This window comes from Pinus tabuliformis, chromosome 8, assembly GCF_031772625.1.
Source record: "Pinus tabuliformis cultivar Carrire ecotype Pingquan chromosome 8, CPIR1, whole genome shotgun sequence".
NCBI classification, from domain to species: domain Eukaryota; kingdom Viridiplantae; phylum Streptophyta; class Pinopsida; order Pinales; family Pinaceae; genus Pinus; species Pinus tabuliformis.
This window is the reverse complement of record NC_142294.1, coordinates 1548710492-1548854670: the sequence shown is the minus strand read 5'-3', so window position 1 is coordinate 1548854670 and position 144179 is coordinate 1548710492. Positions and strand designations below refer to the sequence as shown.

General features: G+C 36.3%; 1 protein-coding gene across 1 annotated transcript; it reads right to left on the bottom strand.

Annotated features, from left to right (window-relative positions):
• Positions 1-35268: 35268 nt before the first annotated feature.
• Positions 35269-105381, bottom strand: LOC149241835 (homeotic protein knotted-1-like). The gene is made up of 5 exons (XM_089374067.1): positions 104182-105381; positions 103643-103756; positions 103274-103409; positions 36124-36389; positions 35269-35990 (listed from the first exon to the last, which is right to left on the bottom strand). Exons 1-5 carry the CDS (start codon positions 104773-104775, stop codon positions 35799-35801), a joined length of 1302 nt encoding a protein of 433 aa, XP_089230193.1. The 5' UTR covers positions 104776-105381; the 3' UTR covers positions 35269-35798.
• Positions 105382-144179: the final 38798 nt, after the last annotated feature.

Sequence of the window (144179 nt, the reverse complement as noted above, 5' to 3'; positions counted from 1 at the left end):
AATTCTTGATGCTTCTGTATAAAATTCTTGTCCTCCCATGTGGAATATTCAACGGGTAAGTTCTTCCACTTGATGAGATACTCTGAAATTGATCGATTTCGTAGCTCTCAGGTTCCAATATGATTTTTCCTTCCTCTTCAATTTCTGGCAATATTGTTTGAATTGGGATCTTTTGCAACTTTTGAATAAGTGGCCATACTTCTTCGTCCTTCTTCCATTCATCCCTTGCTTCGTTTATCCAATTTGTTTGGATAATATAAATAGCACAAAGCAATGCTTCCACATCCTCATCCTTGAAGAGTCTTCCCATTCGGTAAGGTTGCCATTTTTTAAGTGCATGTAGTATTGCCAACATTTCCTTCTCATAAATAGCTTGATTGAGATGTAGCAGTAAAAATACCCAATCACCTACATCAAAACATTTTTCACTACGATGTTGATCTACCTGTTGTTTCATTTGATTTTGCACCAAAGTGGCGTTATCATTTAAAAGTTGGAGAACTTGTTGTTGATGCTCGATGTGATCTTTCACTGCTTGAACCTTTTTCTTCTTGATATGTCCTTCTATCTCTAGAGTTTGAGGAGTGGTAATTTCTTCCAATCCTTTACAAGATATGGTCAGATTCATTTCTTGATGCTCGATGTGATCTTTCACTTCTTGAACATTTTTCTTTTTGATATGTCCTTCTATCTTGATAGTTTGAGGAGTGGTAATTTCGAACAATGAATTACAAGATATGGTTGGATTCATTTCTTCTTTCTCGATGTGATCTTTCACTTCTTGCACCTTTTTCTTCTTGATATGTCCTTCTATCTTGAGAGTTTGAGGAGTGGTAATTCTTGTAAAGCAATCTTGCCATTGCTTTACAAGATATGGTCTGATTCATTTCTTCTTTCTCTGGGGTGGGGTCCTGGCGTATATCTTCTTCTTTGATGTTTCTTGATCCTTTTTTTCCTCCTCTTCATATTCTATGTAAAATAATTTCTTCTCAGCACACTTATGACATTTAGTGCATTTGCTATCACAATTGTAACAAAACCCTTTTTCTCTTTTTTCTTCTAATTGTTGTGGTGTAACCCTTGTAGGTTGTGGAAGGCTAGGAGAAACAACACTTCCATCTTTATAGTTGTGAGGGGTACGCTTCCTGGTTTCCATAATTTTTCTTTCCACTATGTCACAAAGCCCTTTTACTCTTTCCAATTGTTGTGGTGTTGCTCTAAAGAAGGTGTTGCTCTTTGTATCCTCATAATGTGCTATCATTTCCTCCGTGAAAATTGACCACGTAACAAATTGTTTACGAGAACAAACCCCTTCGTACCATAAAAATTAGTCTGGTTCTAGATATGAAGATGCAATACATACCTTTTGTAACAGTTGTACACCATGTAGATCAAAATATTGCTCCATCTGAAGTATCCAATTTACCGGATCCTTGCCATCAAACTTCCTCATCTTTCTTTTTCTTGATTTTAGGACCTCAATCTTGAAACGACTGTAACTCTGTACTTGCGGATATTTAAGTTCTAAAATTGCTACCTGCAGTAGCCCTCTGTGTCCTCTTTCCAATGCCACTAGTCTGATCCAAATTGGATTCTCCAAAAAAGAGTTATGCATAATCTCCCAAGATAACTTGATTATATACCTTTCCAGAAGAGCGAACTTGTATGAAGTGCCACGTGTCCATTTTTCGACCTTTGGCTCTGAAAAAGATATACAAGAAACTACAGTCCGTCCTCTTTCCGTACCTTCTTACGAAATTTCAATCCAATGCTCAGAGAGAAAGTTATGACTATTTTCCGCAGGTCACCTGTTTGGAATGTAATTCACGAGTCTGCAAAAAGACCAACTTCCTCAGATCATATCTCCACAAATATAGCGCGAAAAGCTTTGAAATTCGGACCCGAGGTTCAGCGAGATTTCTTCTCAAGTGGGTTTTTGTTGCAACTACTGAAACTTCGCAGAAAAAAAGTTATAGCGAAATTTCCATGATGACCTGTTTGGAGCAGCGAAACCCTAGAATCCAAAGCTCTGATACCAAATGTTATGAAACCAGCTCAAGAAAAGATAGAAAAGATAGGTCAACGCCTTAGAATTCAGCCTCTTCGAGGGGGCAACCTCCTTTACATTACATAAATGAACAATTCTTGAATGATACAAATGAAAATACCTCCTTTCTATATATAGGAGTCTAAGGGGTCATAACATAATCAGAGCCGACATAACAATAATAATGTAAGGGCACAATAATAACAATAGTGGGCTTCTATGGGGCACAATAGTAACAATATGGGCACTACATGGGTACATCAATATAATAAGTGGGTTATACTAATAACAATAAGGGGTTACACTAGTAGTATAGGGGCCTAACACGTGTACACTATTATGCCCCTAAATATACTAGACATGAGTGAAGTGATAGTAGAATATCAAAATAATGATTAAAAGTGATATTAGCTACTAACCAGAGCTAATAAACTTTAAATTAGCGGTAAGTATAGTACTAGAACAATCTCAAAAATTGAATTAGAAATCATGTAGTGTTGAAATTTGAATTAGAAACCTGCAGTGTTGAAGGAAGAATCAAAGTAAGATAACATAAAGTGCGGAATACATTATGTTGATATTGGGTGAAAAATGAAATATTGGTTAACTACCAGTATTGGTAATGGTGATCAAATAAAATGGGCATCGTTGATTTCACCTGTAGGTTATCTTAATCATAATCTAACAGTTAAAAAAAATAGCTAAAATAGTAGCTGCAAAAGTGATAAAATTATAAATTTTTACGAATAGTTTCTTGTTAGTGGATATTTTAATATGAGCAATGTGCAAAGAAAGATACCATTATGTACCTTGGAGGTTATGAATGAATCATATTTATGTAATGCACATGAAGTTGTAAATGAATCATATTTATGATAATGTACATGGCCTCAAGTCTATTAAAGTAATACATATATTAATGGGGTTGACTTTATTGGTTGCATGTAAGAAGTATGTTGAATGCAGGTGAGAGGTAGAAAACATATCATCAAATTATATGCTGGAAAAAAAGGGAATTGGATGAATGAAAAAGTATGGGTGCATTTTAGCTGAGTCATCACCCCAATAAATAAATAAAACAAAAAAAAGTGGTTGTACTTGGGGCAAATAGTGGAAGACAGGAAGCAACTCTGATTGGTTAAGAAGAGGAAATTTCTCTGACAATATGAAGGGTTTGACAACATGCTAAAATTGCACAGAATCAACAGAATGGACACTATAGCACACTAATTAGTATTTGCTAGTCATATTAGAAATTATAATATTTTCATATATAACGTTATTTACAAAGAAAGTACTTGATAATGTCCATCTAATTGATTGGAAATTTCTACAAATAAAGGAGATCTTCTAGCCAAAAATTAAAAAATAAAAGATAAAAAATAAATTGTGGTATTTTAGACCGGAAAGAGATCAGGCTCTGGAACCGAGTTGTTTCTCGGGATAAAAGCACAATGACACATGGGAGAAAGAAGATGGAAAGAGGAAAAGTCATTCAACAATATTTCAAGGAAAAGAACCGCAAAAATGAACATCGAGGATGATATTATTAGAAGGGTAGGAGAATGTAATATGCCTTATGTTACCGTAACCTGGTTTGGTTTAGATTGGTGGAAAATCCATGAAAAGGATTGGCTCGATGATGTAAATGAATAATTGTTAATAAATAAATAGAGAGTATGTACTTGGGAATTAAACACTTAAAAACGAGATTCTTGCCAAAAACATAAGAATATAATATCATAAGTAAATGAGATTGGAAAATTCTTCATGATAATAATTCTAGATAATGTTCTAGATAAGATTAATCGATGGGAGATAAATATCCATTAAGTTGCTTAGCTGGAGAAATATGCTAAGCTTCGAAAAAAAAACATAAAAGCGCTCGGGGAGAGAAAGACAGGCTTTTAATGAAAATCCTAAGCAAATGGGTAAAAAGGTCTACAGATGTGGGATGCCGCTAAAAGGAAACTTTATCATGAAAGACAAGTATTAAATACTTGATAAAAAGGAATCAAAATGGGAGGTGTTGATTTTTGGGAAAGAACTTCTCAGATCAGGGGTGAACTGGCGAAAACAATTCTAGGTTGGGTGGACATAGGTGTGAAATTCCCAAGTATTTCTTTGGTGATGTGAATTCACTGCTATTTTATTCTTTTATTTAAACAGATCATATGGGAATGTTGTAATCTAAAGAATTGTTTTTATAGTTTAAGCTACCTCTGTGAAGGAAATGATTTTTCTATAAAGATACAAAAGGTTGGGGAACAATGATTGCGCGGGTTAAATAACTATTTTAGTGGGGGGATGAACAGTACTAGGTAATGTCTACTTATATTGAATTGCTTTAAAGAAAAATTCTAGTGATATAAGTAGAGTTGTTCAGTCCAAGGTATTCGTTTTGTGTTATGGTTAAAGTGTTGGTTACTGTCTATCCAAAAGTATTTTACTCTTAATTATTAACATGAATATTAATTGTTTCATTCTAAAAATCAAGGATTGCATCGTAGCTATTTCGGATATCTTGTGGGAGCTTAAAGACTGGTACAATTTTGTTTTAGTTTTGTGGCACTAAAGTATTATACATGTTGAGATATGAAATTTCAATGAACATTGTAAATTGTTAGATCAATATATATATATATAGCGATTAGACAAATTACCTACATGTTATAAAAAATATCATAGCATTTAAGTGAAAGATTGAAAAAAGAATAGTATGATTCCTTAGAATAATCTTAGAATAATTCTAGAATAATATTGGTTGAACTAACTGGTTGCTACTAGAGAAGTTGATTCTTCCTTAGTATATTGATATGTATTTTAAGGTAGAAGTTTGATGTTTAAATGTTTAGACCAGCGTTACAATCCAGGTACTTTAACAAATATAATACAAAATTGTTATCCTAGTATATGCTTGTGGAGGAGAAGTGGAAGTTCAACAAAACTAAGAGACTGGGTTATATTAAACAAGATTAAAGTCGTGACTATACTCCATGTGTAAGGAGGAGAAAATTTAAACATTCTTAATATAATATGTCAGGTACCAACACAAACAATCTTGAATAAACACAGGTTAAAATTAGATTACATTCCCCATTGCCAGCATGGGAAAGATACTCATTATCTGTAGTACCCAAAAAAATAATATCAGATTAAATTTGTCGTAGTTAATTAAAAGATTTTACTGGTATAACAAAAATTCGAGGTTAAAAATATCGTGAACCCTTCGACTACAATAGCTACAGGTGACATATGTTAAATAAATTCTAAAAGACGTATCATAACTATATAGTGGCAATTTTGGCAAGGCATCAAGATGAAATTTCAAGCCATTTTAAAAGAGGAAAATGTATATCAAGCCTCGAAGGGCAGGGTGGATATACCAAGTGTGTAAAGGTGTTGGGATTAGGACATGTCAAACCCAACCATCAAGTTCTTATGAATCTACATGAGACCCGATATTATTAAACTAGATGGAGAATAATATGGAATAGTAAAGGGGTAGCAATGGTTCAACTCAGTCGGGATATATATAGCAACTACAAATTCTTTAGCTAACCCTGATTTATGTTTTATTAACCCTTGAGCCATTTCAGACTAATAAGATTGTCTTTAAAAGAACTAAGACAAAATCAAAAGGAAATAAAAACAATACTATAAGAGGAAAACATACATATTTAGGTAGCGAACAGTAATGAAAAACGCAATATGTATAAACCTAGGAAAGAATACCAGGATATACTCATAAGTGTAGGACTGAATAAAATAGATATGTCCATAACAATTGTAAAAGTTACTATATACAACAAGTATCAGACCAGGAAACACGCATAAGATCAGGAGCAAACATATATATATGAATACCAGGATATACTCATAAGTGCAGGACTGAATAAAATAGATATGTCCAAAAAAATTGTAAAAGTTACTGTATACAACAAGTATCAGACCATGAAACACACATAAGAGCAAGAGCAAACATATATATATATATATATATATATATATACAACTGCCAAAGTTATTGCATGTAATAAGTGGCATGGGAACAAAATGAGTCAACAGTAATCATGTCAACTATTTATAGCCCTCAAAATCAATATTACAACCTTTGTAAGAATACGGAGACAATGGAATTAAATAAAAACAATGCTATAAGAGGAAAACATACATATTTAGGTATCAAACAATGACTAAAAACGCAATATGTATAAACCTAGGAGAGAATACTAGGATATACTCATAAGTGCAGGATTGAATAAAATAGATATGTCCATAACAATTGTAAAAGTTACTGTATACAACAAGTATCAGACCAAGAAACACACATAAGAGCAGGAGAGAACATATATATATATATATATATATATATATATATATATCACAAATGCCAAAGTTATTGCATGTAATAAGTGGCATGGGAACAAAATAAGTCAAGAGTAATCATGTCAATTGTTTATAACACTAAAAATCGATAGTACAACCTCTGTAAGAATACAGAGACAATGGAATTATGGTGGTCATCCTAAAATATTAACACCCCAATGGGTACGATCCCATTTGCACAACATACTAGAAACCTATCACTAGAACGGATAAACCGAACTGACTCGGTACTCTGCGGCAACATTGACCTGAAGTAGTATGAGGAACATCACCGGTATTATTAATAGTAGTTGAGGTCGATGACCCAATAGAGCTTGCGGACCTTCATACCTGTAGATGACACCCCATGCAGAACACCCTTTGAGTTCAAAACATGAAAAGTAGATGGTCATTTTATTGACAAAATATAATATGGCGAAACTAAATTACGTTACCTGTAGAGAAGGAGATGTGAGTGCTTTCCTCACAGCTAGGATAGTAATGTCATAGATAAATACCAAACTCAATAAACCATGAGTTTGAAACTCTCCAGTGTTTACAATAAGGAAGAAAGGTTTAAAAAGACACATGAATCAATACATGGAAGGGGAGACATGGATTTAAACTATTATAAATTGTACTAAATGGACATCGAACTAAGAACCGATGGTTACCCCATTTTTTCGCAAATTTCCTACGCAAGGTAACCAAGAATTTAGTAAAATGATAGGTACATTATAATCTACAAATATATATAGCAAATTGATTAGAAAACTCAATAATAGAAGAGATCATAGATCAATCTCCTCAGATATGTTGTTAGCCTCAAGAACCAGGGTCCTAGAGAAAAAAGAGAATCAGAAGCCTTATCATCTGAGAGAAAAGAAGGAAATACCCCTTATTCCTTTACGAAGAGCAAGAGATCGTTCATCGCCTCTCTATATCAGAAATATTTTAGCCAACATGCCAACTAGACAAGAATGGGTTTTTACCTGGTGAAAGGCAATACAAACACCTGCATAGGAAGAAAACATTACAGAGATATTAGTCAAACCTCAATAGACAAGTATAATGCAAATGTTAAACTAATGAGCAGAAATGCAAGTAAAATAAAGACATACTCAGCTGAGACTGTGAGCTTACCCGAAAAATTGCAAAGGAAGTTCATGATGAGAGGGTGAAAACCGGAGTGCCGAAATAAAACCTCAAGTTCCCTCCATGTCTTCTCCTCACGACACCCAGTGACAGAGAATGACTCTGGAAGACACTGGGCAGAGCCCTGAATATGACCATGGTGAGGTGAAACAATGTGAGTCCTCCATGGGTACATGGCGATCATTCCAGGCATTCCCTAGGAGTAGTTGTTTGCAGTTAACCAAAGGCGGAGCTTGGTGGGTCGACGCGCAAATGAACAAGGAGAAAAGGAGGATATAGGGTTAAGGTTCACCCAACAATCCACGACCATTGGATCACATTGAAGAATTAGAATCGTCCATACAAAAATCCAACTGACATCCATTCCAATCCATGTGATCAGCATGTGAAGTTGGAGACATGGCATAACCAGATTCGATGTGTTGTGCTCAAGGGTATTGTCTATCCATTGAAGGTCGTGCAAAAAATGTGCAGCTAGCACACATTATAGATCAGTAGTGAAGCCCTAAGAATAGTTAGTAGATTATGTTTGATTATTATTTAATGTGAAAAATATGGACGGATGTAAAGCCCAACTATTAATATCTTGAAATAAAACTAAGCCAAGTGGGGGCACTATAGTTGTATATACATTCATATAATTATGTATATATTTATTAATTTTACTTGGTATTCGAAGCTAGTCATCGCTCAACATTACTAAGAATGCATTAGGACCCAAGAGATGTAGAGAAAGCGCCATAGGTTGTAGTAAATCATTAAGTGTAAAATGTATACATAGCAACCTCAGAATCCCTGTAAAGCTTTATAGGAAGGTAACAACTTTATATGAAGGTAACAATTCCCAAGGATAATAGTTATAGTCCTAATATCACTAGGACCACAATAAGTGGGCTATTACCATAGTTAATGAGTAACAAAAGGTGGTAAAGAAAAAAAATTGTATAAACGAGGTTCATGACAGTGTTTTTTGAAAGTGCTAAGAAGACGAGGGCTAGACTTAAAAGGGAATCACAACAACGTTAAAGCGAGGGTTTTGTAGTGGATTTGATGGTCAAGGAACCAGTAAGGTTTCACCATTTGCAAAGGTTTTTGAGTTGATTGGAACTTGTGATTTTTAAGAAGAAACCTTCTTTCCAACACCAAAGAATGAAGAATCTGAGCAAATAAAGCATGTCGTTGAAGGGCCCTACATAACATGACCACCTTATATCCTCTGGCTATGATACGGATTTGATTAATGGGTAGATAAGTGAACCACACAATAACACAAATTGATATGAGTTGCTACTCAATAATTTGCATTCATTCAATTGTTTTAAGCTACATAATTAAATAGACTCAAAATCACTAAGAATAAATATGTTAATCTTGGTTCACACTTGCATGACTAGAACTTCCTAAATTAGAACCCTAACATGACTAACACATCATATCGTATGTAAATTACCTGAAACTACATGCTAAGTTGGTGTAACTTGGAGTAATTATCTCCAACAATGCTTGTTTCTCTTTCTGTTGTAGCTTGTTTCTCTTTTATTGGATGCGCTTTCCCTTTCTTTTTACAGACTAGTAGTGTAGTTTGGTTATTTCTTAGTGCAAGGTTAAGATGGTAGAAGGGGATGTTTTTAACCCTAGATGGTCTTGAACTCGCATCATCATTGTCCTCTCCAACGATGGCTGCATCCCGTCCTATCTTGCTGATTTTATAGAACTTGGTTACTCCTCCCTGTCCCGGTGTCCCTCCAAATCCAAGGCTTCTGCTTTGTCTTTCAAGTGTCTCCAACAAACTATTGTCGAGTAGTTGCGTCTTTATGCAAATGAAATTGTCTCATCTCCAGGTTCAATAGTTTGACTCTTGATTTTCTCAGTCTAACGACCACTTCTCTGATCCGGATTTAAACAGGAACGCAACAAATTACAGAGATAACCATATACACAAAGATGCAGCGGAAATAATACTTCATTTCATTAATGGAAAATACTTAAATATGCTTACAACCAGAAATGGAAATAAACCAGCTAGGGCGATGGTAGCTTATCTCTGAGAAGAGATGTGATGGCTACATGCCTCTAAACTGTGTTACAATGAGGCTCGAAGGCCTATTTATTGTTGAGAAACAATGGAAAAACCCTTAACATTCCAAAACCTAACCCTAGGAGATGAAACACCAAACTGTGGGCCCCGTTTGGGGTAAATTGGTACATCAACTTCCCGGGGTCGTAACTTTGGCATATGATCTCCGTTTGACGCGTACAATAGCTCATTAGAAAGATCTATCCGAGCACTATCATTGTTGGAACAGGCAACATCGGTCCATCCCATGGACCCATGTTGCCCCCGGATTCCCCAAAAAACGTCGTTTAGGGCCTCAAAACGGCTCCGGAAGTTCAGGACCCGAAAAACTGCTAAAAATAGTAAGTTGGGCTACAATTAAGGAAACTGAAAATGCTGAGAAAGACAATGGTGGGGGTCCAGGTGGACTTGGCAGGTGGCCACCAATATCCACCTGGATCATTCTCTCTTGTGCATATCCTTCTGTTGGACACCTAATCCTCTATGGGTTAGTGTGGAATGTGAACAGCGACAGGAGTCCAAGAGACCACTTGGAATATGAATCCAAGGGTCACAACATGTACTATAAATTTATATCATGTCAATAATATATGCAATCTAATTCTTATCATTCACATACCTTGTTTACATTCCACGTGACTCTAACATGATATCAGAGCTATGATGTGTGGCCTTTATAACCCAATGCTCTTGTCCTTGTGGATTTTATGCCATTCAGAACGTTTGTTAAAATAGAGCTTATGAAGGGGTCATATTCCTCACTTGTGTTGGTCGAAATTGTGACTTACCTGCTGCATTGAAACACTGAATGAAATCAAGTTGTGTTGACCGTAATCCTGTCATGCATTTGGAGAAGTGCTGACTGTGATATTGAATGGTATGTGCCACTATGTTTTGAACAATTTCCGTACAGGCCGTGATTCCATTTTGTTGTTTGATTTTCCATGTTGTCATTGGTATACCCACCAGTTGACCTTCGCTTTGCGCAGCGGAACTCCCTTTCTTTTAATGCTGGAATATAAAATGCATACAAGGCTCCCCTCACCACAATCATGTTTGAACGCTTCCATGCAGCAGTTCCCTCGCATTGGTGGTATCTAGTTTTTGACTGAGAATTCTGGCCCTACTCCATTTAAGCCACTTGTTTTGTGGTCTTTCTATCCCTATTTCATAACTGCGAATCTGACACTAAAACTCTCCTTCTCATCGTTATCTACGCTATTCTACAGATGTACATGTCAGGTATGCAACATTCACCTACTAACTCTACCCTAAAACTCAACCTTTCTTATGATATAATATCTGTAATCTATTCATTGTAACAGTTGTCATGTTCAATGTGCACTGAAAATATTTCGCTCTAAGCTTTGAGAAATTGTGTTCATCTCTCTATGTATCGACAGTCCAACAACCCTGACATTTCCTCAGAGATCCTAGCATTTTCTTAGCCCTATCACCTCACATTGCTCTATCTCTCTATCTATTTGCATAACGTTCTCAAGGTTTTCTCATGTGTTCTGCCATCGACCTTCATCACAACTTGAATTTTATTGTCACATCTATTGAAAAGCCTATGCTCATTCCCTTTCTGCAAATAGAAAGAAACAAGGGAAGCCATGTTTTAGAATTGGAATATCAAAAATAGTATGAGCAAGATCCATCATGGGCTGTGACAGAAAGAAAGACTTTCTGCGCCATGGAAATGAAGAATTGAAGCTTGCATATTCAAGGATTTTGTATGCTATTGAATTGAAGAATTGAAGCTTGTGTTCTTGGAATGGACTATCATTGATTGGGAATGGAGAGCCACGAGTTATGAATTAGTTTTGTGACCTAGGCTACGATTTCATCTGATTCATCCAATTTTAGCTTAGTGTCGCTTACATTGTTGCAGTTATACTCCATTTCACTCACAGCATTTCTTCTCGTTCTGTTTGTTCTTCCCCTTGCCTTGTTATCACTTTTCCTGCTGGTATTAATGCTCTCTTCAGTCATGTTCCAAGGAGATGCGCAGGTCTTTCTCGTGTGTATGCCCTCCATCTAAACGTTCAAGTGGTTTAGCAATTTGAGAAACTGCTTACCCTGAACCATCATAGCCGCAATTCCTGTCTCAGGTGCTAATACACGGATCATCTTTCTTCGCATCAAACTTGATTTTGCAAGAACCATTCCATGTTTGTCTTTGACGTTGTGAAGTTGACCACCACGATAATACACAGTGGTTACCACCGCACTCAAATTCCTCCCACGGTCCACAATCCACAGTTCAACTCCTGCATTCGGTCCACCGTCCACCACGCTCAAACTCTTCTAGCACTAAAATATTTTGAGGAGAAAGTTTGTATTGTTGTTGATGCATAGGGAGGGTTGTAGCTCGATTTGACCACTATCAATAGGTGTAGCCACCATAATTAGTTGATCAAGTGTTGTATCATAAATTTTTTGTGGATCCAACTATCGTATCAAAGGGCCAACGCAAGCAAGATACACATCAAATCAAGAACCATCCACTGTCGTTGAATCCATAAGAATTTTAGTCATGATTAAGGAAGCAGTCGAGACTATAAAAAGGCAAAGTCGCTAAAATAGTTTTTCCCTAAGCCACATTCGTTGAAGGAAGACACACCATCATATAAAGAAGCCAAAACGAGCTATTTTCTTTTAGCAACAACCACTATATACCCTCACGAAGAAATCAAGAAGGGCTTCCATCTACTTCAAAGCTCTGCAATATAAGAAAAAAAAAAGAAACTTGAACCAAACTCCACAATTTGTTGAGAAACATACGTGTGAATCCTTCTGGTTAATAATAAAATTATTTTTGGGTTCATTTGTGTCATGCTTCAATGCCTTGCTTTGGAATGTCCTAGATTCTGTCATATGTCAGTCTTCACTGCAGTTGAAATTTTCTTCCAAAGCACGACAAAGCAACATAGATAGATATGAAGGAAGAAACAGAGGAGGAAGGCAGTTGAATGTAGAGTGTCACTTAAACTGTTGAGAAGTGCTATTTTGTTGGAATTGGGATTTGGTGCACCTTCCCTTTGCTACTAGCCATCGTCCTCCCAGCATGGAGCGACTCTAAAGAATTGATTATTGATGTCATTGTTCGTTGTCCATATGTAATCTCCAACAGTCTTTGTGCACTGTCCATGGTACGTGTGTTGGTTCACCTGTTAGTCACATGGGTAGGTTGATGTTGACTATATATATATTCAAAAGTTTTGCTTGATGTTGGTTATTAGAGCTCCTCGTTGAGTGACACATATTCTTATGGGTTGGTGATCTATATTTTCTGAGCATTTATTTGTTTCTATAAGATTTCATTTTGGGAGAAGCTTCTTTATGTTCGTATTCCAATAGCCATTACAACAGTGTTTCACCCACACATGGGTAGATTTGATGCAATTTTAGAGTTATTAAACACTCTAATGTTATCTACTGCTCATAACACAGTCCAAATCAATAAGGACACTCTCTCTGATATTCGAACATGTTTACAAAATGCAAAAAAAAAAAATTGAATTTTTGCAGCTTGAATCTCAAGTGCAGCAAGAAGAATTACAACAGTGGAGTCACCATTCTGAATCTATTTCTATTCAAAACATTGAAACAAACTCACATAAACAAAAAGTCAATAATGTTAAAATTGATTCAGATCCAGTGCCCAATGAAGCAGCAGAGTTACATGCAGATACAGAAATTCAGCCTACAGTTCCCAAGTCGATCATTAGACCTTGGTAAGAGCTTGTCCATAACAAGCGTGGAATAGGTCTTGGATATGATAAGGCAGTTTCCTTTCACATTCCAGATTACTCAAAGCCCATCCAGTTTCAAAGTGTTGGATTTCCTCATGACAGTTCCCCTTCAGTTGTTTCATATTATTTTCATCTTCCGCAGTAGCAACAACAAATTGTTAAATGCCAACATTGTGACATAGTTGGCCATGTGAAAGATCATTGTTTTGATATTCATCCATGCAAGCATTGTGATCAGTGTACTCATTCTTCACACAAATGCTTCAAAAACAAGCCTCCTGCAAGAACAAAGATTCATCTTGGATGGATCGCTTCTTGGCAATGGGCTTCAACAGCTAAGAAGATATTTCAGTCATATTTCAGAACTTGTTCTAGAGTATTGAACAATCTTGCAATTGAGTTTTCTCCATCATCTCACCTTGTATCTGACAAGTGGGGGAAGTGATGGTCATATGCAAGCTTCAAAGCCACATCAAGCGAGCTTGAGCCACAACCTGCCATACCAGATTCAGAGTTGTAGCTCGAGACAAAGATGCCCCTGAGCATGCCTTCGCTTGATGATCAACCTTAAACCATTTATGCAGGGTTGAGACATCTCCTCAAAGAATTGGGGACACTTCCTCTAGTAGAAGACTTCAGCTTCATGCCAGTTTTGGAAGAGTTCCAGGAATTGCATTAAGCATTCCAAAGTTGGTGGTCATCCTTAAAATATCACAGGTTGAGACCTCCCTTTTCAGATTGAGGTTCTCCCTTTTTATGCGGTGTGAGACCTCCCTTTCAAGGTTGAAGGTTTCCCTCTTCAAAACATGAGGAGCACTTCCTCTAGCAGAATACCTCAGCTTCATGCCAGATTTGGAAGAGTTCCGAGAATTGCACTAATTGTTCCAGTGTTGGTGTCATCTTTAAACAACCCCCTTATACCAACATATCAAAGAGCACAGTCAGCCTAGTTCTGCAATTTTTTTTTTGCACATTTTGTATTACAACTCTCTTCTTGGACTCATACATACCCCTTCAGATTAAGGGGGGAATGTTGGACAACTAATCTTCTATGGGTTGGTGTGGAATGTGTACAGCCACAGAAGACCAAGAGACCACTTGGAATATGAATCGAAGGGTCACACCATGTATTATAAATGTATATCATGTCAATAATATATGCAATCTAATGCTTATCATTCACATACGTTGTTTACATTCCATGTGACTCTAACACCTTCATACCCCAAGCCTTCTCTTTCAACTCGAGCAACAATGTGAAAACATTTATTTATTCCAAACCAACCTCTTTTTCAACAACGGGTTTCTTTGGCCTTGTTGCGATCATTGTCCCGAGAAAGTGAGTAGTAATTCAAACCCCAAGCCTGCTCTTTCAACTAGAGCAACAATGTGAAAACATTGATTTATTCCAACGCAACCTTTTGTCCAACAACATGTTTCTTTAGCTTTGTTGTGATCATTGTCCCGTGAAAGTGAGCAGTGATTCAAGAAGTTGCCATGTCATAAATAGTTTGGGGGAAAGTGAATAGTAATTCAAGAAGATGCTATGCTACCAGGCAATAGAATAAGCATTAACCAGATCTCTTTCATCTCCAAGCATATTTAGAGGGAGAAATTTTACAGCATCTTAATGTTGTTTTGAACTACACACAATTTCTTATGTCAGTAACTATCATCACTACTTGACATCTCCTGTTGTTTTTAGGGAACTCGTGTTGTAGGCTTGGCTCACGATTAGCACATTTTCAAGAATTGGCACAGAAAATAAAGTGATATGGTCACCACTATGAATCCCAATGATTTCAATGTTGAGATATTAATCTCACTATCTGCTAGGTGCATAGTCAGTGCAAATTTAGTTCAGTTTAGTCGAGTCTCACTCCATTCATTTATTGTTGATGCTTCCTATGTAATGTATTTAATTATTTTGAATGATGAGAAGAGCAGTTAGCTCCATTTTAGTTTTCGCCTCTTCATTTCTTGTCACGGTATCAAAGCCCTCGAACGCATAATACTCCAAAGAGAGCAGCGTGTCGTCATAGGTCATGAACGCAGAGGATGAGCAAAGTTGGAGGACTGAAAATCCAAGCCGTGGAGAAGTTTTTGCAAGTGAGGCAATTTAAAATAAATAAATAAAAAACAAAACAAAAAAGTGACCAGCCCACTTACTGTCTCTGCTCAAGTGCGTTGATGGCGGAGAACTTACCAAATGGTGAAGTTTAGCGACTCAACACAAATGCTCTATATTTCGAACTGTGTTGATAAATCTGGTGGTTGATTTTAAGGTATTCGCACGGCTTTCATATCTCAACAAGTTTCAAGCACGACGTCCTTTTTATTCGACACACGCAACAAAGTTTTTAAAAAGAAGGGAGCGATTTTTGTTAGGGTTCAACAAAAGTCAAAAGAAGAATGAACCGTAAGCACAAGGTTGAAAGCACGAAGGTGTTTGGGAGCCAAAGTCACCAAAGTCAAAAAGACAACAAATCACCGATTAAAAAAAAATAAAAAATTGAAAGTCATGTGTTTATTAAGAAAAGGGCATGTCAATTTTTTTATTAAACAAAGCATTTGGTTGAGCTGTACTTAGTAAATCCGTTCCAAAAGCTTTTTAACGCACCTAATGTTATTTTCAAAAGGGTTTATTCAAAGAAAACCATTCGACATATTTTTTAAGTTATTGTCAAAAGGGAGCCTTTCTTTTAAAAAAAATACATAGGGGTTATTAAAAAAGGGTTGTTGCCCAAATTACTTAAGAGGATTGTAATATTTTTTTAAAGATTACTTAAGAGGATTGTAATATTTTTTTAAAGAGAAGAGGAGTTTGTTATTGAAAAAAAAGCTTTTATTAAAGTTTTTTAAAAAGAAGAGAATGTTGCATTTTTTTAAGGAGTTTTTTTTTAAATTTTGGAAAGAAGATTGAAAACAAAAATTGCGTGCACATCAGCATCCAAAAAGATTTTTAAAAAGAAGAGAATGTTGCATTTTTTTAAGGAGTTTTTTTTCAAATTTTGGAAAGAAGATTGAAAAAAAAAATTGCGTGCACATCAGCATCCAAAAAGAAAATGGCTTCTTCTAAATCTTTGTCACAGATCTCGATTTTGTTTGGAAAAAATTACGAGATTTGGTCTTTACATTTTTACAAGCCCAGGATTGTTGGGATACCTTGCAAAATGGTTATGTAGAGCCAACCAAAAAACAATTAGTAGCCACGAACAATAATCAGAAGAATGTCGTTGCAGAACTAAGAAAGAAAAAGAAAAAAGCCAAATGTTGGATACAAAACTCAATCGATGACTCTAACTTTGACAAGATTAACGACACATCAACAACAAAAGAAGCATGGGATATTTTGAAAGTTGTGTATCAAGGTAGTGATACAGTGAAGAATGTTAAATTGCAGACATTAAGAGCTCAGTTCGAAACCCTGAGGATGACTAACACAAAGAATGTGGACCAATTCATTATTAGAGTCATTAGAATAGTCTATCAAATCAAACTCATTTGTGAAAACATTACAGATCAAAAGATTGTTGAAAAAGTCCTTTGAAACCTACCCAAGAAATATGACATGGTTCTAACAACCATTCTAGAATCCAAAGATTTTACAACTTTCTCAATAGAACAGTTGACTGAATCACTTATGGCACATGAAATAAGACTTAACTTGGCAAAAGATTTCATCGAACAAGCTTTCAAAATACAACTCTCTCTTGGTAGAGTCAGAGGCAAAGGATATAGAGGAAACAACAAGCGAGGCAGAGGTCGAGGCAGAGACATATCAGAACATAATCATGCAACATAGCAGTTGAGAAATTCACAAAACCAAACACAAGGAAGCATACCATGGAGTAAATCAAATGTCCAATGATATTGCTGCAAGAAATTTGGCCATTGTGAACATGATTGCAGAAAGAAACAGTCATATCAATAAAGATGCAGTGTCCATCTTTCCAAGGATGAAGGAGAATTCTCTGAAACAATGTTTATTTTATGTCATTTTCTAAAGATAGTGACAACAAGGACCTTTCGTTGTTGGATAGTGGTTGCAACAATAATATGAAAGGTAACAAAATATATTTTCTTGCATCGATGCTTCCATAACTTCTGAAATTACTCTTGGAGACCATTCTAGTATTAAAGTTGAAGGGAAATATATTGTCCCTATCCTTACCAAACATAATCACGCAAAATACATACATGATGTTTATTATGTTCCACATCTGAAGCATAACCTCATTAGGTAGGTCAATTGATGGAACATGGTTATGATGTAATATTTCAAGGGAACACAGGTTACATCTATGACAAACCTCCCATAGAACACTGATAGCAAAGGTTGAAAAAACCAAGAATAGGATGTTCCCATTGACTCTTAGAAGTCGAAATGTCTCACAGTCTTATGCTCACAATGTGTCAAGAATAGATGAGTCTAAGCTTTAACATTCCAGTTAGAGGCATATTCCATTTAATAGTCTAAATCTTCTTCAGAAACATTCAATGGTCATTGGTCTCCCCATTATGAATGAAAAAGATTGTAACTGTGAAATTTGTATTCTAGCGAAGAACAAAAGAGATAGCTTTCTGACATCTTCCACTAGAGCAAAAGATCCTTTAGAGCTAGTCCATACAAATATATGTGGCCCAATGCAAATACAGTCCATTGGTGGCAGTGTTTATTTTCTGACATTCATTGATGATTATAGCACGAAGATATGGATTTATTTTCTCAAAAATAAATCAAATGCATTCTCAAGATTTAAAGAATTCAAAGAAAAAACAGAAAAGTAGAGTGGAAAGTCTTTGAAAGTACTCAGATCCAACCGAGGAGGAGAATACAACTCCAGCGACCTCAAAGCCTTTTGTCAACAACAAGGAATCATCATGCATAACAAAACAAGATATACTCCACATCAGAATGCAGTAGCAGAAAGGAAAAAGCAGACAATCATGAATATGGTCAGATCTATGTTGCTTGAAAAGAAGATGTCTAATGACTATTGGGTTGAAGCAGTTTTGACAAAAGTATATGTTCTCAACAGATCTCCAACAACCAAACTCAAAGATGCGGTACCTCAAGAAGTATGGGATGGTAATAAGGTGAATGTATCTCACTTTAGAATTTTTGAATCAATAGATTTTGCACATGTGCCTGAGCACCTAAGAGAGAAGTTTGATGATAGGAGTGAAAGATGTATTTTCGTAGGCTATAATGAGCAGTCAAAGTCCTGTAGACTTTACAATCTAGTTACCAAAAATTCTTTTTAAGCGGAGACATTATATATTTTGAAAATAAATCTTGGTCTATTCATATTGATAAAGCTTTAAATCGGCTTCTTTATCCACCACAGCTACCAAGATTGCAGGTTCAAGAAGAGCCATACCACTCTGAAAATGGTACATCTTCCAGCAATGAATCCACCAGTGATTCAACATCTTCAGAAGACAATCAAAAAACAAGAAGCATCAGATAAATATATGAGCAAGAGCATGAGTTTGATCAGCAGAATATGTTTGTCTTCCTTTCATCTCAACCAAACCATTTTGAAGAAGCAGTTAAAGAAAAACATTGATTTGATGCAATGAACCACGAAATTGTTTCCATATAGAAGAACCAAACTTGTGATTTAGTTGATCTCCCAAGAGGCAAAACCAAAATTGGTGTAAAATGGGTATATAAAACCAAGTTGAATGAAAAAAGAAAAATTGAGAAACACAAAAGTCAAGGTTAGTTGCCAAATGATTCTCACAATAGTTTGGTGTCAACTATGGTGAAATATTTGCTTCAGTAGCAAGGTTAGACACTGTCAGAGCTATTTTATCCACAACAGCGTAACACAAATGGAAGGTCTATCAACTTAATGTAAAATTTGTTTTCTTAAGTGGTATATTGCATGAAGAAGTTTATGTAGAGCAGCGTCCTGGTTTTAAAGTTTTAAGACAAGAGCATAACGTGTACAGGTTGAAGAAAGCTTTGGATGGCTTGAAACAAGCTCCAAGAGCTTGGTACAGTTGCATCAACACGTATCTCATCAAAAGTAGTTTTTGCTTAATGTATACCAAATGTCATGAAGGTAAAATTCTCACTGTATGCCATTATGTTAATGAGCTTCTTTATATAGGGAATATGATGTTAGAAGACTTCAAGGAAACAATGAAAATAGAGTTTGATATCACTGATCTAGGGGTCATGAAATACTTCTCAGGCATTGAAATTTAGCAATCTGCTAATGCCAATTTTGTTGGTCAACAAAAATATGCCACTGACATCCTCCAAAATTTCAAAATGACCAATTGCTCAAGGCACTAACCTGAGAATACAAGACATAGCACCAACAGTTGATTCGACATTGTATAAGGTTTAGTTGGTAGTCTATTATATAAAACTACAACTATACCTAATATCATGTTTGTAGCTAGTTTTGTCTCTATGTTTATGTAGTCACCCGAGATTTCTCATTAGAAGGTTGCAAAAATGATATAGGAGCATCCAGATTTAGCCAACAATGTGATTGTATGTTCACATGTTGTGGCTAACATGAGATGTATTTCATTGACCTGCGTGGTCAAAATCAATTAGAAGAGAGGGTTGGATCTCTCAAATTGATCTTTATTTCATTATTGTAATGATTAAATCAATGTATTATTTTTAAAATAAGAGATAAGTGTTAAAATAGGTGTATCGGAGCTTGAGAATAGGGATCTGATAAAAATAGAGATTGAGTTGTCAAATGTTGTTTGTTATCGGGAATAGTGTCTATGCAGAGCTGCTAATCCCACTAAGGCTGGTAGCTACCTTAGAAACAAACACACTAAAAACTACTTTCATTTTCCTTTATGAGAAATAGAGAAGAGAAGAATCAGGGGACCAACCTCTGTCTTGCGCTTGGTTCCTTGCTCGATTCCTCTCTCTTCTGGTAGGTCTTTGCCACTCGCTTCCTTGTCTACCCAGCTTCAAAGAGTATCTGTAGAATCAAAGTAGCATAACACTATCCAAGAACATAGATCTATTATCATAAACAATATAGGATCAGATGTACAATGACCACGCAAATGCATAAATCATCAATCATACAAGAATGTGGAGGAAAACTTGAATAGCTTTATTGATAATCAAAAAAGAGCAAAGAGGATTACAACCAATTGTTCTGACCCAGCATCATCCTCTCAGCAAGAAAGCCCTCCTTCACCTCATGAAAAGCTTAGATCACCCAAAACTATGATTTTGCACCAAGAAACCAACAGCACTTCCTTACAAGATACAAAATTCCAACCTCTGGATCTCTGGGATGAGGGATCCATATATAGATGTCTGCAAGGGAGGTGAGTCAGCTTTTGAGATTTGATTAGTGTCTTCCCTCTGATAGTTCTTGATTCCACTTGGAGATTGATGATCTCTTACTCATCCCTGGTCGAATTCAGAGAGGCAAGTGTCACAGGAGAAGTTTCTGGAATATTCCATGCTTCTCCACCTCGCGGATTGACCCTTCCATTTGTCCCTTCTCTCCCATCGCACCCCATAGAAGGGCTTTTTGACATGCATCGCACCTACTGTGTGTATTCAGGTGGGATGCAACGCACTTTGCCTATGGAGCAGGTGAAATGGTCCAGTTTTGACCAGTTCTGAGTAGTTTTTCATGGAGAACATCTGGGAGATGCTGTAATCAGTTGACCTTGTTCTTTTAGGGGTTGGAACAACACCTTTAGGGACTTAGGAGCCCTTGGTTTATGGACATTTATGCTTGGGGTTGCAGTGCCCAAAAATTTCTATAACAGTTTCCCCCTAAAGCATGAGGTCGTTAATTTTTTGATGTCGGGTGAAATGCTTTATCATGAGGATCCGAAGTTTTTTCGAGCTGGAAGGCGACCTGTAATAAGATACAATACAATACATTATCTTCATTCTATTTTCATGATCTAGCTGAGGCAGGCATTCCCATGCTCAGCTTTATAAATTCATTTTCATATACATAGGACAGACAATCGTCTGAGTGTAGACTGATGATTCTGGTAGAGCCATCATCCCTTAGATTGGATGATTATCTGTGCAGCAATGATGTACATTTGATGTCTTTATTTTCTTGAATATATATCGCAGCCCGGATGGATGAAACTAGATCCGGGGTCTTCAATCTCGTTCAATCTTCACTCAAAGTACAAGTCGATCCATGTGAGAGATGTTCTGGAGTCGAACATGGAAAGACATCGCCTGATTACCAGCCAATGATGTAAGCTGTTAACAGGTGCGAGAGGAATCACCGATAATGATAATGATCCTCAAGGTACTGCAGTACAATTCACGTGGTGTGAATAAGGGACTTGGCGTCGAACACCACGCAAAATCTTTCGGTCGAAGGCCATTGATGTAAACCTGTCGCCGGAAGTGAGAAACTTGCCATTGAGGCATGCAAGGTTCAAAGTACTGAAAGGGTTGTTCCTAGATCGACTTCTTGGATAATGAGCTGATGTCGACAAGAAGCGATCTGTCATAGGAGGGCCTTAGTGAATCCCACATCAATGACACGGAACGGAGCAAATGATTTTAATGGAGGTGAAAACGATCTGGTGATATACAGTTCAGGGTGGCAGTCATGAAAGAATGGAGCGAAAATGTATTATAGTGGGTGAGACACAGGTGAATTCTCTGAGCGACTTCTCTTGAACATATCGGCGACACTGACATGATGGATTGGTAGCATTAACCCCAAATGTGGATGGTGTGATGGAACCATGGTGATGTGACCAGTGAATGGAACAACCCAACCCGACTCGGATGCGGAGTGAAAGTGTCATGTTCAAGAGCGACTTGCTACCAACAAAGTTTCTTCAAGTTTTCTTCCCAATTTTTCCCCAGTCATTGCTGACCAGTACCTCCTTATTTTTGTCAAGCTTGAGGAGGATAACATATGCTTGTTCTATAATTTTCCCTTCGGGCAAACCCATCGCTATGTTTTAACGAGCCTAGCGATAGTGAAACTCGTTCTTGTCTGTTATGGACAAGTTTATCGCTATTAGGTTTTAACGAGTTTAACGACAAAGATAACTCAGTCCTTTTCAATTTTAGAGAGTCTGAAAAGGAACGTAAAGGAAACTCCAAAAATCTTTTTTCGTCATCTAATCCCTTAAGTCCAAAAAAGTATAAAATAATATGAAAGGGATGAATTTTCGGTAATTTTAACGAGCCGAACAAGACAAGCGCTCGATCTTTTTGTGTAATAATCCCTCAGGTCCAAAAAGATTAAAATCTAAAGGAGGGATAACACTTCTGGTCGCTTTAACGAGCTGGAGAGGCCAATGGCTCGGCAATCTTTTCATATTTTACGAGTTAGTTGAAAATAGCTTAAAAGAGACTCGTTTTTGAGGAACGAGTGATAGATTCGGGTAGCAGCTGATTCCAGGTAAGGTTTGGAATTTTCCAATCACGGCAGTGTCACAAGGATGGCTAACAAGATCACTCTTCGCAGCTGTTCCTCAAAAGGGGTAAACAATCAAGTGGAGGTGAATGATCGGCCAATACAGAGTGGAGGTGATGATGAGAACACGACCAAGGCTTCAAAGGCTGAAGTACTACATTCACGATGGTTATTTACCAGAAATTGGTTCATTTTTTAATGAGCTTAAACGCTGGGGGAAACACTTGCTCATTGCTTATGTTTATTTTTTAACGAGCTTGAATTCTGCGTTAAAACTGCTCGATTAATCCAGTCGCATAATAAGGATGTCTCATATATAAAAACGGCATTATTTCAAAGCTTTGTCCCACATCCTTTCTTTATGCAAGTTAGGAAATGACCAATCCTACGAGTTTAAAGGGTTAGAGGACCTATAAATTTAAAAAATAAATGGTCGCTCTTCGCTTGCATGCCAAAAGGTTTGCATGCCCCTAGGTATAGTGAAATAGAGTTTCAAGGTTAATTTGCAGACAAAACATTTGTTTTATCGGGAAAGGCCTACCTTTTCAAGTTACCCCTCAACTTGCAGACAAAACATTTGTTTTATCGGGAAAGGCCTACCTTTTTCAGGTTACCAAAGATTGTTCTATTTGTGCCACAAACAAAACACTTCTTCAGCGATGTCTACCGAAATAGACAAAGGTGAGTGGCGCAGACGCCTCCACTCACATAACTTTAACGAGGGAATCTTATTCTAGCCTAATCCCATTTTCCTAAACGTACAGGTGTGTCAAACTAGTCAGATATCCTTCGCAGAAACCTACCCTATACCTGAAGTTTCCTGTCGAAATAGGCCGGGTGCATGCCCCCTGGGTTTCAGTGATGCCCTCCAAATCACTGGCGCTCATCAGGAGGATGGACTGGGGATTGATGAGACATTCCTTGCGTGAAAAGACCATTCAGGGTTGGTATATGACTATTTGCTATGTGTGAACCGGGGAATGAAAGTTGGTCTACGAGCTTGACCACTCTTCCTTCGTGCGGAAAACACATTACTCTAAAGAGTGAGGAGACAATGGCTCCCATGCAATAAATATAGTCTCGTCCAAGGAGTAGATTATAATCCAGGGGTCCTTGTACTACCATTACGTTCATGTGAACGGTTTTCCTTCTCAATGTTATCGGCACATCGGGAAGGATCCCTAATGGTCGACTGGTTCCTTTGTCAAAGCCTGTTAGATTTCTCATCTCAAGCAAAAGCGATGGCGAACCAAGCGCTTTCCAAGCAGTTGAGAAAAGGATACTCCCAGAAGCCCCCTCATCTATGATGGTACCGGCCATAACCATTCTATATACTTGAGCGATGATTCAGAATGGTACACTAGCCGGTAAACGGGGTCTGCCTAGTAGATTCCAGTCAAAAGAAGCAACCAGGTTGCTTAGAGGTGGGACCGAATAGAAGGCCGGGTATGACTCTAACAAACTTCCTTCCTGCGGTAAAGGAACAGGTAGACTGCCCCCATGTTCATCGGAGTCTGTGTTTACGAAGAGAATTTGAACGGTGTCGTTCTTGTTCTCTTCGGTGACTGTATCATCTGAAGATTGATCCTCTGAAGGCACGACCGGGTCAATTGCCGCCTCGACCTTTTGACTTTCGTCTGGTATGGATTCAAATGGTTTATCTTCAATGATAGACACTTTGGCCGACCATAAGGGCGTGTCAGCCGGATTTTCAACTAGTGACGGACTCGGCAAGAGTTTCTTGTATCCAGGAGAAAGCCGTAACGGTGAAACCGGACGGTCGTCCAAGACTCGTTTAGCTTCGTCCAAGAAGGGACAACGGTGGACGGCGTGATCGCCTTCACACAATTTACAAGGAAATTTATATTTTCCTTTTTGTCCAGGGGCTTCACTTTCACTAGTTGACGGTGTATGCTCGACATGATCGTCAGAGGTTGATGACACCGGATTGTGCAAACGAGGAGACCAGTGCCTTAAGATCCGAGGGATGCAACAACAATCTCGATGATAGTGGTCTCCTTTGCAAATGACACATGGCGATTTAGGCCTGGTCGGTGCGGTGTGTGGATTTTCGCTAAACGATGGTTGGTTGCCCCTTTTCGCCTTTGGCTCCTTCTTCTTCTTCTTCTCTTTCTTATTCTTCTCTTTCTTCTTCTCAGTTACTTGATTTTGGGTTTTACCAGCTTCATCAAGCGAAGAGGAAGGAGGAGAGGAAGAATTGGACGAAGTAGAGGGTTGGGGGATAACTCTAATATCGTTTAGTTGCTGACTTGATTGTTCAGGAATTACGTTGTTCTGAACGACAGAAGTTGAGAAGAGCCATACGGGCAAGCCGATTGTCAATCCTGGAAGAGACAATGTGGCCATATGGGGTGCACCAACATCTCCCCAAGAGGAGAAGGGACTAGGATTTCCTCCAAAGGGAACTCCTTGGTTGGTGGACTCCATTTTTCTCAACTTAATATCAACATAGGAAAGGTGATGATTATTCCGTTTAAAATAAATTTTTAGACACTTTGACACAACTTGTTTTTTCAATTTTTAAGAGTCGAAAAAAAACAAAAGATGACTCTAGTCGCCTTCGATTTTTAATGAGCCTGAAGTGACAAGTGCTCAGATGGACCTTTTCCGTTAAGGAGTCTGAAAAGGAATGAAAGGGACTGCTCTGGAAATCTAGATAGAGGGATTACCAAACCAATCGCAAAACTGCATAATACTTTTTACGGTACGGCAGTCAATCTTCCCGAATGCTGTGTTCAATGCATTGCGATCGATAGGGCGACAGACACGGCTTCCTATGGATAAAGGATAAAGCCTATTGTGGTCTCCCAAAATATACTCGACGGTACGTGGGAGTACAAGTCCGTACTGGCACTTATCGTCTCAAAGTGGAGGAATCACCCAACCAACAACAGTTACCAGGCTTTACGACGCCAGAATACGTCTCTAGCCTAGAGTTCTAAATGTTGTGCGTTAGGTTCCAAAGCGTTTTTAGATTCATTAAACTTATTTTATAGTTGATCTTGCTTAAGAAATTTGCCTTTCAGGTTCACCGCGTGATGTAGATGTACAATTCCTAAAATGCAATTTAAGATGATAAACAGTCATTTTAATCTTCTTTTTGCAATGAAAATCCTAGCTACTAAGGAAAGAGAGATGGCGTTCTTTCAACAAAGAGCATAGAGCACACACTATATGCAATGTCCTAAATCAAACCAACAAACAGTCTAAATGCAAATGTACATGCATGTATTTGTTTTCAGCCTTCTTAATGTGTGAATGATAAAAAGAAAGCTAAGTGCAAATCTGAATTATTTTCCAAAACGACAATTACTAACAAGTTTCTTTTCAAAACAAAATGAGGACAATGACAACACTTTGCTATTTGGAATTGAAAACTTGCTTTCGACACTAGAAAAAACTACTAATTCAGATCAAATACAAGAGCAACAGTGTAATCGACTATCAAGAACAATCAGATTCTCTTCTATGACTGAAAACGACACTTGCGACACTTTCAAATCAAGAAACGACAATACAATTACGCTACTTCTTTGTAAAGGAGAACTGAAAATGACTCAAAAATACATAAAAACATTTAAAGTTCTTTGCACAACGGAGGTGGAATAACAACAAGGAAATGGGTTTCAAACAGAGGTGTACTGACTACAGGCAGCAAAACTCCTGAATAGAGCTGAAAAGAGTGAACACAAAAACCAAAATTTAGGAAAAAGGCCTTGTCTGATTAGCGCACCTGTAACACAGTGAAACTGAAATGCAACACACCTACTACACTCGGGAAGTGCGCTGCATTTGAAGTTCACATAACAGACAGTGCGTTGGACCAGGGACGAGACTTTGATTGGGCTCCGGGTCACAGTTTTCAATTCAGTTCAGGGATTTAGGCCGAGCAAGTGGTAATCAGTAAATCAATCACAGGGGTAGATCTAAGGAGGTTACTAGAGCCACCACGAGGGCAGTTAGAAAGCTTGTAAATCAATCGTTTAATTCATAAACAAAACCCGGAGATTGACTGAAGCAGCGTTGATCTATTTTGCACTTGCATAGGAAATGCAGTTCGAAGGCTAGCTGGCTTGACTTTAGGCTCCGTCTGTAAGTTTATAAAGTAAACAAATGTAGATGAACAAACAATCTACTCGTTCCCCAGTGGAGTCGCCATTTGTTATCGGGAATAGTGTCTATGCAGAACTACTAATCCCACTAAGGCTGGTAGCTACCTTAGAAACAAACACACTAAAAACTACTTTCGTTTTCCTTTATGAGAAATAGAGAAGAGAAGAATCAGGAGACCAACCTCTGTCTTGCGCTTGGTTCCTTGCTCGATTCCTCTCTCTTCTAGTAGGTCTTTGCCACTCGCTTCCTTGTCTACCCAACTTCAAAGAGTATATGTAGAATCAAAATAGCATAACACTATCCAAGAACATAGATCTATTATCATAAACAATATAGAATCAGATGTACAATGACCACACAAATGCATAAATCATCAATCATACAAGAATGTGGAGGAAAACTTGAATAGCTTTATTGATAATCAAAAAAGAGCAAAGAGGATTACAACCAATTGTTCTGACCCAGCATCATCCTCTCAGCAAGAAAGCCCTTCTCCACCTCATGAAAATCTTAGATCACCCAACACTATGATTTTGCACCAAGAAACCAACAACACTTCCTTACAAGATACAAAATTCCAGCCTCTAGATCTCTGGGATGAGGGATCCATATATAGATGTCTGCAATGGAGGTGAGTCGGCTTTTGAGATTTGATTAGTGTCTTCCCTCTGATAGTTCTTGATTCCACTTGGAGATTGATGATCTCTTACTCATCCCTGGTCGAATTCAGAGAGGCAAGTGTCACAGGAGAAGTTTCTGGAAGATTCCATGCTTCTCCACCTCGCGGATTGACCCTGCCATTTGTCCCTTCTCGCCCATCGCACTCCATAGAAGGGCTTTTTGACATGCATCGCACCTACTGTGTGTATTCAGGTGGGATGCAACACACTTTGCCTATGGAGCAGGTGAAATGGTCCAGTTTTGACCAGTTCTGAGTAGTTTTTCATGGAGAACTTCTGGGAGATGCTGTAATCAGTTGACCTTGTTCTTTTAGGGGTTGGAACAACACCTTTAGGGACTTAGGAGCCCTTGATTTATGGACATTTATGCTTGGGGTTGCAGTGCCCAAAAATATCTATAACACTGTTAGGATAGGATTTGATCCATAAAATGAAGGAAACAATGTAATGATAAAGATTAAATGGAATAGAGGAGGAGTAAGTGAAATATTGAGAGAGAGAGATAGGGTTTGTGAGCAAAACAGAGGTCAGACAAATTGTTGTAATCAACCCTAGAGGGCCAAGACTCTTTAATTTATATGTTATTGAATAATTGATTAAGTGTGGTGTTACGTGTTATTCTTGGTGAAGAATTTCTCTAGAATCTGTGTATCGATGTTCTGGACGCTAATTAGGTATTACTTTCTGTTTATGCATTTTATTGATAAGTTACAGTCGATTAGCATTAAGGATTATTCCAGGCTTAAGCGTTAAACCTTTGTTAAAACATATGTATTAAAAGCGTGTATTAAGCACGTGAGCGATATTCCCAAGTGGTAAGCGGTATCTCGCGCACTTAAGTAATGGTAAATGGTATTTTCTTAGATTCACGCAATTAACCTAAGCTGGTGACACGTAGCCACACAAAACCACCGATATCGCGTGATTTCAAAATAATAAGTAGTGTGCTTGTTGGAGCGCGATATTGCGTGAAGATCGTTGGATCGTGCTGATAAAAATCGACGGTGGATATTCCATTGCGACGACTCCAGAATTAAAGTCACTTTGATTGGTCAAATCAAAGTGGGTTTCCGCCAATAAAATTTGAGATTCTGTTGACCTTGGCATCATTTTGGTATTACAGCCCAAGGATAAAGTCTACTACAGTAAACATGCCACTTAGGAGAGGAGATGGCATAGGTCAGGGGAGACCTATAGCAAATGCAGTTCTGCTGGAAAAGATTTGAAACTTGCGCACAAGTATGGATACAATGGAAACTGGTCAGGGGAGACCTATAGCAAATGCAGTTCTGCTGGAAAAGATTTGAAACTTGTGCACAAGGATGGATACAATGGAAACTGCTCAAAGGAGACCACCTGATGAAGGAGATCCCAGTGCTGCAGAGGAATGTTCTAAGGAAGAAGAAGAGGACGAAAGCAAAGCTACCAAAGTACTCAAAATGTTGGCCAAAGCAAGTGGAAGACCAAAGGTGGAAATACCTTTGTATGACGGGAATCTCAATGTAGAAGAGTTGATGGACTGTATCAGTTCATTGGACAAGTATTTCGACTATGAGGAGGTTGATGACAAAAAGAATGTGAAATTTGCAATTACCAGATTGAAGGGTCATGCAGCTATCTGGTGGGATGAACTACAAACATCTAGAGCAAGAAAGGGGAAGTCCAAGATCAAACAATGGGATAAAATGGTGAGTAGGTTGAAAGCTAAATTTATGCCAAAAGATTATCAGTTAAATCTTTTCATACAATTGCAAAATTTGAGACAAAAATGAATGACTGTTAAAGAATATACAAAAGAGTTTTATAAGCTGAGCATTAGAGCATGACATGCAGAAAATGACATAGAAAAGGTAGTCAGATACATCAATGGCTTGAGATATGACATACAGGATGAAATCAGCTTGTTGAGTCTGAAGACAATTGAAGATCCCTATCAAGCAGCTTTGAAAGCAGAGGAAAAGATGTTGAGAAAACAAAATCAGAGGAACAAAGGGAAAAGTTCAGCAAGAGGTAGAGGAACTACTAGATCAAGATTTCAACAACCCTAGGGTGAAGCAGGAGGTTCAAGTAGTAGACCACAGAGAGGAGACTTTAGTAGAGGAAGATTTGCACCAAGAAGAAGAGGCTGAGGAAGAGAAATTCGGCATTATACATGTGGATAATGGGGACATGGATCATGGGAATCTGCTCATAATAAAGCAACAAATCAGCGGAATGTGAATGTGGCTGAGGCAAAGGAAGAAAAACCTCAAATTACAAATAAGGAAGAATCACCCGAAGTAGGAGAATCTTTGTTATTGAAAAGGGTATTGCTTAAAGTAGAAAAAGAGACAGGAGAACCAACTCAGAGAAAGAGTTTATTCATAACTACATGCAAGTCCAAGGGAAAATGTTGTAAAGTGATAATTCATAGTGGAAGCACTGATAACCTTCTTTCTACAAAAATGGTGGACAAGCCGGAATTAGTAAAAACAGTACACCCTATTCCTTACAAAGTATCATGGTTGCAAGAATGACATCAGCTTATTGTGACAGAACAATACAAAGTAGAAATCCAAATTGGTACTTATAAGGATGTGGTATTATGTGATGTAATGCCAATGGATGTATGCCATGTATTGCTGGGAAGACCTTGGCAGTTTGATAGAAAAGCCATTCATGAAGGTAGAAAAAACACCTATACCTTGGAGAAGGATGGAGTGAAGCATACATTGTTGCCATTAAAAGATGAAGTAGACAAAGGAACAGCTGGAAATAGTGTTATGCTGATGAGTGGAAAGGAGCTATTGCAAGAAGTTGGAAAAGGTGAAGAAATGCATTTTGCTGTCATAGGGAGACCTAAGGTAATTTTGACTTCTACAAACTTGGATGATTTACCTGAAGAAATCAAAACTTTGTTGAATGATTTTGTTGATATTATTGTGGATGAGTTTCCAAATGCATTACCACCAATCAGGAGTATTAGTCATCACATTGACCTGATACCTGGAGCAAGTTTGCCAAACAAAGCAGCATATAGATTGACTCCTCAGGAGAATGCAGAAGTTGGGAGACAAGTGCAAGAACTGATGGATAAGGGATTAATCAGAGAGAGTCTTAGTCCATGTGTTGTGCCAACAGTGCTGAGCCCAAAAAAGGTGGTGAGTGGCGCATGTGCACAGACTCTAGAGCCATCAACAAAATCACAATCAAGTATTGTTTTCCTTTACCATGCATGGATGATTTGATGGATTGTTTAAGTGGGTCAAGGTATTTTACTAAAATAGACCTAAAGAGTGGATATCATCAAATAAGGATTAGAGAAGGAGATGAATGGAAGACTGCATTTAAAACAAACAGTGGGTTGTATGAGTGGTTAGTGATGCCTTTTGGACTCACTAATGCACCCAGTACATTCATGAGATTGATGAATGAAGTCTTGAAGAATATGCAGTCAAGTTTGTCATTGTTTATCTTGATGATATTTTAGTTTTTAGTCGAAGCAAAGAGGAGCATCTGGAGCATCTTAAGTTGGTTCTAAGAACTCTGCAGAAAGAGAAACTGCTAATAAAAATTTGAAGAAATGTTGTTTCATGAAAGAAGAATTAATCTATTTGGGGTTTGTAGTTTCTAAAGGTGGTCTGAAAATGGATCTAGAGAAAGTCCAAGCAATTTGGAACTGGCCTATTCTAAGAAACATATTTGAGGTAAGAAGCTTTCATGGTCTTTCAAGTTTTTATCGAAAATTTATCAAAAGTTTTAGTCAGATTTGTGCACCAATTATGGAAACAATCAAAGAGACTAATCAGCCATTCAAGTGGACAGAAGCATTAGACCAAAATTTTAAGTTGCTAAAGAAGAAAATTATAGAAAAACCAGTTTTAGTTTTGCCTGACTTTGGAAAAGTTATTCAAGTTGAAAAGAACGCCAGTGGAATTGCAATTGGAGCAATTTGAAGTCAAGAACAAAGACCAATATCATACTTTAGTGAGAAACTAAATGAAGCTAAAAAAAAAAAATATTCTTCTTATGATAAAGAATTTTATGCTATTGTGCAAGCTTTAAAAAAATGGAGACATTATTTGCTACCAAAGGAGTTTGTATTGTTTTCTAACAATCATGCATTACAATTTATAAACAACCAACCAAAATTGAACAAGAAGCATACCAAGTGGTTAGAGTATTTACAGAGTTTTACTTTTGTGATCAAACATACAAGTGGCAAATTGAACAAAGTTGTTGATGCTTTGAGCAAAGTAAATTTCATTGCGCAAGAATTAAGAGTTACTGTTGTAGGATTTGAAGAAATGGTTGATATGTATAGAGATGATGCAGAATTTAAAGATATCTATGCAGTTGTACAAAATCCGACAGTTCAAAATAGAAGCTAGTGGTTAGATTATCTTATCCAAGGAGGTTTATTGTTTAAAGATAACAAATCGCGCATTCCCAAATGTTCTATGAGGGAAAACATAATCAAGGAGAAACACAATGGAGGGTTATCTGGGCATTTTGGACAAAACAAAACTTTTGCTCAGGTAAATGCTTTTTACTACTGGCCAAAGATGCAAACTGATGTTAAGTGATTTTTTGAAAAGTGCAAGATGTGTCAGCATGCTAAGGGGAGAAGCCAAATGACATAATTGTACCAGCAATTGCCAATACTAGAACGACCATGGGATGCAGTTAGTATGGATTTTGTTTTGGGATTGCCAAAAACTCAAAGAGGAAATGATTCCATCTATGTTGTGGTAGGTAGATTTTCTAAAATGGCACATTTCATTGCATGCAAGAAGACTAGTGATGCAACACATATTGCTAATCTGTTTTTTCAGAAGTTGTAAGGTTACATGGATTGCCTATAAGTATTGTGTCTGACAGGGATACAAAGTTTGTTGGGCATTTCTAGAGAACTCTTTATAAGAAACTAGGTACCAACCTTAGTTTCAGTTCAGCATATCACCCTCAAACAGATAGACAAACCAAAGTGGTAAACAGAAGCTTAGGAAACATATTGAGAAGTTTAATGTATCGAAATCCTAAGCAATGGGATTTAGCACTTGCTCAAGCTGAGTTTGCCTATAATGACACTCAAAACCGAAGTACTGGGATGAGTCCATTTGAGATTGTTTTTGGAATGAATGCAAGAGGTGTATGAGCTTAGAAATTTGAGCAAACACGAAACAAGAAGTGCAAAGGCTGAAGAGTTTGCAAAGCACATGTAAAGACTACAAGAAGATGTCAAAGACAAATTGCAAGAAAGCAGTGGCAAATACAAAAAGAGAGCTGATATGAAGCGAAAGAAAAAAGAATTTGAAGTGGGTGATCTAGTGATGGTACACTTGAGGAAAGAAAGGTTTCCTGTTGGGACCTATAACAAACTGAAATTGAAAAAGATAGGGCCATGTAGAATTGTGAGAAAATTTTCAACCAATGCTTATGAAATTAAGTTGTCGGAAGGGATTGGAATCTCGCCTATCTTTAACATTGCAGATTTGTACCCATACAAGGAGACAGAGTCAGAGCTACAGGATGAACCTACAGAAGATGAAGAATAGAACAAATGCCTAAAACAATCAAGAAAGAGGTGGAAATTGTTCTGAAGAAGAGAGTAACTAAAAGGACCAGAGGACAGGTTTATTTTAAATATTTAGTCAAATGGAAAGGACAGCCAATAGAGGATTCCAGTTGGTTGACAACAGCGTAGTTGCAAAAGTATGGAGTAAACCCTGGAAGTCTGATGGATGATTCTTTTCTTCCCCGGGAGTCTGGTGCAGGAGCATCTAGATTTAGCCAGCGATGTGATTGTATGTTCACATGTTGTGGCTAACACGAGATGGATTTCATTGACTTGAGTGGTCAAATCAGTGAGAAGAGAGGGTTGGATCTCTCGAAATGATCTTTATTTCATTTATTATAATGATTAAATCATTGTATTATTTTTAGAATAAGAGATAAGTGTTAGAAGAGGTGTGTATCAGAGCTTGAGAATAGGGATTTAATAGTTGAGCTGATAAAAATAGCGTTGTCAAATGCTGTTAGGATAGGATTTGATCCATAAAAGGAAGGAAACAATGTAATGATAGAGATTAGATGGAATAGGGGAGGAGTAAGTGAAAGACTAAGAGAGAGAGGTTTTGCGAGCAAAACAGAGGTCAGACAAATTGTTGTAATCAACCCGAGAGGGCCAAGACTCTATAATTTCTATGTTATTGAATAATTGATTAAATGTGGTATTACGTGCTATTCCTGGTGCAAAAATTCTCTAGAATCTGTGTATCAGCGTTCTGGGCGCTAATCGGGTATTACTTTTTGTTTATGCATTTTATTGATAAGTTACAGTGGGTTAACATTAAGGATTATTCCATGCTCAAGCGTTAAACCTTTGTTAAAACGTATGTATTAAAAACGCATATTAAGCACGTGAGCGATATTCCCAAGTGGTAAGCGTATCTCATGCGCTTAAGGAATGGTAAATGGTATTTCTCAGATTCACGCGATTAACCTAAGCTGGTGACACGTAACCATACAAAACCACCGATATCGCATGATTTCAAAACAATAAGTAGTGCGCTTTTTGGAGCACGATATTGCACGAAGACCGTTGGATCGTGCTCATAAAGATCGACGGTGGATATTCCATTGCGACGACTCCAGAATTAAAGTGACTGTGAATGGTCAAATCAAATTGGGTTTCCTCCAATAAAATTTGAGATTCTGTTGACCTCGGCATGAAAAAAGGATCCTAAGATATATTGCAGGGACCCTAGACTATGGTTTGCTCTACACACATTATGAAGATAACTCCCTTCCAAGTTATACAGAGAGCGAATAAGCTGACAACTTAGACGATCGCAAAAGCACCTCAGGGTATGTTTTTCATCTTCGAACCAATATGATTTCATGGGCATCCAAGAAACAACCAATCGTTTCGATATCTTCAGCAGAGGCAGAATATGTGGCTGACACTTCAGCAGCTTGTTACGCTGTGTGGCTCAAAAGACTATTGACAAATCTTTCAAATGTTCAAAAGGAGCCAACTACGACTTACAGTGATAACAGTTCTATAGTTTCGTTATCAAAAAAATGTCTTTCACAAAAAGCGCAAGCACATTGACACACGGTTTCATTTCATCCGTGAGCTTGTCAATGAGACATATTACTTACTTTTTGTGGTTCAAAAGATCAATTTGCGATGATTGATACATGTTACTTTTTTTTTGTGGTTCAAAAGATCAATTTGCAGATATTTTCACAAAGACTTTGGTTATAAATGTATTTAAATTTCAAAGAAAAAGACAAGACATTGTTAGTGTCATTACTTATAACAGTTGAAATTAGGAGAGAGCGTTGAGATTTCAAGTAAATTTCTAGAATATGTAAATGATGTCATTTATGTAATGCAGGATTACCTGCCCCGCTACAGCACAGAAAACTGTACAAAAAACTCTAATGCAGAGAACAGAAATTCGGTTAGAGACATTAGAACGTAACAGCAAAGTTCAACTCGTCATATTCACTTATGGCCATGACCAAATGCTGCGCAAATGCTCTATTACAGCTGAGTAAAAGCACAGCAGTATAACTCCGCTGGAGACGATAGCATAAAAGAAAAATATAAATGCATCAAGATTAAAAGCCCATGGAGATTAGCAACGAAGGAACCCACTCGAATGGAAAATTCCAGATTAACTTACTTCCAAAAGTCAGAAAATTACGAAGTGTGCATACAAATTTAACTTAGCTTTCTTCCAATATCGGTCCTCAGGGAGAGAGAGTGCCAGGGCCCACAAGCGATTGACACTCTGCCTCTGTGCTAAGCTCGTTCAGTTTAACGCTAGCTAGGCCGTTAGGGTTTTACTGCTCTCGGCAATTAGGACTACCTGATTAGTGCCGAGTGTTATCCTTTATTTCCCTTTTATATTTGTTTTCTTCTCCTATCCTTTTAGTTTACGAATTGTACCTGCTCGATATCTGGCATTTTATGGCTGTGTGTAATTCCCCACTCTTTTAAACCTTTTTCTTTCAATCTGGGTCATTACTGTTTTTTATCTTTCCTTTTTATATAAATTTGAAGTTTTTATTTACCAATAAAAAAGGGAAAGAAAATTGAAAGCCATGCCAATTAAATACAACAAGAGCAATAGCATTGTGTGCTGTTTTCAGCCGAAGGTTCTTTCTAGCAATCTAAAGATACCCTTCAGTCATCATATGTCTCTCAACATACAAGGCAGCACTGTGAGGACTGTGACTGTTCATTACCATGAAGTGCATATCTTCAGAAGGCTTCCAGTGGCGTTTTCTTTGGTTTATAAACCAATTATTTATTTGTTTTTGATCCAACCCCGTGCATTCAGCCAAAGCTATTTTCTCCGTCTCCTGCAATGGCAAAGGAAGACGTTAACTCATTGCATGAGTAAAATACTGGTTTTGCCTTTAGTTACAAACATCATAAAGTGGGGGCAATTCTCAAAGATAAAGACGAAACAAAATTTACAATGAGAAATCATACCGAAGGATAAGGCCATTTGTCGTGCAGACTCCACCAATCAAGTAACTTTTGCCGTGCATCTTTAGGGAGCTTTCCTTTCTTTTTCTTCTTCATGAATTCCTGTTTTAGACTACTCAAATATCCACTGTATTTGCGAAGGAGATGATTTTTTAACTCCCTATCCTCTACTGCATGGTGATCCACTTCCTGAAAATCCGTTTCATCACCACTGCCGTCCTCGACCTCCTCCGAAGATCCACCTCCCTCCGTCTTTTCGTCATTGTCAGCTGCGAAAAGTAGTAATAATACATTAAAGACATCTCTTTGTTGAAAAGAATACACAGGGAAACAAACGAACTAAGCCAAATTTAATAAAATTGCCCCCACTTCTTGTACTAAATTAAGGCTATAAGCTGGAAAGAATACACAGGGACACAAACGTACTAAGCCAAAGTTACTAAAATAGGTCCCACTTCTTGTACTAAATTAGGCCTATAACAGTCCCCACTGGTTATAGGTGATATGGAACAGTGGATGAAAATTTAAAACCAACTCTAAAATAGAAGAAGAAGAAATTCAGCAACAGTTGCAAATGCTTCTTCCACAACCAGATTTTTGTTGAGAACATTAATTGAAGTGTCTGCTTGGTGCTAGGTGTCATAGTTAGTTGTGATTTAGTTAAATTAGTTGAGTTTAAGTTGGGATTTATTCCTGTTTGTTTACTTGTCCCTTATCTAGTTTATTTAGCCGTTATTAAATGATGAGAAGCGCTGTTGCCTCCATTTCCAATTTTGACTCTATTATCTCCAGTATTTCCGCCTCTGCAATCATTATCAATTTTATGACTATAATCCCATGCCAAAGCTAAAGTTCGATGACATGAACCATGTTGAATCAAAATCACATATTTCACTGGCCTAGCACCATGCTGTAATTACTTAGCTCGGAGGATGGCCGGAGGGATTTTAAATTTTATTTTCAAGACTCGGGCTACAATGCATCACTCTTTGATGAGATCCTTTGAGTTGTCTATTATACCATCTTGGTCTGAGTACGTTATTACGACATTGTCATGTTTATGGTCAAAGTGCGATAGCCCATTTGAAATTTGTCCAAGATGTTTTTTAATTTTCTGTTTCAAAGTCGGGCTACAATGCATCACTATCTCATGAGATCCTTTGAGGTGCTTGTATTACCATCTTGGTCTGGACACATTTTTACGACATTGTCATGTTTATGGTCAATGTTTGATACCCCATTTGAAATTTGTGAGAGGCAGATAGATAAAGAACCCTACACTTGGTGGGCAACATATGGGCAGCGTGCACTATTTTAATACAGCAGCTAGTCACGAGGCTCCTCTTACAAGTTAAGACAACGTTTTGAAAGAGGAATTTGAATTACGATGTATGAGGAAGTGAAGACTTTGAAGAAGAATACTGTTAAAAAGTAAAAAGCAGAGACATTGGTTGAAAGAGGAATTTGAATTACGATGTATGATGAAGTGAAGACTTTGAAGAAGAATACTGTTAAAAAGTAAAGAGCAGAGACATTGGTTATTTGTATGAGAACCTATATCCATTGCTGTTTTGAAACACCTGTCAATCGTACTAGCCAAAGCAACCAAAACATATTAAAGAAAATCCCTGAAAATTTCAAACACACTACTTAAACCAGAAGAGATGGGCTTCCGAAAATTAGAATTTCATTCGAGTTTTAAATTACCATGTATGTCTTTTGTTCATAATGAAAAACTAGTATCTTCCACCTCCTACTCTTCTCCATTAATTTCTTTCTAAGAGGTACAACAAAGAAAACAGCATTATCTTCTCAGGGAAGAGACCCGTTATTTTAATATAAAATCTATTATTATTTGCATGTCCACCACATCATGAACGAATATTCAACTTGAATATTTTTTGATAAAAATGGTAATGTTTGTATTAATCAAAATAAAACCCACTGGTCAGCTCTACGAAAGAGAGTCTGGCTCTGCAGAATGCTCTACATTGTTCATGCACATTACACATTAAATAGAAAACATGGTTTTAGGGAAGTTAGAACAACATCCTAAGAATAGAAACTAATTCCTATCATGAGGTTACGTGAACCAACTCTACCTATTCTAGGATATTCTCCATTATCTTCAACACTCCCCTTTAATGGAGAATGAGTTCACATATATGTCTAACATCTCCCTAAACATTTGAAACTTAACTTTTCCAAGAGGCTTAATGAAAATGTCCGCAACATTATCACATGTACTACAATATTTTAAATGAATTTCTTTAGATTGCACTTTCTCCCTAACAAAATGGAATTAAGTATCAATATGTTTAGTGTTTTTGTGAAACACTGAATTGTTGGCCAGCTTGATTGAACTTTGATTGTCGCATCTAATTGTTGTTGCGACTGTCTATTCTTCCCCAACATCCTGGAGAAGTCTCCGCAACCAAACCGCCTCACACGTTGCTGCACACATGGCTTGATACTCTGCTTGTTGCTGCTCCATGTGATCACCCCAGATCCAAGATTGAATGCATAACCTGTTATAGATCTGCAATCATCTACATTTCCTGCCCAATCTAAATCTGCAAATCCTACCAATCTAACATCAGAAGAGTCGATGTAAATAATTCCATAATCTACAGTACCTTGTAAATACCTCAATACATTCTTCACTGCATTCCAATGGCTTTCGAGTGGCTTAGACATAAATTGTCTTAACACGCTAACTGCATAAACCAAATCAGGTCTAGTGGTGGTTAGGTAGATTAGACTCCCAACCAGTTGTCTGTAAAGTGTTGCATCCGCCGCTTTTGAGCCATCCTCACACTGCAATTTGATGTTTTGCTGCAATGGTACCGGTGCAGGCTTACACTGATCCATTCTAAACTTTTCTAATAGACCTTTGACATACTTTGCTTGAGAGAGAAATGTTTGACCTGAATCTCCCCAGATCTCAAGACCTAAACAGTATCTGAGTTCACCGAGATGCTTCATCTCAAACATCTGTGACATCTGTTGCTTGATTTCCTCAATTAGATATATAGCATCACTTGTAATTATCAAATCATTTACATATAATGAAATCAGCACTACGCACCCTTGTTCATCTTTCATGGTGTAAAGATTAGGGTTATTCTTACTTCTATTGTAGCCAGCTTGTAGAAAAAATAAATCAATTTTCTCATACCACGACCTGGGAGTTTGTTTTAGTCCATAGAGTGTTTTCTTCAACCTACAAACTAAATGTTCTTTTCCTTTCTGGACAAACCCTTCCGGTTGCTCTAGATAAACCTCTTCTTTCAGTTCTCCATTCAAAAATGCAGACTTTACATCGAGTTGGTGCATTATCCAATTTTTCTCAGTAGCTAAAGCTATTAACATTCTGATGGTGTTCAATTTAGCTAGAGGGGCGAAGGTTTCTTCATATTCTATCCCTTCTTTTTGTGTGTACCCCTTTGCAACCAACCTAGCTTTCAGTTTTTCTATAGTTCCATCTGCATTAATTTTCAAATATATAACCATTTGCAACCTACGGTCTGTTTTCCTCTAGGAATTTCAACTAATTCCCAAGTGTTATTTCTAATTATTGAATCATATTCATGTTCCATGGCTATTTTCCATTCACTATTTTCATTTGCTTCTTTATAACTAGACGGTTCAACCACATTCATCATACTAGTTATAAAAGCATTTTCGCTATATCTTGCAAGAATTTGAGCTTTCCTACCTGATCTCCGGAGTGGTGGAGCGGTAATTTCAATCCTTATTTGATCATAATTTACTTTTTCTTCTTGCTGTTGTTGTTATTTCTGCTGTTGTTGTTGTTGCTCTTCATCTTCTGCCTTTGTCTATTGCTAACCCTGATTGTTCTTTACTTCTTCCTCAAAGTACGGAATGTCCCATCCATCATAGTGCTCATCAAGTTCTTCATTATCCTACTCATGGAATTTAACATCTCTACGAACAAAGATCTTGTAAGTAGAGGAATTAAATAATCTGTATGCTTTATATGATGAACAATACCCTATAAACATACATCTGATGGCTTTTGAGTCTAATTTTCTTCTATCTTCCTTTGGTATGTGGGAAAATGCTTTACATCCAAATATTCTTAAGTGTTTTACTACAGGGTTATATCCATATAATGCTTCAAAAGGAGTTTTAGACTCAAGACTTCTTGTAGGACTCCTATTTTTTAAATAAACTGTAGTATTCACTGCTTCAGCCCAAAAACCATTCAAAAGATGCTTACCTTTTAGCATACTTCTAACACATTCCACCAGTGTTATGTTCTTTCTTTCTGTCACTCCATTCTGCTGTGGAGTATGGGGTACTGTGAACTGCTGCAAAATTCCATGATCTTTACAATATCTGATAAGATCATCTTTCCTGTATTCTCCCCCTTGATCAGAACAGAGAATTTTTATCTGTTTCCCTGTTTGTCTTTCAATCATATTTTTAAACTGCTTAAAGTATTCGAATGTATGACTCTTCTTACTTAAGAAATACACCCAAGAAAACTTCGTACAATCATCAATAAATAGTAGAAAATACAGTGCACCTCCTAATGATTTTGACTGCATGGGACCACAAAGGTCTGTGTGCACTAACTCCAGTATATCCCTCTGTTTCTTTTATACTCTAACATGGAATTCTTCTCTATGCATTTTTCCTAAAGTATAGGCATCACAGTTATTATGTACTTGCTTTAGCATAGGAAGATCTCTTACCATTTCCTTCTTTTGTAATAACAGCAAATCATTGTAGTTGATTGTTGGGTGTGGAGCATGATTATCTTCTGTATTCAAATGTCTCAGCCGGATGTATACCCTAGGAAGACTGTACACCCCTCCACGCGGGGGGATGCAGGGGGGACTTGTCCCCCCCCACGGGAGTCCAAGGGGGCTAATCCCCCCCGACTGGGAGGTCCGAGGGCCAATGGTCCCCCGACAGGGATTCGATGGCAGCGCCCCGAAGCTAAAAATAGAGATGTAAAATTGCCTTGTAAAAGTCTAGTAATTTCTAGTTAATTTGGGCCATTCATTAGGTAGATGATCTGATGGTATAAGTTATGTTTAATTTATGGTTTTTTTCCCTAGAAGGCAACCACTCACTATATATGAGGGAATTGTATTGCGTCTATGCACATCTGTATTCTGAGTGAGGAAGAGAGAGGAGATTGAGAGCGAAGAGGGTGTTACAGTGGATCTACTGTAGGTTGTATCTCTTCAGTTTACTAAATAATATAAAAGGAAGGACTGGTTGTTTCTCCATGGATGTAGCCCAAACTAGGTGAACCACGTATATCTGTGTCTCTCTTGTTTTATGCGTTTTATATGTTTATATTTCTGCAATATTTTATGTGTTCCATTGCTCTGTAATATATAATTTTCTAACATTGATATGGCCGAATCTCTGATGCCAAAGCTCTTCTATAGTCAGGCTCGTTGTTGTCAATGCTCGAACTGGTCCAGATTTCACATCCAACTTGTACAGACCTCCTGTTCGGATTCCTCTAGCAATTGTCTTCATGCCATCTAGTAAATCTTTAATATAACAGTTAGATTTTAAAAATTCAACTTTCAAATCTTGATCTCTAATCATAGATACAGAAATCAAGTTCTTTGTTATGCCAGGCACATACATTACATTATAAATTTATTTGATATTACCATTAGGTAGAATAACATAAACTTTCCCACATCCTTTGATTTGATGACTTCTGTCATCACCTAGGTAAATTTGTGCGCCTTCATTGATCTCTTTAAAATCCTCCATCCAGTGCTTATTCCTTGTCATGTGTGTTGATGCTCCTGAATTTACATACCAGATGTCTGCATCAACATTTTCATCACAATTTGCCATGAACAATCTTAAATTCTGCACTTGATCACCATTCGCGAAATGCCCTGCATGTCTTTTCGGCTTCTGCTGTTCTTCATGATATTTCTTTTTCCTACACTCCTTGGCAATATGAGCCAATTTTCCGCAATAAAAACATTTAGTTTCAGAGTAGCTTTTATTCGGATGCATACCTTGGGTCTGATTTGGCCGTTTCTGTGAACTTGCTCTATTTTGTTGTTGTGGACGTCCTTTCCCTTTGTAGAAGTTCTTCTTCGCCATCAATGCAAGATCGCCACTCTGGGGTTTTAGAGTCGATCTCTTCTCTTCTTCCTGCATCAGTATACCTGTCAGCACTTCAAAATGCGGGATCTTTTCTCTGGCATTTATCCTAGTGATGAACATTTGATAATCATCAATGACACCATTCATTGTAATGGTGATAATATCTGTATCGTCCATTGTATGACCAATATCTAATAATTTGGTTTTTAGATCCTTAATCCTTGCTACGAATGAAGAAATTGTTTCATTCTCCTCCATATTTATAGATAGGATCTTACTCTTAAGGAACAGAAGACTATTTGAATTCCTGATTTCGTATAGTTCCTTCAGAGTTCCCCAGATCTCGTTAGTTGACTTACCTTCTCTGATGTGCGGTATAATGCAGTCTTTCACTGACATCTTTAACATTGTCCTTGCTCTGCTTTCTCGTTTCTCCCAATCTGGGACCGATGTTGATCCAGCTGCGAGCCTCGGCTCATCCCCATTCACAATGATCCAAGCACTCTGCACTTCTAGATGGTTGGCCACGATCACTGAGTTCAACTTTGAGATCAAGCACATCAACGGTAAAGAGAACAGGGTTGTAGATTATCTTAGCAGGCAGATACAGTTGAACAATTTTGCATCTATGAGTTCTTATGGACAAACTTACAACATCAGATCTGATACGCAGGTTAGCAAGATGATAGGTACATGGAGCTTATGCACATATTACTGCAGGGTATAGGTGATCAGGATTTTGACTATCGTCTCACAACAGATGGTTTGATCAGATTTAAGGACAGGATATTTGTGCCAGACAATAGTGATCTAAACAAGACTATCTTGTGAGAATTTCATGCGAAACCATATTCAGGTCACTCATGATACCATAAGACATTAACAGCAGTGAATAATTTTTATCATTAGCCGAATTTGAAGAAGGACGTGGCAGAATTTGTGGGTAGATGCTTGGACTGTGAGCAGGTGAAAGAAGAGTGCAAGCATCCAAGTGGACTACTACTGCCGATTCTAATTCCAGAGTGGAAGTGGTAGGTCATTTCCATGGACTTCATTACAAGTTTTCCAAGGACATCTAAACAACATGATTCAATCATGGTTGTGGTGCACTGGTTGACGAAGGTAACACACTTCATTCCAATGAAGTCTACTTATTCAGCTAGTGATGTGGCACAAGTATTCATCAGAGATGTGGTGAGGTTACATGGTGTTGCAAGAAACATTGTGTCAAACAAGGATGCTAAGTTCACTTCCAAGTTTTGGAAGGAGTTGTTTGCAAGTTTGTGTACAGAGTTGGCCTTCAGCACAACTCATCATCCGTATACACATGGACAGACAGAGAGGGCCAACAGGGTATTGGAGGACATGTTGAGAATGTATGTGATGCATCAGGAAAGGAGATGGGTGGAGTACCATTTTTTGGATGAGTTCGCTTATAATAACGATTATCAGATGTCACTGAGGATGAGTCCGTTTGAGGCACTATAAGGGCGGAGTTGTAATACTCACATCAGTTGGAGTGATCCAATGAACAAGGTATTGATTGGACAGGACATGTTGGCAGAGATGGAATAGGAAATGTAGGTAATCAGTAAGAATCTAAAGGTAGAATAGGACATGCATAAAATTTACGCAAATCAGAACAGGTTGTTTAAGGAGTTTCAAATTGGGGAACAAGTGTATTGAATCATGTGCCAAGCTGGCACCTCACTTTTGTGGACCTTTCAGGAATCTTGAGAGGATTGGACTAGTAGCCTATCGGCTTGCACTGCCTCTGACAATGAAAGTCCATAATGTTTTCCATGTGTCATTGATTAAGAAAATGTTAAGGATGTTGATCATGTGATTGACTGGTTTGTATTGCAGGTGGAACCAGATGGAGAATACTAGTTGGAACCTTAGTGTATATTGCAAAGAAAGATGCCCATGCTCTGGAACCAAGAATTGAGCAAGTTAAAGTGCAGTGGAAGCGCTTTGGGTGTCGCTGGCAACTTATCCAGCACGAAATCAATAACCTAATTTGGTCTGAACCATGTTGCCCATTTGTCTGGTTGTTGGTATGGAATCCACTCAACTGCATTCCATTCGATTAAATTCCATTGAACTGATTGGCCATCAAATGCAAAAGGCAGCGTTAAATCTCCATCTATTCAAAATGCCTCAACTCACATTGGCTAAATAATTGTGACCATATATGAACATTTCAGATCAACGAATCTTGAAATGACGCTTTTTTTAACCAAAAATAGTACTTCTGGTTGCATTTCTTTTACTATCTCTTCGACACTTGGAGTTTAAACTCACCACTGTAACTTTAAAAAATTATGTGGACATACATCCCTTCCATACAACGATCAAGAATCCCTATGCCTAATCAAGATTCCACTTGGAAGGGTTGGTTGCCTCCTAAAGGTTCTGTAACATGTGTAGAAGGTCAAATTTGGTTGTGTTTTGTCGGTTCCACTTCTTTAACTGTACATGGCGAGTTGAATTAGATCATAGTAACCTCGCGTCACATGTTTACCCCAACAGACCGGTTAACTTGGGTAAATGTGGAAGGAGGGTGTTACAGAGTAATATCAGAACATGGTTCACCCCTTGGACTGGATGGGTGGTGTGTTGGTCATACATGCATGACAATTGCATACGTGCTCCTTATGCTTGTGGTCTATGTACTTGTTGTGTATGCATGGTGGTGGTCATGGTTTCATTTGTGTCACCATGTGAAATTTGATGGTGTTGATGTTGGATGTGTTTATCATGAGTATAGGTCGGTTATGCATTGGTTATGCATGTCAATGTTTTTATGTATTGTGTATGCATGCATGGCATACATATGTTGATTATGCATACATTGACATGGTAATTGTTGTCATGCATGAGGTCATGCTATGTGGTTGGTATGGTAATGCATTGATAATGGTTGAAATGATGTTTATGTATTGTTACGATTATGTTTATACATGTATTGTGCTAATCTGGTTGATTTTGCAGACGAAACATCCTCTCTAGAAATATACTGACGTATATTGATTATATTGTGTTCTAATTTAGTTGACATGATATATTTGCAGAAAGAATATCAAAGATGACTAGCAAGGTGCTATATTATAGTTCTTGAGACTCTCCCTATGGATTAGATGAGCATCGTGGTGTTGGGCACTCTTCCGACTTAGCAGGCATAATGAAAAGCTTAAAGGAAGAAATAAGAAGTTGCAAAGTAGATAATCATAGAATGATGCACGCACAGGAGAAACAAGTCGAAGCCAATGCAGTAATCCTTCAAAGTTTCTCTGAATTACAAAGACAGGGACCACTTCTGATCAACCATGGGTAGGAGGATAAAACTAGTGGGGCATATGGTAGTAGATATCATGGTGGGCACAGGTCAAATAGGGATGACACAATCAGAGATGGTAGGTTCTTGGACACTCCGGATAAGAGAGGTGATGGACACAAGTTTTATTCTAGTTCTGGTTCTAACAAGCACTATGATCGTCATTGTTATCATCCATACAAGATGAGTGACAGGATATTTGCCACATGAGTTCATAAAAGCAAAGCCACCTACCTTTGATTGAGATTTGAAGAAGCCGAAGGATGTAGAGACTTGGTTACTTGGGATGAAGAAGTTCTTTGAACTGCATGAGTACACAGAGAATATGAATGCTGAAATGGCTATCTTCAACCTCAAAGGGAAAGCAGATATCTGGTGAGAAGATGTGAAACGGGTTAGAGACATCATGACATAAGAGTTGAGTTGGCATGAATTGAAGAGATTTTTCAGGGATAAGTATTTGTCAGAGAGGTAGTACGACATCAAAGCTAAGGAATTCTATGAGCTCAAGATGGGATCGATGACAGATGAGGAGTATACGACCAAGTTCCTAGAGCTATTGAGGTATGTATTGTATCTTAAGGATGAAAAGCCTAAAGCTCAAAGATTTGTCAGTGGATTGACATTAGCATTTAGAAAGTGGATTGAGTATGTTGAGCCTCAATCACTTAAGGAAGTTATTGGGAAATTGAAGCATTGTTATGAACAATCAAAGTGTTAGACATAATTGTAGCAAGGACAGAAAGGGAAAGATAAAGCTAAAGGTAAATGGCAGCCAAAAAGAACAAGGCCTCATAATACAGAAGAGAAAGAGAATCTTGCACCATACAAGAAGTTCAACGTAGCTAGATAGGGACATGGGTCACAGCAACATAATAGAGGTGATGGTACAGGACGGTTGCAATGTTGGACATGTGGTAAGGAACATATTAAGACGAATTGTCTGCAGAATCAGGTCGGTAAGCCTCATATCTACAATGCACAAAGATGCAGACTGTTGGGGATGTTCGGCAGAGCATTACTTGTATCTGTCAGATTGGATAATAGGCAGGAAGATCACCAAGCATATATTATTAGGATGAATGGTAAGCTTTGTGATCAAGTTGTTTCTATTTTGATTGACCTGGATCTAATTATAGCTATGTTAATCCTCACTTTGTGGATAATTGTGGTTTGAATAAATAAGTGCATGTAGAATCTTGGTTAGTGCAGTTGGATATAGGTACAAAGAAGAGAGTTCATCTTTGGGTAAGATCTTGTACATTCGAGTTGAATGGTATGCCTACATCAGCACATTTGAACGCATTGTTATTTGGATCATACAGTGTGTTGTTGGGTATGGACTAGTTGTATCTTTATAGGACCAAAGGGGATTATTATGAAAAAGTCATTAATTGCTTGGAAAACAATGGGGAACGAAGAGTTTTGCAAGGTAAGAAGAAAGAAACATCAGTTAGAATGGTGACAATTATGCAGACGAAGCGTAGTCACAGAAAAGGGTGTGTGTTATTTGTAGTGCACATTTCTAACGATAAAGGTAAAAAGGATGAGGATGAGAAGATATTTAGTAGGTACTCAGTTTTACAGTAGTTTTAGGATGTGTTTCTAGAAAATATTTCATAGTTGCCACCTCACAAATAAGTCGACTTTTCTATTGAGTTGGTACTAGGGGCAACACCAGCGTCGAAGGCACCATATAGTATGAGCACACCAAAGTTAGTAGAGTTGAAGTTGTAGTTGAAGGAAAGTCTTGACAAGGGATACATTAGGCCAAGTGTGTCGCCTTGGGGTACGACGGTATTGTTTGTGAAGAAGGATGGTACTCTTAGGCTATGCATTGATTATAGGCAATTGAACAAGGTGACCATCAAGAACAAGTATATGTTGCCGAGAATTAATGATTTATTCGATCAGTTGAAAGGAGAAACAATGTTCTCGAATATTGATCTGAGATCCATATATCATTAGGTACACATTAAAAAAAGAGGACATTTACAACACAACTTTCTGGACCAAGTACGGGCATTATGAAGTTGTTATAGTTCCATTTGGTTTTACTAATGCTCCCACTAGCTTTATGTGCTTGATGAATACTGTGTTTCATCCTTATCTGGACAAGTTTGTTATTGTATTCATTGATGACATTTTGATATATTCTAAGAATGGGGTAGAACATGTCAAACATTTAGCTGCAGTGTTGAGATTACTAAGAGAGCATCAATTGTATGTTAAGCTTAGCAAATGCACTTTCTTTTAGTCAAAGTTACATTACTTGTGGCATGTGGTCTCCACAAAAGGTATAGCAGTGGACCCACAGAAGATAAGGGCTATCATGGAGTGGCCAGCTCCTAGAAATGTGGATGAGGTAAGATCATGTATGGGGTTAGCAGGCTATTATAGGAGGTTCATCAGGAACTTATCTCAAATTGCATATCATATTACGTCACTAAAGAGGAAAGGTAAGAAATTTGAATGGACAGAGGAATGTACAATAAGTTTTCAACAATTGAAGCAATTGTTGACAAATAACCCATTGTTAGAGATTGCAGATCTGCACAAAGAGTTTGTGGTATGTACAGATTCTTGCAAGAAAGGATTTGGTGGAGTCCTTATGCAGGAAGGACAGGTAGTGTGATATGAGTCGCAAAAAATGAATGAGCACAAGCAGAATTATTTGACACATGATCTTGAGTTGGAAGTGATCATCCATGTTTTGAAGATGTGGAGACATTATCTTCTTAGCAGGGAGTTCATCTTGATGAATGATCATAGTAGGTTGATATACTTGTTTGATAAACCGAATTTGAATGCCAGGCAAGCTAGATGGTTGGCCACAATCAGTGAGTTCAGCTTTGAGATCAGGTACATCAAGGATAAAGATAATAGGGTTGTAGATTCTCTTAGCAGGCGAATACAGGTGAATCATATTGCATCTATGAGTTCTTATGCAACAGACTTAAAACATCAGATCTTACAGGCAGGTTAGCAAGATGATAGGTACATGGAGCTTATGCACATATTACAGCAAGGTATAGGTGATCAGGATTTGGACTATAGTCTCACAGCAAATGGCTTGATCAGATTTAAGGATAGGATATATGAGCTAGACAATAGCGAGCTCAAGAAGACTATCTTGTGATAATTTCATGTGAAACCATATTCAAGTCACTCAGGATACCATAAGAAATTGACAACAATGAAGAATTTTTATTATTAGTCGAATATGAAGAAGGACATGGCAGAATTTGTGGCTAGATGCTTGGACTGCGAGCAGGTGATAGAAGAGTGCAAGCATCCAAGTGGACTACTTCAACCAATTCTAATTCTAGATTGGAAGTGGGAGGCCATTTCCATGGACTTCATTACAGGTTTGTCGAGGACATCTAAACAGCATGATTCCATCATTGTTGTGGTAGACCAGTTGACGAAGGTAATGCACTTCATTCCAATGAAGTCTACTTATTCAGCTAGTGATGTGGCACAGCTATTCATCAAAAATGTGGTGAGGTTACATGGTGTTGAAAGAGATATTGTGTCATACAGGGACGCTAAGTTCACTTCCATGTTTTGGAAGGAGTTGTTTGCATGTTTGTGTACAAAGTTGGCCTTCAGCACAACTTATCACCTGCAAAAAGATGGACAGACACAGAAGCTCAACAAGATATTGGAGAACATGTTGAGGATGTATGTGATGCATCAACAAAGGAGATGGGTGGAGTACCTTCCGCTGGTTGAGTTCGCTTATAATAATGGTTATTAGGTGTCACTGAAGATGAGTTCATTTGAGGCACTATACGGGCGGAGTTGTAATACTCCCATCAGTTGGAGCGATCCAGTGAATAGGTTATTGATTGGACCAGACATGTTGGCACAGATGGAATAGGAAATGTAGGTCATCAAGAAGAATCTAAAGGCAGCACATTACACGCATAAAAGTTATGCAGATCGGAACAGGGTGTTTAAGGAGTTTCAAATTGGGGAACAAATGTACTTGTGCATCAAGCTGAAAAACGTTCCTTGAGGATTGGATCATGTGTCAGGCTGACACCTCGGTTTTGTGGACCTTTCAAGATTCTTGAGAGGATTGGACCAGTAGCTTATCGACTTGCACTGCCTCTACAATGAAATTCCATGATGTTTACCATGCGTCATTGCTTAAGAAATATGTTAAGGATGTTGATCATGTGATTGACTGGTATATATTGCAAGTGGAACCGAATGGAGAATTATGGTTGGAAACTTAGTTTATATTGCAGAGAAAGATGCTCATTCTCTCAAACCAAGCAATCGAGCAGGTTAAATGCAGTGGAAGCACTTTGGGCCCGATGAAGCTACATGGGAGATGGCGGATTAGATGCGGACTATGTATCCTTCTCTATTCACTAGTTGAGTGAATGTTTTTGGTATATGTTTTGGTATATGTATAAATGTATATGGATGTTAATACTGCCATGAGTTGTTTTAGAGAGCTCCAACAAGAAGTATGGGTGTCACGTCATTATGGTTATCATGTTGTCATGTTGGTTTTCTTTTTAACACGCTGATCATTGTAAATACTGAAATGAGCTAAGTTATAAAGCTCCTTCGGTTGTATGTTTTCCTTCTCAACAATCTTGTTGGTTGTAGGTATCATTGAGCACTCAGGGCGATGTTTCCCCAAGGGGGAGGTTTCTGTAACAACCATGGGAAATTCCATGTAATAAAAGTTAATAAAGAAAAAATAATAACCACGTTATGGGACACGTATTCCAAGATGAATGTTGGGTAGAAACATCCTAGTGAAGGTGTTCATTTGGTTTATTATGGCTAAGGAAATTGGCAAAGGCAATGCCAAATGCTTTGAAAAGGCACGAGGCATTAATTGTCATTTTGTTTATGAAAATAATAAAAATTAAGAGAAAAGGAAGGTGAAAGGTCACAAGTTGCATGTGAGGAGGAAAATAAAGAAAAATAATGGAAAAATAAGAAAATAAAAGCCTCATTAATAAAAAAGCTTCTAAGGATGAATTGGTACCTTTTGTCGTTCAATTTTGATGATCTCTCTCTATTATCTCCCTCTCTCACACTCTTGGACACTTAGAGCATTCTTGGATCACTTCAGCATTGGATCAAGAAAAGAAAAGAAGGCAAGAGGAAGCAAAGATCAAGAAGCGGCAACGGGATGCTTTGTAGGTATCAAATTACATGTGTGATTTGCTTGCTATATTTGGCATGCATGTGTGTATTTGGTTCTCTTGTTGTCATTGGCATGGGTTTTTCCAGGTGTGATAGTGTTATTCAGCCTTGCCTTGCCATTTTCGGATAGACATGTTGTGATGGGGTTCTCATGTTTTGGTTGAGCTGGATGGTCGGATTGATTTGAAACTAAGTGAGGTGGTCTCTTAGATAAAGAACACTTGGCCTAGTAATCCCCGAATAAAATTGTGGATTGCGGTAAAGCCTTGGACTAGCTACCACTGAACCAGATTGTGGGTTGCGATAAAGCTGGATTTTGTGTACATGGGTGGGCCTATGAATCCTCGATCGATGAATGACAGGATATAAGGTAAAGCCTAGAGGTGGGTGCCCTCGATCAGGCCTAGGAATCCTTGGCCGATGAATGGCAGGATATATGGTAAATCCTGGAGGGTGGAGTCTTGATTAGGCCTAGGGATCCTCAACCGTTGTATGGCGGGATGTACGATAAAGCCTGGAGACTAGGAGAGGAAAATTCCTCATGGTGATGGGAAATTGGATTAGGTGATTTCTTCCTCTTTTCCAAAATCAAATAGAACAAAATTTAGGACCATGTCAACGCTTTGCAAGATTAAAAATGGCTCTTGAAACAACAGGTTTATTCAATGTTTCTTCAAACATGAATTAGTCTTCATATGTAACTGAACATAACACGCATAATCCATGAAGGCATAAAGAAGAGAAAGACAAAGGTTTGTTGATTGAATTTACCCCTCCTGGGCTACATTTCTGGGTCTGTCAACATGACTAGACCACTCATATATTTAGTGTGAATGAAGTACATAAACATTTGTTACATGGAAATAAGTGGCTATTACCCCTACAAGGTAATGTTCTCTTACAAAGAACTCTCTAAATAGAACCAACTCAAAACATCTTCTTCAAAGATGACATACTTCAACTAAAATGAGTTAAGAACATCATGTGCGTGCTTCAATTCCATATTGAAACATATAATCAAAAATTCATGATAAGAGAAATTGAACCTGATCTGAACCCTACTGGTTATAGTTGTTGTAGTAGCCTTCTGGAAATGAGAATACCCCTACAAGATCTTCTCCATGCCCAAAAACTTCCTAGAACTACTTCCAAACCCTAATTGACCCATACACCGTTAGTATCAAACCTCCAAAAAGACCCTGTAAATCTGCTCAAATCATAAAATAGAGGCTACCAATGGATTCATAACATTCAAAAACCCCTATGTAGCCTCTTTCTGAGCTCAATTTGGATAAAAACTCCAAACGTTATGAGCTTCGAAGCCCTCTCATGAACTTCTATGTTAACCATCCTACAATTCGACCTAAATCTGGCTTGAGCGCCCCAAACCCAGAATCAATGCACAAAACTGGCCTACAATCATGCCCAACGGGCGAAATTGTTGGACACTGAAAATGTCCTCTAACCCCCAAAATTCCGAAATTTGTGGTCGTATGGGGGCCACATGCCCAAGGGTTGGGGCTAACCGCCAGCCCCTGGCGGCCGGGCCCCCAACGATTTGCAACGTGGTCATGTGCCGGAGCATAGAACCATATTGGGTGCCGAAGTTTCTGGGAGAGCCAAAAATCGAAGCTGATGGTCATATTACGGGACATGGGCTCTAGGGCTGGCCCCCGCTCACACCCTAGGGGTTGGCCCCCTCTGATAACTCCGATGGCAGTTATATGGGATCACATATGGCCTTGTCTCCTCACCCTAGGTGCTGGCCCCCATCCAACTCTGCCGGCAATCCGCTCCGGTATTTAAACATAGGGTTGTGACCATGGCTTGGGGTTGGGGTTAAGCCCTAACCCATGGTCCCGCCCCTTGGTTTTGGGGGTGCAAGGACTAGGGTTGGGGCTTTGCCCTGGCCCTAACTCCAAAATAGAATGCATTCACATTTTAATAAGGTCGAGAGCCTATATTGGTCAAGTCTCATGGCAATGCCGCAGTGGTAGAGGTTTTTCTGCTTGGTGCTTGGTATGTGGTTTGAATCTTGTGGGGTGCTTCAACCCTTAACCAAATTTTACCATGCCACAAGGAGGCCACGTGGCAGCCAACCATTGGTCCATGTGGCCTCCAACCATTGGAGCCACCAAATTACATAGCCAGCCAGAAATATAATAAAAAAATTGAACCAATGAAATTCCAATATATTTTGACCAATCTGGAGAAGCCAAGTGGTAGCATGCCATTGGCCCAAAAATGCATAGTCAGCGTGTCCCCTGCAATTCTTTTTTACCTGTTTGGGAAAATGGTCAACAGACGATAACTTGAGCATCTGGTGTCGGATTGAGGTGAAACGAACATCGTTGGATTCAAAACGACAAGCACTTCGATTTGGAGTTAGTTTCAACAAGTTCTGGGCACTTTCATTTCCGAACATAAATTTGATCACCTGATCACATGGTGTAGGTGGAGAAATCCGGTGGCATCCATGGTTGCTTAGGACCTAGTGATCCGGTGGGGATTGCGGTAAAGCATGGTCCTATTGACAAGGGTGAGGTGGTTTAGCCTCGGGAAGCCCTGGTTGATTTTTGGTTATGACTCCCACATTCACGCTTGGAATATGGCATGGGGATGATTGGCTGGAAGAAAGATTTGGTTCAACCAATCTATGGTCGGGTGGTTCGTGGAAGTCCCATACCTGGTTGTATTTTTCACCCATTAATAAGAGCTCTTTCCCTTTGGTATTTCATGTGTAAATGTACTAGTTTATATGTGGATTTTATGGTTGTTGTAATATTATTATTTCTGTTGTTTATATGCTGGTTACGAGTATGTTTTATGACAATGATGATGTATAGCTCTCATCATGTTGTGATTTGTAAATGAATGAAAAATGAATATATGATAATGCAACTATTGTGATAAGGCATCAATGCTTCTTAGTGATTCTCATATAAGTATGAGACCCATATGCTCAGATTTGTTGATATGACCTGTAGATCGCATATTTGTGACATGTTAGATGAAACCCCTGCCATGTCTAGTAGGGTCAAGTCAAGTCATTGATCAATTGTTTGCATTAGTACCCTTGTTTCTATGTTATTTATAATTTCTCGAAGTTTCACGGAGTTTTGAGCAGTGGCTTAAGTCCTGGCCCTTAAAACGTGGCATAAAATCTAGGGTCGCTAGCACAGAACAGCCTGAAAAAGTCTCAGTCACTTGCATGCCCTTGCTGTGGGAGTGACTTGAAGGTCTCAGTCGCATGCATGCCCATGTCATGGGAGCGACTGAGGCTCTAGATTAGTGAAATGTCAAGTTACCTTAGGGGTTGGTCCCCTGAAAGGGTTGGTTGGCTCCTGAAGGTTCTATAACATGTGTAGAAGGTCAGATTAGTTGCGTTTTATTGGTTCCACTTCTTTAATTGTACATGGGGAGTTGAATCAGATCATAATAACGTCTCATCACATGTTTACCCCAACGGACCGGTTAACTTTGGTAAATGCGAGATGAGGGTGTTACATGACTTGATATACAAATGAGGGTCACTTTCACTTTCTAGAAAACCCCGTTGAAAGAAGAAGGCATCTAATTTCTTATATCATGATCTGGTGAGTTGTTTAAGTTCATATAAGGCTTTATTCAACTTGCAAAGAAGATGTTCTTGACCCTATTTTACAATCCCTTCTGGTTGAACAAGGTAAACTTCTTTTAAATATTCAATTAGAAAAGTTGATTTTACATCTAATTGATTTAGCTTCAATTGTAATTTGCAACCAATGTTATCATCGTTCTAATTGTGTTCATTTATGCAAAAATATCATCATAATCTACACCTCCTTTTTGTGAATGACCCTTTCCAACCAATCTTGCCTTATATTTGTCTATACTACCATCAACATTAAATTAACTTGTACAACCACTTTGATATTATAAGGAATTTCTTTTCATGTAACTCTATTAACTCCTATGTTTCATTTTTCATAATAGAATTATATTCTTCCTTCTTAGCTTCCATCCATTTTGTATGACTCTTGGCTTATTCAAAATTAAAAGGCCATTATTTGAGTAAAAAATTTGAAGGTTCCATTATTTGAGTCCTCCAACTCTTACTCTTGTTGCTAGAACTTTATAGGGATATTGCATATCTTTCACTAAACATTGAGATTTCATAAATTCAACCTTTAAACCCTGATATGCTATAGTGGAGACTAAAATCAAATTATTCTTTATACACAGTGCATAACATTTTGGATTTGTTTTTCCTGTCCATCTAACAATCTTATACATATGTCAACATGCTTTTTAATTTCATGAGATATATTATCTCCCAAATAAATATAAGCATTATCAGTGTTTTCATTATATGCATCAAACCAATCTTTATGTCAAGACATGAATAGATGGATCAAAATCTATGAACCAAGCATTGGTATCATCGTTTTCAACTAATAAAGCAACATCAGAAGGGAATAACTTCATATTTTTGAAATTATTACTTATGGTGACATCATTGTCAACATAGTGTCCTCTGTGCCTTCTATGTTTGAAAATTTGAATTGATCATACCTCCTTTTCAGACAATCTTTAGCAAAATGACCAATCTTACCACAATAATAATGGGCATAATTTTTCTTCATATTTTCATTTGTTCTTGCCAGTGGTGGTCCTTGAAATGGTTTCACATGTGGATTTACTCCTCTATTTTTCTCCCACAACATTCCTTTGAAAGGTTTTCCTTTCGTTACCAATGTCAGATCAAATCTTTGAGACCTGTGATTAAGATTATTTCTCCTTTCTTCCTCTTGCATAAGAATACCTGCCATCTCCTAAAAACTAGGAACCTTATCCTTTACTGCAAAACTTTTGATGAATATTTCATATTCATCCAACATACCATTTAAAGTTATAGTAACTAAATCAATGCTAAATATTTTTTCACCTATGTCACCAAGATTGTCTTTAATTTATTTGATTCTTGAAATGAAATTACTATTACTTTCATTTTCTTCTATCTTAATTGAAAGAAACTTTCTTTAAAAATAAGAATAGACTTGTGTTATTCGTCTCATGCAAATCTTTGAGTGTTGTCCATGTCTTTTTGGATGTCTTGCAGTGTTTAATATGAGGTACCATACTTTATGGACATTCTCAAGAGCATGTTTGCCTTTGTATTTCGTCACTCCAAATCTTGAATTGATGTTGTTGTAGTTACTAAGGCTTTTGACTTAACATCGTCACCACACACAATTTACCAAACATTATATCCTTCCATTAATGTTTGCATCTTAAATTTCCGGCTTACCTAGTTTTCACCATCTAATTTATTTGATCACTTAGATAGGATTTTTCTTAGATAGGATTTTGCTAATAAATTTGTTATTTTAATCACATTCTATAATAATTCTTTTATACACACGCTTCACTTTCCAACTTAGTGTTTCTCAATCCGCAGTTCCAACTCCACTTGCTCCACAGTTCACAGATCAAAATTTCAATCCACAGATCAAAATTTGGAGCTTCTTTATTTCAGTCTCTTATAACAGAAAAAGCCCACAATGCAATTATATAAGATTCTAGATATGAAATTACTTAGGTATAATCATATTACGAACTATTATTCATAACTAGTATATATCTATAAATGTTAAATACTAATAAGGATCATAATAAAATTGCCCAAATATAGGTCTTGACCATTGCAACATCAAACATCACCTGCTTTAGTCAACAATGGTACAACCTCCCCACTCTTATGTTTTGCAACATTTTCATCACAGCCACCAATGTGTGTGTCTTCGATAATTACATTTGGCATAGTCCATTGTCCTGTCCACTCCTCGCACAGGCTCCACACCTACTAGAAGGTACTCGGCTCCTTTCTTCCTCTTGCATAATAATAATATTTGCCAAGTCATCAAAAGTAGGAACCTTCTCCCTTATTGCAAAAATTGTGATAAACATTTTGTATTCATCCAACATATCAATGCTAGAAAAATTTCACCTTGTCACCAAGTTTGTCTTTAATTTATTTGATTCTTGAAACGAAATCACTAATACTTAAATTTTCTTCTATCTTAATTGAAAGAAACTTTCTTTAAAATAGGAATCGATTTGTGTTATTCGTCTCATACAAATCTTTGAGTGTTTTCCATGTCTCATTGGATGCCTTGCAGTGTTTAATATGAGGTATATTCCTTTATGGACATTCTCAGGAGCAATTTTGCCTTTGTCTTTCATCACTCCCAATCAAGAATTGATGTTGTTGTAGTTACTAGGGCTTTTGACTTTACTTCGTGACCACACACAATCAACCAAACATTATATCCTTCCACTAACGTCTGCATCTTAAATTTCTAGTTTGCCTAGTTTTCACCATCTAATTTATTTGATTCATTTAGATAGGATTTTGCTAATAAATTGGCCATTTTAATCACATTCTATAACAATTCTTTCTTACACACGCTTCACATTCTGACTTACTATTGCTCAATCCACAACGCCAACTCCACTTGCTCCACACATATCACAAGGAGGAATGTTTCAGACTTTGGAGAAAATTTGGAGCTTCTTTATTTCAGTCTCTTATAACGAAAAATAGCCACAACGCAATTACATAAGATTCCATATATGAAATTACATAGTTATAATAATATTATGAACTGTTGTTCATAACAAATATATGTTTATAAATGTTAACGACTAATAAGGATCATAATAGATTGTCTAGATACAGGTCTTGACCATGCCAACATCAAACACCATCGACTTCAATCAACAATGGCATGACCTCCCCACTCTTATGTTTCGCAACAGTGTCGTCACAGTTTCCAATGTGTTGTTGGAGAATCTAATTCCAACCACCTGTTAGGTGTCACAATTGTTCATCTAAGTGTCACAGTGATCCAGGTGGATATTGTTGGCCACCCACCTATTCCACCTAGACCTCTAGTCGGTTTCATCTGTTTCCTTGTTTATTGCAGCATTTACTATTTTTAGTAGTTTTTTGAGTCTTGAATTTCTGGAGCAGTTTTGACCCCCTAAATGGTGTTTTTTTAGGTCCAAAGTAGGCCTAGAGTAGTAGGCAACTACTTTCCACAAATCTTGTAGTACTCAAAGAGATCTTTCCAACAAGGTATCATACATGCCAAACAGAGATAATATGACCAAGTTACGACCCCGGGAAGTTGGTTGTCCAACTAACCCCAACGAGGCCCACAATTTCTTGGTGTTCCATCCCCTGGGTTAGGGTTTTGGTTTTTTAGGGTTTCCCCTTGTTGTTCAATAATAAATAGGTTCTTGAGCCTCATTGTAACATAGTGCAGAGGCATGTAACCGCCACATCATTTCTCAGAGATAAGCTACCATCGTCCGAGCTAGTTTATTTCCATTCCATTTGTAAGCATATTTGAGTGTTTGATATTAATGAAATGAATTGTTATTTCTGTTGCATATCTATATTTATGGTTATATTTGTGATTTGTTGTGTTCCTATTTAAGTTCGGACCTGTGGTATCAAAGAAATTTTCTACTTCTCTATTTTTCTTTGCATGTCCCCAACAAAGTCAGGATATAAGGAGTTAGGGCTCGAACTGGTCAAACCTTTGCAAGATCAACCTCACAAATCTTGACGTCCTCTCATGGCGGAAGAGAAGAAAGATGAGGGGGGAAGAGATCCTTCTAAAATCTTGCTCGAAGAAGCCCTCAAGCTACAGAGGAACGCAATGATGGGCAACTTTCCCCAAATCCTTCAGTGACTACCCAAAGACAACACATCTTCTTCCATCAGCCACTCTGGAAGCGCCACACCCTTTAAGGTACAAGTTAACTTTCACATCCCCGTATTTGAAGGTCAAATAGAAGCGAACGTCATAGATAAATGGTTAAATCTACTAGAAGGATATTTTTATGTTAATGATTTTTCCAGTCAGGAAAATATTACTTTTGCACTTCTCAAAGCCGCCCCCCACGTCAAGGACCGGTAGGAAACCTATTGTGAGGAGAAGGACAAAAGTACACCCTAACTATTTTCAGCCGCACCCACTTGGAATTCGTTCCAGGACGCCCTCAAGGAGCAGTACTACCCTGTTGGAAGCTATGAGGATAAATACATAGTTGCGACAGGGAAGGGACCAAGACGTGTCAGAGTTTACCAATGTTTTTCATACCCTTCGCACGAAGTTGGGTATCAAGGATTCTAAGAGACATTTGGTATTCAAGTAAACAGATATATCCAGGGCGAGATGGAGTTCTTGGACATCTCCTCGCTCGGCACGACATACCAATACGCTGTCAAGACTGAGCAAAAGTTTAAACAAAAGAAGCGAGACTTTGGATCTGCGAATCCGGAGTAAGGGAAAGGTGCCCCCAAGCTGTAGAGCAAAGGGCAAAGCTAAGGCGAGGCGACCCAAGACAACCTGTTGAAGCCGCAAGCAAAGAACAACACCCCAAAGACAAAGGACATGGGAAAATGGTGTGAGTTCCATAAGAGCTCCACTCACAACACGAGTGTGTCGGGCCAAGAAGTCGTTGGTAGCCGAGATGAAGTCTTCTGAATCAAACGCATGTTCTGACTCTAAGTCAGAACCCGACAAGAGGAATGACAAATGGAAGCAGATCATTGACGCAGAGTCCAGTGCCACCATGGCCACCACCAAGATCCAAAAGAATGAGCCTGAAGATCCAGAGGAGGGGGAACACCTCTTCCACTCACAAATGTAGGGGAAGGGTTCTCTAGCAGCTCATTATCGACAGCAGGAGCCAAAAGAACCTCATTTCAGCAAAGGTCGTGAAGCAGCTAGGTCTACTGACTACAACACATCCGCAGTCGTACACCATCAAGTGGCTTCACCAAGGACGAGATCTCCGCGTCAGCCAGCAATGTCATCTTCCCTACAGCATCAAGCCCTTCACGTATGAGGTACTAAGTGATGTTGCTCCTCTTGAAGTTTGTGATGTATTATTAGGACAACCATACTTGTGGAAGCGACATGCTCTATATGAGTCTAGACCTCGCTCTATGATTATTACTTTAGGCAATAAGTTGTACAGGATACTGGAGGTAGCCCCTCCTATCGCGATCTCTTTGATCTCTACAAAGAAATTTAGTAAGATCATTTCACAGACCAAGAAATTTATTTTCCTTATGATTCGCCTTGAGGGCAAGAAGAAGATAGTGACCATAACTTCTAAACAGGCTCCTTCGTACAACAATAGCAGATGGACGAGGTCATGGAGGAGTACAAGGGCATTTTCGTCTCATCTACAAGGGTACCTCTGCATTGTCAGGTCAAGCACTCCATCGATCTTACCTCGAGAACGCCGCTACCCAATGGACTCATCTATCGACACTCTGTTCTGGAGAACAATGAGATCAAGAGGCAGATTTAGGAGTTGTTGCAGAAAGAGCACATCAGACCAAGCTCATCACCCTGTGGGAGCCCGACTGTATTGATATAGAAGAAGGACGGGACCTAGAGACTCTGTATTGACTATTAGGCATTGAATAATATCACTATCCGAAATAGGTACCCAATCCCATGGATTGATTACCTTCTGGACCAACTCAAGGGAGCCAAATATTTCAACAAGATTGACTTGAAGTCCGATTATCACCAAGTTCTTATCAAACCCTCCGATGCGGAAGACTGCCTTCAAATCCAAGGAGGGCCTTTTCGAATGGTTGGTCATGCCTTTCGGGTTGACGAATGCCCTCGTGACCTTCATGAGATTGATGGACGCCATCTTGCAACCCTTCACCAATGCATTAGTGGTGGTTTATTTATATGACATCTTGATCTTCAACTAGAGTTGGGAAGAGAACCTCCACCATATTCGAAAATTCCTCAAAATCTTGCGACAACACAAGTTGTGTGCCAATCTGGAGAAATGCACTTTTGGCATGACCTAGGTTCAATATACGGGGTACATCATTAATGAGCAAGGTGTGTATGTGGACCTAGCCAAGATACAAGTCATTCCAGATTGACCAAACCCAACCACTCTAACAGAGCTCTGTAGATTTCTAGGCCTTGCTAATTTCTACCACAGGTTTGTGATGGGGTTCTCTCATATCATTTGGCTTTTAAGTCAAGTCACCAAGGGCAGAGCAAAAGAAAAGTTCTTTTGGTCTGAAACCTAATAGAAGGTGTTTGCCGAGTTGAAGCAACATCTCTACTCTGCACAAGTGCTCACATTACCAGACCTACAGCAACCATTTGAGATTGAGACAGACTCCTCCGACTGTGCTATTGGTGCAGTTCTTACTCATCAAGGGCATCCAGTGGCTTACCATAGTGAGACACTTTAAGACATAGTCTGAAAGTATCCCACCTATGATAAAGAAATGTATTCCATTGTGCATGCTTGCCGTCAATGGAAGCATTACATTCTGGGGAAGGAAACAATCATCCACACAAACCACTGACCCCTGCAATTCATATAGACACAAGGGAAGTTGTAGGATGACTGCCATAAAAAATGGTCCACATACCTGCAACAATTCCATTTGAACATTAAGTACAAGAAGGGCAACACCAATAATGTTGTCGATTTACTTATCCGACCACCAATCATGGCGTTGATTACTGTGCTCGACTCCTGTGGGCACGAGACTTCAAGGTGGCCGAGATCCAAAATCGACAACGCATACCAGACCCTCTTGGAAGGTAAGCAAGTTCCAAATTTTCACCTCCAGGATGCATTGTTATGCCACCTAGGACACATTTTTGTTCCTTCAAGCGAGGGTGCCAAGATTATTTGGGAGGTGCACTACAATCGAGTCACTGGACATTTCAGAGTAGAAAATAGTGGCACTACTACAGAAGTATTTTTATTGGTCAAACCTTTGTCATGATTTTGGGAGGTACATTAAACCCTGCACTACTTGTGCCATTTCCAAACCAACCATCAAGAAGCAAGGCCTATATACTCCTCTGCCTACTCCTAGTCGACCTTGGGAATCATCTCCATGGATTACATGTCAGGCCTTCCTTCTACTAAGCATGGAAATGACTGTGTTTTCATGGTCGTCGACAGATTCTCTAAGATGGTCATTATGGTGGCCTGCAAGAAGAGTATCACAATATAGGCCACTGTTAAGCTCTTCTTTGAGCGAGTGTGGGTACACATTGGGATCCCACAGTCCATTGTCTCAGATCAAGACAGCAGATTCCTAAGTGAATTTTGGTCAAGTCTCTGATTGATGTTGGATACCAAACTTACCAAGTCCATGACTTTCCACCCCCAAACTGATGGCCAAACAAAAGTCGTCAACAGGATGATCGTACACATTCTGCGCATGTACAACGCGAAGAATCCATGCATATGGGATGAAAGCCTCCCATATGTCTAGCACAACTACAACAGAGTGCTCCACAACTCAAAGGGTCATAGCCCCTTCCAGGTAAGGTTGGGATTTTAGCCATTATGTCCCATTGATGTGACCATACCATTTGCAGCTACTCAAGAAGATCCAACTCACGTCCACTCTAAAGCTGACAAGGCTAACAACTTTACTGAGCGCATTTAACACATCCGCCATCAGGTCCATGATAAATTAGACAGAGCCAATGTTAAGTACAAGCAGCGCCATGATCAACATCGGGTGTCGCAAAAGTTCCAAGTGAGCGACAAAGTTTGGCTACATTTGTAGAAAGAGCGCCTCGCTGGACCCCATCGCAAGCTTCGCCCACTCTGATACGGGCCATACACCATCACCAAGGTTGTAGGGGACAATGCCTTTGAGCTCAACATTCCACCGTTCCATGGTCTACACCCAGTGTTCAATGTAGACAGCCTTCGGTCATACTTTCCACCATTGTTGGACACATCCAACATTACAAAACAACTCACACCAACAGAGCTAAACTCAAAATCCATGGAACAAGCCACAATTTATCAGATCATGGACACACAGATCAAGAACACTCTCCAACAAAGGATCCAACTATATCGAGTTGTCAAAGCAGGCCAACTCCTTCACCAAGGCAAGTGGTTCACTAAGGACCTAGTTCAACAAAAATTTCCTCATCTTATGGAGGCTCTACACGCAATGGGGACCATTGCTTCCTAAGGAGGGAAGACTAATCCAAGCAGAGAATTGGAGACAAAGGAAGAATTAGTTGTTTGCATTCCATGTGAGTTTGACAATTCCAAAAGGAAAAGAAACGGTTTTCAAGTTCCGGACTGGGTGGTTATCCCCGATGTTAAGACAATGACATTTCGATCCTTCAACAAAATCCTACAACAAAAAGAAAATGCTAAAAAGAAAAAGAAAAGGAAATTCGATTGATGTCAATTGTTTTTAAATTGTAAGCCTAACTGAGACTTAGACTTTTTAAATCTTTGTGGTAATTAAGGGAGAGTGCTAGAAAATCCAATTCCAACTACCTGTTAGATGTCACAACCATCCATTCAATTGTCACAACCAGTTAGACTTTAGTCAAGTTCAGTTGAGTTCCAGTTCAGTCATTTAATGTTGATGTCTCTTATGTAATCTATTTAACTGATTTTGAATATTGAGAAAAATATCTATGCTCCACGTTATTGATTCCTTAACATGTGTGTGTCTTCAATAAATACATTTGGCACAATTCACTATCTTTTCCTCTAGCATAGGCTCCACACCTACTAGATAGCACTCGGCTCCACCATTGGTTCCACATTCATACAACTTACACGCAACGTACTTTGAATGGTTTTCAATATCGGTTTGCAACAACTTTTACAGTTATTTGCAACTTCAACAACGTTCACACTTAGAAGCATAGCATGACCCGCGCAGCAATGCACCAGCCCACAAGCAGTACCTCTTTCATGACTCTCAGTTCCAGGCTCCTTATGCAAAGTTTCTACACCTCGCACAGCTCTCGTCCATACGACCAGACACGGCTCTAGTTAACTTGTTCATGCCGGCTTACTTGTTGATGCCAGTTTGCAACAACTCCACAATTTATTCTTTTTATGCACAGTTCGCACAGCTCACCGCAACACAATTCTTTATGTGGCTTCATATTACTTTGCAATGTTCCCACAACCTCACCGTAACTCAAACCCACAACTTCTTTCACACTCACACAACCACAAGAGACCATTAGTTTCATACATCAAACCCAAAGCACATTAGTGCCTACAAAAAACATTCATTTATTGATTTATTTTTCAAAATAAATTAAAGTTTAGTTGGAGATTTAACTCTTACTTTTCTTGTGCACATTGAATGAAATTCCTCATCATTAATGTAATTGTTGGTTAATTGTTAATTAATTGGAACTGATATATTTAATTCCTAGTTTAGTGCCTGGTTGAGAGATTTACTCAACTAATTAATTGTAATTAATTGTATAGTTAAGATAGAATTTCTATCTTGAACCAATACTTGTTGCATTTATGTGTGATGTTTAATAAAATGCAAATAGTCTTTGTGTGCAATCTGTTTTTCAAATTGGTATCAAAGCCCTTTTGGGCATAACTCTCATAGGGGAGGGCCTAGGAATAGGTAGATTGTGTGGGTATGGTGTCTTTGTGTGAAGTTGTGTATATAGATTTGAGTTTATCCGGTAAATGTGCTTTGTCCATGCCTCAGGAGAGTCTCTCGGAATGGAGGGATTGAAATTTCAGCCACACATGTCAATCAGATGGTCTGAGGAGCAGCATGAAGGCTCTATCGATTGTGGGCGTGGAAGAGACAATCGTCCATTAATGCTCGTTGTGGCGTTGGAGAACTGTTTTGATCCACGTGTGAGAAGTTGCAATAGAACGTTTTCCCTGCCCGCGTTGATTGAGTTGCATATCTGTTCGCTAGAGCTGATGCCATGTAAGTTGTTTCCTTGCCGTCAAATAAAGCCAAATTTCAGAGCCGGCATAGGGATGCCATGTTAGCTGATTTAGTCCACATAGCAAGAAGGTTTAGCCGGTTCAGCTAAGGAAAAAAGTTGTCGTCGTCTAATCGATTGAATGTTAGGCGCTGTTTCACAATGAGCATTAGCGAGGGCGTGATTATGGAGATCGTTGTTGGCCTCATCTATGTCTTCTACACCACCACAGTTGTACCGGAGATGTTTCCATTTGATGGATCCAATCTGAAAATTCTCTCTCGTCCATGGCCCAATCACTTCATTTTATACATCCATATGGGGAAGGAGAGAAGTAATGATTTAAGCCTATACCTTGACTAACCAATCGCTCTATCATCAGTGCAGAAATTCCTGCTGTCACACAAGCCTATTGCGACCAATCTGTCCTCTGTTGTGTCATCCTCGGCATCTTGCAGTTGATATTTTTTTTTTATCCCATTGTGGATTTTAGAATTCTGAGAGGCAAAAGTGTTAAATTCAGCACTGGATTCAAAATGGGATTGAAATGTCGATTTCTTGAAGATCGATCATGAGAAGGCTGACAAATATATGATCTGCTTCTGATTCAAATCTTGGATTAGAGGTCAACACATCATCAAACGAAGATTCTTTATCTAAGACTTAAGATAACACTCAGCATGTCATCGGCCAGTAAGAGATTTCCTTTGGGTCAATTACCTTGGGCTTGGGCGATTTTTTATTCTAGAGTTGTCATTGGTGACATATGGTATTATATTAAAAACTTATATTATTTTTAATACAAGAAATTTGTAGAATCAATGTGATGAAGAATTTCTAAAATTAGATCAAGGTCATTTTGTAAAACTGACTCTAGATAAATTGTGTATCTAGACAATTTTCCTAGATCACTGGCGAGTATAGCGGTTGGTATCCATGTATCTAGGTGGATGGGAGTTCCTCCATAGAATGAATAGTAGTTCATTTATTGCAAGCATGTGACTGAGTGTGTTTGAAGCAACTATTTTGAGAGATCTAGTGGTGTAAACGCTGAATATGGATGGTTGTCCAGATAGTTTGGGAGTTGTGGATCTAGGGAAGGATCCCTCATTTGTTGAGGACTCGAAGTGGTCTTCTCACGAGGTCATGTGACATCTTAGGATGTTGTTCAGTAATTTGCTTCGGGAGATCCGTGGTTCTAGATTTCGAGAGTGGAACTCCGGAAATGGCTCTATGAAATTTCGAAAATGTTTAAAGAAGCTTATGAAGACGTTGTAGACAAGAAAATTAAGACAAGTACTTGTTAAGGGAAGAACTTGAGATTTAACTCTTACTTGTCTTGTCCACATTGAATGAGATTCCTCATCATAAATGTAATTGTTGGTTAATTATTAATTAATTGGAAATGACATATTTAGTTCCTAGTTTAGTGCTTGGTTAAGAGATTTCCTAAACTAATTGATTATATAGCTAAGCTAGAATTTCTACCTTGAACCAATACTTGTTGTATTTATATGTCTCATGTTTAATAGAATAGATGTGCAATCTGTTTTTCAAATAGTTCACACATAATCAATTCCTAAAAATAAAGATAAAAATAAATCAATTTGTTTAAACCTAAATATTTACAAAATTAATTTAATTTCCAATTATTTCATATTCTCCATTATTCGTAACATTATTTGAAAAAACTCCCAAATATTTTAACCGAGAACCGAACTCTGACTCACAACTATTTGAAGCAAGTACAAAACTGAACTCAAGATTACACCAGTACATTCCATATTAATAATCACCTGGGATAAAATATTGTACAAACAAATTGGTAAATAAACATTCCTTCAAAAACAGTGAAAGAAATCACAAAATTGTCATATAGCAACCTCTAAATATGAACAATCAAAGAAAATAATCAAATCCCGCAACGTTGGTCAAATAGCTATATTTAAAGATGAACCATCAAAGAAAATAATCAAATCCCTCTAAGTTGTTAGATAACAATCTTTAAAAATGGCTTAGACTATGGAAAACCTATGGTATGTAGCACTAAAATGGAAGAGGAAATGAATATGGTCGGATTATTGGACCGTCTCAAACTCCTATAAGAATGAGGTCATCTATATTAGCAATCAAAGCAAGTTGAAGTTGGTGGAAGTTGGTAGAGGATACAAGGAAATTCAATGTGACACAAAGAAGAACGAATTAGTTGCCTTTAATGCAACTAATTTCCTATTTATTAATTTTTGTAATTAAAATAATTATATCACATTAGTTATAATTAATTTTACAAATTTTTTTTTACAATTCTTTTTAGTAAAGTATCGTAGGCTTATAATGAGGATCGGGTAAAAAAATTCATCATTATTTCAAGATGATCTTTAATAAAATTATATTTTTTTAGTTATTTATTTAAATTATAAATGTAAATTGTTTTTTTTCTTAATTTTTAACCTAGTCAAAAGTAATATCCCATTATGAAATAGGTAAAATTTATATAGTAATTTCAAATTTATTTATATATATAAAGTAAATAATTTTTTTTTAATTTCTGACCCAGTTAAAAATAGTTGTTTCATTTTAGTTGTTGGAATGATTTGTCTCTCTATTTAACATGTTGCCACGATCTAATTCTTCATTTTGTTTTGTCTTTCTATTTAACCTGTTGCCATAATCTGATTCTTCATTTTATCGTGACGATGAACCACACTGATTGGTTCGAAACGCATTGACAAACAAATGAATCTTGCTATGATTATCACTAAAAAAGATTTCTTGGAAACTAGATAGATCACAGAAGCATAAATTCAATCGACAAAAAAATCACTTACTCTGAAGTCTTAGAAGCAAATTTCCAAAAACATTCTAATCCAAGTAATAATTCTGAGAAATCCAAGTAATAGGTCCAAAAAGATAAAATGCGTTTATGGCTAGAATATTTGGAGCAATGTGAGAAGATTGGAGATACTATGAAGCGAAATACACGAAGGCATATTTTTCTTATGAGGGAAAATTCATCTCCTCTAATGGAATTCTCAACACCTTTACCTATTAAAGGTATATTGTTGTATTGGTTCCTATTCACGAACAACGTGTGTGAATTCTAATTTCTAAAAGACTAATTTACTGGTTTGACTAGAATACAAAACAAGTGAGACTGGGAGACGAAAAAGTCAATATCATTAGAGCTACATGGAAATAAAGTTTAAATTAGTAAATTGATAGATTAAGTTAGTTGGTTGATTGTTGGAATTTGTTGAGAGATTTTTTTAACAATCAATTCCTTGTTTGGAATGAGTTGGATCTCATGAGCATTATTTATGTGATTTGTATTCTAGTTCTGATTGAAATATAAGAAGTTATTTTTTGTGTAATCTGTCTATCCTATTTGTTCTACCCATTTATTTGTTGGTATAGAGCCTGTATTGACTTGACTCCCTTAAAAAAAGCCTAAAAAAAAGCCCAAAAAGACGAAAGAGATTTGAGATTTTGTTTTCTGTACATAAATTAACAGCTATGTAATAGGTGTGTAAGTTTATATGTACTATGATTTTTTCCTCTAGTTTTCTTCTCTTTGTCTCTACTGAATCCCTGTGAATCCTGTTTTACCCACGTGTGCTGTCGTTTTCTCTGTTTTTCAAGTTCTGCCTTTGTAGCGTCAATTACTTGATATCCTCTCAAACTCAGATTTGGGATAGTGTCCTTCTCAACAGCTTGGTTGTTGTTCGTTGTTCAATAGCACAGACACGTCACATCCCCTAACAAAGCAATCATGAAAATGCATCCTGACAAAAGGAGCTGCAAGAGAAGGGTCCCTGGACATGTGTTTTGCAACAGTGTCTCTTACAATGATCTCGTCCTGGGAGCACGTTTTCCTGTAAAAACCCAATGTTAGACCCAATATTAACGTGTTTCTTGCACCCACGTCGACTGACGCGGCCATGATAACGGTAACAATGATGAGCGCTGAAACAAGAAAGGATTTCCTGGTAACCGGTCCGATATCCATGGCGTTGTTGTAACGGAGAGATTGAGAGTCCCCCAAAGAATAGAATTGAAGAGAATGAATTGATGTTGTGAATGTCGCCGAATAATAAGTGGAGCATGGTGAACTTAAGAAACGGACGGTGGCTTTATAGCAAGGCGATTGTGGCCGACATGTTGTTTCTCTGCCTATTATGGTCAATTCCCGCCATGAAAACGTGAAATGAAATTGATCGATTCGACAAGGAATCCATGATAAACAAATTAATAGGCAACTTTTTGGTGCTGGTAGGCGGTTGAGGTGCATGCAGTGTGGCTTGAGTTATTGATTTTGTTAGTGTGGGATGTATGCAGTTTTCATTTTGTTTATAAAAGAGCAGAACTATTGATGAACTATGAAATATAATTAAATTAGTGGTTCTCTTCGTTCTTCGGTAAGTTAATTATGTGACTCTGTTATACACTGATGGATCAGTTAATTGTGTGACTCTGTTATACACTGATGGATCTTGTTGTGTTTCGGGCTTCAATAGTGTCAGTTACAGGTTATGTAATGAGATCCATGTGTAGAAAGGTCAAATGCATAATTGACTACTGCATACAGTCCAGTATTGAGATTGTTTTTCGAGAGATGGAGAAGCTTCAATTACAGGTTATGTAATGAGATCCATGTGTAGAAAGGTCAAATGCATAATTGACTACTGCATACACTCCAGTGTCAAGATTGTTTTTCGAGAGTTCGAGAAGCTTCAGTTCATCAAAGATGGATTGTTTTTCGAGAGATCAAGATACGAAGTTCATCAAAAGATGGATTGTTTTTCGAGAGATCAAGAAGCTTCAATTATACTAAGTTCATCAAAGATGGTCAAAGTTACAGGTTATATAATGAGATCCATGTGTAGAAAGGTAGGTTATGTAATGAGATCCATGTGTAGAAAGGTCAAATGCATAATTGACTGCGGCATACAGTCCATTATGAGATCCAGTAGCATCAAAGAGATTGTTTTTCGAGAGCATCAAAGAGTAACCTCGAATATTGTGGTGGTGAAAAGAATCTCAGAGTGGGAATAAGTGTATTTGACATGTTAAGTGTAATTTGTCATTTTTGTAATGGTGTAAATGTAAGCATTAAAAGGGGCACTTGGAAATAACGTTTACATTAGTAAATTGATAGATTAGGTTGGTTGATTGTTGGAAACTGTTGACAGATTTTCTCGATAAGCAATTCCTCAAGCAATTCTTTGTTTGGAATCTATGAATCTGTTAAATCTCATGAGCATTATTTATGTGGTTTGTAATTTGGTTTTGATTGAAATATAAAAATTATGTTTATGTGTAATCAATCCATCATATTTACTCTACCAATTTATTTGTGAGCTAAAGACGCAATTGAAATAATGTCGCTATTATGCTACAGAGATAACCCATCATCTGCTTTCTATAAGAAAAAAAAACAGATACTTGTCTGGACTATCAACGCTTTGTTTCAACCAGAAAAATGTTTCTAGCTTAATGGGCAAGCAACAAGTAATAACTCAACTATGTAAAGTGGGCAAAATCTGTATAAGCTTCAATCCATTACCAAAATTGGGCTTGCGCTTATTGTCCCAGATTTTGATGATGAAGAGTAACCAAAGATGCTCAAATTTCGGAGTCCATATCCAAACAGGCGAGGAACCTCACATGGAGATCGAAGATGAACCGAAGAAAAGTCGCATTCTTTGATACAGCTCAAAACTTTTCCAGCACGTACCAAGAAGCCTTAAAAGGTTCCTTTAAGGTAACTGAAAATGTCCAAACTTATTTGTTTCTCCTATTTGGAGATATCAAAAATGTACAAGTGGATCTCTATTCCTCAAATCCAAAAAAGGGAAAAAAGAATCGAAGCATTCTGAATATGAAGCTTTGATGGAAAATAACACGTAGAAACGTGTTGATCTTCCTGCAGGAAGAAAATCGATTCATTACAAATGAATTTTCAAGCCAATATTCAAATCTAAAGTTAGCAATATTCCGAAGCGGTATCGCATAGATTTAAAATGCCTTTTGTGAAAATTTTACTTGTAATCGAGTTATATCTCAAGTACATAACTTTAAAAGAGAAGTTTTCTCACCACTCGAGGTGGTTACAAATAAGAAAATCCAGGATGATTATGATAGTGATGTAGGAGTTACAGGTACAAATACATGTATGTTGAAGACGTTTATTTATATTAGTGAAGGGTTATTTTCTTATATGGATATCAATATTTTGGTATGTTTGTAAATATCAAAGGTGTGTAATAGAGATATAGATATAAAATAAATTAATTTAAAGCTGTTTTTGTTTGGTTAAAAATCTAAGATCAAGAGACATTTGACAGAAATGAAAGTCCACACATTTATGGATTGTCACCCAGCCTGTATTGCCAAATAATAACCCATACTCAGAGACATTTCACAGAAATGAAAGTCACACGTTTATGGATTGTCATTCAGCCTGTATTGACAAAAAATAGCCAATAATCACTGCCCCACTACTAATTTGATAAATAAATTATAATAATTTTTTCCACCATTTAAATGTATATAATTAAAAAAATTACTAATTAATTAATATATATATATATATATAAAAAACTACTGACCAATCAATTAATTAATTAACACACATATATATAGTCCTCACTACTAATTTGATAAATAAATTATAGTAAATTTTCCCACCATTTAAATATATATAATTAAAAAAAATATTAATCAATTAATATATATAATTAAAAAACTACTGACCAATCCACATATATATATATCACAATGATTTTTAATATGTTTAATTTCTCCCATTTATAAAGTTGTGGCAAATCTCAAGGAAGCTGTTTTAAGTGTTATTTTTGGAGTTTTCAATGGATTTCTAGTCAAATTTCAGCAGAAAAATTTGTGGTGAAATCTTGATTTGTGTTGTTTAAACTGGTTTTTGTCTGCATATATGGATTCAGCATCCCCAAAAATTTCATGGGGCACTGGTTTTTGTCTGTAGATATGGATTCAGCATCCCAAAAAATCTCAGGAGGCACTTCAAATTTGCAAATTCAACATCCTGAAAAACCCATGGGGCACTTCGAATTTGCAGAGTTCACCCATCAAACTTGTGATTTCTGATTTCAATCAATCCCTGCCAGCTTATAGATTTCTGATTTCAATCAATCCTTGCAGAGTTTACCCATCAAACTTGTGATTTCTGATTTCAATCAATCCCTGCTAGCTTCTAGATTTCTGATTTCAATCAATCCCTGTCAGCTTCTAGACAAATTAGATTGGAAAATAAACTGGCAAATCCTTGTTGATGATGAACTTTGATCCATTGTACAGGAAACTAATTAATTTTTTATTTACAATGAAAATTTTAGCAGCCACAAATGGGTTAATTTTTTTAGACATTTTTTGAAAAAAATATTCACCAATTTCATTAAGAACTAGTCTATTTTTTTAGATATATATATAATTAAATCAATTAAATTTCCCAAAAAATTACAGATTTTAATAATAACTTATATATTTTTTATTGAATATTTGCTTATATTTTATAAATATAAATTTTCACACCAAAATAATGACCTACAATATTATATATAAAAAAAATAATAAATCCTTAAAAAATAATTTGTTTATTTCTTACTTTGATAAAAAAATATAATTAACAAAATAAAAACCTCTGTAATTTTAAATATAATTATTTAAAAATTTACTTGCAGATGAATTTTACTGTTTCAATTAATTTTAAAATGAAATCTAATGCCTTTCAAGTATGGCACTCCAACATAGGTGTTTTCATCTTGAACTTGAGAAATCACAATTTCTTTCTCATTATGTATTATTCACTCTCTCAATGGGAAGAGGATGATCCGTTTGTTTTTTTTTTTTTGGGTGTATTATTCATTCCTGAATCTCGATGCGAAGAGAATGATCAGTGTGTTTTTTCTTGATACTATGTATGCGACAATTGGCTTACTATGCATCTGAAAATTGACAAATTGTGTTTTTATTAATATAGATTATGTAAAATATATATTATATTATAATTTATTATTATTTTTAAATTTAGTATTGGTGACGTTATATTATGATTATGTTAAAAAAATAATATTTATATAAAATTGGGGACTTAACATTTAACAATATTTTTACACTATATTAGATTACTTTTTATCTAACATAGGGTAGTTATATTTATTATGCATAATTTTAATGTTATATATAAAAATTAAGGTAAATAAATGTATAATCAAAAACATAAATAGAAGAAATTACACACATAAAAAATATTATGAAATATACTAAAAAAAATTTAAACCCCACTCTTACTCACCCAAAAACCCAATCTAACTAAATTCCATTAGTCCTTAGCCAAAATCCTATGCAAACCTGCTGGGAACCCTACTCAAATCTTAACCGCTCACACTAACCCAAAAACTCTGCTCAACCCTTGGAAAATTACACCTTGCAATAAAGCATAAAATCATGAACCCTTAATCCATCAATAAAGTAATTTTGTCATTCCATATCTTTATAGACACATTTTTAACAGTTATTTTTCCATATCAGACAATAATAAGAAAAGCATATGCCCGGAGAGCATCATTTGGTTATTTAAAAGAATTTTGAATTTCAAAATTCATATGCCCTAAGAAATGAGCATCAATGGTTCTTTCCAAAAGTTTTACAACTAGAAGTTTGAGTTTTCGAGATTGAAGTTAACGTTCAAGTATTGCATGGTTCGTTTGGTGACAAAATAACATATCGTTTGAGTTTAGACCCCACAGCCTCCAAAGCCTGACGGCCTAATCAGTGCACGTTAACATTTAATGCATCCTCTCTTGCATATAACTACATGCATCGAATATTTTGCACAGAATTAATATATTGTCATTAAAGGAATTTTAACTATAACATAATGGAGGACAAACTTCAAAACACGCAATTCGGTAGCAGCAGTTTGCTTGTATTGAAGGTCGGACAGAACTAGTATCATCGACCTCGGGCCTGGTTTAGTCGTTGCCATTCCAGGTAGTAAGTCGTTGCCATTCTTGGTAATTCATATCGTGTTGGTAAGGAATCATTCCCTTATGCCGTATCCAACTTCGACGTTTATTCAAGCCAGCAGCCCTTAACTGTTTATCATAAACCTCCGTGGAATCAGAGATTGATGAGAAGAGCATCCTTTCTGTGGGATGATCCCTCCCTTTTTTGGAGGTTTGGCAAATCCTCATGGCGGGAGAAGGCATCCCCTCCGCTAGAGTGGTGGCATTTTCTAATTTCTTTCCGGAACCCAACTGCGACTGCCTAAACTTAGCCTCCATTTTTTTCTTTTTCCTTTCCTTCTCTTGGTCATGGTGGTCTTTGCAGAATTTGAAGTCTCCGTAACGTGGTTTCTGGCATTGCCACGACTTGCTATCGTTGCGCGCACACTTTGTTGGATCAATTACGATTTTTTTCCTGGAGGGTGGATCTGTATCCATCTCGCAATACAACAATTAACTGGCGCAGAATGAATCGCATATTATTAGCGCGTACAACGAACGATTTACCTCCCTAACTGTCAAACCCCACATGATTAGAATGCGGTTACTGAAGCGTCAAACGGCACTTTTAATCTGTCCAACAGGCCATGCGAGTGGCGACCGTTAACAATGGCCGTTGGGTAACGGTATTCTTTGCTGACATGTATTGGCCTTCGTTCATCGGCGCGACAAGTAATTTTACAACTGTAGTTTTCCACCGTATATAATGCTGATTTACATCCATATTTCGAACTTTCTAAACAATATCACATTCTCGAAGTGTCGTTTTCCATCGCATATGATGCTAATTTTCATCTATAATTCCAACTTTCTAAACAATATCACATTTTCTATAGCCATTTGTTCCCTACGTATATTTTATTAATGTCATCATCTTACAAAATAATTTTTTTCCACGAACCTTAAATAGCGAAATGTCATCATTTCCACAAATAATATTTTTGTCAACCTTAAAGAACGGAAACTCACTTGGATGTCCCTCCAAATGCAATATTATACACTCTAATCTATACTTTTCCTAAATTTCCTATTTTTCTTTCCTTCTTTTAAAATTATTAAACTGCAAACCCAACACCAAATTATCATAGATTACCACAACCACAAACAAATTTTATAGATTACCACAACCACAAACAAATTTTAGAATATTATTAATTTCCTATATATTTTCTATGCCCAATTCAATATCTCTAAAAGTACTTCCAGAGTCTAATGGACCAACCATTACTTCAAACGATGTCTAATTTCATGGTCCTCCTCTTTCGTAACTCGTGGATTGAAATCTATAATGAACCCGTGGAATTGTATTTATTCTATTATTAATCCATCCAACGTGTGAATATATATATATAAAACAATCTTGCGAAAAAAAGGCATTAGCCAAATATATTACCTATCTGCTAGCTACTCCATCACAGGTTAGACTATTAATTTATAATCATTGCAAGTAACAATGTTCTAAACCACATCAAGACCCATGCCTAAAATCGATTTTCAGGCTGTATGACAGATGATAAAATAAGCCAAAGGATAAGGAGGCAATATGACATCTTTGAGCTCAAGATCACAATACACTATAAAAACCTCCCACACGAGGGAAACATGCGTGGATCTGAGGAGATATTCATGGCTTAAGGTTTCCAACTTAGAATTTGTTGGACACTAATACAAAAAAACATACGTTATAATTAATTGTTAATGGGGGTTTAAGGGGCAATAAAGCTTATTGGTTGGACATTAATACAAAAATGATATGTTATAATTAATGGTTAACGGGATTTAAGGGGCAATAATGTTGCGCTCCCTATTAATGGTGGTGTTGATCCAACGCTCTTGTGTGTTTCGTGGTATGGGCTTAAATCTAGCGATGTGTCTATTTACTAACACTTGCGGGTTTTGGTGTAACGACAATTGTGACTCCAACAAGTGGTATCAGAGCCAAAGGTCTCGAGTTTGAAACACCCCTGGCTCGCGTTGAGGGGGGAGATTTTTGCGCTCCCCGTTAATGGCGGTGTTGATCCAACGCTCCCGTGTGTTTCGTGGCATGTGCTTAAATCTAGCGATGTGTCTGTTTACTAACACTTGCGGGTTTTGGTGTAACGGCAATCGTGACTCCAACAAATAAAGCTTAACAACGGATTAGGAAATATGATGTCATCGACTAACATTCCTCTGGGAATTGCTACATTCATGTACAATTACTTTGACCATTAACTCTATTAATTCCTTGAATTTGATTTTATATTTTTTTTTTAAATAAAAAACTTCCTCTGTCCATAAAGACAGAATTAAACATCAGCCAATTTTATACCCAAAAACCAGTGTGTTTTGTATCCACAAGAGCCATTCCAATAATAAAAAAAAGGTGGACCTAACTATAAGAAATTGCCCAACAGCATTAAGAGCAAAGAATAATGGTTGCTTACATATAAAATACCACTAATATTACTCAAACTAACAAACTACAATAAGTAAACATGAAGTGGATAGCCTTCCTGCACACTCTCCATCGAAGATTTGGAAGGCAATTAATGGTTGCTTACATATAAAATACCACTAATATTACTCAAACTAACAAACTACAATAAGTAAACATGAAGTGGATAGCCTTCCTGCACACTCTCCATCGAAGATTTGGAAGGCAATTCATACATACATTTTACTTTGGTGTGGGGATAGAGGGGACTAATTGTAACAATGCTCCCTATTTCCATGACCAATGCAGTAATTTCATGTATAGCACACATCAAATAGGTATCAGGAAAAAAAATTAAATCAACCGTGCTTTATTAAACATATTACTCTCGTTTTATTTCTTCCAAATGAAAAAAAAAGTGAGTTGAATTTTATCACCATACATATTGTGTGGAACTCTACAGTTCAATGAAATTTATTTCCTAAAGCATGAGGTTCCAAAATATGGAGACAAAGAGTTGGTCGACATAGTTTAGTGATCCAATTCTAGGCTATCTTGGCATTAAAACAATACCAATATGCATAAGTCATTCAATGTCCTACCACGGTCCAAATGAATCACTCTATTGCGACTTGCGAAGGCCCCAAGAATAAGGGACTGATCATATAATACTTTTTCAAGATCCTGCAAAGTCGCAAGGATTAAATCCATCGAAATCATTTTTACGTGAGTATCGCAAATATAACAACAATTACTAAGTACTATTATGACAATTCCATTTTGACTCAAGATTATTGTAAATAATCATGTGGTTATCATTTAAGTGTTGTTGTTACGATGAACTAATAAGAACGATTTAAATTCGCCGTAGAGGGTGCTGAGCAACGGGACAGCAATGAAAGTGGTGAAGGCTGTACCCCGCCGCCATGAGGTTCGACTCAAGCATAGTCAGTTTTCAATGTCACAGGCTGTCGTCGTGCGTGCCCTTGGAAAGGTGTTACAGAATGAATTCTGTGGAGTGAAGTCTACAATATTCACATTACTCAATAGATATTAAAGCAGAGAATGACAAAGAATGCAAAAGCAGAGACAGAGAATGAACTCGAAAGTTAGAATGGCATGAACAACTCTTAATATTCAAAATCACTAGAATAGAACTACATTGGAGACATCAACAATAAATGACTGCAGTGACACTGAACTATAACTCAACTAAACCCAAGAGAAATTCAAAATCACTTAAATAGAATTACCTTGGAGACATCAACAATAAATCACTGCAGTGAAACTGAACTACAACTCAACTAAACTCCAGAGAAATCAAAATTGGCTATGACATCTAGCAGACAATGGAATTAAATATCATGACACCTACAACTCAACTAAATGGAAAAAAATCAAAATTGACCATGACACCTAGGAGACAGTGGAATTAAATATGATGACACCTAACAGACAGTGAGATTAATATTTCAACACCCCCTCCTAATCTCAATTGTTACAAGTAATGGCACTTACAATGCCTAGTCTCTCTTTGAAATTCAAATACATTTTTGCCTAAAGGCTTTGTGAAAATATGAGCAAGTTGATCTCTAGAACCACAAAATGCAAGTAATATGTCTTCGTTATTAACAAACTCACGGATGAAATGAAAAAGTGTGTCAATGTGCTTGTATTTTTTGTGAAAAACATGGTTTTTTATAAAGAAATTGCAGAATTGTTATCATAATAATTTAGAGTTGGCTCTTTCTTAACATTTGAAAGATTTGTCAACAGTCTTCACAGTCACACTGCTTGACAAGTTGCTAAAGTGGCAACTGCATACTCTTCCTTTGTTGAAGAAATTGAAATGATTGGTTGTCTCTTGGATGCCCATGAAATTAGATTGGTTCCGAGATGAAAAACATACCCTGAGGTGCTTTTGTCATCATCTAAATTCCCTGTATAATTGTTGTCTATATAACTTGAAAGTGAGTTATCTTCAAAATGTGTATAGAACAAACCATAGTCTAAGACCACTGCAATACATCTTATGATACTTTTTGCAACCTTCCAATGAGAAATATTGGGTGACTACATAAACCTAGAGACAAAACTAACTCCAAACATGAGATATAACAAAGTACCAACTAGACATTTATACAATGTGGAATCAAATAATGGTGCTACATATTGCATGCTCAGTGTGGTGCCTTGAGCAATTGGTGTATTAGTTGGTTTGCAATTGGTTATTTTGAAGTTTTAGATGATGTTAGTGGCATATTTTTGTTGACAAACAAAAATGGCATTAGTAGATTGTTGAATTTGATTGCCTAAAGTATTTCATGACCCCTAAATCAATGTTATCAAACTTTGTGTGCATTGCTTCTTTGAAGTCTTCTAACATCATATTGCTTGTATAAATAAGATCATCAATATAAAGCCATACAATGAGAATTTTACCTTCATGAGTTTTGGTATACAGGGTTGGCTCATAGTTGTTTCTGCAAAAACCACTTTTGATGAGATAGGGTCGATGTGACTATACCAAGCTCTTGGAGATTATTTCAAGCCATACAAAGCTTTCTTCAACCCGTACACCTTATGCTTCTATCTTGGAATGTCAAAACGAGGAGGCTACTCCACATAAACCATTTCCTACAATATACCATTTAAGAAAGCAAATTTTACATCAAATTGATAGACTTTTCGTTTGTGTTGAGAAGTTGTGGGCAAATAGTTCCGACAATGTCCAACCTTGCTACTAGAGCAAAGGTTTCACCATAGTCAACATCAAATTGTTGTGAAAATCCTTTGGCAACTAGCCTTGCCTTATGTTTCTCAATTTCTCCTTTTTCATTCAGTGTGGTCTTATACAATGTTGCGAAAATCGCGATCGGGATTAAATTGGTGAGGGAAAAAATCGTAAAAATCAGGAAAAATCGTAAAATACAAAAATATTCATTTTTTTCAATTTTTTTAATATCTAAAGTATCTACAACATAAAATAAATACACTGACAGATAAATATGATAAAATAACTAATATATAAGATGTGTAATATCATTTCTATTGCTACATTACGCATAACAGTGAATCATGTCTTGAATAGTAAATCCTGACTCTTGAGTCCCAACTCAACCTCAAAATATCTACAAAAAATATAATAACGTATCTCATATCATGAGTCATAATGTCATATACAATGAAATGAACCAGATAACTAATACTATTGATTTCCTCTACCCCTCTTGTGAGAAAATGCAATAGCTTTCCCTTTCCCCCTAAATGTAAATGCCGATGGAGTTGCCAGTGGACTCTGCTGTGCTCTAGAAGTTGAAGAACTAGGAGCTACAGGAGGTGGACCACATCCTCTACAGCTGGCAGGGGTAGCCTGGGTAAGTAGTGTCACCTCCTCCTCCTGTTGCTCCTCCTCCTCTACGCCTTCCACTACCTCCTGCTCTAACCAATCATCGACAGAGTCCATGAAGGTCTCTCGGCCTCAACCCTCCATGCCGCGGTGTCAATCCCATCCAATGAGATGGCCTCCATATCAAGTATCCTCTCAAGTAGCCTCCCATAATCGAATATTGTAGTAGACGTAGACCATGTCATTAAGTCGATTGGACTCCAACATGTAAAAAGATCAAAAAATAATAATTATAAAAAAATATTATTTAATGAACTCAAAAAATTAATTGGAAATTTGGAATATTTTTAGTTTTAAGTTTAATTTGTTGCGCTTTTTGTTGTGTATTTTTTTAAATACACTCCAGTTGCGCTCGCATCCTGAGGATGCTACATGTTTGGCTGAGGATTCAAATGGCAAGCTTTCGTAGATGGGGTACTTTGGCACCATAGCGAGTCCACCATGCATCTACAACAAAATTACAAATAAGAAAAACATAAGAAAAAATAAATTTGAAAGTTGAAGCAAAGTATGAAGTTATGAACTTGAAGAGACAATGAAATTTGAAACAAACTAAAAAATACCTAGCATTTTAGTCTTCCTATCAACCACAACCATCTCAAAGCTAAATGTGCCACCTGTTATGATGTACATCTCTATTTCTTTAGAGATTTCTGCACGTTCTACTAGAGATCACACCATCCTCTGAACACAGGTTAAGAATCCATCCATGATCTCAACATCAAATAAGAACCCACACGGATAAGAAAATACGAGGTTCAGGTAGATCCCTACAGTATGAATGGGACGATAGAGTGTGTTGTTCCATCGTTTATCAATCACTTCCCATAGGAGGAGTTGTTTCTAAAATCCCTCATCTCCCTTATCATCATAGTAGGCCCGAATGGATTATTTGGCCTTATCCATGGCCTCATACAAATAGCCCATTGCGGGCTTCTTACCATCAACTAATCAAAAAATCTTTATCAAAGGTTCAGTAACACTGCACACCTCCTGCACTCCCACTCAGAAGTTTTTCTGGTATGAAACTAATCTGCATATGGCCTCTCCCTCTAATTTGCGGCTAAATTTCAAAGAACGCCACTCATTTGAAAAAACATTCTCTTCACATCCCACATAGAATTCAAAAGGGATTGAAGAGATATGAAACTGGTGGCAAACTGTGTAATGGCGAGGTGCACCAACTCCTTGTTGTTGGTGAATTTTCTCATCAAGTTAAGCACAGATGCATCATTGTATATAAATTTTGTAATGCTTTTTAATGAGTCAACAATATCTTTGACAAAAGAAATTTTTCCTATGTTCCCCAACATCAAATCAATACAATGTACAGCACAAGGTGTCCAAAATACAGTAGAATATCTCTCCATAAGAATCTTGCCAGCAGCAACATAATTTGCAGCATTGTTCGTTATGATTTGGACAACATGTTCTGCACCCACCTCCAAAATAAACACATCCAACAAATCACATAATAATTTTGCATCTTTGATATGTGAAGATGTATCAACAGATTTCATAAACATTGTCCCACAATTAACAAAGAAGTTTATAAGGATTCTCCCCTTTTGGTTAGTACAACCATCTGACATCATAGTGCATCTTGTTTGTGCCCATGTTGCCCTAAACTCCTCCAATCTTTTGGTGCAGTCAACTTTTTCATCTTGAAGAATGTGGCATCTAAAGTCATCATAAGAAGGGATCTTGTACCATGGGCCAACAATTGCAATAACATCAACAGCAGGCTGGAAAAATTTATTTACAATGCTGAAAGGAATATCACTCCAAAGGAGAAATGTGCCCAACAACTTGTCAGCGTGTTCTTTCTCCTTTTTTTTAAACATTGAAGTGATAGATGGTTGTGAACCAGCCATGGTCTAAGAACAAAAAATGATGAGGTAGTTGCAGGGTTGGTTGTAGACATTGACGCTGAAGTAGAACCAATGCCACGTCCACATTCACATCCTAACACACTCCATGCTAGTTGTTTCTTCATATCTGCTTTGATCACTTTGTCTTGCTCTAATTCTTCCAATGATCTCATGACTCTTCGGATGATTTCTGCATTTGTATTGCTACAAGACTCTACATCACGTCCAGGGATTTGTGCAAGGTGATACTTCAATTTATAAACCCCCCTGACATATGCTGTTCACACAACTTGCAAGACAAGTTTATTCTATCAAACCCTCCATCAGTTCACCAAATTCCTACAAAAGGTCCAATTTCCTTGACATGTTTGTAATTCGGTTGAACTCTTGAGTTTTAATGTAATATGAAGTTTAAAGTTGAACCTATGGCACAATCAAAATTACAAGTTCAAAAAATAAAAATAAAAATTACATACATGACACAACACATTGAATTTGTGACAAACAAAAAAAACCTCAACTCAATCCAACAATAATAGAAAAATGCACATTCAAACCCAATAAAAAATGATGCAAAAAAATAGAGCACAACAAAAAATTAAACTAATAAATCTAACAATCAAGTCTTTGCATTTTTTTACCAAAATGAACCCTTTTCACTCTATGCAACAAAAATGAAAAAAAACACCATCAAATCCACTCAAAAATCATTGATAATCAATGGGTTATAGAAACCCAAACAAAAACAAGAAAAAAAATCAAAAACAAAATGGCCAAATTTGGTGCCCATACCTGGAAACCACAGTTTGCCGAAGAAATTTGGTCCAAACACGAAGTTCTATTGTTTGAGATGCTAAAATCTCTCGTTTTTCTCCTTCTCTACCCTAGTAGACGCCTTCCTCTCCTCCTCAACTCTCAAACAAGTCCATTGTCTGCTAAAAATGAAAAATAAAATTCATCAATTTGCTTATAAAACGCGTTGTCCCATAGGGTCGCGATTTTTTCGGTTTGAATCGCGATTTTTTCGAACAAAAAAAAAACAAACTTTGTAAAAATCATGCGATAATATCGATTAAGTCAAAAAATAACAATTTTCGCAACACTAGTCTTATATACCCATTTTACACCAATTTGGTTTTTTCTCTTGGGAGATCAACTAATTCCCAAGTTTGGGTCTTCTCTATGGAAACAATTTCTAAGTTCATTGCATCAACATAATGTTTTTCTTTTATCGCTTCTTCAAAATGTGTTGGTTGAGATGAAATAAAGGCAAACATATTTTGATAATGAAAGTACAGCCTCACCCACTTGGAATTCATTACGGGATGTCATCAAGAAGCAGAACTGTCCTGTCGAAAGCTATGAGGATAAATACATAAAGTGGACCAAGCTGCGGTAGGGAAGGGACCAAGACGTGCCAGAGTTTACCAATATTTTTCATACCCTTCCCAAAAAGTTGGGTATCAAGGATTTTGAGCAACATTTGGTACTCAAATATTGTAGTTGCCTACACAGGTACAAGAAGAAAGAGATGGAGTTCTTGGACATCTCCTCGCTTGGCACAATGTACCAATACACTGTCAAAATCGAACAGAAATTTAAACAAAAGAAGCGAGACTTTAGATCTGCGAATCGGAAGAATAAAAGACAAAGCCAAGGCGGGGTGACCCAAGACAACCCATCGAAGCTGCAAGAAAAGAACAGCACCACAAAGTCAAAGAAGGACACGGGAAAGTGGTGTGATTTCCATAAAATCCCCACTCACAACACGAGTGAGTTTCGCGCCAAGCAGTTGCTAATGGCCAAGTTGAAGGCTTCGGAATTAGACTCATGTTCCAACCCCGAGTCAGAACCCAACAAGAGGAATGGAAAAGCAAAGCAGATTATTGATACGGAGCCCAGCGCCACTGTTGCCACTGCAAAGATTTAGAAGAATGAGCCTGAAGATCCAGAGGAGGGGGAGCGCATTTTCCACTCACAAATGTGGGTGAAAGGTTCGTCGCTGCAATTCATTGTCGACAATGGCATCCAAAAAAACCTCATTTTAGTAAAGGTCATGAAACTGCTAGGCCTACTGACCATACCACACCTGCAGTGGTACAACATCGAGTGGCTTCACCAAAGACGAGATCTTTGAGTCAGTGAATAGTTCTGCCTTCCCTACAGCATCAAGCCCTTTCACAGATGAGGTATTGTGTGATGTTGCTCCTCTAGACTTTTGTGATGTATTATTAGGACAACCATACTTGTGAAAGCGACATGTTGTATATGAGTCTATATCTCGCTCTATGATTATTTATTTGGGTAATACGTTATAGAGGATACCAAAGGTAGCCCCACCTACCGACATTGGTTCACTCTCAAAGTAAGGGGAAGATCGTAGCCACATTCATGGCCCCCGGGAAGGGTTCCTCCACGCAGCAAAAACAAGCAGATATGGTCATGAAAGAATGCAGGGACATCTTCTCCTCACCCATAGGGGTACCGTTGCACTGTAAGGTCAAGCATTCGTTCGATCTGACTCCTAGAGCACCTATACCCAACGGGCCGATATATCATCGCTCCATTATGGAAAATGCAATGTTGCACTAATCGTTATCGGGATAATATCGACGTGAGGAAAAAATCGTAATAATCAGGGAAAAATCGTTTGGTACAAAAATATTCAATTTTTTTTCAATTTTTTTAATATCTAAACCATCTACAACTTAGAATAAATACATTGACACAAATATGATTAAAAAAACTAATATATAAGATGTTTAATATCATTTCTAGTGCTAAAATCGCACATAACAGTGAATCATGTCCTGAATAGTAAGTCCTAACTCCTGAGTCCCAACTCAACCTCAAAATATCAACAAAAAATATAATAATGTATCTCATATCATGAGTCATACTGTCATATACAATGAAATGAACCAAATAACTAAAGTCTAATACCACTGATTTCCTTTGCCCCTCTAGATGTAGATGTCGGTGGAGTTGGCACGCCGCAGTGGACTATGGAGTCTGTTGTGCTCTAGAAGCTGAAGAACTAAGAGCTACAAGAGGTAAACCACGTCCTCTACTTGTGACAGGAGTAGCTTGGGTCACCTCCTCCTCCTCCTCAAAAAAAAATCCCACGATTTTTTCCCAAAAAATTGCGATTTTTCCGAAAAAATAGGGCCCAAAAAAAAATTTCCGAGTACTATGCGCGATTTTATCTTTTTGTTGAAAATATCGTGATTATACGATAATATCGTGATTTTAACAACACTGGGAAAATGCCAATTACAAGCAACACCATGATCATCATCAAGTGCCGCACAAGTTCTAGGTGGGTGACAAAGTTTGGCTACATTTGCAGAAGTAGCGCCTTGCTGCACCCCACCGCAAGCTTCGCTCGCTCTGATATGGGCCATACACCACCACCAAGGTCGTCGGTGACAATGCCTTCGAACTCATCATCCCACCATTCCATGGGCTGCACCCAGTGTTCAATGTAGATTGCCTTCAGCCATACTGTCCACCATTGTTGGACACATTTGACATTGCAGAACAACTCACAACAACAGAGCTCAACTCAGACTGCATGGACATGCCACAACTGATCAAATCATGGACACACATATCAAGACCACTTGGCAATAGAAGATATAGCTATATCGAGTTGTCAAAGAAGGCCAATTCCTTCACCAAGGCAAATGGCTCACCCGGGGACCAAGTTCAGTAGAAGTTTCATAATCTTATGGAGAAACTCAACAAAATGGGGACCATTTCTTCCTAAGGGGGGGGATTGATCCAGGTGGATATTGGACCCTCACCATTGTTTCTTTCAATTTTTCAGTTTCCTTAATTGTAGCACAGTTTATTATTTTTGGCAGTTTTTCGGGTCCTGGACTTCCAAAGTCGTTTTGAGGCCATACACGACGTTTTTGGCAAAATTGGTTATCGATCGCTATGGAAATCGTGTCAACAGTTGTAGTCCTCGGAGAGATCTTCCCAATAAGGTATCATACATGTCAAACAAAGATAATATGATCAAGTTATGATCGTGAGAAGTTCGATGCCCAACTAACCCCAACGGGGCCCATAAACTCTTGGTGTTACATCTCCTAGGGTTAGGGTTTTGGTTGTTTAGAGTTTTCTCTTATTGTTCAATAATAAAAAGTCTCTTGAGTTTCATTGTAACTCGTTCAGAGGCATGTAGCCACCACATCTCTTCTAAGAGATAAGATACCATCACCCGAGCTAGTCTTATTTCTATTCTGTTTGTAAGCATGTTTCAGTATTTGATATTAATGAAATGAAATGTCATTTATGTTACATCTATGTATTTATCGTTATATCTATAATTTTTTGTGTTCCTGTTTAAATCCGGATCAGCCAAGTTAAGTCTTATTTCATGTGTCAGAAGTGATCCAGTCAACTGTTCTTCTCAGAAGGTTGTAAAATCTTTAGATTCCAAAATGGATGTTACAAGCATGTCATATTTTTTGGGCAAGCTTCGAAGAACTCTTTGAACTATCTTCAGATTTGTAATGGTTTCACCAATAAGTTTGATTTCATTGACTATGCCCATGACTCTAGTCATGAACTGGTCCACATTCTCTGTGTTAGTCATCTTCGAGGTTTTGAATTGAGCTCTTAATGTCTGTAATTTAACAATCTTCATTGTATCATTACCTTGATACATAGCTTTCAAAATATCCGAATCTTCTTTTGTTGTTGATGCATTGGTTATCTAATCGAAAATAGACTCACCAACTGAGTTTTGTATCCAGCATTTGGTTGTGTTCATTCTTTCTCAATTCAATAGTTGCATTCCTCTGATCATTGGTCATGGTTTCCCATGATTATAGGGTTTTATCTACATAGGCATTTTGAGGTGTATCCCAACACTCTTGGGCTTGCAAAAATGTCTTTATTCATAAAGACCAAAATTCATAGTTTTTGCCAAAGCAAAGTCGGTGTTTATGGCAAGGAGCTAGAAGAAGTCATTTTTGTGAAAGGGCGTCCCCCTTTTTTTCACAATCTCCTTTTCAAGACTTCGGAAAAAAATATCTTTTAAAAAATGCAACTCCCTCTTTTATTTATAACAAATTCAAAGTTTTTTTTTTTTTTTTTTAAATAAAACTTGAATAAAATAAATCACACCTTGTTTTTCTTTATACATCATAACAAACCCTCTTTTTTCTTTACAAAAAGGGATTCACCTTTTCCCTTTTAAAATAGGTCCTTTCAATGAAGCCGTTTTTTTAAAAAAGAGCGAATAACGAAGTGCTCTGAAACCTTTGAATTTGACTTTTCAAAACAAAGTCATTTGTTTTTGTGCCTTTGCAATAAATCGCTATAACACACTATGTATTGTTAGGATGGCGCGTGAGGTAGAAAATCGTATAAGAGATGTTCACTAATGCGAGCTCTTGCAATGGAGTTGAGTGTTAATAACACTTTCTCAACTAACGTGACACTTTGTAGTTTTACGGTGCATTAATAACACGAATCTTTGTGTTGCATGGGGCGCTAATAACATTGGCTTCAAGGTTGTTAGGGCGAGTTACTTTGGTTGCCCCTTATCAATATTTTTATAAAATCCCAACTTTCCTTGCGCATAAAATGCAACAATCGATCACTTTGTTTTCATTGGCTTCCTGACTTTCACTTGCTTGGTCGCAACTAGGTTCTCGTTCTCCTTTGCAAACTCGCGATCTTTGTGCTTCAATAGGATACAAATTCTACTCTCCTTGGATTCTTATGCAACCTCGTGCTCTGATACCATGACAAAGAATGTAGAGGCAGAAATAGACAAGGAATGAACTCGAAAACTAGAATGGAGTGAACAACTATTCTCAATATTCAAAATCAGTGAAATAGAATTACATTGGAGAAATCAACAATAAATGACTAAAATGAGACTAAACTACAACTCAACTAAACTCAAGAGAATCAAAACCAACTATGACACCTAAACAAGAAATGGAATTAAATATCATGGCACCTAGCAGACAATGAGATTAATATCTCAATAGATTATACAAGGAACAAGAGTAATTAATGACTAGAGTGAAACTCTCAACTAAACTTAACTGAACTAAACTAAACTCAATCTGACTATGACACTTGGATGCACAATTATGACATCTAGCAGATGGTTGGAATTAGTTTCTCCAACACCCCCGCTAATTTACAACCACAAAAATTTAAACTATGATGCCTACCGGTCTAAGTCTCAACTAGGCTTACAGTTTTTAATAAAATTGACATCAAAATTTCCTTCTTTTTTTTTTTTCTTTTCTTCCAAATCTTGTATCCTCTAAATTGTTTCAACTTTTCCCTTTTGTTGTAGGCTTCAAATTTCAAATTCTTCATTTGCTAGTGCAATTCTTCCATTGTTTTGGGTTGTGCATGTATGTCTTCGAATTGTTCAAAAGTAGGCTTGTATGTGGATTGTTGTCACAATTCATCTTCTATTATGTGCTTTTCATCATCAATATTTTGGTGCAACACAAGTCTTTAGTAAAATGTTAATTATTGAGGACTCTACTTCATGAAAATTTCATTAATGTTTTCATCATCCATGTTGTCTTCAACACTCAGCTTTGCAACTTCTATGCAGACTTTATCAAAACATGGTGTTGCAAGCCATGATTCAAGGAACTTTAACTCTTCTTCATAACAGTCTTGTTTACCTGCAAACTAGAAATCATTGTTAGGATTAAAATACTTGCAGAACCACATCGGTTCTCAGTTCTGTTCTTTCTACTCTACAATGAGAGATTTATCTCCTTGTGCTTCCTTCTTTGCCTTTGTCCCTTTCACTTCTTTACTAACTTTTGCTGCTTCAAAGAGGTTTTATTCCACTTGGTTTTCATACCTAAGTAGGCTTCTCTCACCGAATAGTGTCATGTCGATGTGATGTCTATGTTGCATCATCTACAATCATTCATATTTGGCTAATTGTTCTTGATCAAACTTAACATCAACAAATTTCATTACTGAATTCACCATAACACTAGTTGCTTCAATGGTAGCTTCATTGTCATCAGCAAGCATTGTTGCTAGATTCACCAAATCGTCATCCACTTGTGGTTGTGCACATTGGGATTCACGAATATCCATGTGCTCTTTGTCTGCTTATTCTGCAAATTTGTCACAGTCATCATCCACTCATTGCTGCGCATAGTGGGATTCACCAAACTCTTCATCGTCAATTTGATTACTCCCCCTTACACCAAAATTTCTCTCAAGGGTATCCCAAGCCTCCTTAGTTGTCTTTGCATATTCTATGAAGGGAAGAATGTTGTCATTTGCGCATTCTTTTATGCCTTTCAATGTGAAGGCACTATTTTGCCTTTTGTATTCCAGTTCTTTCAAATAGATCTCAAACAACTCTTTTTTATTTCTTTGACTATCTCAGCCTCTTGGTTTTTCCCATTGGTTGAGCGCTAGCTGAATTCGGCTCAACAAGAAAATCATCTCACAAACATAGCAATTGCATGCAATAAAAACTTCTCTGTGATGGCGTCTTTGCTACTTAGTTTTCACAAAATAGACAAGTTACAATGCCCATAACCGATTTGAACAATGCCCCCTTTAGCAAATTCAATGTTTTTTGTTCTTTTTGAAAAGAACAATCAATGAAGTCCCTTTTTTCACAAATTCCTTTCGAAATCCTTCTGATTTTTATTAAAAAAAATATTTGAAACAAAGTAGCACCCCTTTTCAAACACTCGTAAATAAACAAAAAAAAAAACTTTCTAAAAACCACTCTGCATAATAGTCCCTTTTTAAAACAAATTCGAAACGCCCTTTTCCTTATAAAAGAAAGTGGTTTTTAAAAAAACTTTGTTTGAGAAAGCTTACCTTACGAATATCCCAAAGAAATTCTTGACATTTCATGCTTCATGGGCGGCAAGTTGACTTTAATTTGCTAATGCTAGTTTGGAAAAGAGGACCTGTGTGTGGGTAAAAAGCATGTAAGGCATTGAAACTAACGCGACTCTTCAACCTTATCAGCTATGTTATTAACATATCTCAATAGAATTTTGCGGTGCATTACTGCATGTTTTTTTTTTAAATTGCCAAACTTTTTCCTTTCTGGCTTCTCTCGTCCTCACTACCACTTCACTTTTGTGCTTCTTCTGGCTGTTACTTTTGCTCTCGTCTTCACGCTCCTTTTCTCTGTTGCTTTCAAGAAGTCTTATCCACCCTCGCTTCTTCTCTATTTTGCTCTCAAGGAGTCGTATGCGGGATAAGCTTTGATAACTTGTTACATAATGAAAATTGTGGAGCAAAGTCTATAATATTCACATTATTCAATAGTTGTTAAATAAGATTACACAAGGGACGATGATAATTAATGACTAGATTGAAGCGCTTAACTAAACTTAATTGAACTGAACTAAACTCAAACTGACTATGCACTTAGATGCACAATTATGACACCTAGCAGGTGGTTGGGATTAGTTTCTCCAACAAAAGGTACATTCACACGAGGGATTATAACTTCGCAGGCACAAGGGAACAATCATGGTTGCAAAGACGCAAGGACAAGGCTATACTGTTGTGAAGTGGAGGGAAGGTTTCTACACAATTAATAGGAGTCTGCAGTCGATAATCACCAATAAATCATGGTAGCAATTATTCAGTAGGAGTATCTTTGGGCTATCATATCTGGCATCTAGGAAACATGCAATCACAGGCCATAGCAATCGTAGTTCAATTTAGTGGTTTGAGGCTCTTTGTGTTCTTTCGGGCTTCTCCTCTTCACGGCCCCGTATCACCCACTTTCGACTTCTTCTTTCTAGTTCCCTACAATTCCTTTCAATATTGGTATCATTTTTTGTTTTCTCTGTTTCTCCACTTTGTTGTTATGAGTTTTGGTTTTTTATCCCCCTCCTCAACCTTGTGTTCTTGGGGGGTTTCTGTCGCCTACTCCCATGTTAGACATCCTTTTCTTCCTCGCCAGCTTCCATACTTTATCCTTGATTGTTTTCTCCTAATTCCTAAGCCTTTTTCTCGTAAGTATTCCACCTTTTCTTGCCTCGTCACTTTCTCCTTGGCATCCCCTGATATTCCTCCCTCCTCCATCATGGTTCGTCATTGTCTAGTAGGCCCCTCGAGACGAGGTCATAAAGGCAGGCACAATTTTCAATTCCCCCACTTTGCGTGGTACACATGCCTAAAACTCTTCCAAAGCCACTATGGAATGATATAGAAGCATAATTCCTAAAGCCATCCAGAGGGTTATCTCAAACATTCAAGATCAAGTTAGGTAGGCTCGCAGATTTGTCCCTGACTCTTAGATGGAGCGGCAGACCAGAGACTATATCATAAATGTTGGCAAGTCTACCAGCAAGGAAAATTTTAAGGATGGAAAATTTTCTTGAAGTTTAAAACATTGGCGAATCTCACTAATCCCTAATATGCAAATTATAAATGTTTATTGATATATTTGTAAAATTAATCAAATTTATAATTATTTTATATATAGTCTCTCTATAATTTTGGCGATTTTTAAGGTAAAATAATTTTATATTCTAAAATTTGGGCGAATCGTCTTTTATAAAATTGGAAATTGGCGAATCTTTTTTTTGGAAAAATCATGGAAAATTAGCCCACTGGGCGAACATTAGCCCCTAAAATTTTCCATAGACTACCAGGGCCTACACATCTACCTACATGCGAACGATCAACCTATATTAGCATGTTAAAACCCTCATGGGGAGGGTTCTCACTCACAGAGAAAGCATTTCGCAAGAGCTTATCATATGCATGGTCGAACTTCTAAAGAAAATGGGCAATTTAAATGGTAAAGTATATTTGTTAATCAAGACAATTACTAGCATCAGCTCCTCATTGTCGGGCATTATTGGTGATCCTCAACCACCTAATCAAGCACACACCCTGATAGCATCAGATTATTCTGGGCTCATGCTCTGGTTAATATTTTTTCTTTTAACATGATCATGTCTACTAGTTTATGTAGTATTATTTATGTAGTTCTTTCTTTATGTTTTATGCTATCAAATCACCCGATTAGGAATAATTGAGACAATATAAAATTTTGAACTTATGCTATTGTTATGGTTTCCCTAATGGAAGACCAATAGAGACTATCTATATTGTAATTATGTGTTTTTGAAGTAGTATAATATATTGGATATTAACAAAAAAATTTACAAACGATCTAAAAATGATGTGTATATAAATATTTTGTTTGTTAATTAAAAATGTCAAAAAACTAACTCAAAAAGTGAGCATTGTTACAAACTATGACACCACGAGTGGAAATTATTGAGGGGGTTATGAGAAATCAACCTTAAGCATGTAAAACTTATTCAATAGACCATCCAAAATAGACTTGGGATAAAATTATTTTTATCTCCACATATGCTAATATAATCCGAATTTGTTAGGTTCGCGAAATAATGAGAGAAGTGGTGATGTCTAAAAAATTCATTTTTGGGATCCCACTGACCCCAAGGACCAATTAACATGGAGTTTTCTTATCTTTAAATAGGCTACATTGGAGATAAATACCATGGACAAAACCATGGGTTCTCATAAACCTGGTGCCTAAAAACCACCAATAATTTGACTGAATCAAGTTTACCCAAGCCACTCTGACCCAATTTGTGCCTAGATTGAGTATCTCAAATACAACAAAAATTGCAAAGTATTATTTTCGGCTACGATACTATTTAAATAATTATGGAGTTATGAGTGTCAACATTTCAATGTCGATGTTATGATGAACTAATACGAACAATTTAAAAATGATGTGTGTGTATATATTTTCTTTGTTAATTAAAAATGTTAAACAACTAACAGAGAATGTCAACATTAATACAAACTATGATACCACGAGTGGGAATTAAAGAGGTGGTTATGATAAATCAACCTTGTTTGATATTGCCACAAAACCTCACTCAAGAAATATATGTCAAGACTCAAAATTTGAATTCAAATTTGTTGTTTTCATTTTCCATTAGCCCACAATTCATTGAATGAAGTATTGAGTGGCTAAAGAAACCACCTATCACATTTATGGGGGATGAGTTGTGGTAACGGAATTCCTCCATGTAGAAAATTTCTACAAATCTAGCTCCGATACCATGTAGAAAATATGATGGTAGGTTAACTCAATAATGCAATATAAATCAAAACAGAATACTATAACCTACTTCTACTATCAATTTGCAGAAGCTTAAAGATTGAGCTGAACAATATAACCAGAAGAATAAGAATCAATAGCACAATACACATGAAAATACTTTTGGGGAAAGCCTCAGCTAAAAACCCCACACTATTGTATTATCATACATGGTGGAAATACATAGGAATTATACAAAGCCTTAGCTCTCACTACAATCCTCACAGATGCTCACAGACAATATTGGCTTCTCTCCAGCTTTCCTCTCTTCCCTCCAAGCTCTTGTTTCCTTGTGTTGTTCCTTGTGGATGATTTTCCTATTACGAAGTGGAAAACCTCCAAAACTGCGCAATCCTCAAGGATTAAATCCTTGACTGCATGCATGAGTTTTCTCAATGAGAAAACACATGCAATTGATAGTACGTTGTCCTTGAACATTAATCTCAACTAGGTCTTTCTCAGAATAGACATGCATGAGTTTCTGATGAGGGAATCTTCAGTTAATTGGAGTAGCACTAGTTGAGTGCATTAATGCATCAACTCAATGTTAACTCACTATTAATTCCTCAAACAGTTTGGAACTAATTTAACTCGACTTAACTCAGTAAACTGAGTTAACTAATTACAACTCAAATATAACTCAATCTTATCTCCTTAATTTAAGGGATAACTCTTACATGACTTCAGAAAGACTTCTAACTTTAATTTCTCCAACTAATTAATTTAAAATAACTTAATTAATTATTTCCACATAGTTGTTAAGACTAAATTCGATTTTAATTCACAATTTAATTCAAGGACAAATTAAATTGGAATATTCTTGTTTCCATATTTCAACACTCCCTCTCAACAAGAAAGGGATTATCTACCACCCTGATCCTGTCTCTATGGAACTCGAATTTACACTTTGACAATGCCTTTGTCAAAATGTCAGCATTTTGCTCCTCTATCGAAATATACTGCAGCGACATGATCCTCCTCGCTAACGAGAAACTCACAACTGACTTGTTCTCCAGTCTCGGAACCACGTCCCAAACACTGTTACGAACTATGGAGTCATACTCCTCCACCATAGCATCAACCCAAATCAGCTGCTGCACTGCTTCCTCAAAGGAAGATGGCTCGATCTCAACACATTCCCCTAGCAAGGGCCATGTATCCAGTGTACCTCTCAGGTGACCTCCTCTGTCTGTGCTGAGAAGATAGTGCTCCCACATTTTCTCTCGCATCCTCCAACAATCTGTCAGCTTCTTTTGTGCGCTTCCATCCATCTCTGGAAGACTTTGCTTGAGTGGATGTCTCCACTCCTGAAACCTCTGCATGCGGCTGCTCCACATCACTCTGAGGCTCCTCCTCCTTAAGAACTAACAATTCCTCCACAGCCTGTAGTTGGAGCTCCCTCTCAAGGGAAACTCGCATGGCCTTCTCCTCATCAAACTTGAGCTCTCTGTGAACCACTGTCCTCCGACTGGTAGGCAAGTACACCTGATAGTTGTGAGGTGTATCAGTATACCCCACAAATATCCCCAACTCTGCTGTCAGCTCAAGCTTCTTCCGTGCATCCTTTGTCACATGACAATATACCAATAAGCCAAAGATCCTGAAGTTACCCACATCTGGTCTCTTACTGGAGAAAGCTTCCTCTGGTGTCTTCATCCCAAGTATGTGATGTGGGCTTCTATTCTGCAAATAGACCGTTGTGTTGCATGCCTCAACCCACAAGTGAAGTGGTAGGCCTTGGTCATGCAACATTGCCCATGTTGTCCCTACAATAGTTATGTTCTTCCTCTCGGCCACCCCATTCTGCTGTGGGTTATGAGGTGCCATTAACTCTCATTTAATTCCTTCCGCTGCAAAGAAGTCCTTAAACTCTTGAGAGACATATTCTCCACCGTTGTCGCTTCTCAAGGCCTTGATCTTCTTCCCTGATTCTTTCTCGACCAAAGCTTTGAACTCACAAAATTTTGCGAAAGTTTGGTCCTTCTTCTGCATGAAATAAATCCAGCATTTACGAGAATACTCATCAATGAAAATCACATAATACCTTTGCTTCGTTGTGGATGTCGTCGAGAATGGTGCACACAAAACAGTATGAACTCGCTCTAAGATAGCCTCCACTCGACTATCTCGATCACGAAACGAAGACTTGGTGTACTTTCCCAAGGTACAACCTTTACATGTGTCAATTTGCTCAAGTTTACCTTTGGGAAGTCATGTAGATATCTGTTGCATTATCTTCAAAAACCCCATGATGCAAATGGCCCAACCGCCTGTGCCACAACTCGCCAATGTCTTGGCTTTGCACCAATTTTTCTTTCATACTCAATGCTGCACAATCATCTACCTCTAGTTTATAGAGATTCTTCACCCGAATCCCTATCCTCTTGGTCTGACCTGTGGCTATGTGTCTTAGGAACACCTTTCCTTTACTAAAGACAACATCATAGCCTTTGTCCTCCAACATTGCGACCGATACCAAGTTCTTCTTCAGTCCAGGCACATACTTCACATTTGTCAAGGTGAGAGGAACTCCATGCTCCCTATGAAAAGCAACCGTGCCCACTCCTGAAACACTATACTTTCCACCGTCACCCATCTCTATGCGCATCTTAAGGTCTTTCTCCTCCAAGGTACTGAATAAACTTTTATCATCAGTCATGTGGAATGAGGCTCCACTGTCAAGATACCAGACACAACCCATCATTAATGACACCATGCATGCAATGAGGGTAAAGTCCATTTCGAACTGAGAGGCTAATGCCTCACCTTCCGATCCTTCCAAGGATCCCTTCTTGGACTTCTTCGATGGGTAATTAGTCGCATAATGTCCCATCTCGTGACAATTAAAGTATATCACTTTAGACATGGCACCCTTCTTCCCTCCATGAGAAGAATTTGATTTGGAATGGGAAGCCTTCCCCTTCCCTTTCCTTGCCTTACTTGCTAAGGCCAGATTTTCTTCATCATCATTCTTGGAAGAAGAACCATTTCGTGTGTTCCTCTTAATCTCCTCCTGCATGAGATCCGACCATAGTCGTTCCCAATTCGACAGTTTCTCCCTTCCATTCACAAAGTCCTGGTAACTATTCCAACTCTTTGGAAGGCCAAGGAGAGCGAGGCTCACCATATCATCATCGGCAGTAGTTATTCGCACACTGCTAAGCTCATCTCTGCAGGTGGTGAGCTTGTTCAGATATGTGGAAATAGTATCGCCATTCTCCATCTTGATTCTACGAAGCTTATCCTTGAGCGCCAATTTCCTCTAGTCGTTACTATTCTAGTAGAGGTCCTTCAATGTCTTCCACATTGAAAATGGAGCATCCTTCCCATGGAGACTCAAGACAATATGGTCTCGAACTCCCTCAAGGATGATCTGTCTCGCCTTCGCCACACACTTCTGCCACTCAGCCAACTCTTGTGAATTAGTTGAAGATGGCTTTGGGATTTCTTGATCAATGAATTTCTTCAAGCCATTGTCTTCTAATACAACCTCCATTCTATCTTTCCATGCTATGTAATTCGAGCTACCTTCCAAGGCATACTCGAGTCTCAAGAGATAGAACGCCATTGGCCAACCTTGAAGTATGATAGGAATTCGATTTGCACCTGCAACCCCGAACTTCAAACTTCGAATTCTCTTCTCAGTATATTTTTCACAGCATCGATACCATGTAGAAAATTTCTACAAATCTAGCTCCAAAACCATGTAAAAAATCTGATGGTAGGTTAACCCGATAATGCAATATAAATCAAAGCAGAATAATATAACCTACTTCTACTATCAATTTGCGGAAGCTTAAAGATCGAGCTGAACAATATAACAAGAAGAAGAAGAATTAATAGCACAATACACATGAAAATACTTTTAGGGAAAGCCTCAGCTAAAAACCCCACACTATTGTATTATCATACATGGTGGAAACACATTGGAATTATACAAATCCTTAGCTCTCACAGCTAGCCAGCTCTCAGTACAGTCTTCACAGATGCTCACAGGCAATCTTGGCTTCTCTCCAGCCTTCCTTTCTTCCCTCCAAGCTCTTATTTCCTTGTGTTGTTCCTTGTGGATGATTTTCCTGTTACTAAGTGGAAAACCTCAAAAACTGCAAAATCCTCAAGGATTAAATCCTTAACTGCATGCATGAGTTTTCTCCATGAGAAAACACATGCAACTGATAGTACACTGTCCTTGAACATTAATCTCAACTGGGTCTTCCTCAAAATAGACATGCATGAGTTTCTGATGAGATAATTTTCAGTTAACTGGAGTAGCACTAGTTGAGTGCATTAATTCATCAATTGACTTTTAACTCACTATTAATTCCTCAAACAATTTGGAATTAATTTAACTAGACTTAACTCAGTAAACTAAGTTAACTAATGACAACTCAATCTTATCTCCTTAATTTAAGGGATAACTCTTGCATGACTTCAGAAAGACTTATAACTTGAATTTCTACAGCGAATTAATTTAAAATAAATTAATTAATTATTTCCACATTGTTGTTAAGACTAAATTCGATTTTAATTCACAATTTAATTCAAGGACAAATTAAATTGGAATATTCTTTTGCCATATTTCAACACTCCAGACTTCAATGAGTAGCATGGACAAGTACCCATCTCAGTATTTGAGTGTTGATCGATGAATGATGTGGGAAAATGGGAATAATCCTATGGAGCCGACCCCCATGGGAGAAATTTAACCAAACACAAAGATACCAACACACACAAGTTCCCATTGTTGTCATTCCCACTTGAAATGCTTGCTAGAGTGTTTCGAGTGAATACATCCCAAAAAGTTCCAATCATAGGATAGATCAATATTGATGTATTTTCTGCGCTCTAAAAATCAATTTTGCATGCCAAATACTTGGAGGGGATATCTAAAACTTACTTTATTCCTGCATTGTTATGCTAGCCAGCTAAGAGACATATAGAATTTGTGGAGACCCTGAGCTCAACAAATAGAGGATCTCTCTAATGTTTTCATTATATTGAAGGAGAGTAGCCTTCACCCATCCCATTTATTTGAGTGTGGACAATTTTCTCCTTATGGTATCATGGCCTAGCTAAGGGTTGGAAAGTTGTAAAGAGAAATGGTACAACCAAGCCAATGGTTGGGTGGAAAAAGCTCCTTCCCAAATTGGTTTCCAATGACAAGCAATTTTAGATAAACAACTCTATGTTTACCATCGACAATGTAATTATTCATTTACTGACATGAAAACGATTAATGCAAATACACAAATAAATGTGGTTTCCTACTAAGTAGAAATACTGGTTAATGAATTCATATATGTGGTCATTTCTTAATTTTTTTAAATAGTAAATGGGGACAAAGGACCTTTAGGTGCCTTTTACATGCGTTTTCCTTGGAGATAGGGTTGTAGCAAACCTTTTGAATGAAATTTTAAGGCTAGAAGGACATATGAAAATTACGTATCTCAACCTCTTGAGAAACTTTGATCATTGACTTGTAAATGAAGACCCTAGCAACCTCAAATATCAAGGTTAGGTTGGCATCAACCATGCCAAAGAGGTCCTAAACATGTTGTTCAAGCGAAAGATGTCCAAATGGGCTTTGAAATCTAAATACCAATCATTAAATTTTATGTTTTCTTGATGGAAAACAAATAAGATAAGTCTTCACAAAACATCTGAGGTAAATTGTTTGAATATTCTTTAATGAATTTATGATTTTGAGTAAATTGTTTCAAGAGTTGAATTGAAGGTCTTGGAGTTTTCCTAGTATACTTTTTATTGTGAATAGCCTTATGGGAATACTTGTGATGTTTATATAGCTTAAATACATTTTGATTTGGGGTTAAGAAGACCTTAAGGTCTACTCTGTAATTGTGTTTCTAGCACAAGCTAGCCTTGAAGCATTTTGGCCCTTATGGCATCAATTAAATTCAATTGATGAACCCTGGTTATTTTGGTTATAATGAGTGCAAGATGGTCATTTTATATTTTCCCTATGTTTATACATCAACACGGATAAGTTTTTGTTTTGTGTGGTCTAAGCAACAATTGGTTAAGCACAAGAATGAATAGCAGAAATTAGTTGAGATTTTTAGATCGGTTAAACTCATAAACACACCCTTTTATGGGATCTAGGATTAATGATGGGGTTTAGGACAGGTAAAGTCTCTTAGCAATCAAGAAATTCCTTAAAAATAGGCTAGCATGGCATGGGAAAGCCAAGAAACTATCACTTAACAACATCGCTATATAGCCTATTTGAGTAAAAATACTTTACTTGTAGGATGAAAACATGTAATATTATGATACAACCATAGGGTGAATCCTTGGAAAGGAAGATAAGGAAAAAGCAGCCAATCAAGCATCTAACTGTAGCATCAACCACGTCGCTCCCACACCTCCTTAATCTAGGCCTTATTCATCACCTCCAAAAGTACGCAATCAATATGATACTTGAGAAATGTGTGTTTCCTAAGTACAACATCATCATAATGATTGAGAGAAATATTAGCGAGAATTTCCATAGGAGAATTATCATTACTTCATGGAAAATATTTGGAACAAACATATTGGGTGTCTTTAAAAGTTTAAAGAACCATCATGCTCATGGTTACCAATGATAGGGCTATTATGAATTATCACAACTATAGTTTCATCTATGGCATTCGAGAAGGCCACAAATGGCTCTCAACGACCTTCTATAAAATAAGTAATTAGCTAGTCGATTCTAATAGAAGAAGTAATCTAGCTAGCCAACTAGATTAGTATGATAAGAAGTAATTGTGCTAGGTGTAGAACTGGATCGCATGCACAAGCTAAGGAAAGAAGTAATTAGCTAGTCAAATCTAATAGAAGAACTAATCTAGCTAGCCAACTAGATTAGTAAAATAAGAAGTGCAATAGGTGTAAAACTGGAACACATGCACAAGCTAATCAAATCCTATCTTTCAAACACTTGCTCTCTATTAGAATTTGTTTTAATTAATATCACAATTTAAATAATCGTTATTTATTATGCATGTTTACATATCTAAAATTTCTAAAACAATGACATATCTACATTCTTCTATAAATTCATCCTCGTATCAATATATGTTTTGTAGTAACATAGCTTAAAATTGGTTTGATGCTGCATATTATGCTACTAAAACTCAAACCTAGTTATTTTAGGCAGTTTATTTTTTCGTAAGAACTCTTTTTTCATGTTTCTCATACAAGTTCTAGATGTCTCTAAAGAGCATGACCCTATCGCCCTATATGGATCCCTCAATAGTAAAATTCCATTAAGAAAGAAAGTTTGGAGTCATCCACAATATTAAAAACTTGCAAGATCTTCATTAAAACACAATTAACCATGCACTTGATTGCTATGTGCATAAGATGTCATAGAACCACCATTGACATTGACAACACGAAAGGACATGACGAGAATGAACATTGAGACTTCCTACGGAATGGACGTTGAGACTTCTCCTACGGACTTCGTGCATGAGCATCTTATCAACCGAGTTAACCTATGACTTTCGTGTGTAGGAATAAAATCTATTATTTGGAAGCAAAACAAATTTTAAGGAATTAGATAATATAAGTTATATATAATTTTACTTTATAAAATCACTTGGGTTATTTTTTGGTGTTTGGACGAAACTCCTACCGTCTTTTTTACCCAATTTTAAATCTTTACTATTATAGGATTAGATTTAATGTTTTGATAAATAGTGTGGTAACGGTTTTTAGTCTAAAAAATTAGTGAGTATCATTTTTTAAGTAAGTATAATTGCGGACTGACCTTATACTAATAACTTCACTTTTACTTTCAGATTAAATAAGAAATTAATTTTTTGTAAAATTATAATAATAATAAGTTTTTTATCTAATTATAAAAATTCAAACTAATATGAAAATTCTATTATTAACAAACTAATTAAAAAATAAACATATACATATATAACTATTAACAAACTAATTAAAAAATAAACATATACATATATAACTAATCGATAATATTTCCCATCTCTAATATAACATGCTCAGCATTATTATTAATCTTGTGATCTTTAGTGTATTGTGTGAGGCTTCTGCAAAATAACACAAGTGATTTTCCTAAAATTTATGTGCTCACACCTAAGACAATTCCAATAACACGTCGAATACTTATATTTTCCTGTAAAATACAAATCTGATTACAACAAAACCAGAATGCTTTTCACATTTCGTGTATGAATATCTTTACTGGGAAGTCTCAACTTTGTTCAAAAAGATATACGATTGATAAAAATTGTTTTCACTTCGATTTGTCACACCTATTTTTGTATTTATGTTGCTTTTCCAATTGAAAGCATTATAAATAATCCTCATTATACTATTCCCAAACCTCTTATGCATATGCAAAATTTAGTTATCTTATAAAGTTTCATATTACTCTTGTGGGCTATTAAATTACATGTAAACTTCCTAATTGAAATTATTCAAGTAATATGAGCCTTCCGATTTGGATCTTACTTCTTTAAACGCATTACTAAATAAAATATATACTTCTTATAAAGTTCTTAATATATTTATTTGATGTAATTCATACCTCATTGGCAAACATTCAAAACATATAAAAAAAAACAACCCTTCTAAGGAAATATCTTTAGAGGTGTGCAAAGGACACAATTGTCGACTATCCAAAATATGAAACAACTTACGAATTTGTTCCTACATGTGCATTATTGTTGTAACATGCCACACATGGAAAATACACTCCAAAAAGGTGAATAATCCCTTCTAAGGAAATATCTTCAGAGGTGTGCAAAGGACACAATTGTCAACTATCCAAAATATGAAACAACTTACGAATTTGTTCCTACATATGCGCATTATTGTTGTGACATGCCACACATGGAAAATACACTCCATAAAGGTGAATAATCCCAATAGCCTTGTCGTTTAATCTTAAATTAACTTGAAAACCCTCCCTAAACCACCTAGGGATACCATCCCCTTCATCATTATCATGTCATGTTATATATAAAAAATAATTGGACTTATATCCCAAAACAAACTTATCATTGAGTTTATTAATCATATAGAGAATAAAGTTTATCATTGAGTTTATTAATCATATAGAGAACAAAGGACCCCTCTCTTTGTTGTATAATCAATATCTTTGTCTCAACCCCTTGAAAGCATAGCCTAAGCTTCCACGGATATTTCCTATGCCAAATGGCATGCTACTACTTACAATCTGCTGCAGTTTAGTACTATACGTGAATGCACTTAATTCTCGAGTTTTGTATAAGTATCTTAATTCAACCTTTAGAGGTACAAGAGTGTCATCCTTAGCTACAAATATATATGCTATTTTTGAATACAATAAAAATATTAAGGATTTAATAAATCACAATGAAACACTATTAAGAACCACTTATTTTTGCAACCCCAATGAGTAGTCATGGATATATTTCTTGTCAAAAATCCTCATACCCTAAACCTCAAGAAAAATAAACACCAATAGAAGGCTTTATTTGTCATATAGATGTAAAATTCACATAAAATCTTTATATGCACACATACTAATGGCCCAACATAAAGGAATCCCTTCAATTTTTTTTTGTTCAATTTTTCGTTGAGATGGCAAATATCACTTCTGGTTGATTATATAGGTTTTTTAGTTAGTATAACACATTTAATGGTTCAAAATAACTGTGCCACAAAATTCATCGAATATAATTACGCAAAAGTAAAGTGTTTGGTCTTGACATATTTTTCCTTGATTGTGGCGCCATGGGAAATGGATACAAATAAATGTGTAGAAGCATGAAATTTGATAAAAAGTAAATGGGAAGATTTCATGTATAGACTTACGGTATTTGCTTGCTTTTAGGATCGTTAATCTTTCATTTTAGTATGATGATGTTTAGGGTGCTAACTTGGGGCGTTATATATCTTCCTCGGATAAATCCATCTCAAGAAAAATGAACGTTCCAAAGCTTACCTATCACTGTATTTTGGGTCCTTTGGTCTTGCATTATATAACAAATGTAAGGCGCAATCTTCCTTCTCATTGTGTAATATGTAATATTATAAATCTAAGGTATACCATAACCTTTTAAGGGGTCGCATTAGTATTCTTCATATAATTTTCCATTCTCGGCATAACAAGCCTGGGCATTACAACAAGTCATATGCCTAAGACTAAATGCCATCTTAGACTATATGTAGCAATCTACAACTAGCTGTACGTACTACAACCATAAGTGCCACTCACTAATGAAAGCTATCAACTATATCTCCATTAATTGACACCAAATAATAATGTTTAATGTAGGCCGTGAATATTTAGTACTGTGCTTATATTTAAAATAGCGATGAATAAGAACACTAACCTCCCAGCGGTTTCCTGTAAGCCCCTTCGACCTGGATATTTAGTACTGGGTTTATATTTAAAGTGGTGATGAATAGTAACAGTAACCCCCCAGCGGTTTCCTGTAAGCCCCCTTAAGACTTTCATGGCTTAATGATATCCATAATGATTTGAGGTCTTGCCATTATAGTGGCATATACGACACCAAAAATAATAAGAAAAAATAATTTCATTTAAATTCCATCCCTCGATATCGTCCATGGCCCTGAGATTTTTGTCCTCAACATTTAATAATCTACATTTGGCAGTCTAGAACTGTACTTAACGCAATTTACAGCAAGTTCGGTTTTCACTGGATTTTCTCGAAGCCCATTGATTTCCTTCAAGTTTTATGTCCCGAATAACGTGAATTTACATAGTGGAGTTGATATGAAGCAGAATTATTTGGAGCAATAGGAGAAAAAATAAGTAAAAAATGTTTATGAAGCACAACTTATAAAGCAAGCGAGTATTACCTGGAGAAGAAATTCTTATCGTTCCTTTTCCCAGGGAGTTGAACTGGGTTTCAATCTTCTTCAAAAACAGCATTGCTTCTTTGAAAGGTTTGGCAAGCTCTTCATGGTACTTAGTCAATATCTCGCAGTAAGCCTCCTGGTAAAGAAAGAATGCATCATCATGAACTTTTTTTTTCAGCTTTCCAGTATTTTCAGAAGCGAATCCATTTGACCTTTTTTAAATGAATCAGGCAGTGGTAGTTATATGCCCTCTTTACAATCTTCGACTAAGAGAATAGTCACAAGTAATGTGTTTGGAAACTCGTGTCTGATCAATTGTTTAAGCATCAGTAGTAAGAAGAGGAAATGAAAATGATAGGAAAAATTTACCATAAATTGATCGAGTTCTGGGTCCATTCCGATGCTCACAGTCCGACGTTGTGGGTCTTGGTGTTCGCGTGTAAGAGCATCCAAACGGGCCACAGCTTCTGGAGGAGCCCCAATCTGCATCCACAAGGAAAAACAAGATTCGCAGGTGCGGCCAAAAGGTTAAAATTCATTTCATGGCAGCAGTCGGAACAACCTAGTGCCAAGAAAATTTCACAGAGAAAAATGCCCATACATTTATGCAACTGGAAAAATCCTAAATGTTCCCTGCATACAACAGCTTTCTTAGTAGAAAACCCTAAGTTTTTCCGGAAGCTTGCACAGGCAGGAACAGTGATGGTAGATACTAGCGTTACTTTCCAGACAAAGGCATTTAAAAATCTGACACAAAAGAAACAACAATTACAAGCATCATCTGCAAAAACAAGAAGTAAATCTAGATTCGGATCCAATACCCGTGCACACATCCCAGGGTTTTGACACTTCACAAACAGTGCAACACGTACTACAAGTTTCGATTGTTTAATGCGAGTTGCTTTTACCTTTTGACAGTCGATGTAAGCTCCCAACAAGCTCGGATACTGTGGGTGCGCTAAGATTTTCGATTTTATTGCATTCTCCTCGTTATCCACATTGAAATGACCACTGTTAGCATCCAAGGACGGTATCATCCGCGCTTCTCCTCGAGCCTGCGAGGCTAACGATGTGACTATGGGGCTTAACGGACTATTTGAGGACTGATCTGTGTAGCAATTTCCGGGTTGTTCCCTGTGAAATTCAAACTGATTACGAAGACCAGAGCAAACTTTTGTCTTAACTGATGGCATGGACGAATCTGACATGATAGACTGCTCAGAGACTAGCTGCTGGTTCATCCCAGGCTGTGGATTGAGCTTATGATCTCCTTGAGAACCCTGAAACATTGCTGCTGAGAGAAGGCAATCCGCATGGCCGTGGAATGATGAAAACGAGCTTGGGATCCTCGTGGACATAATATTTTCGCTTTGCTCAGGCTCATGTTGGGTTATCAACCCCATCATCGAGCTGACGCCAGCATCTCCATATTCTGCCATGTTAACTCCATAAAGCGAAGACGAGGCTTGTGCAGCTGCTGTATTCAGATGCTCCATATTCATGAAACACTTTCTTCAAAACCTTTAATTTATTTCACAGCATTCAGCCAGCATTTGGGTGGAAAAAATCCTAGACATCAGCTCTTTGGCCAGGCGACCTACTAAATTTCGACACCCTTGTACTTCTCCCATTTCATCGGCGGTCCATAGACTCTAAGTTTCCTCTTGTCAGTCTGTTGGCGAACATATATTTCAATCCCCGACTTATCCTCTACAAATAGAAGAGAAAGTCTCATATGCACTGGAGGCCTTCATTCATTCGTTGTGGAAACCGACCAGCGTCCCTTTCTCAATTCTGGATCCCAACAGAGATGCCGTTATGTCTTTTCCTTTCCTTTTCAAAATCATGTGGCCTGTCTTAATGTTCAGCTGCAGTGCAACCCTCCGAACAAAATCATGCTAGCCCAGTACAACAAAACCCACACACCACCACCACTTGCAGCATCTTGTCTTGCAGTGACCCGCACCCGCGTCTCCGACCCAGAAAACAGCGAAGCAAAGTATATACCCAACTCCCATTTCATTTTTAGAAGGTGAGGCTTTCAAAAGTATGACAGTTATCCAGATAACTAGTTCAGGGTAATTTGGGTAATTTATGTAGTGAGGAGAATATTGAGAAATTAGGAGAATTTTTTGTCGGGTTGTGTAAGAAAGTGTTAAATTTATGGTCAGGAAAAGGGTTGAATGCAAAAATTACATAGCCAAATTAGTTAATGTGACGTTGGCTAAGAAAACAAGTTGAATATAAAATCAGAGAAAAAACAGTTTCTCTTTTTTAAATTATCTTATCTTTAACCGGGTAAACATTAAAATATTATTTTCGTTAAGTTAATAAAAATTAAAATACCTTCTTCTTTTAACTCAATAAACTTTGAAATCACTTCTCCTCCTTCTTCCTTAACTTAGTAAACCTTAAAATCCCTTCTTCTTCTTTAACTTAGTAAATGTTAAAATCCCTTCTTCTTCTTTCGCCACCAGCTCTCCATAGACCCAAATCCCCGATCCCCCGGGGGCTGGGCTGGGCTGTTCTGTTCTGTTCTGCTCATACCCGGCGACCCTGACACAACAGAGGTCGATAGGCTCGGCGAATAGTTTAATCTGTTCAAAGTACCAAAAAAGTACTGTTTGCATTCAAGGGAATCCCTCAGGATCTCCCTAACCTGACTCCTCTGTACGACTATATTCATAAATATTGCCCAACCTCTTCCCCCTTCGTTCTTGCGAGTCGCAACTCCACTTCAACATCCTCCACTCTGTCTTGATTTTCGAGATCTTTTTTTGGAACATGGTGTGGCCTCAACAGGAAATAAACCGACAGCCCCTCGCTCCCCACGCCACCGCTTACAAACCGAATACTTTTCTCTCTACCTTCTCGAACTACGAGCTCGTGAATGACATACTCCACCCCTGACCCTTGCCCCACACCTCAACCAGTAATAAATCGCCTCTGTTAGTCACGTGCGGAGAGCAGATTGTAAGCGATCAGCCACACGTACGTGGATCGCGGCGGGGTAAGGTGCTATGCCATGTCCGGCGCCGACGTTGAGAATGACGGTTAACAGCGTAGCCAGCGGCCGGGGGCGGTGCTATGCCATATCGGGCGCCGACGATGACAATGACGGCTGACCCCGCGGCCACACCTCCGTCCACCTGCCCATTCGTGTTGCCTGGAGCCGTGAAGTGACGGGCAGGGCAGTCCAAATCCATTTGCAGTTCTCAAAGGCGTAGTCTAAAAATTATGTTTTTTCCCTTAAACTTATAGAAATTTTTGTTATATTTGTTATATTTTGAAATATTCAGCAGGAGATTTTTGTAAATATAAGTAAAAGTTATTAAAATTCATAATTTTAAATGTCTTAAATTTTTTTGATGGGATTGAATCTATTTTCACCATCAAAAATATGATTCAATACAAAAAAATTGAATTTTTGCTATTCAGGGAACATGCAGGAAATTCCTTCCTAGATCCTTTTCAAAATTTCTGAAATTAAATATTTTTAGTGAAAAAAAATTATTTTACATTTTTAAACTTTAATTTTCTAAATATTGATCAATAATAAACATTAAAATATTTTTTATAATATATCTTAAATCTCTGTATTCAAGCTTCTGTGATCCATAATGAATTAAACAAAGTCTTTCGATAAAAATCACATGAGAGAATTTTTTGGTCAACAAGTGTGGTTCATCATGAAGACCCGATGACAACGCAGGCTATAGCAAAGGCTTAAATAGAGAGCAATGTAGAGACATAATTTCAAGTAACAACGATATACTACATCGTTCTAAAAAAGTCAAATCTATCTTCAACTTGAAAACCCAACAAGATGTGTCTTCAACTTGGAAACTCTTAAGCCAGACTATTCAAAGTGATGAACTTTAGTAGCAGTGGCCTTTCCGTATAAGGTAATAATTTATGTATTCAAGCTTCTGTGATCTATAATGAATTAAACAAAGTCTTTTCATAAAAATCACATGATTATAATGAATTACATCATTAATTATAAATTATAAATAATTATAAAATTACATTTTATTTTAAATTATTATTATAATTATTAATAATAAAAAATCATATATATATATATATATATATTATTTTAGGGATTTTTAATTTTGAAAATGAATTTTATTGATAGTTTCTAAAGGTCATCAAATAGTACTGATGTGATTTGTGAAAAATAACTATAAAATATAATAACTAATTAATACACTATATTAAACAATCATAATTCATTATGAAAATAATTTAAATTAATTAATTTCATATTTTTTTTTTAAAAAATTTAGAATCAATTTTAATTTTCTATGTATAATTATTAATAAAATATTTTATAAAAATAAAAATAATAAAAATATTCATGATAAAAAACCATTATCTCTATTTGTTTGTTTCTTTTAAATTTTATAACAATTGATAAATGTGAATACTTTTAAACTTTATAACCATTGATAAATGTGAATTTAGAATATTAAAATGTGTAATGTGAGTTAGAAAAGAATGTTAATAATTTTTATTAAATTATAAATTTTTAGTATTAAATTATGTTAAATGTGATTGAAAAAGTTTTGTGAAGTTAGAATATTAAAATGTGTAGTGTGAATTAGAAAAGAATGTTAATAATTGTTATTAGATCCTAAATTTTTAGTATTAAATTATGTTAAAATGTTATTGAAAATGTTTTGTCGTTTAGAGGATTAAATAATTAATGGCTAAAATTTGTTTGACCTTTGAAGAATAAAAAGAAGATTATTTACCCAATAATGTTTTTTTAATGGTTCTTTATTCTGCCTTCCATAAAAATCTTTAACATGGGAGTATAAAAATAAGTACTTCAATCCATTTACAATATGAGCTTCTAAAAAAATTAATTATTAAAACTCTGATTTCTTTATCGAAAGATATTGGCATTGTACATGAAAAAAATAAATTCATGAGAGGATTGAACGACTCCTCTCCATTCACCTTCGGAATCGTCCTTTCCCAACTTTTTCAAAGGTACGTTTTTATTTGTCATGTCAAGGGATGGGTCCAAAAGTCTCTCCAGTGACCAAGATTAACGTTGCATCATGGAGATATTTTTTTTAGAAACCGACTTTAAAAAAAAAAAAAATATTATTTTCAAATTTATCTTATTTTAAAAACTAAATACATATTTATTAATTTTATTATTATTATTATTATGAATTGTTATTTATATTAAGTTTTATTTTAAAATTTTAATGGGGTGTTAATAAAGGTAAAACAAGGGTTTGGAAGAGAGTGTTTCTCACTCTAGACATGATGTGCATTTAAGCAAGGTGGGGCGTGGTTTGCCCCTTCATATGTTTGCATGCAAAATTACGTTTAGCAATTGCTATTTATTTCGTGTCTCATGAAAGCTCTAGAATATGCTTGTAGCAATTTGAGTGGAGGCAAGAGTTGGTCCTCAACCTCATGTGGCTTGTCATGTGGCTTGTTTTCTATTATGGTTGTGATAGTGGAACGCTTTGGGTCCTAGAGTGAGTCCGGAATTGAGCTATGGTACGTGAATTTTCTCGCTTGCATGCAAATTGGATGATACAATGGAGTTTCCTTGGCAAATGGATCTGCACATGCTTATCTGGTACTTCGCTTCTTGGTGGGCTAGTGAAGACGTCAATTACTTCTCGTACCTGAAATTTCAAGTCAATTTTCTTTATTGTCTGGCTATTTTGTTTATCAATAGCTTGTTGTCTCGATCTGTGTTGTCAAGGTTAGTGTGTTTGTGTTTTGAACACTTGTCTCAATCTGTAGAAAAGCGTTGGGGGCCTTGTTAGCCTACATGCATAGTCTATTACAGGGACCCTTGATTATGTCACTGTTAGAGCAAGTGGTTATTGTCTTGGTTAATGAATTAGGGTGTCGTTTTGTGAATTTCATAGTTTAGTTGGTCAAGCTCTTAGGGGTTGGTTATCATGAATGCTCATCTCGCTCTTGGCTTCTTTGTTTTACCCAACTTTGTGCTTTTTTTTCATGGTGTTGAGGTGTGGGTCTTTTGTTGAGGCCGCTACAACCTCTACTGCCAACACCATTACCCCTGTTGAGTTGGAGGCTTGTATTTTGAGCTACGGATATGATGTAGTCAATTTGAGTCTTATTTCTACATTGGGTGTGTATGGTTTTTTCTCCTACTTTTTTGCAGGTAAACGTATCCATATTGGGTGTTCTAGGTGTCCCCCTTATGCTTTGGGCATGCCACTGTGACAAAGAATGTGTTGCAGACAGGGGGTGATGGCTCTGCTCTGCAAGGGCAGAGAGAGGTGAGACTCTTCACTCACAATTCAATTCCCACCTACTTCAATGTTGTTCCTCCAAAGAGAAGGAAACAAATTCACAAGTTAGAGACTTAAACATGGGTTGAGAGACAACCCCATTCTCAATCAAAAATCCTAGAGGACATGGCTTCCTAACCTTGGGCACACCAAGGTCAAGAAGAAGCAATGCCTGAATTATATAGCTTTGCAATGGCAAATGAAAACTTTGTTGGGTCTGGTCCTTAAAGATAAGAAAGTGGAGTGGTATAATGCCTTTATCATCTTGGAAGACATCAACAGGATGCTTAGAAATCAAAGATTATGTCTAGATAGGATCGATTCCCACATGGCACATGTGGAGGATTATATTGCTTGTGAATTTGACAACAAATAGTTGATGGGTCCATCAGGGTCAAGTGGAGGGCTCCTACGACTATTTCCTCTTCCAAAAATTATTAGCGATACAATTTGGTCGATTGTGTGGTCATGTGGTTCTTATGTTTGTCATTGGTGCGATCAGCAAGGTCAATATTTTTATGATGGTCTTGGTTTATGTTTATGTAAGCGTCGGTTCTAGTTGTTATGCGATGGTTTCTTTTGTTGCAGTTATGGCGTTTATATTGTTTTCAGTATGGCTGGTCTTTTTTTTTTTGGTGCTCAGCGATGGGTTATAGGCCGACCATGGAGTCTAGTTGTGTACGGGTTCTTGGTGGTTGGAGTTGTATGGGATATCCCACCTTGTTTTCATCTTGAGGAAGTCTAAATCCTCAAAGAGCAATCCATAAAAATAATGTATATCTGATTTTTTACTAATACAACGCTTTAATTTGCAAAAAAGAGAAAAAAAAATTGTTTTGAAAAGCAATTTTTAATTTTTATGAAATGAAGATTAAGATAAATAATTTTAATAAGTAATTAAAAAGTTTAATCACTGCTTTATGATATTAGTTTAAAAAAAATACAAATTAAAAATTAAAAAAAAAATTAATTATCTCAAATTCATTATTAATTATTATCATATTTATTATTGTAATTTTAAACTAAGCACGTTTTAATTTGTATTTCTTATTTTGATATTAGCATAGTCTAACTAATAGACAAAATGGATTTATTTTGGAATCGAGCAATGCAATTTTTAGAAAGACTATGTTTTTGTTGTTGTTTAAAATGCATTTTGAATGCAGAAATGGACTCAACACCCTGAAAAACCCTTCAGGGAATTTCAACTTTGCAAATTAAACAACTTAAATTTACGATTCTTAAAAATCTCTACTGGATTTTAATTAGATTACATGTTTTGATCTCTGGTTAGAAAAACCACTCTAGTAATGAAAGTGATTGAAAATCAATTTATAATAGAATATAAAATGGTTGATAATTCAAATCAATGTAAGACTTATTTAGCAAAACAAAATATTTGGATTACTAAAATGAAATTAGTGGCTATGAAAGCCCACGGGATGTAGAACATACGATTAGAGAGTGTTATGTTAAGGTACTCCCGTCGGTTCCAAACTCCCTAGGCAAAAATCCAACCATGCCAAGGGCTGGTGTGGCACAAGGCCGATGTGATCCCTCGGTGATTTTGATGGCTAATATGCCCCTAGGTTGCAGCTACTCAAGCCACAGGTTAGGTGTGTCTATCATCTTAGGACTCACATTACCTAGCATTAAAAACAAAAATAGTGGTTATGAAAAATGTGATTGACAATATGAAAGATCCCCACACTAGCAAGTGTGATCCCTGAGATTTTGACAACTTAAATGCCCATAAGTCAGAGCTACTAAAACCACATGTTAAATATGTTAATCATCTCAAGATTCGCATTACCTAGTAAACAAAAAAATAACGATTATAAAAAATATAATTAATAATGTGAAGAAGCCCCACACTAATTTAGTTCAATAAACTACCACTCGACTAAAAAATCTTATTGCCATATAATCAGTAAAACTAAAAATTAAATAAAAGAAATAAATGGAAGGAACTTTGATTTAAACCTTACAAAGAAAAGAGGAAAGGATTTATAATTGGGGAGCTAAAGAGACGGTGATGCTTGAATTCACCCAACAAGCTTGCACAATGTATAAACTCTTGCATGATAATCTCGAATGAGATTTATGGTGGAGAGGGTGATTGCTGAGTAAAATTCATGTTATTGTAATTTATAATGTTTAAGATAATTTAAACACCATTATAAAGTGTATCCATGGAATGTTAGAGTTTTTTCTTCATTTTTATTTAAGGTAATTTTTATTGTTTATAATGTATAATCTTTATTGTTTATGAAGTCATTTAGGGTTGCAGAGGTATTGTCTGAACGACCAAAAGTGGCCGGAATCTGGGCAAAAAAATTTCAAAAAATCTTATAGATAGAGTGTTTGAATCATGTTTTTGATGGTGGAAATGGATTAAGAACCATCAAAAACCTCTAAGGCACCTAAAATTATGAAGTTTGACAACTTTTACTTGGATTTACAAAAATCACAGCCGGATTTTTTCAAAATATGGTAATTTTCATGACTTTCAGGGCAAAAAAACATAATCAACATTGTTTATAATGTATAATTGATTTTATGGTTGATAATCGTTGCATATTTTTTATTTTAGTATTTTTTTATATAAAAAAAAGATAAATATACAATAAAATAAATATTACCATAATTACATGGTTAATTATTTATCTATTAATATTTATGGCCAAGTTATTGGTTTGTATTATAAAATTAATAATTTTTAATTAAATTATTAATTATTTTTTAATAATTTTTTATTTACTTCATTTATTAATATAAAATACTAATTGTAACATTATATAGTTAAAAATAATAATAATAATAAATTAAATTTATTTTAAATAATATAAAACCTTAAAATAATACTTATAATTATATTTTCCTTGATGAGTTGTATTAGTATAACAATGGAGGCATCTTAGGGAGAGTTTAATGAACACTTGGGTCATTCTTAGGGTGCGTGACGAACGATAGTTAATGCTCATATCTCTATTGGTGTACCAAGAGGTGGGACATGAGTATATTAATTTCCCAGATTAGGTTACAAGAATGGGAGGTTGTCGATTTTGGAGAGGGGAGGTGAGGATACATCCTCGTCCTATGTTGTTATTTGCATTAGTCATGTTTGGGAGTGGCTTCTTTCGTGTAGTATTTTTATTCTCATGTTTGAAAGTCAGGGGAGTGTCTCGTCGGTTGTGTGGGCTCTCTAGCTTTTATTCTCAGTGCTTCATAGTGTGAATTATTTTGTGCAACTCTTGGGGTGGTGGCAAACGAGCATTTTGGTGGTACTTTCACATGCTCTTGAGGTTGTGGTATTTGGTGAATTTTTTAATATATTCACGTTCATGCTGAAAATGGTGGTTATTACTCTCTCTTTTCAAGAGTTTGGGTCTGTATTTCTGGTTACACCCCTAGTTTAGTGAGGCTATAGAGGATTGTTGACTTGTCAGTTGGTCTCTAATATTCTTTGTGCATTGGGTCTGGTCAATTGATTACATTTGGGACTTTTCTTCTGTGTGTTTGGGAGAGTGTTCTTCAGGGTTTGTAGTTTCTTGTGTTTGAATTGTGGATAAACTTCTGAGGCAATTGGAGGAGGGTCTTTTGCTAGTAGTTAATTCTGGATGGTTTCCTTTGTTGTTTTGGGAAACCTCTATGTCCAATTTTTGTGGTAGTTATCCCTATTATAATGTTTGATTCTGGTGGAGATGTGTTTTCTTTGTTCTTGTTTTGGTCATTGGGGATTTATGGCTAGATTGAGGTCATTTGGTTGTTATGCCAAGATACTTTATGTAATTCTTAATTTTTGGAATGATATATAAAGTACCCTTATTCACAAAAAAAAAAAAAAATACTTATAATCCTCTTTTTTTGATATTATAAAAATATACACACTCTTAACAACTCAATAATTCAAGTTATACATTCTAATCATTATCTAAAACCATCATATAACCTATTCAAACCTTAGTCGTGGGGGTTAGCTCAATTGGTCGAGGTCCCTGTCCCTAAAAGCACCTCACTACGGGGTCAATTCTACTCGATGCTCTCAGGGTTAGGCTTTGCTAATAAGCTAGCGGGAAGTGATTCCTTCGGGTGGATCTTCTTGAATATTTCCTCAGGAAAAAAAACTATTAAAACCTTCCCTAATATACAAATATAAACATGTGGGTATTGATTCATGTATACCATCATCCCTTTGATTAGTTTAAATCAATATATAATCCAAAATACAAGAAGAATATATTTGTAATCACAAATACATATCAAATCAGTATAACTATTTATTCTTTAACCAGTAAAGAAGTATATTTTCATTTTAAAAAAAGCAATGAAGAATAACATTTACATCTGAAAAATAACTTAAATAAATATAAAATATTTAAATAAATATAAAATATTTAGAAACGTCTCAAATTAACTAATTGTTGTATATATTTTACATATTTAACAATATGTTAAAACTCACTAAAGATTATTATGTATAAGTTAATTAACTATTGTGCATATATATTTAAACTTAATTAAATTAAACTATATATATCATTTAATTTATTAAAAAAATTATATGAAAATATTTTTATTTATTTTAAAATAAATTTAAATCTTAATTGGTAAATTTTCAAAATATTTAATTTGCCATTAAATATATTTAAATCTTAAAATATTTATAATAATTATTTAATTTTTAGAAAACGCTAAATTTAATCAATTATGCGGGTGCTTCGATTCTCCCTCTTGCATTGTCTAGTTGTTTACATTTTGGATTTATTTTTCTATTAAAAAAAATTCCTTGGTATTGCTATTTATCAATCATTAATTAACTCTCTCTCTTTCTTTTTTACATTTTGGATTTATTTTTCTATTAAAAAAAATTCCTTGGTATTGCTATTTATCAATCATTAATTAACTCTTTCTCTTTCTTATTTTTCTTTTTAATCCTTGAAGGTGCATTAAAAAGCTTATATTTAAGATAAAGTGGTTTTCCTTATCTTTAAAAGACTTTGGTTAACATTCTATTCTATGAATTATTTTTTATATTAAGATCATACTTGAAAGTATTAGTCAAAGATTTACCCACAAGATAAAAGTGGATTTCCTTTTTGAATTATTTTTTATATTAAGATCATACTTGAAAGTATTAGTCAAAGATTTACCCACAAGATAAAAGTGGATTTCCTTTTTGCCTGGGGAGCTAGGATATGTTTATCATTGTGATAAAGGTTTTCTTTGGTTTTCCTTTCCTGCCTTAGGAAAAATTAGAATAATATGTTCATTTATTATTATTTTAATATTTTGGAAATTACCTTTTTAAGGGTTTCTACCTAAATACTCTAATACATTTTTTTGGGAGGAAAGTAACTCCGAGAAATTTGAATACAGTTTTTGTGATTAGACAATGGCTTCATAATTTACCATAAACACCACTATGGTCGTAATTACTATAATTAAGGGTTTTTGTGGGACTCAATATTGTTTTCATATGTCCTTTGGATATGATTTTTTCATCATTTTTAAAAATTATGTGTGGTTTAACGGTAAGACACATGGGCGAAGCCCGGGAGGTCTGAAGTTCAAATCTTATTGAGTACAGTGACCTGCTGTGGTGGCGGCTAGAGGGGCGGACCCCCCTACCGTGGGTGTGCTCTTGCTAAAACCATAGGATCTTAGTATACCCGACCTGCAGGTGGTTGGTTATGCTCTTGGTGTTATAGTGGCAGCAATGAGGTTTGATCCTGGGTCTCCCGTGGATTAAACTTGATAGTTACCGATTCACCATGTGTTAAAAAAAAAAAAAAAAAAAAAAAAAAAAAAAAAAAAAAATTATAATTATATATTTTTATAGTTTAAGTAATAAAGTTTATAAAATATTTAAAAGAGTTAGATTTAATAATAAAAAGTAAGAAGTTTTTTTATTATTAGGTAAGGTTTAATTATTATTAAGATTTAATCTTGAGTTATGTGGTACCTTAAGGTAGTGATAGAATATATGGTTGCACCTACAGAGATAATATTAAATAGTCTAGTGACCTATGAACTTATAAGTGGATCACAACCTACTCTTATGTCTTCCGTTGAATCTCACTAGCATGATTGGATTTCAAGGGTTTTGTTTTGTAAAGGCAACCAAGGTTGGAAATGTGTGGTAGCAGGGACGAGATACCCAAAAAAAATCCCAACCATCTTGAGGATTGATGCATCTTAGGACGAGGGCAATACCGCAGGGATTTTGTTGGCTTAGATGTGCATGGGTTGCAATCTCTTAGAACAAAATCTGGTCTCAGAAGTTATGGATATATTAGCAAACAAAAAAAACACAATGTTTATGAAAAAAGTTTTAATTTACATAAGTTTATTTTGATCATAATTTTTTTTGTATATTGATAAAAGGATGATCTTTATATTTCCTAAGACCATCAAAATTTATTAGACAAAAATCATAATTAAATGGAAAGGCCTTGAAAAATGATTAACACATGAAACTAGGTAAATGTAATATCCCTATACGATGGTCATAAAATGTTATATTATATGTTTAACGAATGGTTAATATGATTCAGTTGCAACTACCGAAAGAATTACCTTACCATTTCATTGTTTTTCTATTTGAGATGGTGTGTGGTTAAAGACTCGTGTGGTTCTTTATTGTATGTAGATCTCCACTCTCGACTCTTGTACAATTCATAGTGTTGCTCATTGTTTTATCCCTACCTCTTGTGCTAAGCTACAGAGGATTATAGTTGAACACTACATGTTTCATTATCGTTTATGTTTGTTTCTCCACCCATAAACATGTTGTGTGAAAGTTGCAAGTTGGCAGTGTTTGCAAGGGTGTCTTGTCCATCATTTGTTGAAACTTGCAGTGTAGTAGCAGAGATCTACCAATGAATGGATAAATGCATGGACGATAGCAATAAGAATACAGATATTGCATCCACAAAAGAGATATTGTGTGATGAAAGGGAAAAGGGGTTTGGTATGCTTTAGCAGAAAGAAGGATCGTTTATGCAACAAAAATGATGGTCAGGAAAGAAGATTTGGTTGCAGAACCCTCAAGTTTATATAATAATAAGTGCATGCCATCACAAAAAAAAAAATCGGGCACATGAAAGATAAATTCACCGTGCTATTTTTCTGGAAATTTTGCATAGTCTATCAACATAAAAGATAAATAATGATGATCATTTCTTGAAAAGAATGCACATAAACCCTCCATATATAATGATAAGGAAGTCATGGTAATTTCTTGAAAATGGTGCATGTGAAATTTACACACAAAAAGATAAAGAAACCATGTTGTTTTAATGAAAAAAAATTCCAGGGAATTATGTGTGTGAAGAGCTGGATTATTTAATTAATATTTGCATGGTTCCTATGCATTCGAAATCTTGAAAGGAATATGTATTTTCATATGCATAAAATAATAGCTACCATGAATTTGATTTCTTGAAAAAAAAAACGTGTTTGCATGCATGAACGAATAGCTATTATGCATTTGATTTCTTGAAAAAGAAACAAGTGTTTGCATGCATGAAGGAATAGCTACTATGCTTTTGATTTCTTGGAAAATAAATATGTGTTTGTGCGTGCATGGAAAGAATGACTATTATGTTTGACTTATTTAAAGGAATATGTGATTATTCTTATAAAGTTTCTTGAAAAGAGCATGTGCTTAAACACACATAAATAATAGCTATTTTGCTAAGCTCTTGGAAAAGAATATGCATTGATGTGCACAAAATAATAGCTATCATGTTAGTTTTCCTTGAAGAGAGTGCTTAGTAGATAATAATGTGTTAGTTCTCTTGGAAAAGAACATGTGTTTAGGCACAAAAGTAATGGTTGTGGTCTTAAATTTCTTGGGAAAGAAATGAGTATTGCATACACAAGAAAATCACTATTGCGAGATATGTATTGATATGCATAAGGATAATAGTTGTGAGGCTAATCTCTTTTGAAAAATAATATGAATTTACATGCACAAAGATCATAATTAAGTGCTAGTTATTTTAAAGTATGGTATTTGCAATGGTTGTTCTTTTGAAAAGATTGTGTCTTGTGCAAGAAATAATAATTAGTGTGGTGTTAGCTTTGAAAAGACTTCCCTCTTCTTGTGCAAAGAGATGGGGATAACCATGGAAGTTCTTTTAAATACTATCGTGTTCTTGGAGGCAGAAGTAGAATGTAACTATTTCCCTTTCTCATGATACATGTGAAGTAGGGACAAGTGAGCATGCCTTGGTAATATTTATGTATTTTACCTTTTCATATGAGCTATGAATGGACAGACATGTGTCATAACCATACACATGTAAAAATAAATAAACATGTTTTGATAGTTATGTGCTTTTAATTAATGCATGTGTAGTGTTGTTAAAGGAGGCATGTCATGATATTTTGTTTACATTTTATGTATGCACATGAAAAGATGTTTGAAGCATCACTAGTAAATATTTTTTATTGATTTGATTAATATTTTATCTAATCATGATATCAAAGTTTACTGACAAGTAGCAGTTGCAAGAAAATATTGTGATTTATGCGAAAGATAGGTTATGTTCAACATTATGGTAGGCAATGAGCTAGGGGTCCATGCAGATTAAAGGAATATCAACTGTAGGATAATCCCTTGATGGAAGCAACCAGGCCACAAAGACACAATGTTCAAGGATTTGTGGGTAAATGATATCATGATTAATGTAATAAATTCTAGCCAATTATGTTGTATTTAAGATGATATTTCTTTGTAAGATTCTTTTTTAACAATGATGAAGGGATGGACTCCCTTACAACTATTGAGTGAGGGGTGAACGCCCTCATGAGCATTCAACAAAATTAAGTGTTTATTGGTTTTTCCTTACGGGGTTTCAAGGGTGTATCGGTGTTCAATTATGTGTTTTCTTAATGTTTCATTATAATGATGGTGTTCTTTGCATGTCGTGACATTTACACTATCAAGTATGTGATTAAATAACGTAGTTAAAATAAGGATAAAAGTGATGTAAGGTTACATCAAGGAGTTTATGTTAATATGCTACAATAATGTTTGTTAATGGTTATGTAAATACTATTCCATTCTTGGGGCTGCTTTATGTAATAATGAGGATTTTATGTAATATTAAATTAATGGAATATGGAATAAGTGAACTCAGATTATTACATGTTGTTAAATTTCATAAAAAAAATTCTAAGTTTATGTACTTTTCAACGAGGTTTATCGAGGGATGTTACAATAAAGTTATGTCTTATATTATTAAGGGTATGGAATATTTAAAAAAAAAAACATTTATCATCCTCAACCATCTTTATATCACAACTTTTACAAATTTGTTATTTTTAATGTGTTTCTAGGTCAAGGAATGACCACTTTTGCTATAAAGGTCATGAGCATTGGCCTAATCAGAACAATTTCAATTTATTTTCTAAACTTGTAAAATGAGGAAAATAATTTTGATTAATCAAATTAGAATTAATAAATTATTTGTAATATTTCAACCTTTTTGCATTAATGATTTCATTCCCATTGTATGAGTGACAATAAACTCATTAATAAGATGTAGTTCAATTACTTAAAGATAAATCTTATTCATTGTTAGCCTCACACATATATTTACAATTATTAAGTCCAAATTACATATTGAATAAGTATTTATTAAAGGGAATTTGAAGGAATAATTCATAAGAAAATATAAAATTATTCATATTGAAAGTAGACTTACTCTAGAAGTCTATGTATGACCAAAGATGAAAATAATGAGAGAAGTTAGGGATGGAGATCACACAAAATCAACTAAGATATTTGTGGGGATATTCATGGATATGTTGTGGAGGAGGTTCAACCAATTAGCCAAATTGGTAATTTGTTATGAGAACCTCATTTCTATATTACAAGACCTCATGCATTGTTAGTGTGTGTGAATAATGTACCATTTTATGTGAATATGAAGTCAAGGCTTAAAGCCTTTTTCCTCCTAATTTTCCACCTCTTGTTTCTGATATTTTATTTTTATTACTTACTTCATTAATTTATCATAATTGTTTTCAATAACTGAACGAAATCATTAATAGGAGGTAGTTGAATTATCTAAAGATAAATCCTATTCATTGATCAGGATTATTTTCCTAATGTTTGAGTTGAAAGAACAAAATGAGTATTTCCAAGATTAGGGTCTTGACCTCCATAATTAACTTGATGTATCAATCAACCCCCAAAGGCCTTAGGCTGAATGAATTTGTAAAATTCTGACACAAATGGGATTGAGTGTGGACGCCACCTATTTTTAACTTGCCACACCCTTAATTACATACGACCAAAGATTATATAGTTTCATAGTTTAATTACTCTTTGGGATCTCATCTCTTACAAAAACCATAATGATCTTTATACTTTCATTATCGCTATGTTGAATTAAAGATATGGAATTTTGAAGATAACTAGTCCAATTCAATTTATAATTGAATATAACTTATTGGTTTTAAGGGATGGAAAACACCATTAATGGCTTAGTATGTGAAGCAATAACAATGATCCAAATCGCTACTCCTTTTGAGCAATTTATCCATATGTTCTAAATATTTAATCATGCCTTTTAAACTCCACTAAAGCACATTGTTACATTTGAATTTAATGTTGTAGCCTATGATGTTTTTAGATTTTCTAGCATCACATTGAATGTAATGCCCTACTTAATCTTATCATGCAAATTTTATTAGTGTTTAAATTTCCTGAAAATATTGACTTATAATTATCAAGAAATATTGGTACATACCTACATTTGGGAAATTGTAAATTTATTTACTAATATAAATTTTATTATTGTTATTATTCGATTCCCAACTTGTCTTCTCAAATTTAATTTTGGATAGGATATGGTCTCCTTCCATTTACTCCAATTTAAATATCCATATCCCAAGGTGTCATCTCAAAATGTACTTGGGAGAAGATATGGTCTTCTCCAATTAATTCCCAAATTAAATATCTATATCTTATCCCCAAAATGTCTTCTCAAATCTACTTGGGAGAAGATCTGGTAAGAATAGCCAAAGATATTAAATGAAAGGATAAGGGGGTAGTCATGACATTAATGATAGGTAGTTGAAGTGGAGGGGAGGAAGAGACATAAACGGGGAAGGATGATGAGAGGAGAGGGGGCATCCTTGGTCTTCATTTTGTTTTGGAGGATAGTGTTTTGGGGGAGGAATGTGGAGAAAGAGGAGGGAGATCAAACTTGGATCTGGAGAGTTTTGGTTAAACTTGGACACACCACATTTGGTTGGACTTGGGCTTAGAGGGCTAGGGAACCTGTGGAGGTTCCCTGGGCTAGGAAAAACTTCCTAGTTGGCTAGGAGGCAAATCTAGTCGGGTAGTCAAGAGGAGCATCCCAACAAAGTCAGGAGCCCAGGAGCATCTCAACTAAGCTATTGGAACAAGTATTCCTCCATTTATTGATTACTTATGTAAATGGTTGCAATGGAATTCTTATTTAGTTTGTGGTAGATAAATTTGAATGGTGTATTATCATCAAATAAATGTTTATATATAAAGAAGCTATTTCCCATCTTATTGTGTTTAAAATTAGAAAAAAATAGTTTTTAGTAAGAGGGCCCTAGGAGGGATTCTCACGCGTGGTATTAGAGCCAAGTTCAAAATCTGAGGCTTAATAGTGGCTCTCCTTCATCTAAACAACCATGAGTAAGGAGTATCTATTTTTCCAAATGCTTAGGACCTACACCTTACCCCAACCACAATAACAGGTTTGTTTACACAGGTGCACTAGCTCACAAGAGCAAACATGCTGTTGGGGTGATTTGAACTGTGGTGGAGCAAATAACAACACCCTGCTTTACCAATCAACTCAACCCCTATTGACATCTTAGCTTTATTAAATTGTAGCTACCATAACCGTATTCGTCCTAATCCTCCTTTACTCACAATGTGCCAACGCCTTTTCCTCATGTGTCCTTTTGCTTATTTTATTCAAGCCCAAGGCCACCTTTTTCATTTTTCCTTTGGATTTGTCTCCTCCTCCTATTCCATTGCCATAGTTTTCCTTTTGGTTGCTGTTTCTTTTTGGCTTCAAAAGCTTGCAAGCCCGCAAATCCAGAGATTATTCCTTAGAAAACCGCAAATGTTTTTGGTTTTCAATGGATAATTGACATCAGGGGAGCGAAATCAGCGTTTGCATGTAGAAGCCCAGATTTTAGTTCTCTTTCATTTTATTTATTCTTGTTTTTGTTTTTTTCTCCCAAACAACTCTGCAAAATACCTGTGGCATTTTGAAATAGGTTCCACGACTATACAATCTCCTCCTGGCACCATATAATACCTTTTCAATCACAATTCCGACCACTATGTCTCTGGAAGAGGCCCTGATGGAGACGAGGCCGAGGCCCCTGAATCTGAAGTGCAGATCTCTGGAAGAAAAGACTCTGAGTTATCTGTCGATTTCTGTTACCCATCTGAGGGTCAGGAGACCGTGAGGAGCTCGGATGGCCTGGAGTCAATGTCGTCTCCCAGGGTAAGCATAATGTCGTCTCCCAGGATAAGCATCCGATTTGGCACCCCTCTGTCTGGATGCCACACCTCGTTCTCCATGCATCCCATGGTGGCGGATGCGTGGGACAGTCTCAGGAAGTCTCTGGTTTATTTCAAAGGGAAGCCCGTTGGCACCATTGCAGCCCTTGATGCCACCGAGGACGCTTTGAACTATAACCAGGTATTTGTTAGGGACTTCGTTCCCAGTGCATTGGCATTTTTGATGAATGGCGAGCCTAAAATTGTCAAAAAATTCTTGTTAAAGACTCTTCACCTCCAAGCCTGGGATAAGCGAATTGATAATTTTACACTAGGTGAAGGTGTTATGCCTGCCATCTTTAAGGTTCTTCATGATCCTGAGCGAAACACCGACACCATAATTACAGATTTTGGCGAAAGCGCCATTGGTAGGGCTACCCCTATCGATTCAGGATTTTGGTGGATTATTCTGCTTCGAGCCTACACCAAGTGTATAGGAGACCATATTCTTATTGATATGACTCAAGTACAACGTGGAATGAGGCTTATCTTGAGTTTGTGTCTTTCTAAAGGATTTGACACCTTCCCAACGCTTCTTTGTGCAATGGTTGTTGTATGATTGATAGAAGAATGGGTATATATGGTTACCCTATTGAGATTCAAGCACATAGAGAGGCTGTAAAAGCCTAAAGGATGACTATATTGATTAGTTGTTAAGACCTTTCTTTTTCCTTTTGTGGACAAAAGATAGTAAAGACCTTTTGGCTCTGAATAGTGTCAATCACACACGTCTATATATACTCTAATTTCATCTCTGAATTATCGAATATAAAGATTTTTTTTATATGAAAAAAATGAATCAAAGCAACTGAAGGAAATATGTATTGCAGAGAATTTGGGGTTCCAACCCATTTCAAGAGAACTCATCATGGAAAACTACCATACAACAACAAAATTCCACATGGAAAACTCCTCCCAACTCCAGAAAAAAATAGAAAAGAGTGAATGAACATATCAAGATCAAGCAAGAAAACATGTTCTCTTATCAAACCCAGAAATAAAATTATTAATTGGGTTGTGTTTGGATGGTCAAGAAGCATGTTAATGTGTCTCATTATATGGCAAAAGCAAAAAAGTACTCAAATGAAAAAAGATAAAAAAAAATAATATAAAAATATCAATTAAATGAATTGAGTTTCATACTTGTTAATTATAAAAAATAAATGCTAAATTGGTAACAAAGCTAACTCACAATAAATTTTGGTAAAAGCTATAGTGAACCTATTTAATGGGTTTAGAAAATATAAATAATGTTATAAAAAGTAAATACTAAATTTTCAAATAAGTCAACTGATAGTAAATATTGGTAAAAACTATGGTTAATCACTCACAAAATATAAATAACTTTATGTAAAGTTAAATGAAATGCTAAAACTCTTTAAAAATATATATAAAAATAGAGGTAGAATTTCTAAACAAATAATTTTATATATTATATTTTGAATAATATAAAATACATTATTATAATCATAATTAAAAATTTTATTATAAAAAATATAAAATATATTTTAAAATTTTTCAAAAAATAATTTTAACATCTTGTTATATGTTATTTTCAAATTTCTATTAAAAAAAATTAATTTTATAAATTTGAAAGGGTAGTTTCTTGGGCGCGGTTTTATATATATGAAAATATGATCATTTTTACTAGTATTTTAATAATAATTAAAAAATATGCTTACCTTTTATTTTTAAATTTGTTTAGCAATCCTTAGAATGTTTACAACACATCTCTAAAGAAATTGGAATTAAAAAACATAAATCAATAGAGAAATGGGGGGTCGCCGTTTTGTCACTACTTAAAAACTTATGTAAAATATTAATGATACCTTTTAAAGAAAATGAATAAATTAGATAAAAATTATATATTAAATTTTAGAAAAAATGTGACATGAAATTGAATTTAAATTGACATCTTTTGTCTTCTTTTACCACTACCTAGTTTTTGATGATTTTGTAAATTTAAGAGTAAACATTCCAACTCCATTTATTTTTATAAAACTTCTTTGCCACAAAAAGGGAAAAAGTGATACACATTAACATGCTTTATATTTCACAGAGTAATAAAGGACAAACTTCGCAACAGTTATCTCACCCATTCATTCAATGTCATCACCCATTTAGGTTGAAACTAAAGGCTACAATTTTTTTTTGAGTGTTTTGGGCTTATTGTTGTTTCGTTTGTTGTATTATCCCTATTTCGAGGATGAGAAAATTAGTATGAATCAGATCAGATATCATGCATAGTCATTTTCTTGTTGACCACAGAATACAATCTTATGGCATTTTGTTCTTCTTGGAATTATATGGTTGTAATCGTTCACATCCATTTACCTCAATGTTTTGCATTTCTATTCTTCTGTTTAGTTAATTCAAAAAGTTTCTTTATTAGAGAAAAAGGGAACTGTGATAAACAAAGCTGCTCTTGGTTTCCCTATTTCTGTACATTTTTCCATAAATATTTTGGGGCTGAGCATATTGCTATCAATCAGTTTAAAGTGATTGTATCTGGGATCTTTATGAATGCAATCATAAGCATATAGACCGTGATGATAAATATTAATTTTTTTTGTAAGAGGCTAGTGTGGACCTCGAAGCCATGGAGAGAAAGTGGGTTCCTACTCTGAGCTACTCCAACTAAAAAAAAGATTGCTATTTTTTATCTCCATTCCTATTTGCAGTAGTTTCTATCATAAGGATATAGAATTAGTTTAGAAAAACTGTGGCTGAAATTTTATTTAAAATAAATCTCATCCATATGCCTACATCAAAGATGTGTCATGTGAGGCAAATCTAAAGAAATGAAGTCTTAGATGACATTATTGCTGAAACAAGTCCAAATCAGCAAGGATGAAAAGACAAACAGAAGCTTTTATGCATTATCTACTTAAATCATGATGATAAGACCTTTAGGAAGGGTGAAGATGATGCAGTAAAACAACATGGTGCTTACTTAGAGATGCAAACACAAAATTATGATACGATGGACCACCAAGATGTGCAGGAGGTGAGTTAAGTGAACAATCCAATTTCTATGTCAATGGTGACATAATTTGTAGTTTGTGGTATGTACTCCATCAACCTTGTTGGATATAGTTCAATGCATAAAGCCAAAGTTGGGCTCCACCTCCAGTGGAAATTGTAGTGTTATAGCCACACGCAACTATCAAAGACCTGAAGAGGCAAGTAGAGAGCATTATGAGAGAGACATATATTATCATGTACAGTGTCAAGGTAGAATCCATCCCAGACCTAGATGGCCCGAAATATCCATTAATACTCAAATACAAACAAAATCAATAACAATAGCAAGCCATGGCCATGAGAACAATTACAGGGGTAGGTATTGTTATAATCAACTGCATCATGATTCTATTAATCATTGCCCACAAAGGAAATAACTCCAGAAGTTAAAGTGATAGTGCATTAAACTTGAGATCTGCTGCCTAAAACTAGCTTTTGTAGGAACATTTTTTTTAACAAGATCGGATGTTTTTGTATTATAAAAGAACAGATGGAGGACTAAGTCCTGTTACATTTCGAGAGCGAAAGGTCTTTAATGGAGACGCAAAAGGGGAGCACAGTCCCTACCTCGACATGAGAGACCTTGTTTCTAAAATACTGGAAAAGTAAATACCCATATTGCCGAACAAACTGACCAAGTAACAAGCAAAATTTGCAGTGCATTTGAGGAAGGAGACATGGAATTCACCAAAATTGGTTTACAGAATCCTCAAGATAATGACCCTTCTTTTTATTGTATCTTGAGGAGGCTTCACCCTACTCACTTTGGTTTAGAGAGTTTATATAATCAACTGCATCCTCAAGATGCTTACACTTATCCTTCAGTGCTTCAATCTCAGCTCTTTGATTCTCGATTTCAGTTTGCTTGTAGTTATTCACACTCTTCATCTCAGAATGGAGGTCTTTGAGTGTTTGAATAAAGCGACCAATCATGAAACGGTTGGCACGACACAGAGCACAGCTATCATTTTTCTCCACTTTTTCTAATGGATTACAAGACATCTTGATTGGCTTGTCAACTGTATTACTCTTCTGATCATTGTTCTTTTGCTGGTAGCTTCTGTACTTGCTGGAGTGATGGCCTGCAAGAAGATTGCTTTGAACTCTCTTTTTCCCTTTTGGAAAAATCCTTTTGAAATACCAGCAGGATTGAGTTCTCTTGCTGATGTTGTAGGCTATATGGGTCTGCTTATGAAAGATGGGCAAACTAGAGGTGAGAGTCTCGGGCTTGCTAGTTTGGAACTTCCAAGAGGAAGGAATGCTGAGAGAACTGGAGAAGTCAGGGTAGAGCGAACAATGAAAAGACATAGAGATCCCTCTGATATTATGAAAAGGGCCAAGAACGCAGCTAAGAAGGGAAAGGGAGGAGGGATACAGAATAGTGAGAGCACACTGATTGAGCAAAAGGAGAATCGAGCTTCTTTTCAATAGAGAATGATTCTAATCAAAGGGGTTAGTATCAATGGCCTTAGAAGACAGGATTAGAAATCCTTTTGAAATACCAACAGGATTGAGTTCTCTTGTTGATGTTGTAGGCTATATGGGTTTGCTTATGAAAGATGGGCAAACTAGAGGTGAGAGTCTCGGGCTTGCTAGTCTGGAACTTCCAAGAGGAAGGAATGCTGAGAGAACTGGAGAAGTCAAGGTAGAGCGACCAATGAAAAGACATAGAGATTCCTCTGATATTATGAAAAGGGCCAAGAACGCAGCTGAGAAGGGAAAGGGAGGAGGGATACGGAATAGGGAGAGCACACTGATTGAGCAAAAGGAGAATCGAGCTTCTTTTCAATAGAGAATGATTCTAATCAAAGGGGTCGGTATCAATGGCCTTAGAAGACAGGATTAGAGGCCAAAAGGGTAGAGCCTCTATAAGCAGGAACCTATACACTCTTAACACAATGGTGAGTCTGCAGGAAGAATTGGCTTGCAAAATAGGACTAATTCTATAAACAACTTGCTTACCTCTTCTCGGCTCCTGTGTATTGAGATTGCTACAAAGATTGCTAAACACTCTTAGCTCACCTCCCTTATGAGCCTGAAAACCCGAGCACTCAATATTACTTGAGAAACAATGCTCTCTCCCTTCAGTTGTGCGATGATGTTTCTGATGGTGGAGGTTCCTGCACTTGGGTTGCTTTTTATATGCTTGATTTAGCTTGCTAGGCTCGTGATTCTTCTCTGCTTTCTCTGGAGTAATCCCCTGAGTACCGTGCTTGCCCGACTTTCTGTTCAGATCAGTTTGGGCAGTACCTTGATTGATATGACCTGTATAAGCTATGTTCTGATCCTGGAGGTGGTTTCTTTTCTGGAGCAGATCACGAAGCATCTCTTTCTTCATAATGGGGATTTTCCTCACTACACGATAAGGATTGGTTAAGATTTTCCTGCCATACATGTGTAGGAGAATCTCCTGCTGCTTATTCGTATGAGGATGCTTTGCTTCTTTCGAGTTGATGTGTTTAGTTGTGCTTTGAGCCTTGTACCAATCCTCCTGAGGAGGCAAATTATGGGATTGCTTTTTCATAAGTTTCTTGGATTTCTTTCACTGTCCCAACCCTTCGATCCACTACCTTGTTGGCAAGTGAATCAGCCTTTTGATTATGATTTCTTAGAACGTGTTTAAAAACAACATTTCCCAGAAATTTTAAGTTGTCCAAAATTCTTTGCCTGATTTTATTTAAAGCTTGATTTTTAAAGTCTCTCCCTGCTTCCATTGCAGCAATTATAATCGTTGAGTCTCCAATTATGATTGGATCTTTTACCTGGAGTCTTTTGAGGATATTGGAGCCCATAAGAAAATTGTAGGCCTCCGCCCTATTGTTTGTCATAGTCCCAAGTCCCCATTCATAGGTAGCAATTATCTCACCATACGGATCAATTATTAAACCACCTGCCCCTGCTCTTCCAGGGTTATTATTTGAAGCTCCATCAAAGAAAAGAATGTGATTTCTTTGATTTTTGGTCCAATCCTCAATCTCCTTTTCATTTCCATGAAGTTTCCATTCTCTAGTTTTTCCTCCTATCTTCTTTAGAGATTGTATCTTAGTTGAGCCTTCAATGAGGGCTTTACTATACCAATCCTTTTCTTCTTGCTGCCAGCTATTTTGATCCATGATTGGCACACCATTTGCGCTTATCATCTCCGAAATTTGACCCCAAGTTTTGGCTAAAATGGACCCTGAATTTGGCTTTTGGCCTTTAAAAATGCACTTATTCCTTGCTAACCATATTTGCCAACAAAGAGTGGAAGGGAGGCACTTCCAAATTCGAATTATGACAGTTTTTTTTTTACCTTGACATATAGATAGCTTTGCACCCAATTTTTCTTTAAGGTTCTCAGCTGCTCAATTGTGTCAATGTTCATTTCAAGAGGACTGATGAGTTGCTTCCAGCAATGCTTTGCAATAGTGCAATTCAAGAAGAGGCGTTGAATGCTTTCTTCTTCTTTTTGACACAAGACACATATTGGGGGGCCATGAAAACCTTTCTTCCTTAAATTTTCCACCTTAAGGATCTTTCCTTTTAGAAGAGTCCAGGCAAAAAAATTGATTTTGGGGAGGCATTCATTCTTCCAAACAACTGACCAAAGATTCCAATTTTCGTGATTGTTGTGAATTTGAAGAAAGTTGTAGCCTGATTTAACTGTGAGATTTCCTCCTCTTGGGTCTCAAATATAACTGTCTTGGCTCCTTTTATTTATGGGAGTAGCTCCTACAAGAAGAAGCTTCAAATATTCCCACTGATTTTTCAGTCTGTTTGGAAGTGACTGAATTCTCCAAGCAATCCATCTGTTTTGGTCCCAATCAGAGATGGAGTATAAAGAGGTTGTGCCTTTCTCATCCATCCAATCTTTCAGACCTCTTAAATTTTGGTGTTGGTTCAAGGGTGCTGCTCCCATTAATCTGTCGTTCCAAGTAGAGGTGTCTTTCCCGTTCCCCGGATTCTTAGAGATATGGTCTCTAATTTGAGGAATAATTTTCTTGATGAGTTTCCAAACTTGGGTACAAGGGCGGTCTGGAATTATTTCTGTAAGCATCTTTGACCGCTGACAATTAAGATATTTCCTTGAGAGAGCTTCACCCCACCATTGATCCTTCCCATTTAGCATTCGCCAAACAAGCTTGATACCAAGGGCCTTGTTTGTCAAACCTGGAATCCTGATAGATATACCTCCTTTTTCGAATGGGAGAGTCACTTGATCCCATCGAACAAGACTGAATTTTTTGGAATCTTGTTTTCCTCCTTGCCAAAGGAAGCCTCTAGTGATTAGCTCCATTTGTTTGTGAATGCTTGCCGGGGCCAAAATTAAAGCATACTGATAGATTGGCAAGGTTGAGAGGAGAGCTTTAATTAAAATTGTTCTGCCTGCTAGATTTAGCCACGTCATCCCCCAACTTTGTATTTTCCCCCTCATTTTTTCAATTTGTTTGTTCCAGACCTCTGACTTAACCATTTCTTTTGCCAGTGGTAAACCAAGATAAGTAAAATGACACCATTTTAACTGAACCGGGATATCCATAATTTGAGATATCCTCTGCATTATATTTATTGGCACATTCCAAGTGTAAATTCTGCATTTTTTATTATTTAGAAGGCCTCCTGAGACATCAAGAAAATCATCTAGAACTTTTTTGAACTGCCTGGCTATGATACTAGAGGCTCCCCCAATAAGAAGAGTGTCGTCAACAAAGAGCGAGTGGTTTATTTCTTTAACCCTCAGGCTATTCTAATGCCTGTAATTTTCTTTTTTTCTTTTTGACCTTCTAGCTGAATACTCAACATGTTCGTCATCAAGATATATACAAACAGGGAAAGCGGGCACCCTTGTCTCAAACCTCTAGTGTTTCGAAAGTATCTGCTTGGCCCACCATTGATCAACGGAGCAATCCAAGGATTGGATATGCAAGCCATAATAATAACTTGGGAGAGATGCCGAACTTTTGAAGAGCGGTAGCAAGGAAATTATGTTTTACTCTGTCGAAAGCATTGGCCATGTCCAACTTTATAACCATGCCCTTTTCCTTTCTTTGGATGCTGCTATGGATGGCTTCCTGAACTAATATTACATTGTTTGTTATCTGTCTTTTAGGGACAAAGCCACCTTGGTTTTCTGAAATGATACTAGGCAGAATTTTTTTCAGTCTATTTGCCAATATTTTCTTGATGATTTTGTAAGAGGAATTGCATAGAGAGATTGGCCTATATCTATCAAAAGAGATAGGATTTGGTTCTTTCGAGATGAGAGTCAAATGCGATGCTTTGGTGTTTTCTCCCACTTTATTTTTTTTGAATCATTCCTACTAAATCTTTTTTGATTGTAGCCCAATGGTTCTTGTAGAAAGCAATGGTGAACCCATCCGGTCCAGGAGCTTTTTTCGGGTGCATGCTCCAAATTGCCTCTCTTATTTCCTCCTCTGTGACCTCTTTCTCAAGCTCTCTATTTTGTTGTTCATTTATTTTGCTGCTGATTTGTTAAAGGAATTCTTTGCTGTCCATTTGCTAATCCCCTGTTGAAAGGAGGTTTTTGTAATAATTGTGAGCTGCCTTTTTTATTTCCTCCATTTCCTTTATTTTCTGTCCTTCCACTTGAATTTTATCAATTTGGCTACCAACTCTTCTTATCTTTAGATTGTTTTGAAAAAAAACGGTGTTTTTATCCCCCGCTTTAAGCCATAAGCATCTTGACTTTTTCCTAATTTCCTCCTCCTCTTGCCTATTTTGCTTGTAAAGATCCAAGAAGATTTCTTTTTCAAAAGCATGCTCTTGCTCGGTATCTTGTAGATTTTCTTTCTCCTTGCTCCAGTTTTCAAAATTCTTTTGCAGCTCTATTTTTTTATTTTTTTCCTTGAGAGCATTTCCTCTTGCCTACCTTACATACCTTACATTTGAAAGGGATTTGTTCGTAGTCTAGCTACTGGATGTGAGTCCATTGGTCCACCTTGATTTTTATTGCCTTTGGTAGCCCTTTCCCCGGGTCTACTTCCACGGAGATTTGAGCACAGGCATGCATGTTATCTTTTGGCTCACATCTGTCTATATACTTGCCAACCGCATTTCCGATAGCTTTCACCGACTCATCGCCCCAACAGTGGAGGGGAAGATGTGGCAATCTGACCCACACCAGCACAACACTTGGAATGTCCATCTCTGGGTCAAAATCTGGTGACCATCTGTTCAGATACAAGCCTCTAGAGTCCATAAAGTAAGGACCATTTCTGAATATTAGATTCCTGTCTTCTTTGGTTTCGAATAGGAAAGTGAAATATCCCCTTCCACAAAACTTATAGCTATTTTCCCTTGTATATTTGCACTCCAGTTTCTCTCCACCCATTTTTGGACCACTCTGTGGGAGGGCCACAACCCTATAAATTGTCCTACCAATCCACGTTCATCTAAAGATATAACATCTTTCCTGGGTAGAGTTGGGGGTAAAGAGATCTCTGGAATCTCTGCTAACTTGTTCACAAATTTGCTAGTAGTTGGCTTGGCTTTTGGAGCTCCATTTTCTGCTATTAAAGCAGTGAATGCTACTTCTTGTTCATCTATTCCATGTTGTGAGGAAGAATCTCCCCCTGCAGAGAGGGGCATGGTGGAGGAAAGCTCAGCAGCAGGAGGCTGCCGAGAGAAAGGAAAAGAATGGGATGCTACCCAGGGAGAGGAGAACCATCAAGGAGGGGCTAAGACCGAGCTCAAGGAAGCCCGACAGCAGGAGGCTGCCAAGCAGGAAGGCTGCACGAGGCAGCGAAGGCAGCTAGGTCAGGCCTACGCACGCGCTCTCAGCCCTAAAAACTTGTAGCTTTTGAAGGAACATTGGCAGAGGAAATTTTCCCCTATTTTTATAGAAAGACCACAATATTTCCTTTTTGGGAACTCAGTTTGTAGCCAGTTTCTTCTCGAGGACAACTTGGATGAATTTACAAAGCACTTCCATAGAAACATTTGGAGATGTGATGAAAAATAAGTATCCTTTTGCATTCATGCTCTGCATAGTGGGATACCTTATTACCATGCTCACAAACCTCAACATTGCTTGGGTGTACAAGAAGCAGAATGGGTTGAACACCACTGCAATTTCTCTTCAAATGAAAGACGATGAGTGGATTCATTTTTTTATTATCATATTTTAATTAATATTCTTCCTTATAACATGTATCCACTAATCCATTTCAATGTCACAATCTTTTTTGTCTAGTTGATAGCACTATCATTGTAATAACTAGATATTCACTCTATAGAAAGTGGAGTGCCCACACATATTGGCAAGACAACACTCAACTTGCAGATGAGTTGAATACGAAATCCGATATATAGTTTTGTTGCCCATTTTCCTTGTCAGGCAATTTGAGGCATGTTTCCAAATCCAGAAACTTCTTGGAACGTTTTCTAATGTTTTTGCCAAAAATGTGGAGGGATGAAACTTCGTGCAACTTAGATAATAAAGGTAGAGAAATTGAAGAGGAGGGAAGACACATTGTCAAACTTAAGAAAGGTAAAAGATGGATGGAGGAAGAAGGGTAAATTGATAAATATGAGGAGAACAAGCATGCAAAGGCATGTGTTCATGAACTTAAAGAAAATGAAATTGAGGCTGAGGCTAAACTGAAAGTTACAGCCAAGACATGGAGCAGAAATCCATTGTTTATGTTGCAGATCAAGGTGTGTATGCAAGGAAGGAAAGGGTTATTGATGATTGGCCTATTTTAGAAAATGTGACAATTTTATGAGCATTTATTTAAGTGGTCAGATTTATTCATTTTTTTGTCAATTGTCATGATTCTTGATAGGGTAATTTTATGAGTTAAATGAGAGGATATGAAAATAGTTCATCATTGAGGGTTACAGTGGTAATTTTGGATTTGCCACAAGTGGTGAAAGTTCATATAGGAGGATTTAAAATCAGTGAAGTGGTGATTTGTGTTAGAGTGCTCCTCAGATAGTCTTCTACAACACTATGCACACATGTGACTGAAGTGGGAACTTTTTTGTTACAGAAGCATCACACGCCTAGTATATCCATATAGCATTAATTTCCATGTTGTATGGTGGTTTGTAGATGAAGGGGCATAATTAAAGAAGGCTAGAGGGCACACCACTATATATAATCTTCCATCATTACAGGCACATGCATGCATGCACAAGCCATAGATGAGATAGGATGAGGTTATCCTTAGATTCTAGTTCTACAAGATCACATGTCATATTTAAGTTAATAAAAGAGGATGCATGTAGCTACATGTGTTGGTTTCAGTTTATTAAGCAGTTTTCTAATTCTAGCTTAAGTCTAAGTTCAGTTAGGTGCATGCATGTAGATAAGGATGTAGACTCTAGGAGGATGCATGCTTGAATGCCTCCGATCATCTCCAATTGAGACATCATTTTGCATGTGTCCAAATTTTGTGTCCTACTCTTCTTCCCAGCCTATAAGGAGGAAAGCAGGGGTATAGGTTTACTGGTTCAGTTTTCTGTTCAGCAGTTAGTTTACTGTTTTCTTGTAGCAGATTGTCTTAAGAAGTAAATAAAAGCAGTAACAAGGTTTGACAATCAATTTACTTTGTTTCCACAGCACGTGTTTATATATTCTAGCATTAATTACAGAGTGCAGTTTTAAGTAGCTAAGTTTTCCACTGTTTAGTTTCACATAGGAATTCTTTGAGTGTGGAATCTATTTACCACAGTTTAGAAAATCTAACAATTTGGAGTGAGCTTCAAGATGAGAGGTTAACTAGATTTCCAGACATTTGTAAACCAAAATCAAATAGGAGCTCAACTAGAGATCAAAACGGACTTCATACATGAGAAACACCACATTTGCAAATAAAATCCACATAAAAACACAGATCCATAGCACAAACTGGATACGAGAATCTGGATTCCATTAAACATGAACATAAATTTACATATTTTGCAGGCCTTCCTGCCATGGCAGTAGGGAGGTTGCACTGCCTTCAACTCTCTGTTCACATTCCCCAAAACCCCTATGAACGATACTAGTGAGAGAAAACCACTCAAATTTTGGTTAACTCCTTAACTCCTAAAAACTACGTAACCCTAGAATCATGAGAGGGAATTGTTTAATGTTTAACATGAAAATATCCATAACCAACTTTCCCTCCATTATACATGTCCCTTACATGCCATTTCCCTTATAAACCCATAGGTGTAAATTAGTGTGCCTCACCCAAGGGGAGTCAAACTATTCATTTGTTGGCAACAAAGTAACCAAATGACCAACATTGGCAACTATCAATCGAGCTAGCCCCTACAATGTTAGAACATATAAATCTAAAAAAAAGAAGAAAAAACAAACTTCATGAGTTCCATAAGTCACACTTGCTGAAGGATTTAGATATAAAAAGATATAAATCTTTGTGAATGGCATTCATCTCCCTAGCCTTTTGGCATCATGTTATTACATTAGTTGCTTTATTAGTCTAATCCATATCATTTTTTTTTCTCACAATATTGAATAAAGAGTTATTCCTTTTTAAATCAAGGTTGAGTGCTAGATGGTGTTTGTTAACCCTAACCAAGCATGTTGCACATGGAGTATTGATGTTTTTTTTTTTGCATATCTTGTTACCAAAGGCACTTATATAAGTGACTATCAATTAACATCTTCTTTATACTAAGCTTGCAATTGTAGGATTATTTGATGGAGCTTAATGCTTTTATTGAGGGAAGTCATGGTTTGTGCTCACATTCTCCTTGACACTTCCCTCATGACATTTTTGATCACCTCTAGTAAGTGCCGAGGTGTCTTAAAGAAAGTTGTTTTTATGCGTACTTACGTAATGTCTTTGTCCTTGAAATCACATAACCATGGGGGTTTGTTACTATGATTTATTATTAATATCCCATGTTAGATAATGCACATTATTTCCTTGGTTGGCATCATCATTTCTTGTTTGGAGGCTTGCATCTAGCACATATGGTGTTGGAAATGTGATTGAGGGCCTTGCATAACACTGCTCAAACATTTAATCTACCCTTAGCACATTTATGATGAGAGATATCCATCAACTAAGAGTTTCCTTAAATATTGTGGTTAAATATTGCTCCTTGACATAGTGAATTAGTTGTTGGGCATGTTTGCATGTGTCCATAGGGTTTCACTTGGATTATTGTTTCATGATTTTGATTGGTGAACCTTGAAGTAGTACACCCACCCTTTGTTGCATAATTTATGTCCCTTTTGGTGGATGTCTTGATGACATAGAAAAGTGGTTGTGGTTTTTTAGAAGAATGTCAATGGATATTTATAGTTTGCCTATGATGTGGCATGTTGTGAGTAGTTATTTTCTTGATAGAGGAAATCACTCCCCTTATTTGGCATCTTCTCATGCATTTGGAGACATTCAGACCTTGCTTGGGTGGTCTTCTACATTGCCACCCATGGTTTTGGTCACTTGGTATGTTATTTTCACATTGTATCATATAGTTTCTCTTGGTTTGGGAAGATCCTTTATTACTATATTGGAGAGTGTCCTATCGTCATTACAAATTTCTTAGGGTGAACTATTTATCATATTCCTTGGAGGAGAGGTATTGGTACATGTGCATTTAACCACTTTAACCACTTTGGCACATTGATTGAGGACACCCCACTTATTTGAGGAGGCTATAACAACTTTATGGACAATTGTGGCACATGTTTCTATGGGATTACTATTTATGGCAAATCTGGTTGATCCTAGGAGATAATTCCCCAATATCTTTATACTATTTCCATTTGGAGGAGTTACATTGTTTGTCTACAAGACTCTAATTACCTTGGCATATTCTTTGAAGTCACTTCACTTGGAGAGGTGGTCATGGCCATTATTTGCAAATATTTTTTTCGTGGACTACTCTTGAAGGATGATTTGCTCTCTTCTTGGAGAAACAACCTTAACGTCTTCTAGTTTGGCCATATATTTGGTATCCCTAGGTGGCTAACTACCTTGTCTAAGGGACTGCTCCGATTTTGTCATGAGTATTTATAGGAGAAGTTATCTAGCTACATGGGTTACCCCAAAGATCATTTTGATAGGGACTCTCGCCTTGCATATACATTTTGGACAAGTTTGCAATTAGTGTTGGGGCCTTAGTTAAACCTTAACAATGCATATCATCTATAAATAGATGGGAAGACTGAAAGAGTAAATCGGGCTATAGAATATATGCCTATAATGTATGTCATGGATAATTAGACTCGGTGGGAAAGGTACTTACCATTGGTAGAGTTTTCCTATAATAACAATTACCATAATTCAATTAGGATGACTCCTTATCAAGCTCTATATGGGAGGCCACATAGGACACCATTGAGTCGATGAAAGGATGGAAGACACAGTAATAGTCACGATAGGATTGTTTCAAAATGGAGGAATAGGTAAGATAGATTCAATGAAGTTTAAAGGAAGCACAATATAGGAAAAAGAGTTATGTTGATGCACATAGTACCGATCGAAGTTTTAAAATGGGGGACCAAGTTTTTATTTTTCATTTTTTAGTTATTCCAAACACTATTTAGTTTGAGAAAGGTATGAAGTTACCACCTTGATTTATAGGACCTTTTAGAATCAAAGAGAAAATTGGACCAGTGTTATATTGTCTTGTACTACCACCCCACTTACATAAAACTCATGATGTTTTTATGTATCTGTCCTATAACATTATGTTTCTGATGACTCCCACAAACTCAACTGGAGGTAATTATAGGTCTCAAACATAGGAACCATAATGATCAAACCAATATGCATATTATACCATAGGGTTCGATAGCTCAGGAATCACTTGGTGTTCCAAGCTAAGATACAATGGGACAAGTCTAACCCAAGATCTACTACTCGGGAGGACGCAAAGACTATATATCACAATTACCCCTCACTTTTGACCATTTATGATGTCCATTTTGACTTAGATAACTACCTATGCTAAGGCTCTATTTGCAGTTCCATGTTATTTATTTATGAACACTATGTAACATTGACGCATTTAGTTGGAAAAGTGAAACTAATTATATAAATCATTAGATGGATTAGGTATTAATGATTGAAATGTTCGATGTATGACCTAATGCATGACTTACTTGGTTATGATTTATCTAGTGCATGATTTATCAGAGTTATTGTTGTTCCATGTATGGCTTAAGTGGATATGATTTATCTAATGAATGACTTGGTGAAATTATGATCTATCTAATGTAAGAGTTATTTCCAATATGAACTACAAAATTGACACATGGACACTAGACTTAATAATATGATGTTTAAGATCACGTATATATATCTATTTTGTTGTTATATATATGCATGAATGAGAACTAACCTACAGATTGGAAAGAACTATATGATAACCAATATCTACTCTTCTGTTGGGGAAGGTCGAGACATCCAATGAGGAATGGTATGATGTACATTGTCTTATTACATTTGGTATCTACTTAATATGCACTCTTATGACATGGGTAAAATGTAAATGGTAGGTGAAAAGACTACCTAACTGGATCATTCGATGACAAGTATCCAACTAGCGCTCTAGTGTGGTCCATATTAGAGTGTTGACCCTAGTTGTAAGGAGGGGTGGAGGTATTTCCCACCATGTAACCTCCAAACTTGGAATCGTGGGAGGTTAGTGATGGACACGCTACCCTAGAAGTGTGATGACGATTGCCAGTTGCCTGTTGGGGAAGTTAGGTTGATATAGTTGATTCTTCCGCCATTTTGGTTTTATCAGTGGTTAGATTGGTATAGTTGATGCCATAGTATATAACAACAGAGTATGAATAGGGTGGGAACGGAAGTAGGTTAGGAAGGATAGGAGGATATAGATTAGTTGGAGACTCTTGATGGGAAGTGGTGTCATTGTCTGACTTATCAAATTTACTACTATAACTCTCTCTCTATTTTGTTATTCCTTATTGTCAAACTGCTTTCGAACTCCTTGTATCTTTTTCACTCTAACTTTGGGACGAAGTTTTCTGAAGGAGGGGTGTATGTAATGCCCTACTTAATCTTATCATGCAAATTTTATTAGTGTTTAAATTTCCTGAAAATATTGACTTATAATTATCAAGAAATATTGGTACATACCAACATTTGGGAAACTATAAATTTATTTGCTGATAAATTTTATTATTGTTATTATTCAATTCCCAACTTGTCTTCTCAAATTTAATTTTGGATAGGATATGGTCTCCTTCCATTTATTCATTTTTAAATATCCATATCCCAAGGTGTCATATCAAAATGTACTTGGGAGAAGATATGGTATTATCAAATAATTCCCAAATTAAATATCCATATCCTATCTCCAAAATGTCTTCTCAAAACTACCTATGAGAAGATATGGTAAGAAAAGTCAAGGATACTAAATGAAAGGATGAGGGGGTAGTCATGACATTAATGATAGGTGGTTGAGGTGGATGGGAGGAAGAGGCATAAAAGGGGAAGGATGATAAGAGGAGAAGGGGGCATCCTTGGTCTTGATTTTGTTTTCGAGGATTGTGTTTTGGGGGAGGAATGTGGAGAAAGAGGAGGGAGATCAAACTTGGATCTGGAGAGTGTTCGTTAAACTTGGACACACTACATCTAGTTGGACTTGGGATCGGAGGGCTAGGGAACCTGTGGAGGTTCCCTTGGGCTAGGAAATACTTCCTAGTTGGCTAGGAGGCAAATCCATTCAGGTAGTCAAGAGGAACATCCCAATAGAGTCAAGAACTTAGGAGCATCTCAACTAAGCTATTGGAACATGTATTCCTCTGTTTATTGATTACTTATGTAAATGGTTGCAATGAAATTCTTACTTATTTAATTTGTGGTAAATAAATTTGAATGGTGTATTATCATCAAATAAATGTTTAGATATAAAGAAGTTATTTCCCATCTTATTGTGTTTAAAATTAGAGAAATTTAGTTTTTAGTAAGAGGGCCCTAGGAGGGATCCTCACATTGAAGACACCAATTAATGGAGGTTTTTGCAAAACCACATCTTTTTTATCCCTTTCTACTAAAGGTTTTTAATGTAGGAAAGTGGTTAGAGGGTTTACCAAATGTTTTTTTTTTTTTGGTGTACTTAAACCATTGTTCCATTGGTGTACTATCATAACACTCAAGTTGATGTGTAACCATACAATGAGCACCAAGGTAGGTTAACATATTTCATTAGATATACCAATTATTTTTTAAGAAATTCTGGTCTATATGCTCATTATATTAAATTCCATAAATGCATACTATGCACACCATTCTATGTTTATAATTTTTTCAAAAAAATCTTACCAATGTGCCTAATAAATTAACCATACCAATAAATAACTTTTCCATATGCACAAAGTTTGGATAAAATATTTCATAATAAAATATCTCATTTTTTTTCTTTTCATTTTCTAAGCTCTTGAATGCATTTCACATATACTTACACTGGTGCATAATGCAATGTTACAAAGCGTACTAATTTAGGTTTAAAAACAATTAAAAAATATGTAACTAGTGCACCCTATACCAATACACGCATTGGTGCTTCAAAATACATAACAACCTTATGTAGGTTAAAAAATATAAAACTATAAATAGTTGTTGCTCCTTAGGCCTATAAACACACTATTGTGGGGTAGAATAACATATAAAATTACTAAACTGAAATTCCATTTCTACCTTTCATTCAAAGCTTTAAGCCATATAAGCACTAATGCTCATTAGGCCCCCATGGCCACCTTGTTGTGTGTTGTGTTTGATTGTCAAATTTCTCTATTCCTTTGCATCCATGGGATATTTATGTTTATTTTGGACTTTTGCAAATAATGCCAAATGTTCTTTTTTTCTCTATGTGGTTGCCATGCCTCCTAGGTGGAGAAGAGACCTAATAAATTGATTGATATAAATTAATTTATATTTTTTAAATTAAACTTAGGTTTTAATTTGATTGTTTTTCATTTTTTACATAAAAGAAGTTGTGTGGTTTGTTCCTTATTTTCAACTCGCACCATTGCATGGTGGTTTTATAAGATGCATGGTAAATGGCGCTCCAATGCATTACAAGTGCACATGAGACTTGAACATCCATGTGTTCTTTAGTGTGTTAATAAATGTACAAATGCCTCATGTGTTGTCTGCCATGTAAAATTATGTGCACTAAAATATTCAAACATTGTGTTCATACATTTCATGCACTCTCTAGTGTGTGAAGGAATAGTAGGAAGCCCTTGTAGTGGTGCTATGATAAGATGTGTCACACTACATACTTTTTGGAATAATGCCAAGGAATGGCGGTTCTATTTGTCCTTTTCATCACACCATAGTTATTGATGTGCTAACAAATATTTTGGTACACTAATATGGTGCATTTACATAAACATGATGCATTGTAGCTAATTCAATCAAAGTGTGTTGATGGTATTTTTAAAACTTATTAAACTAATTAGTGCATGAAATTTCATGTCATAGTACCGATAATGGTGCATTTCTATACATATTTTTCATCATATATTTGATGTACTAATAAAATTGTAGCACGTCAACAACAATGCATTTGCTTAAAATAGGCACATTAGTGGGTTTTCCACGTTTTTAATGCAAAAATAATTAAATTGAATTGAATATTTAAGAATAATATAAATGATAATTTAGTACAGATTGTTTATTTTATAGAGAGTAGTGTATTTTCCCACTTCCCTGAATTGGTGTCGAAGCTCACTAAAAATGGAAAGAAAGAACTTAGTGAACTTGGAAAAATATGGAATGATGAATTTGAAGAATTAGTAACTGATAATTATCACTTTTTCCCTTCCCTTGTAATTAAGCCAAAATCACAATCTATATGTGCTACATTATTAAATGTTTATAACTCATGTAACATTATAACTTCAATCAAACTTTTGAAGACCTAGTATCCATAGTATACATTAAGGCATTGGTGTTCTTTTTTATACCATACACATTGGTGATTGGTGCACTTTATTTTGATGTTCATTGAAAAATTTCTACATTAAAAACCTCTAGAAAATACTAATTGTATGTTTTGGACTTCTATTTCCATCGAAAATTGTTGCTATGGTGTGACTAATGTAATATAGTGCACTAATGCATTTAAATATACAAAATGTATTGCACAATGGCAACAAATGGAAAAAGAAAAAGATTTTTTTAAGGAAAAAATGGTTTTTTTTACAACAATGCAATAAAAAAAAACACAAATTTCATTTTGTGAAAGTGAGTTAAAAAAACCCTAATTCATTATTGTTCCAAAAGTTAGAAGGAAGACTTTTGTAAGAGAGATTTACCAAATAAAATACTCGAGTTCTTATATTATTTTGGAGAGTGGAATTTATAAGGGGTCACAATGGAGTGCATATAAATCTATATAAAAGAAATTTGGTGTATGTAATTTTATTTTTTGCATCTTAATCATTTTTTTGTCAAATGATTAAAAAATTCTCATAAGTTGTTTTATTTATTCATATTCATATTTATAGTGCATTTTAATTAAATCGAAGGGATTGAGATTCACCTTTAATTTTCTAGTTCCTACCTTTGTTGTTTATTCTATTTCTTTTATGTTGTTACAAACCCTAGCTATAAAGTTTTACTTTCCTTTTCCCTTTTGACAAAGAAACATGTTTTTTTTTAGGTTTTGGGTATTTGTTCGCCTTAATGATTATTTTGATGTAAAGATTATGTTGATGGATTATGGCCCCTCATTTCATTGGATTCCAAACATATCCCTATTGGCTTAAAATAAAAAAATAAATATTTAGGTTGCTCGATGTGCAAATTCTATTGTATACGTAATGATGTGATTAATACTACATACCACACTATTTGGCCTTGATAGTTTTTAAAAATTTCTTTTATTACATCAATGGGCATGAAAACTTACAAGTATATTAACGTGACGTAGTTTTGTGTAGTTGCATGTCATGCTACATGATGCTCCATACACATTTAATGCATCTGTGTGTAATATTATATAGTGTACACCAATGTCTATTATCATATAATGTGCATCAATTATCTTGATAAGGTTGAAATTATTTGCTCAGTTTGTAAAACATATTTCAAAGTTTTATATTTCTTTATGCATGCCCTTTAATTAATGTTGATAAAATATTAATGGAAAAAACGTATTGCAAGAAGTGCAAGGGAAGCATGTCCCAACAAGATAACATGGAAGTTACTTGAATTTTTAACATAAACGTAATATATTTCTATTATTTGTACATTTAAATAATAAGTATTGGTTAGTGTGTATCACATAGAGCAAAAAATTGAAAAACCTTACTACTATTGTTTTCAGTCTAAATGGAAAACAATCATAAATACTTTATGAAAATGTTGCAATACGAGGAAGTGGATCAAAAGGTGATGGCCATGAAGGTTTTCTTTGACTTGAGAATGTGCTTCTTAACAATAATAGCTAATGGATTTCAAACATTTGATTTTGTACATGCTAAATTATGTGTAGGGAATTTCAATGAAGGAACTAAATACCCTCCTAACAAGAAACAAATTTTAAACGATATAAATTGATGATGCATTGGTCCTCCATGCATTTAGAATGGTACTAGAAGTTAGAGACATCTAGGAATTAGGTTATATTTTAAACTAAAAAAAGCGTTTCAAGAGAAAAAGTAAATAAAACTCATGAGACTTGCAAGTAGAAAATTTAAAAAAAAAATCACTTAGAAAATATTATTTCTACACATATTTCTTTTAATATTTAAATATTAGTAAAAAAATTGATCGAATCTCTCTCTCTCTCTCTCTCACACACACACACACAAACAGAGATAGATAGATAATTTCCATGAGAAATATCTTTATATTCCATATGAGAAATATGCATGAGGTCCTCGAGTGATTTCTTGGACAACAAGTCTCAAAGCAATTACAAGAAATACTCATTATGAGCTAAACATGTCACATACAAGAAATGAACCTGAGTAGGGTGGGGAAGATAAGAACATTTCTCCCAACCACCCAAGCTAAACCCAGTTGACACACACACACACACACACACACACACACACACACACATATATTATGTCTTGTAATGCTAGGAATTGAAATTGGAAAAAAAAATAAACATTGCTAGCTATGTTTAATTCATGTACCCAAAATGTTGAACATTTTGGGTACATGAATTAAACATAGCTAGCAATGTTTTTTCCAATTTGTGAAGGGATTTGTTGGTGCTATTCATGAATTTCTTGATGATTGCGAGCATTTCTGAGATCTTTTATGGTTGAAAAGAAAAAAGCATCAACAACTTCGAATTAGATTAGCTCGAGGCCACTCACTATGATCAATGGTAATCTAGCCCTTTTTAGGACCTTCTTTAATAAGTAGGTTATTTACATCAGGAATGGCAATAAGATGTATATTTTACATCCAAAATAGGTCATGATTGGAATCACTAGCAAAATGCCTTGTTTAAATGGCCATTCACTTTATCATTTGGATGAAAAATGTCTTGTAATGCTAGGAATTGAAATTGGAAAAAAACATTGCTAGCTATGTTTAATTCATGTACCCAAAATGTTGAACATTTTGGGTACATGAATTAAACATAGCTAGCAATGTTTTTTTCCAATTTCAATTCCTAGCATTACAAGACATTTTTCATCCAAATGATAAAGTGAATGGCCATTTAAACAAGGCATTTTGGCTAGTGATTCCAATCATGACCTATTTTGGATGTAAAATATACATCTTATTGCCATTCCTGATGTAAATAACCTACTTATTAAAGAAGGTCCTAAAAAGGGCTAGATTACCATTGATCATAGTGAGTGGCCTCGAGCTAATCTAATTCGAAGTTGTTGATGCTTTTTTCTTTTCAACCATAAAAGATCTCAGAAATGCTCGCAATCATCAAGAAATTCATGAATAGCACCAACAAATCCCTTCACAAATTGTCACTTATTAGTGCATATTAGATTCTAGCTCTTCCCTTCACTTTGAAAGGTAGAAGTCCCACCCACCTTCTCCTCTCACACTCATATATAAAATTTAAAAAAAATGAAAATCTCAATCAATTT

Coding starts and splice junctions, on each gene's coding strand:
- LOC149241835 (XM_089374067.1), bottom strand. CDS start 104,775: ATGAATATGGAGCATCTGAATACAGCAGCTGCACAAGCCTCGTCTTCG. Junction 103,757..104,181: donor CTTACATCGACTGTCAAAAG/GTAAAAGCAACT, acceptor TTGTGGATGCAG/ATTGGGGCTCCTCCAGAAGC. Junction 36,390..103,273: donor GATAAGAATTTCTTCTCCAG/GTAATACTCGCT, acceptor TACTTTTCGCAG/CTGACAATGACGAAAAGACG.